Source organism: Panthera leo, chromosome B1 (assembly GCF_018350215.1).
Source record: "Panthera leo isolate Ple1 chromosome B1, P.leo_Ple1_pat1.1, whole genome shotgun sequence".
Lineage (NCBI taxonomy): Eukaryota > Metazoa > Chordata > Mammalia > Carnivora > Felidae > Panthera > Panthera leo.
In genome coordinates, this window is record NC_056682.1 from 96,715,054 (window position 1) to 96,859,232 (window position 144,179).

The window sequence follows — 144,179 nt, forward strand, 5'->3', positions numbered from 1 at the left end:
CAAAGGATTTTCCCCTTATTAAGGTAAGTAGACTACTTTGTCTTTTTATTTTAGTTATTGAGTGGTGGTCTCAAGATTCTTTGACACCATTAAAGCAGTTCAAAAGACCAAAATTTCATTAAATGAAATTTTAAAAAGTCCCTTATAATAAAACCTGAGATATTTTAGTTCAGTCTGTTTGAAAAGCTGAGGGGATTAATAGCTGCATTTATTAATACATCTCAGTATTGAAAATAGCACATGGTGTTTGGGGGACATATTAAGAAATTTAAGACATTTAATAAATACTTATAAACAAAGTTCCTTAAACTAATGCAGTGGTAAAGAGTCTACCATTCTGACCAATACTGTGATCTTAAGGGGAGGATATTTTAAGCCATTTTGTACATTTCAAGAACCAAAGTTTCTTGCCTTGATTTCAATGTTAAATTTAAGGCCCACAAGTCACTAATAGGACAAATATAGTCATTTGCATTTTAAATACCCGGGTGAAAATTTCTCAAACTGATTACAGAGAGGTAACAGTGTTTCTTTTAAGACCAAATATTTCAGGGGCGCCTGGGTGGCTCAGTCGGTTGAGCGGCTGACTTCGGCTCAGGTCATGATCTCGCGGTCCGTGAGTTCGAGCCCCGCGTCGGGCTCTGTGCTGACAGCTCAGAGCCTGGAGCCTGTTTCAGATTCTGTGTCTCCCTCTCTGACCCTCCCCCGTTCATGCTCTGTCTCTCTCTGTCTCAAAAATAAATAAATGTTAAAAAAAAATTAAAAAAAAAAAGGCCAAATATTTCAAATGGTGCACCCACTATGTTTTACAGTTAATTCTAACCTGGAGGGCTCATGTTCCAGGCGTCTGAGGGGAAGGAAATAGAAACTGATTTTACATGTGTTGGCATAATTTTCCTTCCAAAGCTTAAGTCCTGAAGAAGAAAAAACCCAGTATTGTAGTCTTAAGGGCATCTGAGACTTCAGAAGGATCCATTAGGTAAATGGTAATAAAAAATGCAGTTATTATGTTTTTCCTTCCTTCTCAATCTACCAAATTGTCACAGTCAAAGAAAATTCTTATCTCATTAGTTTTCTTTCTCTACTAAAGGTCAAGTAAACTTTTGCTCATTAAGGAACTTCCCTCTGGGAAAACCCAACACATAATGAGACATATTTGTAAGGCAAAAATTAGTACTTAACAAGTCACCATAGGATTACTTTAATCCAAGTTTTTCAGTGTTTTTTAACATGATTAGGTTCGTAAAAAGATTTACATACAGCTGTCTTGAAATTCATGAACTATATAAAATGTGTGTGCATACCTGAATATATTTCAACGAAAAGAAAAATAATAAAAGTTTATGGACACTAAATAGTTAAAAACTATACTCTGGACAAAACAGAGCTGATCTGAAAGAGTAAAGAGAATCAAATAAATAGAGAAAAAAGTTTAATTTTCATTCCTTAGTTCTTCTACCCCATAGTGAGGTATCTATTAAAGCACTTAAACTAAAGAAAAGTATTTGATCTAATAAGGAGTCAGTACTTGGACATTACAAATTTAGATACTGACGAGTAGGCAAGAAGAAAAAAAATTGCACATGTTACTTAAGAGGGACTTTAGAAGTCTCAATGCAGTCATCTCATTTATACATGAAGATTCTGAACTCAGAGAGGTACAAAAACTTGTTCACGGTCACAGCACTAATTAGTTACAGGACCTGGTCACATCCTCCAGTTTTGTGATTCTTTCACCAGATATCCTCATTAGTCTTGAGAAAAATACACAAGTGAATTTACTTATGAACTGTGTATTTTTTCAAGATAAATATTTCCTCAAGATAAATATTTCCTCTATTAATTTTATATAAAACTTCACATTATTTCAAACTAGTCAATAAATTAACATTACATACAAAAAATGGAAATAAGTTAAAAATCCCTTCTTATTTTGATCAAGTATCTTTTCAAAAGTCTGACAATACTACATAAGATTTAGTGCATCAAACCCAAGAGCATATCATCTCAATATTTAACATTATTATGTTCAAAACTGAACAGTTAAAAGAAGCTAAACCTTATCTTCTTGTGTATGTTTTCAGCAATCCTAACACTGTTCAATGTTCCATGCATAGTTGCTATGCATCAAGAAAACACAGCTACAAGGTTAATCCAAAGAACAATTTAAAAGCCATTTCTATGGCAATTTCTGTGACTGAATCATGAAAACAGACGTAAAGTTCTTGAAGTTTGGGACGAAGAAAGAGTCTCCTGTAGAGGAAAAGAACACACTCATTTCAGAAATTCAAAAAACAAAAATCAAAGGGAAAAAACTCCAATCTTTTAATATATCTTATTTTTGTTTTTGAAAGAATTAGTAGTGAATTAAAAACCACTAGTCTAAATCTATAGTAGGGGGAAATATAGCTAGATTAATTTTTAAATAAATAATATATGTCTTAGGTCAATTATTTCTATTTTTCCAGAGTGTAAAAAGCCTATTTCATCAATAAGTAATTACCATATCCCTCAGTTTTAAAATATTAAATGTAGTCATTATTATTACAATAAAGCCAGTTGATGTTAACATCATTAAGTACAATAGTTACTGAACACTGCCATTTACTTTCTAAATGTTAATTATTATTAAAACATTTTAAATATATGATTTGTTTTTGGAGATAGTATTCAATTGGAAATACCATTGAAACTTTGATTTTTTTAGAGAGTTAAAATTTTGATATATTTATGGGGCACCTAGGTGACTCAGTTGGTTAAGTGCCTGACTTCAGCTAAGGTCATGATCTCATGGCATGTAAATTTAAGCCTTGCATCAGGCTCTGTGCTGACAGCTCGGGGCCTGGAGCCTCCTTCTGATTCTGTGTCTCTATCTCTCTCTGCCCCTAGCCCTCTCACACTCTGTTGCTGTCTCTCTCTCTCAAAAATAAATGAACATTAAAAAAAAATTAAAAAAAATTTTTTTGATACATTTAGTGGACACTAGTATATACAAATCAAACTTTTAAATCAGAGATAGTTTGCCTGACTTCCTTAAATTTCTCTATTCTTTTTTTTTTTAATGTTTATTTATTTTTGAGAGAGAGAGACAGAGTGCAAGCGAAGGAGGGGCAGAGAGAGAGAGACACAAAATCTGAAGCAGGCTCCAGGCTCTGAGCTGTCAGCACAGAGCCTTATGTGGGGCTTGAACTCACGAACCGTGAAATCTTGACCTGATCCCAAGTTGGACGCTTAACTGACTAAGCCACCCAGGTGCTCCAAATTTATCTAGTATATACATATCTGCATCATCATAATTCAATACCTCTTGATTCTTTCTATTCCAATTGTTGTGAATGTAGTTAAGGCTCCACTGCACATGTGCATGTATGCCTAACTGTTCTTATCTCTGTTCTCTGTGTCTACACTACTCCCTTTCTTGCTCCTGGTGTAATCTTACAGTAGCACATCTCTAATCAGACTACACAGAGTTGAGCTTATGCTGATGCTCCTCCTAACTTTGGTTGATTACACAATCACAATCACAAGGAGTTTACTAAAAATATAGAGTCCCGCTATCCTAGATTCTGTTAGTGGGTCTGGGGTGGGCCACAGGCATCTCTGATTTTAATAAGTGACTCAGGTGATTCAAAATCTTATGGACCAATACACAGGATTACTTCTTCCACCAATTTTTTTTAGGTTAAATTTTGTTTGTTATTTATTATTTATTAATTTAAATATAATTTATGTTTAAGTTAGCTAACATACAGTGTATACAGGGTACTCTTGGCTTCAGGAGTAAATTCACATGATTCATTGCTTACATACAACACCCAGTGCTCATCCCAACAAGTGCCCTCCTCAATGCCCATCACCCATTTTCCCCTCTCCCCCGCCCCTGTCAACCCTCAGTTTGTTCTCTGCATTTATGAGTCTCTTGTGGTTTGCCTCCCTCCCTCTCTGTTTGTAACTATTTTTTTCCCCTTCCTTCCCCATGGTCTTCTATTAAGTTTCTCAAATTCCACATATGAGTGAAAACACATGATATGTTTCTCTGACTTATTTCACTTAGCATAATACTCTCCAGTTCCATCCACATTGTTGCAAATGGCAAAATTTCATTCTTTCTCATTGCTGAGTAGTATTCCATTGTATATATATACCACATCTTCTTTATCCATTCAGCAGTTGATGAACATTTGGGCTCTTTCCATAATTTGGCTATTGTTGATAGTGCTGTTATAAACATCGGGATGCATGTGCCCCTGTGAATCAGCACTCTGTATCCTGTGGATAAATTCCTAGTGGTGCTATTGCTGGGTTGTAGGGTAATTCTGTTTTTAATTTTTTGAGGAAACTCTACACTGTTTCTAGAACGGCTGTACCAGATTGCATTTGCACCAGCAGTACAAGAGGGTTCCTGATTCTCCACATCCTTGTCAACATCTGTTGTTTCCTGAGTTGTTAATTTTAGCCATTCTGACCGGTGTAAGGTGGTATCTCAGTGTGGTTTTGATTTGTATTTCCATGATGATGAGTGATGTTGAGCATTTTTTCATGTGTCTGTTGGCCATCTGGATGTCTTCTTTGTAAAAGTGTCTAGTCATGTCTTCTGCCCAATTCTTCACTTGATTATTTGTTTTTCCAGTATTGAGTTTGGTAAGTTCTTTATAGATTTTGAATAATAACCTTTATCTAGTATATCATTAGCAAATATCTTCTCCTATTCCGTCATTTGCCTTTTAGTTTTGTTGATTGTTTCCTTTGCTATGCAGAAGCTTTTTATCTTGAAGAGGTCCCAATAGTTCATTTTTGCTTTTATTTCCCTTGCCTGCAGAGATGTGCTGAGTAAGAAGTTGCTGCAACCTCAGTTGCAAAGGTCAAAGAGGTTGTTGCCTGTTGTTGCCCTCCTCTAGGGTATTGATAGTCTCCTGTCTCACATTAGGTCTTACGTCCATTTTGAGTTTATTTTTGTGTATGGTGTAAGAAAGTGGCCCAGGTCCATTCTTCGGCATGTTGCTGTCCAGTTCTACCAGCACCATTTGCTAAAGAGACTGTCTTTTTTCCATTGGATACTCTTTCCTGCTTTGTTGAAGATGAGCTAGCCATATATTTGTGGGTCCAATTCTGGGTTCTCAATTCTATTCCATTGCTCTATGTGTCTATTTTTGTTCCAATACCATGCTGTCTTAATGATTACAGCTTTGTAGCACAGGCTAAAGTCTGGGATGGTGATGCCTCCAGCTTTGGTTTTCTTTTTCAACATTATTCTAGCTATTCAGGGTCTTTTGTGGTTCCATACAAATTTTAGGATTGTTTATTCTAGTTCTGAGAATAATGCTGGTGCAATTTTAACTGGAATTGAATTGAACGTGTAGATTGCTTTGGGTAGTATAGACATTTTAACAATATTTGTTCTTCCATTCCATGAGCATGGAATGTTTTCCCATTTCTTTGTGTCTTCTTCAATTTCTTTCATAAGTTTTCTATAGTTTTTAGCATACAGATCTTTTACATCTTTGGTTAGGTTTATTCCTAGGTATTTTATGATTGTTGGTGCAACTGTAAATGGGACTGATTTCTTGATTTCTCTTTCTGTTGCTTCATTATTGGTGTATAGAAATGCAACTGATCTGTACATTGATTGTACATCCTGTGACTTTTCTGAATTCATGGATCAGTTCTAGCAGTTTTTTGGTGGAGTGTTTTGGGTTTTACATGTAGAGTATCATGTCATCTACAAAAAATGAAAGTTTGACTTCTTCCTTGCCAATTTGGATGCCTTTTATTTCATTTTTTTGGTCTGATTGCTGAGGCTAGGACTTCCAACAGTATGTTAAACAACAGTGGTGAGAATGGACATCCCCACTGTGTTCCTGATCTCAGGGGGAAAGCTTTTAGGTTTTCTCCATTGAGGATGATATTAGCTGTAGGTCTTTCATATATGGCTTTTATTATGTTAAGGTATATTCCTTCTATCCCAACTTTCTTGAGGGTTTTTATTAAGAAAGGATGCTGTATTTTGTCAAATGCTTTTTCCACATCTATTGACAGGATCATATGGTTCTTATCTTTTCTTCTATTAATATGATGTATCACATTGATTGATTTGCAAATATTGAACCAGCCCTGCAGCCCAGGAATGAATCCCACTTGATCATGGTGAATCATTCTTTTAATATACTCTTGAATTAGATTTGCTAGTATCTTGTTGAGAATTTTTGCATCCATGTTCATCAGGAATATTGGCCTGTAATTCTCCTTTTTTAGTGGGATCTTTGGTTTGGGAATAAAGGAATGCTGGCTTCATAGAATGAGTCTGAAAGCTTTCCTTCTGTTTCTATTTTTTGGAAAAACTTGAAAAGAATAGGTATTAATTCTGCCTTAAATGTCTGGTAGAATTCCCCTGGGAAGCCATCTGGCCCAGGACTCTTATTTGCTGGGAGATTTTTGATAACCTATTCAATTTCTTCGCTGGATATAGGTCTGTTTAAATTTTCTATTTCTTCCTGTTTGAGTTTTGGGTGTCTAGGAATTTGTCCATTTCTTCCAGATTGTCCAGTTTCTTGGCGTACAATTTTTCACAGTATTCTCTAATAACTGTATTTCTGTGGTGTTGGTTGTGATCTTTCCTCTTTCATTCATGATTTTATCTATTTGGGTTCTCTCTTTTCTTTTGGAGAGGACTGGCTAGGGTTTTATCAATTTTGTTTACTCTTTCAAAAAACCAGCTCTTAGATTCATTGATCTGTTTTCACTGTTTTTTTTTTTTTTTAATTCTATATTGTTTATTTCTGCTTTAATCTTTATCATTTCTCTTCTGCTGGCTTTGGGGTTTCTTTGCTGCTCTGCTTCTAGTTCCTTTAAGTGTGAAGTTAGGTTTTGTATTTGGGATTTTTCTTGTTTCTTGAGATAGTCCTGGATTGCAAGGTATTTTCCTCTTAGGACTATCTTTGCTGCATCCTAAAGTCTTTGGACTGTCATGTTTTCATTTTCATTTGCTTCCATATATTTTTAAATTTCTCCTTTAATTGGCTGGTTGACCCATTCATTCTTTAGTACAATATTCTTTAACCTCCATGCATTTGGAGGCTTTCCAAATTTTTTCTTGTGGTTGATTTCAAGTTTCATAGCATTGTGGTCTGAAAATACGCATGGTATGATCTCAATTCTTTTATATTTATTCAGGGCTGTTTTGTGACCCAGTATATGATCTATTTTGGAGAATGTTCCATGTGCAGTTGAGAAGAATGTGTATACTGCTACTTTGGGATGAAAAGTTCTGAATATATCTGTCAAGTCCATCTAGTCCTGTGTATAATTCAAGGACATTGTTTCTTTATTGATTTTTCTGCCTATATGATCTGTCCATTGCTGTAAGGGGAGTATTAACATCACCTACGATTACCATATTGTTATCAATAAGATTGCTTATGTTTGTGATTAACTGATATATATATTTAGGTGCTCTCAAGTAGAGGACACAAACATTTACAACTGTTAGCTCTTCTTGATGGACAGACCCCTTAATTATGATAGAATGCCCTTCTTCATCTCTTTTTACAGTCTTTAGTTTAAAATCTAGTTTGTCTGAGACAAATATGGCTGCTCCAGCTTTCTTTGGACTTCCAGTAGCATGATAGATGGCTCTCTATCCCCTCACTTTCAATCTGAAGGTGCCTCAGGTCTAAAATGAGTCTCTTGTAGACAGTATATAGATGGATCTTGGTTTTTTATCCATTATAATATCCTATGTCTTTTGATTGGGGCACTTAGTCCATTTACATTCAGAGTGATTACTGAAAAATATGGATTTAGTGTCTTTGTGTTATCTGTAGGTTTCATGCCTGTGGTGATGTCTCTGGTCCTTTGTAGTCTTTGTAGCATTCTACTCAGAGTCCCCCTTAGGATCTCCTGCAGATCTGGTTTAGTGGTCATTAACTCCTTCAGTTTTTGTTTGTCTGGGAAAGCCTTTATCTCTCCTGTTCTGAAAGACAGCCTTGCTGGATAAAGGATTCTTGGATGCATATTTTATATTTCAGCACATTGAATATTTCCTGCCACTCTCTTCTGGACTGCCAAGTTAAAGCGGACAGGTCTGCTACTACCCTTATGTGTCTACCCTTGTAGGTTAAGACCCATTTGTCCCTAGCTGCTTAAAGAATTCTCTCTTTATCTTTGCATATTGCCAGTTTCACTATGATATTACATGATGAAGACCTGTTCTTGTTTATTCTGAAGGGAGTTCTCTGTGCCTCCTGAACTTGGATGTCTGCTTTCTTCCCCAGATTAGGGAAGTTCTCAGCTATAATTTGTTCAAATAAACCTTCTGCCCCTTTCTCTCTATCTTTTTCCTCTGGAACTCCTATGATATGGATAGATATTATTATATTTCATTGAATCATTTAGGTCTCTAATTCTCTCCTCGTGGTCTACTATTTTCTTATTCTCTTTTTCTTGGCTTCATCATTTTCCATAATTTATCTTCTATTTCAGTTATTCTCTCCTCTCCTTTCTCCATCCTTGCTGTCACTATATCTAGTTTATTTTGCACCTCATTTACAGCATTTCTTAATTAATTGTGACTATTAGTTCCTTGATCTCTGCAGCAATAGATTCTCTGCTGTCTTCTATGCTTTTTTCAAGCCCAGCTATTAATCTTATGACTATTATTCTAAATTCTGCTCAGATATATTGTTTATATCTGTTTTGAGCAATTCTCTGGCTGTCACTTCTTCCTGGAATTTTTCTTAAGGAAAATCCTTCTGTTTCATAATTTTGGTTAGTTTTCTGTCTTTTACATGTTTTAATAGTTTGTTATGTGTCCTGCATCTGTGAGTACTACTATATCAAAAAGGGGTCATACACTGTCCAGGGCCTGGCCCTTCAGGAGGTGTTTTTGGAGTGTGTTGAGTGTTGTCTGTTGTTGTGACTCTGGTTGCTTTATCTTCCTACTTGTAGTGGTGGTTTGGACCTTCCACCAGGTGTGCTTTGATTTGTTCATTGAAATAACGTGGAAAAAATTAAGAAAGGGGGTGGTGGTGAAAGAAGCCTTATTTCATACAAAGAGAGAAATGACAGGGGTGGGGAAAAAAAAATGACCAGGAAGAGGTTCTGAGAAACTACATGGCTTAATCCAGAGAGAGAGAGAGAGGAAAATAAAGAAGAAGGAGATACAGAAGAGGTATAAAAAGAATAGATTAAAAATGTCGTTGTCTGATGGTGCCTTGGAACTGGCGGCTGTGCTGGTCTAGAGGAGGGGCCTTCTGGTTCAGTCAGTGTCAGTCTCGCTCTGGTAGATATGCAGTTGCCAGGCACGAAGGGGTGGGATTTGGTATAAACAGGTCCCGCCCCCACTGGGGGGGCGGTGGGTGCTGTCTTATTCCCTGAAGCCCCACCAAGTTGGTGATGGGGAGAAAAATGGTAACACCCCAATCTCCGCTCCCCTGCTGGGTGTCACAAACCACACTGTTCAGACAATCCTCATAGGTTCAAGGTTCGTGCAGGTTCGTGCAGGTTCGAGCAGCCTGTTTGTCCCACTCTGCAGTCTCCAACGCCTCTGAGGCACTTGGCTGGGATTCAAACTCCAATGTCTGAAAGGATCCTGCTCCATGTGCCCCATAGTGCCACTCTGCCCAGCTGACGAAAGGTCTCTGGCTGGTGCCTGCAGGGTCATTTGTCCTTGGAGTGGCAATATATCTTCTTCCCACAGCACTCGAAGGAGGGGACTGCTCTCCCAATGCACCTCTGAGTTCACTACCTAGTCAGGGCTGGCTCCCCTACTCCCAGGGGCCAGGTGCAGGTACCACACCAGTAGCCAGCTCTTCCATCAATTCTTTACTGCAACTCAAAGAATGTTTAGTGGCTCAATATTTCGCTCAAAACTGAATTCCTGGGTCAGAAATTGGAGGCTCTTTGCAGTGGTCCTAACTTAGCTTTCCAGTCAATCTTTCATTTTATCTTTGTATATATCATTCCTTACCATCCTGGCAAATCAGTCTACTCACTGTATGCCTTATGATTTCCCTTGTTTCGGTCTTTCTTCATCCCATCCTTTTCCTAGAATGTTCTATCCAAATCCAATTCATTTTCAAACTAGGCCAAATGGAATCTATAAGCCTTTCTTTGTAATCCCAACATAGGTTTTCACCCCTTCCTCAGAACTCCCATAGTGTTTGGTTGTATCAACTAATTCATTCTATCTATCTAAAAAAAAAAAAATCTATATATCCATAAATAAATAAATATATATATACACATACATATATATATATATATACACACACATATATATATACATATATATATACATATATATATACACACATATATATATACATATATATACATATATATACATATATATATGTGTGTATATATATATATGTTTGAGCATATTTTGTATTTCTTCTTCTAGATGTAAGACTGCTGATAGCTGTGACTTTATCTTCGTGTTTGCCATACCACCCTCCCACTACCACATTTTGCCAAGCACAGCTCCATTTACTCAATTGTTACATATTTATCAAGTGACTATGTACGATGCTGTTGCAGGCACCAGTAGTGGACAAGACGGATACAATTCCTGACCTCATAAAGCTAATTTTCTAGTGAGGGGGAGGAAGACCATATACAAACAAGAAAATAAACAATAACTGAGAGGGAGGGAAACCATAAGAGACTTCAACATACAGAGAGCAAACTGAGGGTTGATGGGGGTGGGGTAAATGGGTGATGGGCATCAAGGAGAGAACTTGTTGGGATGAGCACTGGGTGTTATATGTAAGTGACGAATCATTGGGTTCTACTCCTGAAACTAACACTACACTTTATGTTAACTAACTTGAGAATAAAACCCATGGATCCTCTTTTTGAGGCCAACATTGATCTGAATATCAAGGAGCCAGACATACAAAGGTTAAGAGATAGAACATTTCACACAGAAGGACTAGCAGGAACGAGATTCAACGGATGCCAGTGTGGCTGTGCACAGTGGGTGGAGAAGGAATGATAGATGGAAACAAGTGGGCAGGAGCTAGGTCAGGCAGGGTCTTGTAGTTGGTGGGTGGGGTGGGGAGAAAGAAGAAAGAAGAGTTAAAGAAAGGAGGAGACAGGGAAGAAAAGAAGTAGGGATGGATAGAAGGAAATAGTAAAATTGTGGAATCATTATCTTTTAGTGTATTAGTAATATAATTTTATAAGATAACAAAATCAGCTTTTTTTTTTAATAGAAAAAGACAGCAGTCAGAAAGACAAATACCACATGATTTCACTTAAATGTAGAATTTAAGAAACAAAACAAAGAAGAAAAAGAGACAAACTGAAAAACAGTCTCTTAAATACAGAGAACAAATTGGTGGTTGAGAGAGGGGAGGTGGGTGGGAGATGGGTGAGATAGGTAAAGGGGATGAGGAGTACACTTATCATGATGAACACTGAGTAATGTATACAATTGTTGAATCATTATATTGTATGCCTAAAACTAATATAACACTGTGTGTTAATTATACTTGAATTTAAAAATACATTAAAAAAAAAAGAGAGAGTAAAAAGAGAAATTCTTGGGAGGAATTTAAGGAGATGGTAAATAAAGCAAAATACTAAAGTCTATTAAAATATTATAGTTGGATTAATAATTCCACGCCTACATCTTAAAATGCTTATCTCTTTTACTGCTTTTCTAACATTTTACTTCACTTTCAAATACTTTTTTTTCCCCACTTACCCTACTACCCAGTAAGCCATAACTGGTGGTGTTTTTCTCTGATCTGTCCACTTTTCAGGTGAGCATTCAAACAACACACCATGTTCTTTCACAGGGTGAAGAGAAGATACTGAATTTGTAGAACCTGAATGATCTTCACCATTTAGTGCTTTCTTTTTCTGTAAATTAAATAAGTATTATTAGTATTCACTGGTATTAATGTTACTTTAAAATGTTTTCACACAGAGATTTGAACTGACTGATCCTAATACTTAAGTGCCTAGAATGACACTCTTCTCATCGGTGGGAAAATTTTTATTCTTCCTCATACTTAGTATAAATACCATTTCCTAAAAAAGACTTTATAGATAAAGTGTCCTTGAAATCTCTCAGAAAACATTTTGCTCACAGCCCTATATTATTAGTATTTATATTAATTATATTAGCAGTTTATAGATCTGTCTTCTCCAGTAGACTATATGCTTTTTGCTAGGGCAGAGACAATATGATATTCATATTTGTATGTTTTGAAGCAGCAGGGCCAGGTACATAGTAGGTGCTTAATAAATAGATTACTAATGAATAGGTTACTAAATTAATAGATGATTTCATAATATACTTAAAACAGTATTGTCTCTTCCTTTCTTAAAGTTTATTTATTTATTTTTTAGAGAGAAAGCAAGAACGCATGCATGAGCCAGGTAAGGGCAGACAGAGAGAGAGAGAGAGAGAGAGAGAGAGAGAGAGAGAGAGAATCCCAAGCAGGCTGCAGGCTGTCTGCATGGAACCCAACATGGGACTCAATCACACAAACTATAGGATCATGACCTGAGCCCAAGTCAAGAGATGGCTGCTTAACCCACAGAGCTACCTAGGAGCCTGTGGTCTCTTCTTTCATGCATACTCTAAATTTCCCGTTGATTAAATCATTAGCAAAAGAATGACTCATTTGGGAAAAAAAAAAAAAAAAAAGACATCTTTGTAAGGCTCAGGCTAAAATCATGGAGTGATCCTTGATTCTTCTCTTTCTCTGAAAATCCTTACCTAATCTGTCAACAGATCCTTTTGGCTCACCCTCCAAAATACATCCAGAATCCAGAAGCCACTATCATCTTGCTTTGAGAATTTCTATAGCCTCCTAATGGAAATTCCTGGTCCCTGCCTCTACCCTTGCTACACTACAGAGCTTGTTCTTGGCACAGTAGTAGCTCAAGTGATCCTTTCAAAAATTTAGGATCATGTCCTTCCTCTTCTCAGAACTGAGAGCTTCCTATCTCCTTCAGAGCAACCCCAAAGTCCTTAAATATATCAGGACATGTGCGATTTGGCCCTGCTAACCTTTGCCATCTCAACTCCTACCACCCTCCTCCCCGATGGCTCCAGCATTCTCAGCCACTCCTACTTCTGTGGCTTTGCAATTACACTTGTACTTGTTTTCTCTGTCTGGAAGCCCTGCCTTCAGATCGTTTCCTCACTTCATTCAGGTCTTTGTTCAAATATTACCTTATCTTATTATTCCTGTTAAACTTATCCTACCTGACATATTATACGACTTGCCAATTAATTCGTCTTCTCCATTAGATAAAGGTTTTGGTAGAATAGGCAGTTAGTTAAACGTGAGCAGGAGGCAAAGGCAGTGATAAATAGGTGACACATTAGAAGCCTAAGGGCATCACATCCTGACTTGTTGGCTTCTAATATCCTGGCCTTAAATTAAGGTATCCAATGCCCAGGAGCTGATAGACCAAGAGCCAAAGTTCTCCTCTTCCACCTCCCTCTGCCCCAGGGTAACCTACGGCTTCATTATAATATATTTACATTGTGGTTTCAACCCCTACACTCCCCACCAAGGAGGAAGATGGCCATGACAGTTGTGGCAAGAACCCTGCAGAGCCCAAAACTCCCCTTTCCAACCAGAGACTGTCCCGGCTATGACCCGTAACATACACGAACATAAAAAGAAAAGAGACCCCTAACCCAGGTGCAGCTACCACCTCTGGGCCTGCCCACTCTCCCACCTTGCCAGTGTACTGTCCTTAATAAACTGTTTTAAATAAATAAATAAATAAATAAATAAATAAATAAATAAGCAAACTGTTTTATGCTTGCTACCTTCCTCCTTGCTGTCTTTATTTGAGCACGGATCCTCATGTAAATCTTTCTGGAATACAAGAACCCAGACCTCCCTTCACACAATGTAGACTCTTCCACTGGTAATAGCTTCTTGAAGAAAGGGACTTTGTTCACTGCTGTATCCCCAGCACCAGAACAGTGTCTGGTACATAGTAGATACCTCAATAGTTCGGTAATATGGAAAAGGCTAATTTACATTACTAAGCATTGTAATACATTGCATTACTAAGCGTAATACTTACGCAAATGCTTATGTGTAATATTTATATTACATAAGACATAATAGTGTATAGTCGTACATAATATTAGTTCTAGGACTAATCCTCTATGGACCTCAACTGTCCGAAAGAGCTTAATCACCAAGCCTTGAGAAACCAGCAACCCTTGCCTGAACTTGTACCTCTTCTCGCACCGGGCCCATCTTAACCTGGGGGTTTCTATCGTGAAACTATACCTGGCATCTGGTTCTTACCTCAGGGCCATCAAATTCTTGACTCCAATCCTTCAACCCTCTCAAATGGGACATCTCGGTGGACTAATGACTAATCAGCCCATGATCACACGTAACTGTGGTGTCATGCATTTGGTATTTTTTAATTTTTAGGGGGGGAACTTGCTATGACTCAGCTATGACCGTAAAGGTCTCGATGCAGTCAAATATCTTGTAGCTGGGCTTATTCTCTATGCGGGGTCTCCACACGCATACAAATAAGGTGCAATTCAGTCAACGGTTACAGGACATATACTTCAATTCCTAACGTCTCACGGGACACGGCGCGCACGCACCCACGTATACGCACACACGCATACACGTATACACGTACACTCACATTTACACATACGCATATATGCATTACACATGCAAACACTTTAATTTAGTAAATAACTAGCTTAACCAAATCCCCCTTACCCCCCGTTAACCTTATTAATAAAAATACGCGTTTATTACTGTCCTACCAAACCCAAAAAACAAGACTAAACCTGTACCTAAATATAAGGCCTAAGAAGCAACATTTATAAATTCACCAAATCCCTGTTATTACTACCTACTAATACTAATTTATATCTCTGTTCGCAGCTATCTATAGATACACTAACCTAAGCTCTAATTCGTCCCTATCGAGCAATATTTTTCCCACACCTAATCAACTTAATACAATACTTCCTCCCCGTTAATGTAGCTTAAATATACAAAGCAAGGCACTGAAAATCCCTAGATGAGTCGTCAGACTCCATAAACACAAAGGTTTGGTCCTGGCCTTTCCATTAGTTATTAATAAGATTATACATGCAAGTCTCCGCACCCCAGTGAAAATGCCCTCGAGGTCACTCAGCGACCTAAAGGAGTTGGTATCAAGCACACAACCACTGTAACTCATGACCTTGCTCAGCCACACCCCCACGGGATACAGCAGTGATAAAAATTAAGCTATGAATGAAAGTTCGACTAAGCTATATTAAACAAGGGTTGGTAAATTTCGTGCCAGCCACCGCAGTCATAAGATTAACCCAAACTAATAGGCCCACGGCGTAAAGCATGTTACAGAGAAAAACTCATACTAAAGTTAACTAGCCTTAACTAGGCTGTAAAAAGCTACAGTTAACGTAAAAATACAGCACGAAAATAACTTTAACATCTCCGACCACACGATAGCTAAGACCCAAACTGGGATTAGATACCCCACTATGCTTAGCCCTAAACCTAGATAGTTTAACTAAACAAAACTATCCTCCAGAGAACTACTAGCAACAGCTTAAAACTCAAAGGACTTGGCAGTGCTTTATATCCCTCTAGAGGAGCCTGTTCTACAATTGATAAACCCCGATATACCTCACCATCTCTTGCTAATTCAGCCTATATACCGCCATCTTCAGCAAACCCTAAAAAAGGAAGAAAAGTAAGCACAAGTTATCTTAACACAAAAAAGTTAGGTCAATGTGTAGCCCATGAGATGGGAAGCAATGGGCTACATTTTCTGTAACTAGAATACCCACGAAAATCCTTATGAAACTAAGGACTAAAGGAGGATTTAGTAGTAAATTGAGAATAGAGAGCTCAATTGAATTGGGCCATGAAGCACGCACACACCGCCCGTCACCCTCCTCAAGTGACAAAAACCCTTAAAAAAAACCTATTCAAACCACTAAACCCACAAGAGGAGACAAGTCGTAACAAGGTAAGCATACTGGAAAGTATGCTTGGATAAACAAGATGTAGCTTAACAAAGCATCTGGCTTACACCCAGAAGATTTCATATTAAACTGACCATCTTGAGCCAAAGCTAGCCCAAAAACCCATAAATTAAATTAACATTAGACAATAAAATAAAAGTTACCCTTAAAAGTATAGGAGATAGAAATTTAACTTGGCACTATAGAGAGAGTACTGCAAGGGAAAGATGAAAGAAAAATTAAAAGCACTACACAGCAAAGATTACCCCTTGTACCTTTTGCATAATGAATTAGCTAGAACAACCTAACAAAGAGAACTTTAGCTAGGTCCCCCGAAACCAGACGAGCTACCCATGAACAATCTTTACAGGATGAACTCGTCTATGTTGCAAAATGGTGAGATTTGTGGGTAGAGGTGAAAAGCCTAACGAGCCTGGTGATAGCTGGTTACCCAGAACAGAATTTCAGTTCAACTTTAAACTTACCCCAAAAACCTCCTAAAATTCTAATGTAAGTTTAAAATATAATCTAAAAAGGTACAGCTTTTTAGAACTAGGATACAGCCTTCCTTAGAGAGTAAGCATAAACATAAACCATAGTTGGCTTAAAAGCAGCCATCAATTAAGAAAGTGTTCAAGCTCAACAATCAAAACACCTTAATGTCAAAAAATGTAACCAACTCCTAACTCAATACTGGGTCAATCTATTCAACAATAGAAGCAATAATGCTAATATAAGTAACAAGAAATACTTCTCCTTGCATAAGCTTATATCAGAGCGGATAACCACTGATAGTTAACGACAAGATAAATATAACCTAACCATAAACCAAATATCAAACCAATTGTTAACCCAACACAGGTATGCAAATAAGGAAAGATTAAAAGAAGTAAAAGGAACTCGGCAAACACAAGCCCCGCCTGTTTACCAAAAACATCACCTCTAGCATTTCTTGTGTTAGAGGCAGTGCCTGCCTGGTGACATTAGTTAAACGGCTGCGGTATCCTGACCGTGCAAAGGTAGCATAATCACTTGTTCCCTAAATAGGGACTTGTACGAATGGCCACAGGAGGGCTTTACCATCTCTTACTTCTAATCCGTGAAATTGACCTTCCCGTGAAGAGGTGGGAATATAACAATAAGATGAGAAGACCCTTATGGAGCTTTAATTAACTGGCTCAAAGAGACCTCATCAATCAACCGACAGGGACAACAGACCTCTACATGAGTAATATTTATTTTGCGTCATGAGTATTACATGAATAAATTAATGAGACATTCCTTTATAGAATCAACCAGTTATGTTACAAGGAAAGTGGGATCGTAAGACCACAAAGCACACAGAGATATATGGTCAGACATAACATTTTGCTGAATACTAATTTCTGATAGCTCAAAGAAGAAATCCTATCAGACACAGAATTTATTGCTGAACAAGTTCTAACACATAATTCAGCCCACTTACTTTACAGTAAGGAAACAGGAAGAGTTGAGGCTCAGTCCAGGATTCCTTATTCCCAGTCCAATGTTCTACTTTAAACCCAAGTTCTTCACAAACTTAGCATTCTTAACACACATATTGCTATATACATTACTAGCATCTTCAGAGAGGGTTTTGTGGTTTTTTATTTTTTAATTTTTTTTTGGCTGTATGATATTTGACCACTGACAAGTGAATTTCTGTATGTTTATCCTTTTCCAGAAATCAACACATACTTTTCCCTGCCATTAAGATAATCTAATTGATTTTTTTAATTATATACAACATTACTACTTTCCAGAGGTATAATATTAGATGAAACTTCATCCTGGATTAAAAAGCAAGCAAGCAAGCAAGAAATGAAACAAGTGGCTGAAACATTTACAACAGTCTTGTGTCTACTGCTATATTTTACCCTATTATATTACAAAATACCTTATATTACTGATGGAATACTTAAAAAATTATCAGAGTTACCAATGGGTAGATACTACTGCGCAAGTAATGGTTGACTCACAAATGTCAAATATGGAGGCTAATTTACATTACAAACTACCATATTCTACTTTGCTGTAGAAGAACACAGGTCCACCATTTTCTGAAATAGTAATCCAGGACATCAAACTCAGTATTATGAAACAAAACTTTGAAGTTAAATATGGTGAGTATAATCTTTTGGGCACTCAAGTTAGATTGGGTGCTCTACCTAAATGTCCATCAACTGATGAATGGATAAAGAAATTGTGGTTTATATACACAATGGAATACTACGTGGCAATGAGAAAAAATGAAATATGGCCTTTTGTAGCAACATGGATGGAACTGGAGAGTGTGATGCTAAGCGAAATAAGCCATACAGAGAAAGACAGATACCATATGGTTTCACTCTTATGTGGATCCTGAGAAACATAACAGAAACCCATGGGGGAGGGGAAGGAAAAAAAAAAAAAAAAAAAAAAAAGAGGTTAGAGTGGGAGAGAGCCAAAGCATAAGAGACTGTTAAAAACTGAGAACAAACTGAGGGTTGATGGGGGGTGGGAGGGAGGGCAGGGTGGGAGGGAGGGCAGGGTGGGTGATGGGTATTGAGGAGGGCACCTTTTGGGATGAGCACTGGGTGTTGTATGGAAACCAATTTGACAGTAAATTTCATATATTAAAAAATAAAAAAAAAAAAAAAAAGATTGGGTGCTCTAGTTAGATTGGGTGATTGTTACAAAATTTTTAAATAAAAACTGTAATTATTGGGCATACTGATTAAAGACCTTTTAGAGATAATATTTAGAGATCTGGGAACAAAACAGAAAAGTATACTTATGGCAGTATCCTACCTCTTCTACCAATGTCTGTTGGAAAATTGCACGAATGGAGAGACAACACTGATGGAAATTCTTTATTAGTTGAGGGTGGATAGAGCCACTTAGCTGTGCCACTTCTTCATGGGTAGGAGTAATAAAGATCCCTTGCACAGTTTCTAAGGCAACATAGTGGAAAAGTGTGTTCTCAGGACCAGATGTCAATCTTGAAAAGAACAAAAGAAAGAAAAAAATATTTAAGTAAGCTTAAAAATATTCCTTCATTTTGAATGTTTATAGACTCCTAAGTTTTTATCTACAATATAATATTAGGAGTGTAATTAGGACAGGGAAACTAGTACAAATATTTAATTCCCATTTCCTCCTTAACTAAAGTACAGCTAGGGTTATTATCAATTCGTTAATGCAGGCAAATACTACATGGTATGTGAGGATAAACATCAATTGCAAACCACTTAATTATTCCTTTGCTAAACAACCCAAATTGGCTAAACCCTTCTTTTTCCATGGTTGGTAATAAATAACTCAGCCCCTGTCTGGCCCAGATACCTACAAGTCATAAATAAGGTATCAGTCCAGAGTGGACCACATACAAGAACACCTTCCAACAAAATGAACACATTTAAGTTTGTAGCATAACAGTCAGACTGATGATCCTGAAGAAAAATAAAATTATTATTAGTGACTGCAAAACTGGGTTAATAATCTAGAATACTATGACAATTACTGGTAGTATTCTACTATTCATCATCACCGTCTTCCTTCCCTTACATGTTCTCTTACTATTTTCATTTCTCCATTCTTTCTTCCCCTATTTAGGTCTCAGACAAGTCAGTAGAATCTATAAATATTTATTTCTACCAGTGGTAAGAAGAGCTAAAGAATAACAATGATAGCAACAACAAAATACTAATAGTATCACATACTGAATGCCCTCTCTCTGCCTGGGGTGGGAGGGGGGCTTTAAAATACCTTAGTCTTAATTCTCACAATGATCTTGTGAGATATTAAATAGTATTACTCCCCTCATTTTAACCACGAGGAAATCAGTGTTCAGAGATCTCAGATTAACTTGCCTGAGGTCACACAGCTAAGTGGCTGAGCTAAGCTAACTCTGAAGCTTACTCCACTATCCCTTACTTTTTCCTTTCTACTGATGACTTCTGACGGGCAATCTTTAAACATATGGACAGCAATTCTCCATTTGCATTTCAAACACTCAAGCTGCCCCCATTCTAATTCTGATGTCTATTTTTAAAACATTCTCTCAGTTGATTTTTTTTCCAGCCATAAGCACAGAGGCAGAGAAAAGGCATGTAACATCTCTTAGCCTGGATACTGCCTTTGATCATCCATGCTAGTTAAAATCCTGTTAAACTCTTAATTAGGAGGCATGATCAGAATAATTTCTCCTTCTTATTAGTGATTTATGGCTTTGGTTCTTTTTTCAGACCAGGGATAGACCGGAAAGGAGATCATCTGCAAATTTTTCTCATACTTTTCTAGAAGGTGGCTGGCTCATTAACAACTCAACTGGTGGCTGATCTTTTTCAATTAGTAACTCAAATAATCAAGAAGAGAGGAATTTTGATTATTCAAAAAGGAAAATAAATTAAAACATACATTTTATTTTAGAGGTCTTCAAAATTAAGAAAAGGTACAGAACAGAAACAATTCTTTAAAAAGAGAAATTAATAAGATTCCTTTTTAGGGAGGTTTAGAATTAACATTTTTGTTGTATTTTTTAACTTTCTCTCTCTCTCAAAAAAAAAAAAAAAAAATCCACAACACAGTGAGGAAATTTAGCTCTTGAAAATCATAAACTCATTCAGAGTATATTAACTCAGTGGATACACTGCAAGTTTAAAAATCATCAAACAATTGCCCAATGGGAAGACAAAATATTTGTGAAAGCATAGATTAAGTCATTTATTATTGAGAAAGGTCACTCCTGCAGCAGAAAATGGATTCATGGTAGGCTGGGAGTTGGGAGACTGTTGCAGTAAAACAGGTAAAACAATGGGAGCCTGATCTACAGTAGGAACAATAGGGGTTGAATGGATTAAATAATTATTAGAATGTAGAGTATAGGACTTGGTTATTAAGTGAACTGTTTTGTGTATATTATTGTTAATATGTTATATATTTTTATTTTACAAAAGTGTACACACAGAAATTAGGACAATCTACACTGGCTTATTTCATACTTTTAAAATTAACTACATAGTATGAACATTTTTCATGTCAATAAAGAAAATAAATATGCATCTGTAGCATCTTTAAAAATTTTTTTTTTAATGTTTCATTTTTTTATTATTATTATTTTTTTAATATTTATTTATTTTTGAGAGACAGAGTGAGACAAAGTGAGACTGGGGGAGGGGCAGAGAGAGAGGGAGACACAGGATTGGAAACAGGCTCCAGGCTCTGAGCTGTCAGCACAGAGCCTGACGCGGGGCTTGAACCCACAGACTGTGAGATCATGACCTGAGCCAAAGTCGGACGCTCAACCGACTGAGCCACCCAGGCGCCCCTCATTTTTTTATTTTGAGAGAGAGAGAGAGAGCACGAGTGGGAGAGGAGCAAGGGGAGAGGGAGAGAGAGAATCCCAAGCAGACTCCATGCTCAGCACAGAGCCCCAGGCAGGGCTCGATCTCATGACCCGGAGATCATGACCTAAGCCAATATCAAGAGTCTGACGCTTAACCAACTGAGCCACCCAGGCACCTCTGTAGGATCTTTTTAAATAGAGAGCCTATGATTTACATTGTATATGAATTTATGTTCAAGCCTGAACTTGTAAAACATTTTCTTTTACTAGAGATAAGGTAAAAATAACACACACATTTAAAAAGTAAGATGTGGGGGTAATAAAATTTCAGAGTGGTAGTTGTTAAATAGAAGACGAGCGTTTGGGAAAGTATTTCAAAGCTCTACAAAAGGTTTGATTTAGATTTGTTTAAAAAACATTTTTAGCTATTAAAAAACTAACCATAGTTTTTGAAGGCATTAAATTTAACACATTAGATTCCCATTACATTATTTTATGCAGACAAGTTACCTTGTTTTTGCTCTAACGTCAGGAAAAAAAAGCCGTTTTTGACAACTCTGTGACATATATATTTGAACTTATTATAAAATGTTTTGGGGTGCCTGGGTGGTTCAGTTGATTAAGCGTCCAACTCTTGATTTCGGCTCAGGTCATTATCTCATGGTTTGTGAGTTTGAGCCCTACGTCCAGCTCTATGTTGACTGTGTAGAGCCTGCTTGGGATTCTCTTTCTCCCCCTCTCTTTCTGTCTCTCCCTCTCTCTCTCTCTCAAAGATAAATCAATAAACATAAAAAATAAATAAACATTAACAAAAAAATAAACATTCATAATCTTTAAAAAGATGTTTCATGATTAAGAAAGTAATAGTGCTGAACTTTTTTTGTGTGATTTATGTGTCTGCTTATTCAAATAGAAGTGTGCAATGGAGTTTGTTATACTAACTGATCCCACACATGACATCATAATTAAACATCAGGCAAAGCTCAGACAGCTCGTCACCACATAATAGTTGCACAAGAAGTGAATACGTAACATTTTACATTTTAATAATTACAGAGTTTAATAATTATAGACATTTTATGTTTTAATAATTATACACATGCTCTTCTCACTCTGTTCCTTTTACTTCAGAATTCCTACTTAATGTAAGTTTGAGGTTTCATTTCTTTCCTAAAATGGGTGTTATAGGCTCAGTTCCTACCCCCAGACTTCTGAGTCCGGGAGATGCAGCAAGGAAGTTTACTAGGGAGAACTCTGGGGAACAACACTTGTGGGAGGAAGTCCCACAAGTGTGGGAGGAAGCAGGATTGAGCAGAGGGAAAAGCTGAACCACACTGCGGTTGAAACAAAATCTCAGCAGATACCACTTGGAACTATGAGATTGGATGGCCTTTTAGAGTTGTCTCGAATTTAGGCCAAGTCTTTGTATTCAACTTATCTATTAGTCCTTAGATGTGGGCTATTTCTAAGGAGAAATTGTCATCTTGGCTGAGTCAATAAACTTCCAAGCAGAACAAGAGACTCAGCTGTGAATAGTTAGCAGCCATTATCCCTAAACACTGGAAGGAGTACCCTGGGCTATGGAATATCTGTGCAGCAGACTGCAGCATCCACCAAAGTCTAAAAACAGTAAATACTATAATAAAAAAATTAGACATACAAAAGGGAGGTTACCTGTGGAAAAGAGATAAGAGGGGACTTTCACATTTTGAAACATCACTCTGTTTTTTTATCTCTTATAATAGGAGTACGGGTTCCCTATTGTATAATGAAAAACATTAGTGAATTAGCATAGACATTACCTTTAATATGTAAGATATATCACAATTACATTTTTGAGTTAAATCTCTATGTTATGGATTTGTACTTTCTTACTGTAAAGTTTGCTCGAAGACACAATGTTTAAAAAAAAAAAAGAATACAAGGATGCTTCTTACTTCATTGTGTTATATATTTCCTGTTCTTTATCTGAAAAGTCCTTTTTCAAGTTCCCCAAATGAAATGGATTTGGAAGAGCAGACTTCCGTTTAGTGACCTGAAAAATGCAGTTAAGTAGATCAGTTTGCATCTAAGAATGGAATCAAACAGCAGAAATAGTGTAAAAACTGAAAACTTTCTAAGAGAACTATTTAGTATTTTGCAATGTTTCCTTTAAATATGTTTGAGGCTAACTTATACCTCCTGGCTTATTCTTCGCTAACAGTGACCTAGGGCCATGTCATAGAAGGATGTCATAGTTCTTCCTGAAAATCTACCAGAGCCACTATCAAGTTTTGTTACACTTTTTTTTTTCATTTTTTTTTCTTTTCTTTATCTTAGAGAGAGAGAAAGAGAGTGTGAGAGGGGAAGAGGGGCAGAGGGAGAAAGAAAATCTCAAGTAGGCTTCATCCATGTTCAGTACAGAGCCCAATGTGGGGCTTGATTCCACAACCCTGGGGTCATGACTTGTGCCAAAACCAATCAAATGAGCTGCCCATGTGCCCCAAGTTTTGTTATATTTTATGTGTAAATGTGCTTGTCTCCCTCTCTAGACTTTGCACTCCTCAAAGGCAGGGGCTATGTCTTACCCATCTTTGTATTTCTTCTGTATAGCATGGCCCTTGGCACATAATAGGTGTTCAATCAAATTTGTTGAATGGCTCGATTATAGAGATTATTTAATTTCTCTTCAGAGTTATTCATGGCTTCTTAAGCCTACTACTTCTTAAACTATGTTTCCTACCAATTTCACCAACTGGGATAATGAATATATAGTACGAATGCGGGTATTTTCTAAATATATCCACTTCAGACTCCAAGACTGCTGTATTGTTTGGAATTAGAAGATGGAAGCTATGGCTATTTATGCCATGACACTCAGAATCTCATATTTTATTGGTGCCCCTTCTCAGATTCTACCTTCTTCATGTCTTGTCTGACATCACTTCCAACAATCCAAATGACAAGCAAGTTTCAAAAGTGTTCTGAAAGTAGAGCATCACTAGAATAGTAGAAGACCTCCCGGGGTGACTACTTTGATGATCATTTGGATACATTATTGTATCCAAAAACATGGAAAAAGGATAAAAATAAACAATCTGAAAAATGAACATTCTCTTTGTTTTATAATCACATTTTAAATTATTGACAATGGAGACCAGCCTTTATAGATTCAGATAAAAACAAAATAAAACAAAAAAAACCCTATAAAAACCTATAGAATAACACATATACACACATATATTTACATAAATATATTTTTTTAAGTTTCTGATTCTCTGTTTCTGCTGAATATTTTATTGCTTATTTACTTAAATCAGGCATCTAAAATCCCACACAACTAGGATGTTCTCTGTTAACCTTGTGAATACAGAAGAAAGATGAACAGGGAAAGCAGGAAGGATTAAAGAATTTTCCTACATGTAAGTAGTGTCAAGCAGTTGTCCTGGATGCTACTATTTTATTACTTGATATTTCTTTCTCTTTTTGGTTCTTTCTTTCTTTTTTTTTTTTTATTTTTTTATTAAAAAAAATTTTTTTTAATGTTTTATTTATTTTTGAGACAGGGAGAGACAAAGCATGAACAGGGGAGGGTCAGAGAGAGGGAGACACAGAATCTGAAACAGGCTCCAGGCTCTGAGCTGTCAGCACAGAGCCCGACGCGGGGCTCGAACCCACGGACCGCAAGATCATGATCTGAGCCGAAGTCGGCTGCTTAACCGACTGAGCCACCCAGGCGCCCCTCTCTTTTTTGGTTCTAAATCACTGGTTTGCTAACAATAACCAAAACAACCACTAGATCAAATGAAGAATGATTTGCCATTAAAAATTTTCTTGCAATTATAAAATAAGAACTGGAAAGACAGTAGCTCCCAAATGTACACACTCAAATGAACACACACCTTAAGCAAGGCCCCACTTTCTTCTGAACCATCAGAGCCCTGAGGTTCTCTTTGTTGTTTCCGTACTGTATCTGGTGTAGAGTGGGGACTCACGTGAATACCTTCTCCATCTTCACAACCATTGTCAGATCCTCCACTGCTTTGGGAAGGACTGGGCTTACGTGTCTTTAAGGAATAGTCACCAAAAAGAATTCTTCTGCATGTTGGAGAGGTTGCTACTTTGGAAGTACCTGGAAGCTTACTGAGGATAGGTGAGGTTGTCAAACTATCTAATTTTTCATGTGATCCAGTAAGAAACCAGTCAGCACAAGACAAACAGGGGCTTGGAGAAGATGTTAGCCGTTCATTTATGCGACAATCTATTCCTTCCAGCTGGTGAAGAGTTGTTTTGACCTGATCCACATATATACAGTCTGGTCCAGGATTCCCAATAGCTTTGGATGCACAGCCTCCAGCTTCTAATAGTACACATAACATATAATGCTTCTATAAGACAAAAATATTAATAGAGATTCAGCTACATGAAAATGTTTATATGTAGTGTGCATGCATAAATTCATAAGTACGAAAAACATGGTATAATCATATGATTATTAAAAACTGCCTCAGTTTCTTAGTTATTCTCAATGCTTCCTGATCATCCTTGAAAACAAATCTCATATTGCCTTCTCTTGGTATACCATCAAAGACTACTTTCTGGTACATGGAATTCCCTAAGGTAGCTTTCAAAGAGCCACAGTGATTAGAAGTCCTTTTATCTACAATCACGTTTTTTCTGATTCTATATTCTTTTCATGTCTCTCTTTCCCAAGACAAACCAGAGGATAAAATCACTACAGAAATGAGAACAAAAGATCTTAAGAACCTGATAAAATCTTATTCTGGGCTTCATTAATATTTCTTCACGAGTATTAAATGGATGTAAAAGAAAAGGAATAAGGGACATATAACATTTTCTTGAATACTGGTATCTGGCACGCTCATAATTTTAAACTGTCATATTTGTTTGTGTATTTTAAGATAGTAAATGGCCAAAAAAAAAAAGCCACTCCAAAACGCACACACAGAAACCAAAGTAAACTTACCAAGCCAACGATTAGCAAAAAATATCTTCCTTCAGGTTCCTGAAAGACTTCAGTGTTTGAGTCTGTAGAAGGTTGGAGGTGATGTTGAGGAAACACTTCTCTCCATATAACCAACTGACCAATTCTTTGTTTTGCTGCTAACGGCAGTAGGCAATAGTGGCGACAGTATACGGCAATATCAATAAGGTCATCCTTAGGCAAATGACTGCAGATCAAATAACCCTTGAATTTAACCGCAAAGAACAGAAGTCAACTATGTCATAATATATTTCTAAGAGTTTTACAGGTACTTCAGTTAGCTTAAAATATTCCAGTTTCAAATAGAATAAAGACATAGCAAAAATAAATGTTCTTTTTCTGAGGTCAATTAGAGATCAAATATTTATGATAAGTTAAGTCTACCACAGACTTTAGCACAAAGCAAGATGGCCTGAGTAGTATAAACCTGACTATTTGGCAAAGTTAGAAAAGAACTGAATTTTGAGCATGGAAAGTGGAGAAGAGAAGTTACAGTGAGGACAGACTTACGTTTCACTGTGTACCATTCTGTACTGTCTGATTCTTTTTTAGATATGTTTTAAATCATGTTTAAAAATCTTCTTGAAGTGCCAAAACACTTAAATTCATTTGATGCTTAATTTGCTTTGCATGGAAGTCAATGAAATGTTAGAAGATTTACTAAAAAGATACATGGTTATGTCTGAGGATAAGAAAAAAAGTGCACTGCTGCAAAAAGAAACCGAGAGAGTATTGCTCTTCTCTCCTACGCACTTGGTTCCTCCATTACTGTTTCTGCTTATACATCTGCAAATGCAATGTATGTAATGAATGTAATAATATCAAAAATATTTATTGTATTTGTAAATCTGTAGGTACTGGGTTTTTTTGAAGACCTTAATTTTATGGTAACTACATTCAAAGGAAAAGAGATAAATGTATTTTTCATGTTTGTAGAAGTTTGAGAAAATTTACTTTAGGTCTCTTCATATGGCAGTTGGACACTTATAAAAATTTCAGCCTTCAACTTACCTTGTAAAATAGAGAAGATCCTAAAATTGTATACAGCCGCCTCATGTCATAGTAGTCCTCAGACTGGGGGAACAAAACCACAGTGGATTTATATTCTTTGTTTTTCATGATTAAAAAAATCCTAGTAAAGCTATAATAATTAAAAATGGCAATTATATTCTTTAGTAACTGAACTTTTCATAGTGCCTTCTTTAGAAATGAACATACTAGGGTATTAGGGTGAAAAATAATGTGCATATATTTTTGGCTGAAAGCAATCTTATTTTTTATTCTTGTAAGATACTGTTGATTAGAGACATTTAAGAACAGAACATAAGTGGGGCGCCTGGGTGGCTCAGTCGATTAAGCATTCAGCTCTTGATTTCAGCTCAGGTCATGATCTCATGGTCCATGGATTCGAGCCCCGTGTCAGGCTCTGTGCTGACAGCTCGGAGCCTGAAGCCTACTTTGGATTCTGTGTCTCCCTTTCTCTCTGCCCCTCCCCTGCTCTCTCTCAAAAATAAATAAACATCAAAATAAATAAATACATAAAAATTAAATAAATAAGAAGTTTTTTTAAGGCAAGGAAAATAAATTTTGTTCATGTCAAAATAGAGATCCAATGCTACGTATTTCAAGATTATTACATGCCCACTTGAAAAATATTTAGAATAATGGCTGATTTACAATATATGAAATCAACATTAAGCCTAAAATCCACTAGCTTTCTTACCAGTTCAGCAAAATCTGCAGACTCTAAGTCACTCAATGCTGTGTCTAGTTCCATCTATGTGGAAAAAAAACAAAAAACAAAAAACAAAAAACCACAACCATTTAACTCGGTTATTGTTTAGTAATGGCCTCATAAAAGTGCTTAATAATTACTTGAAGAATTGAATAAGTATCTTTCTCCTTTGTGATATTTAAGAAATGTCCGAAAATAGAACATGTTGTTTTAAGCTTTGCAATTACATGGAAAAAAATTATTTAACATATTGTCATTTTTCAATTAAATCTCAATTATTACAAAATGAACTTCACTCTGTATTCAATGCAAAATAACTTATGAGGTTAAAAAATTGCTTTCTAGTTTTGAATTAGGAAATTTTTGAACCTATCAAAATTCTTACAGGAAAATAACCCATCTTAATGTACCCAATCTATTTTGAGGTTTTTTTTTTTCCCCCTCTATTGCTGTATATTTCTCAACAGTTAGATCCCTGGAAAATAAACATTCTTCCCTGTCTCTTTCCTATGTTCTATATAAAAGGACTTTTAATCTTTATTTATGGATTAAAACATGAAGAAAAGTGTTCCCCTGGAACCTGGCACAGTTTAGCTTCCCTACAGGGTTATTAGAAAAATCTTACTTAGGATTTAGCTTTTGTTTCTATGGAGATTGCCCGAACTCTTTCATGTGTTTGTTCTTCCATGAAACATTCAAAATTTAAAAACAGAATAAATTTAATCTGTAGTTTAATCTGTAATACATATATATAAATTGAAAACTATTGGCAGTTAAAGCTTGTGGCATAAATGCGATTTGTGGAAAAGAATCCTTTTTTTTCCTTTTCCTTTTCTTTTTAAAGGCCAAGGCACTCTCTGCAGGACTATTTCACAAACTGTGTCTTACTGAGATGACAAAAGCTTTGGAAACATTAGTCATGCCTTTCAATACTTTTCACACTCTATGACTTATTACTCATTTGTGACCTGCATTTTTCTGTATCTAGCAAATATTTCATGTACTCCTTTTTGTGGCTTTGGTGCTCTTGTAAAAAATAATAGAAAACAAGAAAAGTACCCACTTGTTAATTCTGATCTCACAAATATTAATGCTTACAGGCTGCTATTCCTGCTACTGAACTCTGTAGGCTAACGTACAAGGTTACAATAATTGTTTCTTCACATTCCTTAAGAGAACAAAGTATCTACTCTCTTAATTATTCCAGTGTACCTTAAGAAAAATGACATTAAAAAAAAAACATCTGGGGCGCCTGGGTGGCTCAGTCGGTTGAGCGTCTGACTTCAGCTCAGGTCATGATCTCGCAGTTCATGAGTTTGAGCCCCACGTTGGGCTCTGTGCTGACAGCTCAGAGCCTGGAGCCTGTTTCAGATTCTGTGTCTCCCTCTCTCTGCCCCTTCCCCGCTCATGCTCTGTCTCTGTCTCTCAAAAATGAATAAAGGTTAAAAAAAAAAATTAAAAAAAAAAAGAACATCTGATAAACAAACAAAAGCAAGTCACACCATATAATTATGATTTCTGAGAAGTATTACAAATTTAGAAAACGCTTAAATGAGAAAATGCTTAAGATGAGAGAGCTAATTTCTGTTTAGAAAGAAATATTTGTCTAAGTTCACTGTACTGGATCACCTACTTCATCAATCAATGGCTTCAACTCTTACCCACAATCCTGAAAATACAAAAAGGCTAAAAAAGAGAGAAGATAAAAAATTACAAGGCAACTGGTTCTGATTTTTATTTACGACACCCAGGATTACCTTGATTTCCTGTGGAAGTGTGAGCCACCGAACTCCAGGGAGACTGTCTAAAAGCACTGCACTGGAAGCATCATATCGTTGTGCGTTCAAACCGGCACTGGAATGTAGTTTAGTAGGCTGAAGTGCTCTTTGAAAGAACAAGATGAAAAAATGATCCAGACGAGGAACATTCTCAACCTGGCAAAAGGCACTGAAGAAACAACAGCTGTAAGTCAGAAAAACATATGGAAATAGTGGTCATCTTTTGTATGTCCCTAGGAGAGTGGATCTTTCCCAAATACATAGGCTCTCTTCCTTCCTCCTCTCCCTTATGAAGAATTACTGCTAGAGGCGCCTGGGTGGCTCAGTCGGTTAAGCATCTGACTTCAGCTCAGGTCATGATCTCGCGGTCCATGAGTTCGAGCCCCGCGTTGGGCTCTGGACTGATGGCTCAGAGCCTGGAGCCTGCTTCCGATTCTGTGTCTCCCTCTCTCTCTGCCCCTCCCCGTTCATGCTCTGTCTCTCTCTGTCTCAAAAATAAATAAAAACGTTAAAAAAAATAAAAAAAAAAAAAGAATTACTGCTATAATGTTATTGCACCGAAAACCTACTTTCAAATGCACTGAGTAGATGGTATTATGGAAGAACCACAGGGCTAACACAAGCGGTATATCTACAACAAAATGGACTGAAGTAACCTTTTTGTAAAAAAATGTAAGTTGCTTTTACCTTATCTCTTAACCATTTAACCTCTCAATATCTTTCAGGCAAGATGGAATAATAAAGAAATTTTGAGCTTTGTAATAGAACATATTTGTCTTTGAATCTTATCATTGCTTTTACCAGGTAGTTATCTCAGGAAAAGTTCTTTGAACTTTTGTTTCCAACTCTAAAAATGGGGATAATACAATCTGACTTGCATGCAAAGTACTTAGTACTTTATTTATTTATTTATTTATTATACTTATTACTTACTGAACACAGTAAGCACATAATTAGCCTAAGTTATTTTTCCCCTCTTCACTAATGTAGGCAACACTACTGAAGAACCGAAAAAGAGATAGAGAGAGAGACACACACACTAAACACTTGACTTTAGTTATGTAAAAATAATAGAGCATTGCCTGCAACTATTCATTGGAATAGCCTGCTTGATAACACAATAGCTAGTATATGTACCATTAATACATCAGAATAATATTCATGGATTCATTCAACAAATTGCTTGAGTGCCAACTATGTTCTAGGCACTATTCTCATTGCTGGAGCTACCGCAGTAAAAATATCAAGACAAAAGACAAGGTCTCTGCTTCTGTGGAGCTCATGTTCTAATGGAGAAAGACAACTAATGAACAAAGAGTAAAAACATGAACTTGTACAAAGAGATATACAGAGAACAAGATCATGTGAATGGGTGATGTAACTGGTTGGTTATTTTAGATCAAAAGTTGGGGAAGAGTCTTTGAGAATGGACATTTAGCTGAGATCCCAATGTCAAGAAGACCTAGGGAGAGAAAAGAGCGCAAAAGCCCTAGTGTGGAACAAGTGTGGCCAGGGTGTCCACAGACCAGCCAGAGAGGAAATGTGGTTTGAAATCTGAAATCAGAAAGATATGTAGGGCTAGATTATAATGTAAAAAGACTGCTTTAACCGCATTTGGAATTTTTTGTTTTAATAAACATAGTTTATTGTCAAACTGGTTTCCATACAACACCTAGTGCTCATCCCAACAGGTGCCCTCCTAAATGCCCATCACCCAGTTTCCCCTCTCCCCCACTCCTCATCAACCCTCAGTTCATTCTCAGTATTTAAGAGTCTCTTATGGTTTGCCTTCTTCCCTCTCTGTAACTCCCCTCCCCCCTTCCTCTCCCCCCTGGTCTTCTGTTAAGTTTCTCAGGATCCACATATGAGTAAAAACATATGACATCTGTCTTTCTCTGCCTGACTTATTTCACTTAGCATAATACTTTCCAGTTCCATCCACATTGCTACAAATGGTCAGATTTCATTCTTTCTCATTGCCAAGTAGTATTCCATTGTATATATAAACCACAACTTTTTTATCAATTCGTCAGCTGATGGACATTTAGGCTCTTTCCATAATTTGGCTATTGCTGAAAGTGCTGCTATAAACATTGGGGTACAAGTGCCCCTATGCATCAGCACTCCTGTATCCCTTGGGTAAATTCCTAAGAGTGCTACTGCTGGGTCATAGGGGAGGTCTATTTTTAATTTTTTGAGGAACCTCCACACTCTTTTCCAGAGCGGCTACACCAGTTTGCATTCCCACCAACAGTGCAAGAGGGTTCTCGTTTCTCCACATCCTCTCCAGCATCCATAGTCTCCTGATTTGTTCATTTTAGCCACTCTGACCAGAGTGAGGTGGTATCTCAGTGTGGTTTTGATTTATATTTCCCTGATAAGGAGTGATGTTGAGCATCTTTTCATGTCCTGTTGGTCCTCTGGATGTCTTCTTTAGAAAAGTGTCTATTCGTGTTTTCTGCCCATTTCTTCACTGGATTATTTGTTTTTTGGGTGTGGAGTTTGGAGAGTTCTTTATAGATTTTGGATACTAGCCCTTTGTCTGATATGTCATTTGCAAATATCTTTTCCCATTCCATCAGTTGCCTTTTACTTTTGTTGATTGTTTCCTTTGCTGTGCAGAAGCTTTTTACCTTAAAGAGGTCCCAATAGTTCATTTTTGCGTTTAATTCCCTTGCCTTTGGAGATGTGTTGAGTAAGAAATTGCTGCGGCTGAGGTCAGAGAGGTTTTTTCCTGCTTTCTCCTCTAGAGTTTTGATGGTTTCCTGTCTCACATTCAGGTCCTTCATCCATTTTGACTTTATTTTTGTGAATGGTGTAAGAAAGTGGTCTAGTTTCATTCTTCTGCATGTTGATGTCCAGTTCTCCCAGCACCATTTGTTAAAGAGACTGTCTTTTTTCCATTGGATGTTCTTTCCTGCTTTGTCAAAGATGAGTTGGCCCTACATTTGTGGGTCCAATTCTGGAGTCTCTATTCTATTCCATTGGTCTATGCGTCTGTTTTTGTGCCAATACCATACTGTCTTGATGATTACAGCTTTGTAGTAAAGGCTAAAGTCTGGGATGGTGATGCCTCCTGCTTTGGTTTTCTTCTTCAATATTACTTTGGCTATTTGGCGTCTTTTGTGGTTCCATACAAATTTTAGGATTGCTTGTTTCTAGCTTCGAGAAGAATGCTGGTGCAATTTTGATGGGGATTACATTGAATGTGTAGATTGCTTTGGGTAGTATTGACGTTTAAAAAAAAATTTTTTTTTAAATTCACATCCAAATTAGTTAGCATATGGTGCAACAATGATTTCAGGAGTAGATTCCTTAGTGCCCCTTACCCATTTAGCCCATCCCCCCTCCCACAACCCTCCAGTAACCCTCAGTTTGTTCTCCATATTTATGAGTCTCTTTTGTTTTGTCCCCCTCCCTATTATTATAATTTTTATATTATTTTTGTTTCCCTTCCCTTATGTTCATCTGTTTTGTCTCTTAAAGTCCTCATATGAGTGAAGTCCTATGATTTTTGTCTTTCTCTGACTAATTTCACTTAGCATAATGCCCTCCAGTTCCATCTACATAGTTGCAAATGGCAAGGGTTCATTCTTTTTCATTCAAGTAATACTCCATTGTATAGATATACCACCTCTTCTTTATCCATTCATCCATCGATGGACATTTGGGCTCTTTCCATACTTTGGCTATTGTTGATAGTGTAGTATTGACATTTTAACAATATTTATTCTTCCAACCCATGAGCATGGAATGTTTTTCCATTTCTTTGTATCTTCTTCAATTTCCTTCATACGTTTTCTATAGTTTTCAGCATACAGATCTTTTACATCTTTGGTTAGGTTTATTCCTAGGTATTTTATGATTCTTGGTGCAATTGTGAATGGGATCAGCTTCTTTGTTTGTCTTTCTGTTGCCTCATTATTGGTGTATAAAAATACAACTGGTTTGTACATTAATTTAGTATCCTACAACTTTGCTGAATTCATGTATCAGTTCTAGCAGACTTTTGGTGGAGTCTATCAGGTTTTCCATGTATAGTATCATGTCATCTGCAAAAAGTGAAAGGCTTGACTTCATCTTTGTCAATTATGATGCCTTTCATTTCCTTTTGTTGTCTGATGGCTGATGCTAGAACTTCCAACACTATGTTAAACAACAGCAGTGAGAGTGGACATCCTGTTGTGTTCCTGACCTCAGGGGGAAAGCTCTCAGTTTTTCCCCACTGAGGACGATATTAGCTGTGGACTTTTCATAAATGGCTTTTATGATGTTTAAGTATGTTCCTTCTATCCCGACTTTCTCAAGGGTCTTTATTAAGAAAGAATGCTGAATTTTTCAAATGTTTTTTCTGCATTGATTGACAGGATCACATGGCTCTTATCTTTTCTTTTATTAATGTGATGTATCAAATTGATTGATTTGTGAATATTGACCCAGCCCTGCAGCCCAGGAACGAATCCCACTTGATCATGGTGAATAATTCTTTTTATATGCTGTTGAATTAGATTTGCTAGTATCTTGTTGGGAATTTTTACATCCATTTTCATCAGGGATATTGGCCTGTAGTTCCAAAACTCAAACGGGAGGTACTTCCAAAACTCAAGTACTTCCAAAACTCAAATGGTAAGAAACAAAATTTTAACAGACCCATAACTAGTGAAGAAATTGAATCAGTTATCAAAAATCTCCCAACAAATAAGAGTCCAGGACCAGATGGCTTCCCTGGGGAATTCTACCAGACATTTAAAGCAGAGATAATACCTATCCTTCTCAAGTTGCTCCAAAAAATAGAAAGGGAAGGAAAACTTCCTGACTTATTCTATGAAGCCAGCATTACTTTGATTCCCAAACCAGACAGAGACCAAGCAAAAAAAGAGAACTACAGGCCAATATCCCTGGAAATTTATTAAAGTGGCAAGAATGAAGATTGTTATAGCAGTGAGAGATGGTGGTGGCTGTACAAGGTGATAGTGAGGATGGAAAGAAATGAATGGATTTGAGATATGTTTTGGAGACAGACTGTTCAGAGTCTGCTGATAGTTTTGCTAGGAATAGTGGAGGAAATCTATCTTTAATATGGTCACAATATTAAACTTTTTTTTTTTTTTTGGAGAGAGAGCATGAGCAGGGGAGGGGTAAAGGGAGAGGAAAAGAGAGAATCTTAAGCAGGCTCCACACCCAGCACGGAGTCCAATGCAGGGCTTGATCTCATGACCATGAGATCATGACCCAAGCAGAAATCAAGAGTCAGAGATTTAACCCACTGAGCCACAAAGATGCCCCTAAACTTGTTAATACATAATCACTTTTCTGTGGCTCACAGGAACTAAACAGCTCACAACTTAAAAAAATTAACTCTTTGGACTTCTTAATCTTTTCATAATTTTTCATAATGGGCCTTTAATATCTTTCATAATTAGAAAAAACCTTATTAAAAATTACTACAAAATGACTATTAACAACATCTTGGATCCATACTGCTTCTTGGTCGTAAGAACTCAATGGATCTTCACATTCATTATCTTAGTTTGCCTTTCCAATTCTCACTAGAACAAGAAGAAACTAAAACTTGCTGCCAATTTGGTGATACTTCCAAGTAAAAGAAAGCTAAATTTCAAAATGAAATTCACAGAAATGAAGAGTCCCTCTGCTCATAACCTCGTCCATTTGGAATTTGCAGAACAACCCCAAATGACTGTCTTAAGTTATGGAATTCATCTCAGGAATTTAATCTTTAATTATCTCTGTTTTTATGAAAACATAAAGCTTCAGTTAAAGTAAAACATGGCAAGGTTTGCTCACCCAGTGTAAATGTAAGGAAGTAGTTTACAACCATATCCTTACTGTTCATTGGTTAAAAGTTTCCTTATTAGTAAAAGTTAAAAACAATGTTGGTGGCTGCCTGGCCTTTTGTAGTTCACATATTTGGAAAAGGCTCACCAGTAATTAGGTTTGAGAGGGATGTGTCTTCTAAGAGGCTTGTTGAGGAGAATTCTGTACACTACACAGTCCCAATGTCACAGAAAGTTATTTCAGGCTGCTTTGAGAACAGTGGTAACAAAGATCCATAAGAGATAAACAGGGAGCCAATACCACTGTGGTTTGGAAAGACATATAAACTGTTTTGGATCTTTATACTTATATACTCTTAAGGCTTTGAAAGCAAAGGTATCATTTTAGCTCTCTGAAGTACTGGAACTTAGAAAAAATCCCACAAACAGAAAAATCTTTTTTTTCATCCATAATTTCATGTGTTCAAATCCTGAAGTTACCTCAAATTGCCTCCTTTAGATCAAGAAAGATGCATCATATTTTACTGTAATGTTAAAAAAACAAGAAGCAGGAAAATAGGCATAACATGAGCCCACACATATTTTAAAAGGGAATATATATACTGTATTCATATTGTATAGGAAACATATGACACACATGAAACTAAATTATCTTTACTGTATCATTTATATATTTTAATAGTGCTTTTTTTTTTTAATTTAAAAATTGGTTTAAGAAAGAAGAATCACATTTTAGGACAGTGCATTTGACACTGGTCTTATAATGAGAGAACAACACAACTTAAAATCTTCTTACTCCTTTTCGTATTTGTTTTGAAGAAATGCCCTTATATTTGCTTCTATAGAAATATATCAAGTCAGAATATAATTATGGTTTTATCACTATTTTACTTTATTTTGCTAAACTAACATGAGACCAAAAATGAAAAAGCAATGAATAGATCAAGTGAAAAAGTGCCTAGAACTGTAAAATGAAGCCAGTAATAAAAGATGAGAAAATCAGAGAAAGAAAGAAAAAAAACAAAACTAATAACTAACTTGCCAAACAAGGAAAAGTATTAAATGCAAAAGGTGATTTGGAATCATGTGCTTAAAACTTGAGGTTCATTTTTTTAGGAGCACTGGTATCTTTATTATTTTTAGTATTATTTTTTGTTAAGTTATTTTAATTCCAGTATAGTTAACACTCTTTTATATTAATTTCAGATATGCAATATAGTGATATGACACTTCCCTACATCACCCAGTGCTTATCACAGCAAGTGCACTCCTTAATCCCAGTCATCTATTTTACCCATCCTCCCACCTCCCTTCCCTCTGATAACCATCAGTTTGTTCTCTGTGGTTAAAAGTTTTTTTGTTTTTTTTTTAAACAAACAAACAAAAAACTTGAGATTCAATTCATACTTACCTATCTAAAGAACCATACATAAATGTTAAGGTTTGGGCAACATCTTTTATCATACTCCTTAGCTGAGGGAGAGGAACTCTAAAAAGAAGAAAAATACATTTGTTCATTTATAACATAACCAAGTGATACATATCTAAAAGAAGCAGAACATCGTTCCATTTTATATGTAAGGAATGTGAAAAGTCTGTGTGTCAACTGCGAGTATGGCTGTGTAAAATGGTTCACTGAATTAGCAACTGAAGACTCTGATATCTAGACTTGGAGTTCTAGCATGGGTCAAGTAAGGACTTTTATATCACTGCCTACGTGGAAATTATTTATACCTCCTTAGGGTTCGGTTTCCTCATGTATAAAATGGGGGAATAATCACTAAGCCCTTCTCAGGTTCATTTTGAGGATTAAATTAATGCATATAAAGTAGTGCAGTATCTGAGCTCAGAAAAAAATGCTAAATTCTTGACACTTTCCAGTATTACCCAGATTTCAACCGAACCTCCAACTTCTGTGACAAAAGACACCCCTAAACAAATGGGAGAAGGGAAAGAAAGTAGAGGAAAGAAATGGAATTAACTGTTTTCTTGGTAGCCTGATAAAAATTCTACAAAGTAGGTCTGATTATTGCTATTATAGCAATGGGTAAACTGAGGTCCAAGAAGTTAAGTAACTTGTACAAGGACTTAAAGGGAGTAGAACCTGCCTGTGGACATCAATCTTCTTAGCTCTAAAGTTACTCTCTCTACTACCTCACAATGACTTCCTGGTTGGGTCCCCACTATTCACTGCAGTCATCACAGGAAGATGATCTCCCCTCTGAAAACACATGTTCCTGGATTATACACCTGACCTGATCTTCTGTGGGGTGGCACTTTTCTCATTTTGCTCGTAAAAGGCATAGTGGCAAAGAAGGAAATGCATAGACTGGCATTTAAGACAAATAAGAGAAAAATCCCAGGCCTGCCACTTCCATTACAAACCACATGCACAGTGTTAGAGATACAAAGACCTATTAATTGACACTGAGGAGGTCCTTGTGCATGATCTCTCATACTCTATTTCTCAGTTTGAACAAAGTAGAATAATAATTCCTATCTTTCATGGCTATGTGAAACAAGATGGGATGAGGAAAAGAATCTGGTACAGAGTAGAATAAAGGGGATCTTCAAATTCATTCTAATTTATCAAACCAAGTTCCCCAGGATAGGAATGACTAATATTTAGGGTAGACACTTTCTATCCCCATCACCCAGTAATAAGGACTGGGAAATTGGCTAGAGCATCCCCTATGCAGCACAACCTTAATTCAGAGCTCAGCTCAGCTGGGACAGCCTTTTTTTTTTTTGGCTTCAGGGTAAAACCTTGCCTGGAAACTGTCTCTATCTGCATAATTAATTTGGCTGATAGCATCAGAATGTGGCTGAGCAGCCTCTGCTCAGTTCCTTAGCAGGGCCTTCCTTTTCCCTGTGTCTGTCTACACTACCTTCAGCTTACCATTGTATTTTCTGTTTTCTTTCTTTTGCTGTTTGGGCCACTATAAAAGTCTAAGCATAATTATTTTATCCTAAAGTAATTTATAATGAGTGTCCTCCAATTCTTGTAAACCCATACTTTCAAAACAACTCAGTTTTTTCATAATCTGACCCATTGACATAAGGCAGTATTCTAGCAGGGTTCATCATAGTCTCTTTTGAGTCAGAAAAATACAAATTAGCTGGTTAAGGGAATCACCATGTAGTATATGTCACAGCACCATTATCCTTCAAGTTAAACATTTTGAAACACACAGGAAATACATGGAGACAAATGAAAATGAAAACACAATGGTCAAAATCTTGGGGATGCAGCAAAGGCTGTTCTAGGAGGGAAATTTATAGCAATACAGGCCTACTTTGATAACTAAAAAAGTATCAAATAAACAACCTAACCTTACATCCTAAAGGAACTAGAAAAAGAAGAACAAAGCCCGAAGTCAATAGAAGGAAAAAAAATAAAGATTAGAACAGAAATAAATGAAATTAAAAAAATTTTTGAACCATACATTCATGACAGATCATATAACCTTTTGTCCAAAATTAGACATCTTTAAAGCACAATCATTTGGATAATTTTTCACTATAGTCTCCTTTGGAGTTCCTGTTTGTGGTATGAAAACATGTCAACAGATTGTTCGCTACTCTTCCTCTCTAGAGGTAGAGCTTAATTGCCCTTCCCTTGAGTGTGGGCTGGACTTAGCAACTTACTCCTAACAAATAGTATATAGTGGAAATGACTGCATCATTTATAAGACTAAGTCAGCTTCCCCTCTTTCTCTGTTTTGGAGAAATCTATTTCTCCATAACTTGCTTTGGGGGAAGCCAGCTGACATGTGAGGACATTCCAACAGCTCTACAGGAGAGACCCATTTGGCAAGGAACTAAGGCCTCTCAACAATGGCTATGTGTGTAAGCCATCTTGGAAGCAGATGCTCTAGCTTCAGTTAAGCCTTCAAATAACTGTATCCCTGGACAACATTTTGACTGCAACCTCAATACAGATCCTGAGTCAGAACTACCCAGCTAAGTCGTTCATGAATTCCTGACTCACAAAGACACCTATGAGATAATAAATGTCTGCTGTTTTAAGTCCCTAAATTTTGGTGTAATTTGTTACCTAGGAATAGATAACAAATACACTGTTATATAATGAAAGAAATCTTGTTAACAAAATCATCAATAATAGAAAATAGTCATATTCATGTCTAGAGTAGCTGTATAATGCATTTTTTTGAGGTCTACTTTTTTCTTCCTTGGGAAGCATAAGGCAACACCAAAAGAAAAGTTATCTAAACTGGTATTCTCTAACGTTGTGTCAGTCACATAATATAGTATTTATTTTGATATTTGATCACTATTTGGTAGATAATATATGATAGTTCTATGCACCAAAAGGTTAAAACTAAAATGTGTTAATAGTTGAATAGAAGTTGTCAATTTTTTTTTTTTTAAAGCAGGGAAGAATCTAAATTACAAGTTTTAAAAAATCATTGAACAGGGACATAAGACTAGTCTAACAATAATTAAAAACCTCTCCTTGGGGGCAGTTCTCCATATTCCTACCCCATCCCCCCCCCCCCCCCAGCTTTTAATGTCTTATGACATTAGGGAAGCAATGTAGTTTCAGAAATAATTCAGAAAGACTCTCCTTTAACTTCCAATTCTGCTTCTTGTTAGTTTTGTGATCTTTAGCAAGTTATTTAATCTTCTCTTGGTTTTACTTTCCTCATTTATAAGATGGGGCCAGAGATCATGACGTACATCTGGAGCTGATTTTGAAGATTAAATGAGATGAATGAATGTAAAATACCTAACGTAGTCCCTGGGTTCACATTCTACTCATAAACATCAATCCAGCTCTTATCTCCAACTATAAAAATAATATATACATTAAAATTAAAAGTTAAGAAGGTGAAAATAATAATATAAAACATACCATTAGAGAAGTCACTTTAAGGTTAAATATTCATTACAGTTGACCTTTGAACAATGCAGGGGTTAGGAGTCCCTACACCCCAGGCAACTGAAAATCCAAGTATAAATTTTAACTTCCCCAAAACTTAAATAATAATAGTCTACTGTTGACTGGAAGCCTTATGATAACAGTTAATTAACACATATCTTGTATGTATTATATACTGTATTCTTACAATAAAGCAAGCTAGAGGAAAGAAAATGTTATTAAGAAAATCATAAGAAGAGAAATTGATGCCATAAGTTTGTATCATCTGTTTACAAGATGAATCATCTGTCAGTACCTACATCAATACTGTCTTATACGATACAAACACTGTAGATTTACACATATTACTAACACTAGACACCCAAAATGAAAAGATGTTAAAAAGAAATTCATATTTATTTACAGACAACTTATGTGTTGATAATGAAGAAAGAGCAATATGATTTATTTATGGTAGCCTAGTATAATTGATAGTATTACTTCATGGTAGCCTAGCCTACAGACTAGAGAGTAAATATTTAAAATTTTTTAGGGCACACTGTATTATATTCATAACACAATACTGGAAACACTGCTGCAAAAAAGCAAAAAGCAAAGTTATAAAGCAGTAAGAACACTAACACATTATTAATTTTATATTAAATATCAATCATCTTATGCCTCTATAAGGATAGACTATTCCCTTCCACAGAAATCTTGCATGTGATGTTCTACAAGATGAATACTTATACAATGATGATGATGACACAGTTCTTGCTGTACAATTATTAGATTTTTGCAAATATTGACTTGCACGAAGACACACAAATGCACAACAGATAAGTTTATTAACTGTATGGCATAATGATTATCTACTATTCATTAAGTGGAAGTGGATCATCATAAAGATCTTCATCCTCCTCATCTTCATATTGAGTAGGCGGAGAAAGTATTCATATTGAGTAGAGGAGGAAGAGGAGGGGTTGGTCTTGCTGTCTCAGGAGTGGCATAAGCAGATGTGGAGGTGCAAGGGGAGGTAGGACAGGCAGGCACACTTGGTGTAACTTTACAGAAATATATCGTAATTTCTTTCTGACTTTTCTGCTTTTTCGTTTCTCTAAAAATATTCCTATATGTTATCAAAACTTCTTCCACCATTTGCTTTATTATTAGTGCCCATATCATAGAAGGGTTTGTGTTGTAAAAGAGGTCAAAAGCAGTCCTGAATAATTAGAACGTTACAGCCGGATTGTCTAGTGTCAATTTGTTTGCTGGCACTGGATGTGGCCATGTGTGGAGATGGCACATCTCCATTAAGTCATCTTCTGTTCATTCCTCAGGTGTGGTGTCTATTAGCTCTTGAAATTTTGTAAGATCTTTATATTGAAACCCTTCACTTCCCTGCCCTGCCACCTTTTTGCCAGATCCACAATCTCTTTCATGATTTCCCTAATTGGCTCTGTCATAAATCTTGTGACGTCATGCACAACATCTGGACACAATTTTCTCCAGCAAGAATTTATTGTTTCAGGATTGATGACTTTTGTGGCTTTTTCTATAACAACAATGGCATCTTCAGTGGTGTAGTCCTTCCAGACTTTCATGATGTTCTATTGGGGTCCCCCTCCATGGCATTGACAATCCTTTCCATAGAGTACCATGTGTAATGATGTCTAAAGGCCCTTGTGACCCCTTGATCTAGAGGTTAAATTGGAGATGTTTTGTTTGGGGGCAAGTAGACTGACATCTTTGGTACTGAACTCATGGGGTTCTGGGTGGCCAGGGGCATTGTCCAATATCAAAAGAACTTTCAAAGGCAGTCCCTTACTGGTGAAGTACTTCCTGACTTCAGGGACAAAGCATCAACAGAACCAGTCCAGAAAAAGGATTCTCATTGCCCAGGCCTTCCTGTTGTACAACCAAAAGACTGGCAACTGGTGTTTATCTTTTCTCTTCAAGGTTTGGGGCTTAGCAGCTTTATACATAAGGGCAGTCCTAATCATAAACCTGACTGTATCTTCACAAAACAGAGTTAGCCTATTCCTTCCCACCTTAAATTCTGGTGCTCATTTTTCTTCTTAACTAATGTCCTATGCAACATTTTTCTTTCTCCCAGAATAGGGCACTTTTGTCTGTATTAAAAACCTTGAGGCGCACCTGGATGGCTCAGTTGGTTGAGTGTCTGACTTCAGCTCAGGTCATGATCTTGGGGTTCATGAGTTCAAGCCCCACATTGGGCTTGCTGACGTCATTGCAGGACCCGCTTCGGATCCTCTGTCCCCCTCTCTCTGCCCCTCTTCCACTTGCACTCTCTCAAAAATAAATAAACATTAAAAAACAAAAAACAAAAAACCTTGAGGCAGATATCCTTCCTCCTCACTGATTTTTTTAATGACATCTGGGAAGTCATCTGCAGTCTCTTAGCAGAATCTGCTTCTCCTGATATCTTGACATTTTTAAAGCTAAACCTGCTTCTAAAATTGTCAGACCATCCTTTGTGCTGGCATTAAATTCTCCTGCTTTAGATCCTTAACCTTCCCTTTGCCTTAAGTTGTCATATCATGACCGCTTTTTTCTTAAATCATATTAGTCTGTAGGTATGCCTTCCTTCTAGCAATCCTGCACCTACATAAAAATTGCTTTTTCAATACAAGATAAAAAGATCTTTCACAAAAAGTGCAATGTTTTTGCACCTGCTGGCCTAACTGTAGTGATGGCTTCAGGAATTTCCTTTCCTTTTTTACAATGGCCCTCATGCAGGATTTATTTATGTTGAAATGGTGGCCAATTGCAGCTGCAGATCTCAATCTATAGTACATATCAAGCAATTTAGCTTTTTCTTGTAATGTCCTAACTTTTGTCTGCTTCTTGGGAGCATTTCCAGCATTACTAGTAGCACTTCATATGGGTCCCCCGGTGTTATTCAAGGTTTACACTATTGCACGAAGAAAAATATGCAAGAACTGTAAGAAATCACTTTTTACTGCAATTTACTGGAAAGACAAACTGCTCACAGAGAGATGATTAACGTCACGGGGGGTTGTAAGTAGATAACACTTGAGGTCACTGCAACAGCAGCAATAGGAGATAGCAATAAGATTATTCCAGTAGTACAGTATGTGCTATGGTTAATTTTATGCAGTTATGATTTAATAATGTATCTTTACATTTGTTTATACTTCTCTCAATTGCGAATAGCTCCATGTAAGTATTTGTTTAAGTTTTGATAAATTTTAACTTTTAATAATAGATCTGTGTATATTTTATGGTAGTAAATGATAAAACAGACTGTATCTACACATATTTTATGCATTCATGATGTATGTAACTTTTTCTCAAAATTTTCAATATTTCTAGACTATGTAGTTCATCTGTGAGCTTTTTCATACTGTCACAAATCTCCAAAAAACCTTCTAACATATTTATTGAAAACAACCCACATATAAGTGGATCAGCACAATTCAAATCCACGTTGTTTAAGGGTCAACTGTATTTTGTCAAAGGTGCTCAACATCAGGGCCAAACACCTTTTTCCTTGACTTTTAATTTTCCAAAATCTCCAACAGTAAAAAACCGAACACACAAAATCCAAACCACAATCTTGTCAAAAGTTTGAGCAGAGAAGGTCATCTCTCAGCCACCTTCACACTGGCCACATCTCATAAGAAAGTGTGTTGAAAGTCCTTCTTCTTACTAATTGGTCTAGCTGGGTGTTCCCAGCGCTTTTTATATTTTTAATATCAAATTAACATAGGTAGCAATTGCACTGGTGGAACAGATATTTAAAACATAAGACTATTTTTTTATTAAAAAAATTTTTTTAATGTTTATTCATTTTTGAGAGAGAGAGAGACAGACCACAAGCAGGGGAGGGTCTGAGAGAGAGGGAGACACAGAATCTGAAGCAGGTTCCAGGCTCTGAGCTGACAGCACAGAGCCCGGTGCAGGACTCAAACCCACCAACCATGAGATCATGACCTGAGCTGAAGTTGGAGGTTTAACCAGACTGAGCCACCTAGGTGCCCCAACATAAGACTGTTTAAAGGAGTTTGCCTTTTGACAAAAATGTCATACTTTTAATGAAACAGATTTTGTTAGCAATATATTAGAAAAGATTTTAAGGTAAACAAAGATCTCAACTTACTCTTCAGCAGGCAGGCCAATTAACAACAACTTGTCAGATTCTTTCCAATAAGCCACATGGATTTGTTTCCCATTTAAAAGAAGGGATGAGCTAAGAAAAAATAGATTTGAAAATAAAGTCAGAATATCTTTAAATGTCATAAAATTATAAACAGTCACTCATAAAAGATTACACATGGTATGATTTAAGAACCGCATGCTTAATAAACAAGTTTCTTGGCATTTATCTGTCACACAGAAAAGGCAAGGAATTGTATAAGAACAATAATGTATTCTGAAATATTCTTTTAAATACCTATAAAAAGCTCCAGGTCAAACAAAAGTAGTCACATTACAGTAAAACGTATTGAAATTCTTTTGCTAAATTAAGTGACTATACACTATTTTTTTCCCAAAAGAAAGCTTCCATGACTGTGCTAATTTAACAAATCTTTTCTGATTGCCTATTTATTAAGAGAATTTATTAAGAGAAATTTCTATTTATTAAGAGAAATTACAAAGAAAGGACAACATGGTTCCAGCTCACAAGTGATAATTCAATATGGGGCACATGTACTTAAACAAAGAACCAAAATATAAGTCAGATTTAAACATGTACTCAAGGAAACTTTTGGGATAATGTATATATTCATTGTGGTAATGGTCTCAGGGTCATACACCTCTGTCAAAACTGATCAAATTGTATATTTTACATATATGCAATTTACTCTACTTCAATCAAGTTGGAAAACATATTAAATGTGTTCTAAAAAGAGATATAATAAAGAACAATGAAAACAGAGTATGATCCTTCTTGTAATGCGGGTAGATGGTGTGAAGAAAACATATTCAGTGTTTGTTTTTGCTTTAAAGTTTATTTATTTTTGAGAGGGAGAGAGCATGTGCATGTGTGCAAGCAGGGAAGGGGCAGAGAGAGAGAGAGGGAGAAAGAGAATCTCAAGCAGGCTCCACGCTGTCAGCACAGAGCCCGATGGGGGGTTTGATCTCACGAACGATGAGGTTATGACCTTAGCCAAAATCAAGAGTCAGACACTTAACTAAGTCGCCCAGATATACCCCTTCCTTTTTTTTTCTTTAGTGTTTTTTTTTCTTTAAGTGAGAATACACACATCAGTTTTCATTGGTTGAGTCCTTGGAATATAATGTATATTCTATATTACAATAGAGATAAGTGTGTGGGATTTTAAACATGAATTGAAATAGATTTTTTCAAAAGAAATATTACTTTTGTCTTAATAAAGTTTAAAAATATATATGCTTTTTGACAAATATTAGATTCTTTTTATACTCAGACATTAATATTACTATAGTTTTAAAACTGTGTATACAAGACGTACATGTTGCTAAGGAATCCCTGAAATAATAATCATTTTCATATTTACTGTTTTACAAAAAAGTTTTTCTACCTACATTTACTGTTTTCCACATGTTTAATCCATATCTTATCATTAATAACAAGATCTAAACATCAAGTAAAATAACATCTATCCTTTAGAGTAAAAAGAAAAAATCAAATCCACATGGAGAAACTTAAAACAAAATTTCTTTCCAATAAGATTAAAAAGGAGGCCTGAACTTTGAAAACATTATCCTAAGAAGCCAGTCATAAATAAGCATGTATTATGATTTCATTCACATGAAATGTCCAGTATAGGTTTTTATTTGGGTATCATGAAAATATTCTAAAATTGACTGTGGTGATGGTTGCCGAATTGTACGCTTTAAATGGGCAAATTGTATGATAAATGAATGATGTCTCAATAAAGCTGTTTAAAAAAAATAAAAGGAGGGCACCTGGGTGACTCAGTCAGTTAAGCAACTGACTCTTGATGTCGGCTCAGGTTGTGATCTCATGGTTGTGAAATCAAGCCCTGTGCTGGGCGCCATGCTGAACATGGAGCCTGCTTGGGATTCTCTCTCTCCCTCTCTCTTTCTGTCCCTCCCTATGGGCATCCTCTTTCTCTCTCTCTCTCAAAAAAATAAAGAAACATTTAAAAAGTAAAAATAAAAAATAAAAGGAGGCCTGCAACATATTTTTTCATATCATTATTTTAATTATTTTCTCTAATGTTTAATACATATTATTTGTTATTGTTATTATTTTTTATTATAATCAAGTGCATACTATTTGCTAGACATTATATTTTTTAATCTTTTTAACATCGTCTTCAGGCATTACTATCATTATATTTTTTAAATTTTTGTTAAGTTTTATTTAAATTCCAGTTAGTTGGGGCTCCTGGGTGGTTCAGATGGTTAAGTGTCCACCTCTTGATTCAGCTCAGGTCATGATCTCATTGTTCGTCAACAGCACAGAGCCTGCTGGGATTCTCTCCCTCTCTCTCTGCCCCTCCTCCACTTGTGCTTTGTGTCTCTTTCAAAATTAAATAACTATTTATAAAGACATAAAATAAATTTTAAAAATCCTTTAAATTCCAATTGAACATACAGTGTAATATTAGTTTCAGGTGTATAATACAGTGATTCAACACTTCCATACATCATCCAGTGCTCATCACAGCAAGTGCATTCCTTAATCCCGATCACCTATTTTACCTATCCTCCCACCAACTTCCCACCTGGTAACCAGCAGTTTGTTCTCTATAGTTAAAAGTCTGTTTCTTAGTTTTCCTCCCTCTCTCATTTTATTTTCTCTTTGCTAACTTGTTTTGTTTCTTAAATTCCAAATATGAGTGAAATTGTTTGGTATTTGTCTTTCTCTGACTTATTTAGCTTAGCATAATACTCTCTAGCTCCATCTGTGTCGTTGCAAAGATAAAGACTCCACTAAAAAAGAGAACATTAGGCCAATATCTCTGATGAACGTGTATGCAAAAATTCTCAATAAACTACTAGCAAACTGAATCCAACAACACATTAAAAAAAATCATTCATGGGGCACCCAAGTTGCCTCAACTCAGTTGGTCGAGTGTCTGACTTTGGCTCAGATCATGATCTCCCAGTTCATCGGTTCAAGCACCACATTGGGCTTGCTGATGTCAGCGTCTGTCTGTCCCTCTCTCTCTCTGCCCCTCCCCCCCTTTCTTTCTCTCTCTCTCTCTCTCTCTCTCTCTCAAAAATAAACAAACATTACAAAAAAATCATTCACCACAATCAAGTGGGATTTATTCCTGAGTTGCAAGGGAGGTTCAATATTTGCAAATCAAGCAACGTGACACACCACATTAATAAAAATTTAAAAATATTTCAATAGAGGAGGAAAAAGCATTTGACAAAGTACAACATTCACTCATGATAAAAATCCTCAACAAAGCAGGTTTATAGAGAACATATCTCAACATAATAAAGGCCTTATATGAGAAACCTGCAGTTAATATCATCCTCAGTGGGGAAAAACTGAGAGATTTGCCTCTATGGTCAGGAACAAGACAAGGTCTTGCTGAGCTGTCAGCACAGATCCTGACACAGGGCTCAAACTCACGGACCGTGAGATCATGACCTGAGCTGAAGTTGGACGCTTAACCGACTGAGCCACCCAGGCACCCCCAAAGTAATCTTGAAAAAGAAAAGCAAAGCTAGAGACATCACAATTCTAGACTTTAAGTTTTATTACAAAGCTGTAGTGATCAAGACAGTTTGGCATAGGCACAAAAACAGACACATAGATCAGTGGCACAGAATAGAAAACCCAGAAACAAACCCATACCTATATGGTCAATTAATCTCCAACAAAGAGGAAAAAAGAATATCCAATGGGAAAAAAGACTGTTTCTTCAACAAATGGTGTTGGGAAAACTGGACAGCAACACGGAGAAGAATGAAACTGGACCACTTTCTTACACCATACACAAAAATAAACTCAAAATGGATGAAAGATCTAAATGTGAGACAGGAAACCATTAAAATCCTAAAGGAGAACACAGGCAGTAACTTCTTTGACATTGGCTGTAGCAACTTACTTCTAGATATGTCTCCTAAGGCAACAAAAACAAAAGCAAAAATAAACTACTGGGACATCATCAAAATAAGCTTCTGCACAGTGAAGGAAACAGTCAACAAAACTAAAAGGCAATCTATGGAATGGGAGGAGATATTTGCAAATTACGTATCTGATAAAGGGTTAGTATCCAAAATAAATAAAGAACTTATAAAACTCAACACCCAAAAAACAAATAATCCAACTAAAAAAATGGGCAGAAGACAGGAATAGACATTTTTCCAAAGAAGACATACAGATGGCCAACAGACACATGAAAAAATGTTCAACATCACTCATTACCAGGGAAATGCAAATCAATACTATAATGAGGTATGACCTCATACCTATCAGAATGGCTAAAACCAACAGTACAAGACACAATGGATGCTGGCAGAGAAAAGGGAACCCTCTTGCATTGTTGGGGGGAATGCAAACTGGTGCAGATGCTCTGGAAAACAGTAGGAAAGTTTCTCAAAAAGTTAAAAATAGAACTACCCTACCATCTAGCAATTGCACTAAGTATTTTCCCAAAGATTACTAAAACACTAATTCAAAGGGATATATACACCTCAATGTTTATAGCAACATTATCTACAACAACTAAATTATGGAAAGAGCCTAAATGTCCACTGACTGATGAATGGATAAAGAAGAGGTGGTATATAAATACACAATGGAATATTACTCAGCCATAAAAAAAAAAGAAATCTTGCCATTTGCAATGACATATATGGAGCTAGAGTATTATGATAAGTGAAATAAGTCAGAGAAAGACAAATACCATATGATTTTACTCAACATGTGTTTTTGAATGCAAATTTATATATTAAATATAGCCTCAGTTACTAGTGTCTGGAAAATGAGTCCCAGAATTAAACATGACTTTTATTTAGAAAACAAGGAAATTCTTCTTGCTATTGTCTTGCAGATCTTATCTTTTAGAATCTTAGAGGTGTCATTTTTACCAAAAGATGGGAAAAGTTAAAGCCTTAGAAAATCCAACTTTATATTTCTAAAACTTTTGAAATATTAAGAAAGAAAAATGGTTTGTAATCCCTAGATTTATTTTATTAAAAAAACAAAAAACAAAACTCAACCAAGTTTTGAGCATCCTCCTCCCATAAGTTAACTGTGGCATTTCAAAGTCAGGGCTTATCAATCGACTTTGAATGGGATGTGTGGCTCTATAACTGAGTATATGGTATATTTTATTTTTCAAAAAATTATTTCACATCAGTGTTGTTTATTCATCAAGTTAACTTGCACAGATGATACAAGGAACATTCTAGCTCCTCTTCTTAAAGTGTATGTGTATTGTGTTTTTTTCTGTCATTGTTGTAGAACAGACTATTTTGAACTACATGAAAAATGCAGTGTTCAGTCATTCTTACCAACCACAGGAGTACTGCCTAGCAAATTAATAATCAAGACAAAAACATGAAAGAGCCCAGACTCAACATAATGTCATGCTTAAGAAATACCACCTTCATGAATAAATGCTACAATATATGTCATTAGTCCAAATTTGTTATTTAAAGTATGCCAAACACCCAGATCTACAGCTGTATTGAGAACTTACACCTTATAGGTGACCGGTAGAAATGTTAGGTAAGAAACAAAATATCTGCAGACATCATATCTGCTATATAGATATCTACATTATAGATACAAATATATTTGTATAATAAGTACTTGTATTAGTATTTTGTCAGAACCAAGGTACAGAACTTGCAAGAAATAGAATAAAAGCTAAATAAAAATCAATTCTTACCTAGTAACTTGTGTCCCAGTTACATTTTCCAACATGTCACAGAGTGTGAGAAATATCCCTCTCACACTTTTCAGTTTCTGAGATGCATCAGAAACTGGATAATGATAAAGAATTTCCTGCTGTTAAATGAAAAGAAAGAGAAGTGATCAACCCCCCCCCAAATTTTCCAACCATTACTTTTGTCATGGAAACTTCAGGCTTTGTACTATTAAGAAAAGAACAAAAAAATGAATCCTTTCAGCTTCAGGGGAAGTTTCATTCAAACAAACACAAGAAAGGAAGTATGTCTGGAATTTTAACACATTACCTAGTATTTAAAACACTACATTTGGAAGTCAGTTACAAACTGTCAAAATTGTTCATAATATGAAAATATATACTGAGTAGGACACTCATTAGTTAGAATAATTACAATTAATTTCAATATTTTAAACTTTAATCTCCTTTACAATAAATTCTAATAATAATATATTATTATATTTAATTACTCAAATTTTCTGATCTCCTGTGGTAGTGTATCTGTATGGATACCACATGTAACTTGTAAGAGTCTTTAATTTTAATTACTTTCATTACTGACATTTAAAAGATAATCATCATCTTTGGTGAAATCATTAAATCCTTATTCAAACATAAGACGGTACTACAATTAAATTTACAAAGTAAGAATACAAAATGAAAGTAGTGCAAGTAGAGAGAAAGCAGTATTATGATATTATAATATCTTATCTGTCTTAAACTTAAAAGGGTTTGCCCACCACAAATTAAACTTTAAAAGAAAGCACATTTTAAATTATGGAAAAAACTAGATCTATAAGATAATTCACAAAATGCTTAATATATATTTTTTTGTTTTCAAGAAAAGCATGTTCCCAAGAAACAAACAGTTTTTATAAAATAAAATTTCAAAATCAGGATAGGCATTGTGCTAGACCTTTTACACAAAAGGATGAATCATTCTGTACCTCACTTTTTTGTTGTTAAAACAACATGCTATTTTCGTCACAGGTTAAATTAAAAGCAGGCAAAATAAAAATTTCTATATGAAATCATAGAGAATTCAAAGTAGCTCCCAGCTATGCTATTTAATATTTAATATCTGTAAATATTAATACAGTCACTATTGAAAAGCCAAACTCCTAACTTGGATCTTTTCCTTGATTCTCTCTCTAAAGAGTGTTCTACATCTTATTTTGATCTCTCGTTACAAGAAATAATTATGTGACTTAGAGTCCATGTCTTGGCAACTTTTACATCATGACAAATACAAATAATTAATAAACTGGACACACCTTTTTTATACTTATGAAGCACATTCAATATATGCAAATTGCTATAGAATATGTTGGCCAAATACACTCTGCCTAACCCTCAAATTTTCTTGCAATATTTCTACTGTAAAACAGTTACAAAAATCGTATCTTTAAAAATTAAGCCAAACATCAGTTAAGATCTTCTGTTATGCTTATTTAGTAAAGTTAAACCTTGACTAGTAAATGCACTTATTTGCATTTGGTCAAATACCAAACACCACTTTAAACAAATAACCATATACTCTTTGATTAAGTTTTTGAAATTTTCAAATCTTATAACTTGGTGAATACAAGTTATTAACTATGTAACTCACATGAAAACTAAATGACCCTATGACATTTTATTGTATGCTAAGTCATATTAGTAAAAAAAGTCATTTGAAAAAGTCTCTATTCCAACCTCTGCAGCAACCAGCCCAGAAAGCCTCACTGTTAAGGACCTGGCAAACTCAACAGTTTCTAACCAGTTTAATTAGCTGTCTTTTTAGACACTTGTTAGTGGCATGCATTTGCAGCAGCTTCCACTCTGTTCAGTAAGAATGAAAAGCCTCTCCTAATTACAGTGTTGATACAGGGCTGTCAACAGACAGAAACTTGTTCATTTGAGAGACATCTACACACTTTCCCATGGAAAGAAAGGCAAAGATGACAAAAGGCCTCAGCAGTATTCTACTCCAGGATGACCTAGAAAGTTTCAGTAGAAAGTATTCTACTCCAGGATGACCCAGGATTTTGTTGTGTGTTTTTATATAATAAATGGTTAAATTTCTCATTTAACTAGTAATACATGCAAGAAATCAGAATAATTAACTTTAGGTTTTTCTGTTTTCAGAACACAGAAAATTATAAAAAATACATATAAGTAAATCCTTTCTTTTCCATTTCAATTATTGACTAAATTTTGATATACAAAGAAGCAACACTTTTGAAAAAAATTTTAAAAAAAAGAAGAAGCAGCAAGACGAGGAAACACACTCCTTGGATACAATGGCTTTGGCAATGAGAATATAGGCTGCAAGGATTTCAAAAGCAAAGAAATGTAAATTAGGTAAAAACTTTTTAGATCTCCCTTGTGCTTGAAGCATTATGGTAAACTAGATGCTTTGAGAGACCCTTACGCTGTAAAACAAGTAGAGTTATGGCTCAAACGTAACTTGTTGAACTGCTAGATATGTAAGAAGGACATCTTCTCCATACCCTTTCAAGCCCCTTCCCAGAACTGCAAAGCAAGCTGGGAGTGGTGAGTGGTGGGCTGAAGGACAGAGGCAGGGTTGCTTTGAGGGTTGATGCCTACAATAGTGTCAGTCAGGACACTGAGTATTGAGCTAGTGGCTAGGTAGGTAAGCTGAACTTAGCACCGTTGTGTTAAACCCGGATTCTTGAGTAAGGCTGAAGTACCCTAGGTCAGTGGCAGAAGCAGAAGCAGCAAATTCTCTCTGGAGGAAGGCATTCCCACTTTTAAACCACAGGACTCGCAAAGATAAAAATCAAGCAGTTAAGTTTAGTCAGTGATCACCAAGGACACAAGAAGGCAAACCACCACAAGTCTTAGGACGTAGAGGACTCAGAGTTGGTAGAATGGGCAGATAAAGGATACAGAAGAACACAGAATATACATGAAATACTTACAGAAATAAAGTATAAAATCACTAAGACAAGACTACCAGTAGAGAAAATAACTTTCTACCTGAATGAAATAAGCAATAGTATGCTCTAACTTCATCTTCTTCTCAGCCACACAGAAAAACTACATTTTCTTACCTCCTTGCATTGGGAGAGACCATATAACTAGTTCTAGACACTGGAACATGGGCAGAAGTGATGTTCTAATTTTTAAGCTAGGACTCGGGAAATATCCCATGAGATATTAAATGCTTTCTCTCTTCTTTCATTGGTGAACTAGATGCAAAATGATCTACGGCTCTGAAGCCTTTGGAAATCATGGAACCACTAGATGAAGGGCTCTGACCACGGAGCAACATGAGCAGGAACATTTATATTGAAATAAGAAATAAACTATTATGTTAAGCCACTAAGACATCAGAGTTGTTACAACGATTGGCCTATTTTGACTAACACACTGTAGTAATAATTATGAAGCACCTTTCAAGATGAGGTGAAACAACATCATCAGATAAATAACAACAAAAAGTATTTATCATCAAGAGACTTTCACTAAAAAGAAATACCTAAAATATATGTCTTAAGAAGAAGAAAAATGATCAAATAAGGACAGTTAGAGACATAAGAAAGATAGTAAAGAAAGTGGTAAGCATTTATGTAAATTTAAACAAGGCCCATTTGTATGGAATACAGTGGATAAAATATGCATTTTTATAATGTATTACTTACATATTTTATAATATATAAAATGTCACAATAATTAATAGTAGTAACACTAGTATAATTACACCCAATTTCTGGAATTTTTAAAAAAGTGATAGCACGAAAATACTGAGGAAAATAGCATGTATGTGAAGAGGGGAAATTGGAATTAAGGTGTACCAAGGGCCTTGAATTATTTTAAAAAAGAGTTAAGGTACTGCTTTAGAGTCTGCTAAGATAAATATGACAAAATTTTAAGAGCAATTACTAAAAAAATAGAAATAAAGACTACAGCAACCAATAACAGGTAAGAAAAATATTATGGAAAAAGTAGTTCAAATAGAAATTTTTAAAGAAGATGGTAGAAACAAATTCAAATATTTCAGTAATCTATAAATGGACTCATTAGGTTTGTCAATTAGAAGATTGTGTAAGAGACATACCAAAACCATAAAGACACAGAATGACTGAAAAAAGTGCTTATTATTCACCTGGAAGACTATAAAAGATCCTTATTCTTTTCCTTTGCACTTTTGAGAAGGCACTCACCTCTTCCTTTGATGTTTCCGAGTCAAGCTGTAGTGTGAGATACATAACGATATGAGGAGTGTTTAGGATATTTTGCTGGATCCCTTCAACCTCTTCTCCCCACAGAAGTTTGACTAAATCACTTGTGTTCGACTGTGTCTTTTTCTGTTTTGGTTGAGTTGTTTCCTTTTTCACAGCATATGCATTCTCAAATGTCAGTTTTACCTTTAACAATTAAACAATGTGTTGATTTTTCAACAAGGGAAAGTCAGCTGCAGTTTTCACAAAAAAGGGTCTGTACATGCATATATATTCAGGTACACACAGTATATCTAAATATCATCCTAGAATATGAGCTCTTTATGGAAGGGACTATGTAGTCTATTTACATTTCTATCTCTAGCTCCTAGCCTAGCACATATTATTACAAATATTTATTGAATAAGAATTTATAATTATGTGTACAAAAATTCATTTATTTAATCACTGTATTCTAAGTTACTGACAACAAAAGGAAATGCCATGGAAAAACAAGAATTCATATGATCTCATAATTTCAAAAACAGCAACACTATTACTATGAATGCTGACAGCACTGATTCATCTGGAGAAGGGAAAAAGAAGATTTAGGATTAAAAGGAACTTCATAAAACCAGATTAGCTTTCCTTTCAAGTGAGGTGATAGTCAAACATTTTTCTTAGACATTCTTTGAGGTCCTTTAAATTAAAGACCAAGGAGGGGCGCCTGGGTGGCTCAGTTGGTTAAGTGTCCGACTTCGGCTCAGGTCATGATCTCATGGGTTTGAGCCCAGTGTCGGGCTCTGTGCTGATAGCTAAGAGCCGGGAGCCTGCTTTAGATTCTGTGTCTCTCCTTCTCTCTGCCCCTCCCATGCTCATGCTCTGTTTCTCTCTGTTTCTCAATAATAAATAAATGTTAAAAAAAATTTTTTTAAATAAAGACCAAGGAAAACTATCAATGTGCTGGATCTCGGACCATGACCTTGAGAAGATTATCAGTTTTATCAAGACAGTTTTATTTTCATGGTTGACAAGATTGGTAAGAGCCAGAATGTGGCCATCCACATTCCAGTTGCTGAAAGGAAGCTTCCACTTCTCAATTACCTTTCCTTGAAAAAGGAGATGTAGATAGTTGAGTTTGGCCATGAGTTGGGCAAAGATAACTCATTCATTTTAAAGAAGCACCAGTGTGTATCTTGACTAAAAGAAGTTTTCACTAGAGATAGCTAATTTGGTATAGTAAGGACATCATCATAAGCTATATAACCACAAAGTATTCCTGTGTTTAAAATCTTATCAGAATATAGATGAGTAAAACAGGATATTCTAACTGTAATAATCCATAAAGTTTCACATTTAAACATTAAAGTGTAATGACTCTTTTAAAATTAGGTTAAATTTGAAGTCAGATGATAAATTCATGCTTATCAAGAATAAAGAAGTCTGCTCAACATACTTTAATGTGTATATTAAATCATCACACTGCATCCTTTAAAAGAAATCATGCACAACCTAAATATATACAATTTTAATTTGTCAATCAAACCCAAATAAAGCAGGGGGAATGTCTAGCCAATATTTAAAAGCAGATAAAATTGTACACATTAAGTTATATTTTGAGGGGAAATCTTTAAAAGCTATTATCAAGATAGTAATAAATAATCTCTAATTTTTAATAATTTATTATGAGTTACCATTTTTAAGGCCAACTTTAAATATGTGATGAATACCAACATATGTAGTCATTCTTTTTAAAAATGAGCTTTATATATTTATATGTTTTCATAAAAAATATTAAGCATATTATTTTTAAAAATTCATTCATAATCACACCAGCCCATCTAATTATTGTTAGTATTAGACTATAAAATAAATTTGTCCTGATGAATAAAACCTTCCAAAAGAAAAATGTCCTTTTTTGTTAGCAAGGAGGGACTATTTATGATTGTATTCCATTTTGCTTATCTGTAATTGTCTGTCTGTGGCATTTCAGGGGCACCAAATTATCTCTGTCTACCTAAAGTGGATTTAGTTAAATAAACATCCTTTCTAAAATAAATCTCAGATTTATGGTATTAAGTAGAAAAGAGACATGAGGTCTAAATTCATCAATATGTATATATTTAAGGTAAACAGAAACTAGGTCAAGATCAGCAGTAGTCTGTATTGAAAGTAGGAGGGGAGAAATTCTTCATAAAATTTTCCTGAGGACTGATAATCATGGTTTTCTTTACAAAACATGTAATTGTATTCCAAACAGAAAAGATAAACCTTTACTAAATTTTTCATGTTTGCTATAAACCTAATGTTGAAAAATGGGTTCTTGATATTACAACACTGTGTCCAAAAAAGGCTGAATAGAAAATTGGTATATTTGGGGCGGGGGGTGGGGGGGGGAAATATTAGGCAAACTAAATAAAAATATAAAAAATTAGAGATCCTATATGGGAACAATCAAGCATTATCTGATGAAACTTAAGATGACGGTGAGAGCTGAAGAGATGTTGCTTTAGAAAAGATCTTAGAAGGATGTGAAAAAGAATATTTGGAGTGAGGGTTTTTTTTTTTTTTAATGTTTATTCATTTTTAAAAGACAGAGAAAGACAGAGCACAAGCAGGGGTGGGGTGGAGAGAGGGAGGTGCACAGAATCTGAAGCAGGCTCCAAGCTCTGAGCTGTCAGCACAGAGCCCAACACGGGGCTCGAACTCACAAACCACGAGATCATGACCTGAACCAAAGTCGGACGCTCAACCGACTGAACCACCCAGGCACCCCTTTGGTGTGAGGTTTTGATCCAAAAAAGCAACAGGTAAGCATTAGATGGCGTGAAAGACTATGTTCTGAGAGCTGCATCTGTAGTAGAGGGCAATGCTCAACATATGTCTGCATAAACAGAAATACAAACATAAGCATAGACATATAAAATCCTTGAACAAGGATCTCATGAAGTGAATGGCTTGGTGGTTGAGGGTCCTTTTATCTGAGAATGAGAATTTAAGTGTGTCCAAAAGAAAATATATGGGAGCCTTTGGTGGTGTTCCTTGAAAATGTGAGAAATCCTAAGAATTTGGGGAAATTCGGAACCTAGACCTCATGACAGGATAGATGGGAGATTTGAGATTGTCCTCAGCAGTGGGCTTTGGCGAGGAGCCATATATATAAGTGGAGTGGGGGAGGAGAAATCTGACTGCAGGGAGCACATGATGAGTGACATCCTAGGGAAATAGGTGTCAGATAGACAGGCTGGGTCTGTGTTGGGAGTGTCTGTAAGAGATATGCATACCAGTGGTGAACAAGGAGAAAGGTGGTCTTCAGAGAAAGAAACATGCTTCAGCACAGGGAGGGCATCTTTTCCAGCTGAGATTCTTGTGGGTGGAGAGGTCAAAAAACCAGGTGTAACTAACCAAAAATGACAAAAGGAAATGAGGTGGTAAACTCAAAATGAAAATTCACTAATTTTACTTGAGGCAGCAACAACAACCTAAAATTTAAGACTAGTTTGCTATGCTTAGTGAAAAATGACATACTTGAAAACTAATGTTATACTTGGCAAACAACTGCACTTCTTTTCGGTGGTGTAAGGACGTTTTCCCCTCACCATGTCACAAACTCAAACAAATACACAGACCGCAGAACCATCCATTAAAATTCTTTTAAGAACTATTTTAGCCACCATTCTTCTGATTTAAGTAAAGTTAGCTTCAAGTGCAAAGATGATTACACTTTGGCCAGACATTTTGAAAAGCTTACATGCTAGGTAGCTCTAAAATGTCAGGATATCTGGTTGCCTTGATAAAATGAAAATGGGTGAGACAACTAAATTAAAAGGTAAGTGCTATTTTTAAAAAGGGGTTGATATACATAGAATTTTTTATAGAAAAATACTTTTATTAAGAAACATCTAATGTAAAATAGTTTACATGAAACTTCCTATTAAAGGGTTTTCATTTCTGCTGTTCCTTCCTAGATGTTAACCTGTGACATGTTTTATCATTCCTTGTTGTGGGTCTCTCTCAAAACATTTTTGTGTGTGTGTGCAATTTGCCCATTCTTTCTTTCTTCCTCTCCTTCCAGTTCAGGAGATGATGTGCCTTTCCTCAGGGTCTAAGGACATGCTCTCTATAACTCATCACTTCCAAAATCTTGTTTCCTTAATTACCCCCTCTCTACTTCTAACTTTAACCCTTCCATGTAACCAGCAATGTCTCTTCAGCCTCTGTCAAACAAGCAAATTCTTTCTCTCCATGCCATCCTCTTCAGAGATGGGAACGAGGGAGGTTGTCAGAATCTGAAGCAGCTCCAAGAGCTGACCAGTCTCTCACTTCTGGCTTATGGCCCTCACAGTCTCTCTCACAACACCTGGCTACTATCTGCATGTCTGATCCTTTCTCCTTTGTCTGACAGAAGCTTTGAAAGTTCCTCCATCAAAATTCTGAAGGAATTGAGTCTATCTGAGTCAGCAAATTCTCTCCCCTTGATCCTCTTCTCTTTTGGACAATCTCACTGAGTTACTCAAGACAAAACCTGGAAGGCACCTCGGACTTCCTTTTATTCTGCAGGAAGTATCCTCTTCAATTCACATTATCTTAAATGTAATCTATTCCTTCCTCCATATCCACAGCCAAAACCTTGCTCAGGCCTTTATCACCTCTCTTCTGACTGCTGTGAAGCCAGTCACCTGGTTTCCTAAACTCCAGTCCCATTCAGAGTGAAATATTCCTAAAATGCAAATCTGACCAAGTCAGTCCTCCACTTTAAAAATATCAAGACTGGGTAGCTCAGTTGGTTAAGCATCTGACTTCAGTTCAGGTCACGATCTCACGGTTTGTGAGTTAAATCAAACCCCGCATAGGGCTCTCTGCTGTCAGGGCGGAGCCTGCTTCAGATAATTTGTCTCCCACTCTCTGCCCCTCCCTGTTCATACTCTCTCTCTCTCTCTCAGAAATAAATAAAAACATGAACAAATTTAAAAATAAAATATCAACACAGATGGTTACTTCTGGGTTCTGAGAACAGAGAAGGTTTACACTTTTTTTTTAAATTTATTTATTTATTCTGAGAGTGAGAGAGAGTGAGAGAGAGAGAGAGAGAGAGAGAGAGAGCCAGCATGCTAGCTGGGGATGGATAGAGAAGGAGAAGGAGAATCCCAAGCAGGTTCTGGGCTGTCACTGCAGAGTGTGACTCAGGGCTCGATTTCATGAACTGTGAGATCATGAACTGAGCCGAAACCAAGAGTTGGACACTTAACCGACTGAGCCACAGGAGCCCCCAAATACATATTTTTAAAAATTTTGCCAGTCTATTTCCTAATCTTTCCACAGCATATATGAATATCACTTTTGTGTAACAAGAAAATAATAAAAGTTAAAAAATTCCACCCAAATATCATCTCCTTTAAGAAAACTTTTCCCCCCTCTCTTGGTCCTAAGAAGTACTTGAGAGGTAAGAGTCTGGGACTAATGTTCCACAGGCTGATCTCCTTAAAAGGAGTTGGCTCCCTCCAAATCTCCAGGAAAATGAACTATGGCCCAGTGCTTAATGCAATCAACCCTGGTCAACTGCAAAATATGGACACAAAAACCCTGATCAAGCCAGGAGTGGGTGGTATACTACCTGCACAATTATGTGCTTGTAGAATAAATAAGTGCACAGAGCTGTGGCAGGAGATCAAAATCACAAAAGTAGGTAATTAGAAGGGTACTTGCACCTCTGTTGTCATTTTAAATACCTAAAACCTCTTTTTTTCAAACCTACAACTTCTTAATTTAAAACATTTCAAACCTACAGAAAAGTTGCAAGAATATAATAATTACCCGTGTATTATTCCTCATCCAGTTTCAACAATGTTTAACATTTTGTTACATTTCCTTTCTCCTTCTCTTCTCTGTAATATTCCTCTCTCCTTCCATCCTTACTCCCACTCTATGTACTAAAAAAATATTGACTGGAACACCTGGGTGGCTCAGTCAGTTGAGCATTCAACTTTGGCTCAGGTTATGATCTCGCGGTTTGTGGGTTCAAGTCCCACATCAGGCTTAATGCTATCGGTGCAGGGCTTGCTTCAGATCCTCTGTCCCCCTCTCTCTGTTCCTCCCCTCTGGGCACTCTCTCAAAAATAAATAAAACATTAAAAAAAAATTGACTGAATCACTTCAGAATTATCTGCAGACATTTTAATGTTTCATTGCTAAATACTTGAGCATGTATGTACTAAGGACTGAGGCATTCTCCTACACAACCAAATATAATGATCACATTTAGGAATCTGAATATTCAATACAATATTGTTCTCAAAGTCTGTGTCCAAATTTTCCCAATTGTCCCAATATGACTATTTCCCACTGCAGTCCAGGATCAATTAAGGATTAGCCACTGTATTTAGTTATATGTCACTTCAGTCTGCCTTAGTCTAGAATAGTTCTCCAGCCTTTTTTTCCTTTCATGATAGTTAAATTTTTGGACACTCTAAGACAACTTTTTTTGCAGAATGTTAAAACTTGGCTTTGAAAGAAAATGATTTGGGCTTTTTATATCTTACCTAGCATATAGGCTTCACCTCTGGATCTCATTCTGGTATTTGGAATCTATTTGTAACAGAACTTATTCAAAAACCAAACACAGAACTGCAGAGTTGGAACTGGGCTCAGATATATTTGCTCAAATCTACTCTCATTATAGATGAGAAAACTGAAGCCCTGAAGAATCTGGCAAATTGCTCAGAGCAAGGTTTTAAAATGGAGATCTGACCTCATCCTACCATATTACCACATTGTAGGTATCTCCCAGGCCATATGCTGTCACATGACAAGAAGCCTTCAGACCATTTTTATACCCTGAATAGAAGCTGAAAATGTTGCTGTTAGATATTTTCAAATTTAAATGCTAAAAAGTCTCCTATGGTATTCTTTATAAATTAGCATTCCTCTCCTCTTATTGCTTAAATAACTGTTTTAGATGCCATAGATACAAAGCAGGTAAAACAACTTTTTCTGGAATAAGTTCACCTCAGTTAGTTCTGACCCAGTAGGAGTGAAGACCCACCCAGGCTTTGTGACAAAGGGAAGGATTGTGCACTGGAGTCACTTTCAGTTCCTTGAGTTATTAATTCTACTACCTAGGAGAAATCATTAAATCTCTCTTAGATTCTTTTTCTTCACATGTAAAATAGAAATACAATTACTGGCATCTTACAGACTGTTATAAAGAATCAATGAAACTACTAAAGGAAACAATATTAGCAAAACACCGACATATGCCTGGCACGTAGAAACACTAGTTCCCTTCCCAGGCCTACTCTTACCCTCCCTGAACCTCCTAGTTTACATGGCTGGTATAGAGAAGCTTATAGTTTTCCCCACTTTCAATACTAATGATGTAAGAAAAACGTGGTTTACCAATTAAACATTATTTCTAGTTAAAAGAATTTTAACTATGTTCTAAATCATTATTCAAGACATGTTCCAAATGCTGGTGCCTGCTTTTGACTATGACACAGGTATAATACCGATTCTTCTAGTAAAGCGAACAAATGTATACATGTTTATACTCAAGGGGTTAAATTAGAATAAAGTATTCCAAAATATTAATACTAGATATCCTCAGGTGGCAGGATTTTAAAATATTTTGTCCCTTATGTTTTCTTTTTTTTACAATGAACGTGTATTACCTTTACAATAAGAAAAAATTATTTCCTTAAATAATAAAAAGATTTTAATAATACACATCTTAATACGGGACTATATTTTCAAATTATATAGTGTCAAAATCACTTTCAATTTACATTAGGAAAGGCAAGAATGTGCTAGAGTATTGGAGCATAACATATTCTCTCAATATGATAAATTCAAGCAACTCAAAACAGTTTTTCTTCCATCTTCAAAACAAACTGCTATTTCTTCATTTAGGTACAAGATGTACATATTGGCACATAAAAGCTGTGTGTGTGTGTGTTGTGTGTGTGTGTTTAAATCCAGAACCACACTTCATGCAGCAAGATGCTCACGCTGTAAAACGCAAACTGGGCAAAGAGCAGATACACGACTCCTACTTCACACTTAACGAGGACATGTAAATGGTGGGTGGAACTGGACCAAAATATTTAAATCATTACTTCTTCCTCTTCTTTTTCTTCTGAGTGCACATAGCTGAATTTGCAAATGACAACTAAACGTAAGTATGTGACTCCACTGTAAACATAATTTTTCTTTTTTGGAAGACTGAAGAGACATGGTTGAACTGTGGCAAGACTGGCAAACACTGGCAACTGACAGAGGCAAGAAAGGAGAAGCCCTTACCCAGGGCTGACATACAGCCAGTTTGCTTGGGTGAAGCTGTTTCAGTTGCTAAAATACATAATTCTTCATTACTGATTGGTAAGTAGCTGCTATCTGAGCACCCTGAGGAACCATAGTACCTTGGCTGACCTGTCCACATCTGGCAACCAAAGGAGACAACAGTATACACTATTTCAGCAGTATGGCTGGTGTCTGCCTGATTGTTAATATTTCGAACACCACCTTGTCTCCATCGATATCTCTCTATTCATTCCTAAGCACTGCTGGTCACTAGCTATCATACTTATTCCAGCACTTTCATTTTGCATTTCCAAAGATAGCTACTTTTACAGAGCATCCATGTATATGTTTGGTGTGTGTGTGCTTTATGAGAAAAAAGTGAAATAAGGGAAATGTTATTTCTTAGAAAATAAAGAATTTCATCGTAGGTGCCAATATTTCAGAATCTCAAATCATCCTGATCAATCCAGAAAGTTGCTTCATTCTCCCACAGTCTAACTTTAAAAAAAAAAAAGTTTTTTTATTTTTGAGACAGAGAGACAGAGAGAGAGAAACACAGAGAGAGAGACAGAGAGAGAGAGAGAACATGAGCTCACAAGTCAGGGAGGGACAGAGAGAGAGAGAGAGAGAGAGAGAGAGAATGAGAATCCCAAGCAGGCTCTACACTGTCAGCATAGAGCCCAATGTGGAGCTTGAACTCACAAACTGTGAGATCATGACCTGAGCTGAAACCAAGAGATGGACACTTAACTGACTGAGCCATCCAGGCACCCCAGCTAATTCCTGATACTAACAAGAGCAAAGCATTCATAAATAGAAAGTATAGCACTTTAAAAATTCATCTAAGGACCTAAAAATGTCATCTATGATACAAAATGTCAATGCTTAGACTATCAAAATAACTATTATGAAAGAGATTTATTTTTACCTACAAGGAATGAAAAATAATTCACTAAATACCTAAATAAGAGCTTGGGAATAAGGTTAAACTAGATAACAGAAAAAAATCAACAAAATGGTATAGTTTTTAAAATAAACAAAACCACACTTTAAAAAACTTAATAGTGATTTTAATAAATTAGAGAAAAGAAAATTCCATGACTGTTCAAAATGACTTTTCTAGGAACTGGATTTTCATCAACATATATGGTAGTTATAATGACAGGTTAGTCATTATAGATCTTTTTATTATTGTCATTGTTCCTGCTTACTTAGGATAAGTTTTTTTGTTTAATTTTTTTAAGTTTATTTATTTATTTTGAGAAAGAATGAGCAAGCACGAGCCAGGGAGGGGCAGAGAGCGAGGGAAAGAGAGAATCCCAAGCTGGCTCAATGCTCAGCACTGAGCCCAATGTTGGGCTTGAACCCATGAACCATGAGATCATAACCTGAGTTGAAATCAAGGGTCAGACACTTAACTGATTGAGCCACCCAGGCACCCCAGGAGGAGTTTTATTTGTAGATATTTCTCCTCTATTTAGAATCATCTCCAAAAGCTAAAAATGTTAACAAGAGCCAAATTTTTTAAAATAGTCAAGTATGTAGGGGCGTCTGGGTGACTCAGTCAGTTGAGCTTCTGACTTCAGCTCAGGTCATCATCACATGGTTCATGAGTTCAAGCCCTGTGTTGGGATCTGTGCTAACAGCTCAGAGCATGGAGTATGCTTCAGATTCTGTGTCTCCCTCTCTGTCTGTCCCTCCCCTGCTCACACTCTCTCTCTCTCAAAAATAAACATAAAAAAAAACAAAAACCCTCAGTCAAGTATGTAAGTGTAATTCACGTTATACATGGTCATTTTCAGAATCTTAAAAAAAGAAAACAGTACAAGATGTCCTTATTTTTAATTCATCAAAGAATATAGAAAAAGATTGTCCATACCTGCATAGGTCCAGGAATGCAAGACAGAACCCTTTCTATGTTTTCAGAAGTCACATCCACGTCATTCACAGCAACAAGGACATCACCTGAAAACAGAGTAACAAAGGTGGTTGTATGAATATACAAAACCCAAAAAGATCTAGAATTAGAACATTAAAAAGCATCTATTCTGACCTCTTCAAAGTCTATGGAACTCATTATGTATTTTTATACACTTCATTAGCAGCAGAGGTAAGCTCCCACTCCACTCTTTTCTGACAACACAGCCCAACACAGTGCCATAACTAAATACAACCTATGGAGATTTAAAGAGATGAATATTCTCATTTTGAATATAATTTGAGAGCATTATGTAAACTCAAAGGACAAGTACTGCACTTAGCAAAACTGAATCTATTCACTTAAACCCACAGTGAAAAAATTTAGCTAAAATTTTAATTCAATCCATGTGGCATAACTCAGTATGCTGCAGTATTTGCTGTTATTGATCTATGCCTTTGTTTCAAAGGCCCCAATCATAACAAAATGCACAGCACGTTTTGGTAAAAATCGCCTTCTCCATGGCTTTTCTTTAAATGTGTATGTTTATTAAATTTGGTGGCTTTCATAAAGTAAAGATCAATGTTAAAATGGAAATTTACTTTTACAACATAATTAGAGGTAATATCAAAATACCAATGAGCTTTATTAATAGAAATATATACATACAAGGGTTATTTTTTATCATTTCTAATCAATCATATCATTAGGAAATGGACCAAATAATTAATATTCATCCAACAGATATTTATTGAGCACCTACTATGTACCATTTACTGTTCTAGGCACTACAGATAGAGAATTGAATAAAACAGACAAAAATCTCTACCCTCATGGAACTTCATATGCTTTGGGGAAGACAGATAATAAACATGTATATAGATAATAGTGTTGGTAAACAATTCTCCATCAATCTCTCATGTTTTTGTATATCTTGCAAGCTAAGGCACTAAAAGTCCTTGCTCTGAATTATTTTTTCAAGGATGTTTATGTAGTGAACAGCCTTGGACAACATAGATAATGTTACAGGGAGTAATCATCTGAAAACATGTTTAACAAAGCTCTCAAAGTAGGAACCATACATATATCATCATAACAGGTATGAAAATTAATTTTAGAGTGAGTATAGTATACAAAATATTTTTAAAAGTTTAGTAGAAAAATTTCTTTCTTTTTTTTTTTTTTTTTTTTTAATTTTTGAGACAGAGAGAGAGACAGAGTGATAGCAGGGGAGGGGCAGGGAGAGAGGGAGACACAGAATCTGAAGCAGGCTCCAGGCTCTGAGCTGTTCGCACAGAGCCCAATGCAGGGCTCAAACTCATGAATGGCAAGATAATGACCTGAGCCAAAGTTGGACACTTAACTGACTGAACCATGAAGGCGCCCTAAAAAATTTGTGTTTCTATAACAGAAGAGTTATATCCACTTCTCACTCTCCCAGATATTTGTTTTCCTCAAGTTTTTCTCAGTATCTCTGTGACTCAGAAATGGCAGGCTTCCTGGACATCGTATCACTACAGTGGGCAGTATACACTCCAGGAAAGTTCTTTCTCAACAAGGACACAGAAGTCATTAGTATGCACTGTCAAAGGCTAAAAGGAAATGAATTGCATGAATTAGTTTGAATTGTTAGGTAAGAAATGGTCTGTGCTGGTGGAAAATTTTATCGAGATACATTCAAAGTCAAATAAAATATAAAGAGGTGAAACCAGTTTATCACAGTGCTTAAATTTGTTCCTCAATGTAAAATTAATCATTTGAAAATCCATCAATTTCTCAGCACCTACTTAATATCAAATGTGTACTGAAGGGTACCAAGGCCCATGAAAAACTAAATGCCAAAGTTTGTTTACTGTTCTATTTATACTATATACAAAATGAATACACAGGTTAAGAAATTATTTTTAATACAAAACTATTACACATAAATACAGGAAAAAGAAAAGCTACATATAAAAATTTTGCCTTTGGGTGTATGTGCTTTTTCTCTTTTTGCTTAATTATATTTTCTAAACTGTCTACATTAAACAAATACTACCATTACAAAGAGAAAAAATTAAAACTCATTATTTTACCTAAAAATCCCCACTGTGGTAGGTAGATTAGTGGTCTCCCAAAGTTGTCCACATCTTAATCACTGAAATCTGTGAATGTTACCTTACATGGCAAAAGGGACTTTGCAGATGTAATCAAGTTAAGGATGTTGACATTGGGAGATTATCTAAGTGGGCCAATGTAATCAGAGGGTATTTATAAGAAAGGAGGCAGGAGGGTCAGAGGCAGAGAGAGACTTGAGGATACTATACTGTTGGCTTTGAAGTTGGAGGAAAGGACCACAAGGCAAGGAATTCCAGTGGCCTCTGAATGCCGGCCAAGGAAAGGGACTCTAGAGAATTCAGAGGAATGTAGCCCTATGGATACTTTGATTTTAGTGCCAGAGGACACATCTTAGACTTCTGACTTCCAGAACTGCAAGACGATAAATTTGTGTTGTTTTAAACCACTAAGTTTGTGGTAATTTGTCACAGCACAAATTACCTGCTTAACAATACAAAATGAAAATGAATACACCTGCCTAACAATACAAAGCAGTCTTGGCTAAGCACCAAATGAGAATCAGGAACTATAAATAATAAAGAACAGATCTGGATACACAGGTACATAGAGGTTGCTGGAGAAAAACAATAAATCTTGTTAGAGGAGAAAGACTGGGAAATATGTATGTGTCAGTGGTGTGGGACCAGACTGTGAATTTAAATTGGTTATTTAAATTAGGCTGAATTTGACTTCAGGGAGAAGAGAATCTGGCTTTTCAAACATAGTTACCATACTGCCATTTTACACTTTCAAGTTAATGTATTTGCCATCAAGGTATTTATTGAAAAATTCTTAAGTTTTGAGAGAATTAACTTTACTATGTATTTTTTGAGCTTCAATACCAATCCTTCATTTATAATATGCAGGCATAAGCAGAAAATTAAGGTCCCTCCTAACCTATCATTCTAGAAATCCTTAAATAATGGTGACTCATATACTGTAACTATCATTCAAAAAGTTTAAGTAAAATATCACATTACCTGATGAGGCTGGAAAAGAAATAGTGCAAGGTTTTTATTTCTCATTAAAACAGAAAATAATACTACAGAAATGTTGGAAAAGTCGTTGATGACCCCAGCACTGTAACCATAATTATTTTTGCAAGTTATTTTTAGTCTTTACCTATATTGGCACAAATGAGATATAAAGGAATTTCATCCTTTTAAACCTCTCAAGTCGTAAGAATTCTGATGTTAGTTCGTTGTTTTCATTTATTTTTAATTTATTTGTAATGTTTGTTTATTTTTGAGAGACAGAGAGACAGAGCACCAGTGGTGAGAGGTGGGGAGGGGCGGGGACCAGAGAGAGAGGGAGACACACAATTCGAAGCAGGCTCCAGGCTCTGAGCTGTCAGCATAGTGCCCAATGCGGGGCTCAAACCCATGAACTGTGAGATCATGACCTGAGCTGAAGTTGGCGCTTAACCAACTGAGCCACCCAGGTGCCCCACACTGTTTTTAGATTATAATTTTAATAGTCAAATAACACATACATTTATTAAATTATAATTCAAATGACCATACTCCAGTTTGACATTTTCATGCTTTTTTATTTTTTATTACTAAAAAATGTTTAAATAAATGTTTTTTACCTTTTTTAAAGTTTATTAATTTTGAGAGACAGAGACAGAGACAGAGAGCGTGAGCGGGGCAGGGGCAGAGAGAGAGAGACACACACACACAAAATCTGCAGCAGGCTCCAGGCTCTGAGCTGTCAGCAGAGCCCGACACGGGACTTGAACCCACAAACCATGAGCTGAAGTCGAACGCTTAACCAATTAGCCACCCAGGTGCCCCTTAAATAAATGTTTTCATGCGCATAGTTTTTCCTTCTTTTACATTTGGGGTCAGCAAACTTCTTCTGTAAAGGGCAACATAAGTAAATACTTTAGGTTCTGCAGGCCATATGGTTTTGTTGCAGCAACTACTCAAATTTGCAACTGTAGCTTGAAAGCAGCAATAAACAATAAACGAATGTGGCTGTGTTCCAATACAATTTTATTTATAAACATTAATATCTGACTTTCATAAAGTTTTCTTATGTAATAAAATATTGTTCTTTTGTTTTTTTTTTTTTTTAATCATTGAAAAAGTGAAAGCCATTCTTAGTTTGCAGACTGTACAAAAATGGGTGGTAGGCGTGATATGACATGCAGGCCATGGTTTACAGATCTGTTTTAGGTTCTTTTGGATAAGTGTCTCAAAATGGATTAATTGGTTTAAAAAGTACATTGTTGTAGCTTAATCCTTATTTCCAAATTACACTTTGAAAGGATTAAATAATTTCTTTTCTTTTTCTTCAAAGAGAAATCCTTTGGCACTTCCCCACCCCTTCAAGTGAACACTACAGCAAGTAAAAGAACTTTGTGAATGGAAATCAGAACTTGTAGGTCACAGCTTTATCACTGACTGCCATTGTTCCTGGGTAAATCATGTAATCCCTTTGGTACTCAGCTGTAGAAGGAATTAACTGCATGAGAAGGTCTCTAGGAAGGCCTAAAAACTCTAAAATTCTACCTTTCCAATGAACTCATTGCTTCAGTTTCTTTCCTTTATGCTGAGTCAAGTACCACAGGCAAAATGTGGGAAAGAAATGTGAGGAAGGAGAGACAAACACAGGAGAGTTCCCTTCAATGAGAAAATTGAAATGTTGCAAGTATTACAGAAGGTGAAAATAAAAATGTGTATCAAATAACAACATGCAAAATATTAAAGAATAAAACCATCCATTATATACTCATAAAAAAAAATCCATCTTTTTAAAAAAGCACATCAGGGGTGCCTGGGTAGCTCAGTTGGCTAGGTGTCTGACTTTTGATTTTGGCTCAGATCATGATCTCATGATTCATGAGATCGAGCTCCACATGGGGCTCTGACAGTGCAGAGCCTGCTTGGGAATTTCTCTCTCCTTCTCTGCCTTTCCTCCCCTGTTCATGTGCACTAACATACTCTCTTTCTCTCACTCTCAAAATAAATAAATAAACATTAAAAAAAAACGTTTGGTTTAAAAAAAAAAAAAGTACTTCAAATGTTTTAACTGGAAACAACCAGAATGTCCATCAACAGTGAAATGGAAATATAATAGTGTACATTCCAATGGAATACTATATAGCAACAACTTGGATATTTCTCACAGATTATAATAAAGAAAATAAACACACGGGAATGCATACCATATATTTCTATTTATATGAAGTTCAAGAAGAGGCAAAATAAAACAATAAGAAAAGAGGAGGAGGCAAAATCAACTCTATTGATAGAAAACTTGACTTTCAGATTACCTTTGGGAGAGGGCATTAACTGGGAGGAGGCACCATGGAGACTTCTGGGTACTGGAAATGTTCTATATCTTGATCTGGGTGGCAGTTACACAGGTATATACATATGACAAAATTTGCTGAATGTACACTTAAGATTTGTCCATCTTATGAATGTATGTTATACCTCAAAAAGATTTTTAAAAAGCAAAAAAGAAAACTTCAAAAAATTTAAAAGAGAAATAGCACAATATGTCATACAAAAAAAGCTATTCAGTGATCACAGGTGAGAACATTAGAAGTTACATAATAAGAGCTTAAAATAAAAATTTTAGGGATACCTGACTGGCTCAGTCAGTACAGCATGTGACCTTTGATCTTGGGGTTGTAAGTTGTTTTTTTCTAACTTTTTTTCAATGTTTACTTATTTGAGAGAGAGAGAGAGAGAGAGAGAGAGAGAGAGAGAGAGGGAGACTGAGCATGAGTGGGGGAGGGGCAGAGACAGAGGGAGACACAGAATCAGAAGCAGGCTCCAGGCTCTGAGCTTTCAGCACAGAGCCTGAAGCGGGGCTCAAACTCACAATTTGTGAGATCATGACCTGAGCCGATGTTGGGACACCTAACCAACTGAGCCACCCAGGTACCCCTCAGGGTTGTAAGTTTGAGTCTCATATTGGGTAGAGAGATTATTTAAAAATAAAATCTTTGAAATAAAAAAATAAAAACTTTGTGTTATTGTTGAACTGAAACAATCTGCGGGGGTGTATGTGTCTAGAATATTAATGTGTGATTTCTCTAACCCTATTCTTCCTAATCCTTAAAAAAACACCTAGTTAAACAAAAATGGGTCATCTTGAAGAAGAAAAAGTCACCAAGGTGACATGCAGTTTCTAGGGTGTAGGCAAAAAGAGGATTTGCTTTGGTCTGGGGATGGAGGCTGGTACTGGTAGTCAAGAAGCAATCAGCTGTCAAACTTTAAGAAAAACTCAGAAATAAAAATAAAAAATAGGGGCGCCTGGGTGGCGCAGTCGGTTAAGCGTCCGACTTCAGCCAGGTCACGATCTCGCGGTCCGTGAGTTCGAGCCCCGCGTCGGGCTCTGGGCTGATGGCTCGGAGCCTGGAGCCTGTTTCCGATTCTGTGTCTCCCTCTCTCTCTGCCCCTCCCCTGTTCATGCTCTGTCTCTCTCTGTCCTGAAAATAAATAAAAAACGTTGAAAAAAAAATTAAAAAAAAAAATAAAATAAATAAAGATGCAAGTCAGTAGTAAGAAGAGCAAAAATGGCACTGAAAAATGCAGCAAAATCCCCCAAATCCAGGTACAGAAGAATCAGAATAGAATAGAGTTCTGCTGTCTTGAAAGGACAGAATGAAGAGTCACCAGTCTCACTGTCTTGGCTAATGGACTTTAGGCAAAGGAGGGTCATCCTCCAGCTAGACAATAGCAGAAGTCACCCAGCAAACTGCGTTACCAGGACAAAGTTTTCATGATCCTCCTGCCTATAGGGTTACCTCAGAGCTCACCCACAGACTTCAGTGTGAAATGAAAGTATGAAAGAAACAAATGAGAAATTCCATTTTGTGGGATTATCAAACTGACCATGACATTAAAATAGTCCATTATTTATTCCCAAAGTATCAACTTTATTTTTTTTGTAACTTTAAAAATATATAACATAATCATAAAATTAAAAATCTGAAAAAATAGAGAAACAAATCAACCATAATGTATCCACACTAACCCAACACTATTAGCATTTTGCTGTATTTCTATTTACATCTAATTGTTTTCCCTACACATATTTTTTACAGTTTATGCATTTATTCAATAAATGTTTTTGAGGGCTTATTTATCAACCAACTGTTTTGCTATGCACCAAAGATGAAATAATCATTTTATTCTGACAATTTTTTTTAACCTATTAGTAAATCATAAATGCTTCCATTATGGAAATGAAATCATGAACCTCATTTTTCTAACTTTTTATTGTTATTCAATACACATGCATAAAAGTGCACAAATTGTAGCGTTACAACAATAAATGATCAAAAACTGAACACATCCATGTAACCACATTCAGGTCAGAAAGTACACTACCAGCATCCTGGGTATCTTTAATTATTTTAAAGATTAGCAACAGGACTACCTAGTAGTTTCTTCCTCTCTATAGTTCATTCTCTTTCTTCCCATACAGTTGGTGCAGAAAGATCAGGCCTAGAGGTAAGGCCTAGGTATTAGGAGTGAAGATCAGGGGAAAGAAAACATGGAAGCACATGCTCACTGACCATAACCACCTTTCTACTAGGTTTCAAGAGGAATGAGTAAAAAGAATTTTAGAGATTTGTCTATAAATCAGTCCAAGTAGGTCCCGAGCAGAGGCCCCAGATAAATACAGACAGTACATTAGCTGGAGTTTCCCATCACGTGGTACCTAGAATTACGGTGGTTGGCAACGACCAAGCAGGATTTCATAAGCATGAATCCTGGCCTCCTCTGATAAATGAAAAGAATAAAACTTAGACATATTTTACAAAAAAGAAAGCTGAGGACCTGAGAGAATGTAAGCATGCATTAGCTTCTTTTCCAGCTATCTGTTGCTGCATAATGAATGACCCCAAAACTAAGTTGTTTAAAACAACAACCACCATTTATTATCTTTCCTGGTTCTGGGGTTGACTAGCCAAGGGTCTCACTCAGGGTTCCTCACAAAGTTGCAGCCAGCTGGGGCTGGAGTCATCCAGAAGACTTCTTCACTCATGTGTGGTAGCTGATGTTGCAGGGTGGCTGAGGCCTCAGCCAGAGTACTACTCATGGCCTCTTTGTGTACACCGGCCTTGCTCCTGTACAGAATGGCAACTAGATTCCAAGAATACAAGGCAGAGGCTGCATCACCTTTTATGATCCTACCTCTGAAATCACATAATACTATTTGAGCTGTAGTCACAGGCCCATGACAGGCGCCAGGGGGTAGAGGCAGTGACACAAACACTGTAACTCTCCATGGGAGGAGTATCAACATTACTTTGTAAGATGAGAACGTGGAGATCTTGTTGCAACCATTTGGAACACACACTGCACAGATGCTCATCCTACATGATTCATCCTCGTAAACCCCCATGATGGCACTATTCATACTATGTGAAACTGTCTGCCTGTTTCTGACTCATCTCTTCCACCATAGTATAAGCTTCCTAAGAGGAGTAACTAGATCATTAGAGTAATCTTTGTATTCCTGACACTTAGCAGATGCTCAAAAATTTAATGAATCAATGAACAAACAAATGCAACTCAGACTTAAAGAAATATTTTTTAGGTGCGCCTGGGTGGCTCAGTCAGTTAAGCGTCCTACTTCAGTTCAGGTCATGATCTCGTGGCTCGTGGGTTCAAATCCCGCATCGGCCTCTGTGGTGACAGCTTGGAGCCTGGAGCCTGTTCGGATTCTGTGTCTCCCTCTCTTTTTGCTCCTCCCCTACTTGTGCTGTTGTGTTGTTTCTCTCTCTCTCTCTCTCTGTCTCTCTCTCTGTCTCTCTCAAAAATAAACATTAAATTTTTTTTTAATATTTTAAAAACATGTTTCTAAAGTATCTATAAAAGTTCCTTTATCTAAATCTTATAGGCTGAGTCAACCTAAAAGAATGTCAGCTTTTAGGTTTATTAATAATTTTTAAGTTTCATTAAGAATATATTCTCACATCTGACTAATATAGCTTTCCCTAAGTAATAAAGTTGCTACTGATGCAACCATTATATCCAACAGCTAAAAATGTATTAGCAACACAAAATGCTCACTTTAATATATATTCAGAATAACTTCGGGATTTATTTTTTTCCCTTGAAATTGATGAGATATTTTATGACAAGCACCCTTGAAAGGAAATTTACGTATAACATCACTGTGGCTAAATATGCCAAATGAAACAATTTAAAACCACTCCAAGAACTTAGTGTACTCAAGTGCAAACATACAATTTAAAAGTATTTTTATTCATAAATTACATATTATTTTATGCTATTGGGTATAGGTCATTCAAATCTAAATTATCACTGTAAAATCAACTTATTTTCTTTTTCTTGTCAGGAAATATAACCAAGATGAAATAAAATTATATAATTCAAAACTCAAAAATTAGTTAAGCTATTCCTTGGCCTAAACAAGGCACACACACATTCAACTCAACAAAGTACTTATTTAAAGAACACTATGCCTTGCAGTACACCAATACTTAAACAATTTCACTACTGTCCCAAATATCATCAAGCAGTCCTTAATCTGTTGAGACTTTGGATATAATTCTGTTTTGATCACTTGTCTCAAAAGGCATTACTAATCATGAATCTCTGCAAACAAGAACAGATGTTCACCAACAGCACTTACCAATTAATATCTGACCACTCTTCATAGCAGATCCTCCTGGCAATAGGCCATGGACCACAAGTCTCTCTCCACTGCCCTGTTTTCCAGTTTTTTTCCAGCTCCACTTGGTCTGATGAATAATCCCAACCAGTACTTCCAGAAGCTTCAGCTGCTCTTTGGCTTTGGTCACAGTTAACTTTTTGGGGTTTACATAAATATTCACGTCTTTGTATCGCTGTTGGACAACCACTCCTGTTTTCTGGTTGGACTGATGCTTTAGAATGGACACTGGTTCATTGTCATTGCTATTTTTTTTATTGTAGCGCTTGGGTAAAAGGCTTTTACTTTTTAAAATTTTCGTAAACCGCTTGAGTTTAGGTTCATACTTTTTTCCTTCTTTGTAATCATCGTCTTCAATTATAATCTCATTTTCACTAAACCTGACATGGTTCACAGTAGGAGTCTCAGGAAGAAGGCTTTCTTCTTCATCCTCACTCAATTCCAAATAAAATAATTCTCCATTTTTCCGCACACTGTCCAGCCATTCAGGTTCAACATCACTAAGAAAAAGAGAAAAGATAATCTGAATAGCAGCCAACATAAGAAAAATAGCTACGTCTTTTGGGCACAGGTGGTACAGAGAGGTGGGAGGTGGTGAAAATTCTTTGATTCTTTCAAAGTCTCCTTGCTATTTCTAATTTATTGTAAACATCAACATTATTTCCTAGGATGCTTTTTGTAGAGTCTTGAAGTTCAAGTGGGGTTGGAGGACAGGGATCAAAAAGGCACCAGTGATAGAAAAAAAAAAAAAACAACAAATAAAAAGGAAATGGCCTCCTTCTAGAATCTAAGGGTATTTTTTATTATTATTTTAATTCAGCCTCTGTATGGTTATTGTTCACTTTAGACATTTCACTGGATAATAATTTACATTAATAGTTGATTATGCAATTATATCCAGACATAAGCCATTTGGAAACTGGACACAAAAACATCGTATTTGCACAGAAATAATTCATCGTGGCTGTCATGTTAAATGAAAGCTAAAGCCTACCACTATTAATAAGATTTGTTTATACAATAAACTTCCAAAAAAAGAAACATTCACCTCACCATAAAATCCTTGCTCAAAATGACCAGTTTATAATCACAGTTAGTAACGATTGCTTCCATAACTTATAATTTCTGTAAAACTCCTTTTTGTGAATAATTATAGTAAGAAAAGTAAACCACATATTACATAATTTGTCACATGATTGCTTAAAAAAAAACCTTTTAACTGGGAAGTAGGCCACTGAAAAAAGCAAAAGTATTGCTATTAAAATGACTGAAACAGCGTTAAAAAACAAAATGCTCATCTTAAGGTAACAAACCTAATCATGAACTCTACCCTGCCTGTTCAATGTTATGAACACCCTACCTTTCAAACTGCTATTTTTAAAAGCAAAACTGGTTACAGTGAAAAATATAATATGTAAAGAGAGTCTTTCCGAAACATCAGCTGTAATATCCTGATGTAAAAGGGTATAATTTGTGTTCTAATCATTCCATCAAACAGACATTTCTGTTTCTGCAGTGTTTATTAGCAACTCTGGTTCTTTTAAAAGTTAGCTATCTCTCTAAAAACTATGAAAATTAACCTCCTAAAAATGTACTCTTCTCTTACACAACTCTGAAACTAACCACTGATCTCGTTTGTGGTTGGTCATTAATACATAATTTTCAACTATATACTAATGGCTAAAAAAAGGCATAACTAGTCCCAAATACCAAATGTGTAGCATCATTTTGGCACCACTTAGCACCAGGTATTAACCATTTATCAGTTGGTTTAACCACATCTATCTGCATCCACAGAAATTAGTATTTAATAACTCTGCAATTCGACTCTGAAGATTCTAAATAAATGTCTCCAACCATAAAAAACTTAGATAACCATGTATCATAATTTAAAATGGCACAATGTACATATCATGATTATATACAATTACTTATGAAGATATGTATCAATTTAAAAAAATGAATGAAATTATTTGCTTTATAATCTCACTCTTTTAATATGGTATGTTATTTATATTAGAACATGTGACCCCAAAGAAATATTTTTCTCCCTATGCTAAACATGAAGATGTTTCATCTTAATCTCTAAAATTTGAATGTGAAACCATTTTTAGGCTATAACTTAAAGACCTTTTTAGGTGGGGGACAGGGGGCACAGGGCATTTTATCATGAGCAAATTAACAGTGCCAGGCGCTTGTAAAGTACTAGAATTATAATGATTAAAACATCAGTTCCTTCCCTCGTCTTGTGGGGAAGAGGAAGTGAGAAAGAATTCACAACAATACATAAGGTAGATGCAAGATAGAGGTCACCTAGTTTAGCCTGGGAAGGGGGGGTGAGGTTGGGGAGAATTTCTAGCAGAGGAAACACAGAAGTTAAGTCCTAAAAGAGTAAGTTGCTGGGAGGAGGTATGGTGGGGGTTAAGGGGAAGAGGAAAAGAGAATTCCAAGCAGAAGTAACAGCATAAGCAGAAGCCTTGAGGGACAGTCTCCATGGCCTATGTGGACAACTAAAGCTTGTTGATGGTTGCCAAAGTAAGGATAGAGGGAACATACCTCAGCATCATAAAGGCCTTATATTAAAAACCCACGCTAATATCATCCTCAATGGGGAAAAACTGAGAGCTTTCCCTCTACAGTCAGGGACAAAACAGGGGAATGCCCACTCTCACCATTGTTATTTGACAATGTAGTGGAAGTTATAGCCTCAGTAATCAGACAACAAAAAGAAATAAAACGCATCCAAATCAGCGAAGAAGTCAAACTTTCACTATTTATAGACAACATGATACTCTATGTAGAAAACCCGAAAGACCACCAAAAATTGCTAGAACTGATTACAGTAAAGTCATAGGATACAAAACCACTGTACAGAAATCTTTTGCATTTCTATACACCAAATGAAGTAGCAAAAAGAGAAATCAAGGAATTGATTCTATTTACAACTGCACCAAAAACCGTAAGATACCTAGGACTAAACCTAACCAAAGAGATAAGAGATCTGTATGCTGAAAACTATAGAAAGCTTATGAAAGAAATTGAAGAAGACACAAAGAAATGGAAAAACACTCCATGATCATGGATTGGAAGAACAAATATTGTTGAAATGTCTGCACTACCCAAAGCAATCTATAATGCAATTCCTATCAAAATACCACCAGCATTTTTCACAGAGCTACAATAAACAATCCTAAAATTTGTATGGAACCACAAGACTACCCGAATAGCCAAAGCAATCTTGAAAAAGAAAAGCAAAGGGGGAGTCACCACAATTCCAGACTTCAAGATTTATTACAAAGCTGTAGTGATCAAGACAGTATGGTACTGGCATAAAAACAGACACAGAGATTAATGGAACAGAACAGAGAACCCAGAAATGGACCCACTATTATACAGTCAACTAATTTTTGACAAAGCAGTAAAGAATATCCAATGGAAAAAAGACAGCCTCTCCAACAAATGGTGTTGGAATAACTGGACGGCAACATGGAAAAGAATGAAACCAGACCATTTTCTCACACCATACATAAAAATAAATTCAAAATGGTTGAAAGACCTCAATGTGAGACAGGAAACCATCAAAATCCTAAAGGAGAACACAGGCAGCAACCTCTTTGATCTGTGTCGTAACAACTTTCTCCTGAAACAAAAGCAAAAATGAACTATTGAGACTTCATCAAGATAAAAAAATCTTTACAGCAAAGGAAACAATCAACAAAACTAAAAGGCACCCTTCTGAATGGGAGAAGATATTTGTAAGTGACATATCAGGTAAAAGTATCCAAAATCTATAAAGAACTTAACCAAACTCAACACCCAAAAAACAAATAATCCAGTTAAAAGTGGGCAGAAGACATGAATAGACATTTTTCCAAGGAAGACATACAGATGACCAACAGACACATGAAAAGATGCTTGATATCACTCATCATCAGGGAAATACAAATCAAAACTACAATGAGATATTCTTCACACCTGTTAGAATGGCTAAAATTAACAACACAGGAAAATAACAGATGTTGGCGAGGATATGGAGAAAGGGGAACCCTCTTACACGGTTGGTGGATGCAAATTGGTACATCCACTCTGGAAAACAGTATGGAGGTTCCTCAAGTTAAAAACAGAATTACCCTACAATCCAGTAACTGCACTACTAGGTATTAACCCAAAGGATACAAAAATGCAGATTTGAAGGGATATATGCACCCCAATGTTTATAGCAGCATTATCAACAATAGCCAAATTATGTAGAGTCCAAATGTCCATCAACCAATAAGTGGATAAAGAAGATGTGGTGTATATGTATGTATATGTGTGTGTGTGTGTGTGTGTGTGTGTGTGTGTGTGTATATAGATATATATATATATACATATATATGTGTGTGTGTATATATATATATAATGGAATATTACTCAGCCATCAAAAAGAATGAAATCTTGCCATTTGCAATGATGTGGATGGAGCTAGGTATTATGCCAAGCAAAATAAATCAGTCAGAAAAAGACAAATACCATATGATTTCACTCATATGTGGAATTTAAGAAACAAAACAGATAAACACAGGGGGAAAGGAAGAGAGAGGGAAATCATAAAACAGACTCTTAACTATAGAGAACAAACTGAAGGTTGCTGGAGGAAAGGTGGGTGGGGAGTGGGCTAAATTGGTGATGGGTATTAAGGAGGGAACTTGTGATGAGCACTGGGTGTTGTATGTAAGTGATGAATCACTAAATTTTACTCCTGAAACTACTATTACGTATACTGTATGTTAACTAACCAGAATTTTAGTAAAATCTTGTACACAAAACAAAACAAAGCTAGTTAATGGTTGCCAAAGGTGGGGCGTGACAGGAAAAATAGTCAAGTCCTCATTTTGCAAGACCTTTTAGACCATGGCAAGGGGTTTGGATTTTGTAGCATAAGTAAGAGGGCATCAATGAAGACTTTTAGGTAGAGATTTAGGTGTCAGATATCCCTGGATAGATCTACTTTGACAAGAGAATGGAAGAAGAATTTAGGTAGATAAGACTCAAGTCAAGAGAATGGTTAGGGAGCTGTTTTAGTAGTCCAGGCCAAGAAGGTACCTAAAGCAATGGCAGAAAACATGAAAAGTAAGAAAAACATTTGAGAAATGCTTAAAAATCACTGGACTTTGAGACTGTTTACATGAGATGATGAGAGAAGGAAGGAATTAATGTCGACTAGATTTCTAGTTGGTGACTTTATTTTCATGCATCTTTTTATACATACATATGCACAGACTCATTTTATATAAATGTGACCATAACTATAATACATGTTATCTTCCCTACCTACTTTTTACTGACATAAACAATATATCCATGATACCCATGTTCTTAAAATCATAAAATCATATAAAAACATAAAGAGGATTATTCTGTCATTGTTTTTGAAAAACCAGAATTATTATATACTCTTTATATATGTGATTGCAATTGCATATATTTTTCAAAAGTGCACATACATATGTATATGTATATATACATACATACCTTTATCATTTATCACTGAACACTACAGTTTAGAAACCCCTAATGGCTGCATTAAACCCTATCAAGGATGTAGCACTTCTGGTCATTCACCTCCTGATTAGCTTTGTGTTCAGTTTTTGTTTTGCTCTTATGGATGATGATACAGCAACCACATATTTATATTTATATTATTTATATTTATATTTATATTTATATTTATGATTATACTTATATTTATACTTATATGTTTTTACCCAAAGACCATATCAATTCACATTTCCACCAGCAATGAATGAGATCCTTTTTCCTCACCTCTAAATTTAAATAATACTTCACTTTAAGAGGAAGAAGAAATTAAAAGAAGAGAGATAAGTGGAACAGGACTAAAGACAAGGAAATGAATGTATGAGACTCTGAAAACAGAAGGCAACATGTATAGTAAAAAGAAAATGAACTGAGAAGTCACAAAGACCTGGATTCAAATTCTGTTCTATTGACATTTTTACTTTTCTAAGCTTTACCTCATCTCTTCTAGAAAACAGATTATAGCAACTTCACATGGCTGTTACTAACAGTAAATTAAAAAATGTTAGTTCCTTTCCTCTTGCTTGGCAGAATCAAAAATGTAGAGAAGCTTACAACTTTATTAGATACAGCACTCACACTTCTACACTCTTCCAACCCCTGGCAATAAATGAAGATGTCTCCAGTGATCTCTACTTGCTGGGTTCCAGCCTAAGTGCTGTTGGCATAAAAAGCAAAAGATGCTGCCTCTATGGCTCCCATAGTTCAGTATTCCTGGAAAGCTCCTTATTCCTACTCTGAATGATTAATTCCTATTTAGATGCATCAAGAGCATAACTGATTAAGTGCTAGAAAGCTTAACAGAGTTGTAAAGACTGTACTGCAAACTAGTTCTAACAGGAGAGGGTATATTAAAAACAACTACAAGGATGGGGCGCCTGGGTGGCTTGGTCGGTTGAGTGTCCGACTTCGGCTCAGGTCATGATCTCACAGTCCGTGAGTTCGAGCCCCGCGTCGGGCTCTGTGCTGACAGCTCAGAGCCTGGAGCCTGTTTCAGATTCTGTGTCTCCCTCTCTCTGTGACCCTCCCCCGTTCATGCTCTGTCTCTCTCTGTCTCAAAAATAAATAAAAACGTTTAAAAAAAAATTAAAAAACAAAACAAAACAAAACAAACAAAAAAAACAACTACAAGGAAAACCCAACCTTTCACTGCAACTATTATTCATAACAAAATTAAAGAAATTATTGTTATATGTTTATACTCCCTACTCCAGGAGATGGAGCTTAATCTTTCCTCCCCTTTAACGTGAACAGGACTTAGTGACATGCTTCCAAAGAAGAGAGTATGGAAAGTGAGAAATAGTAACTTCACAGTGATGAAACCTTGCAGACATTACCTTAACCAAGTGATGCAGGTTATGAAAAACAAGGAACAACTAAGAAACTGTCACAGACCAAAAGAAACTAGGGACACTTAATAACTAAATGCAATATGCTACCCTGGATTAGATCCTAGAACAGAAAAAGGACATGAGTAGAGAAATGGTGAAATCCAAATAAAGTCTGGAGTTTATTTAACAGTACCGTACTAACGTTAATTAATTTCTTAGTTTTGGCAAATATACCATAGTTGTGTAAGATGTTAACATCAGGGGAAACTGGGTGAAGGATATATGGGAACTCTGTACTATGTTTGCAACTTTTCTGAAAATTTAAATTTATTCCAAAAAAATGTTTATTTTTAAAAAGGCATTAACTCTAGCTGCTTTAATTCAGATTTTTATAATATAAGAATGCTTTAATCTCTTTTCTGAGATCCAATGGTACAAGCTGCAAAGTTGTCATTGTGTAAGTGTCTTTCAGTGAAATTACTTTGTTTATTCTACTTGTTTTCTAAACAGAAATAACTGTATATTCAGTCTGCTCATAAAGTTTGAGAACACTTTAATTGGTTTTCAAGGCTCGGATGTAGTAAACATGAGTAGAATCCTTCTTCCCAAAGACAGACTTGCTAATTTGCAAATAAGCAAGTTCACTTACATAAACTGTAACATAACTATATTAAAGAAAATGAACTTCAGATAAGGCAAATAAGTTTCTCAATTCATATTCAAGAATTCTATACTGATACTAATTTTTTTATTCTAAATTATTGAATCTCTCAGGTCTTTATATTGTCAGTATTTTTCATCAATTGGTAATATTAGAATTTTCTTAGCCATCACAAGAAAAGTTATGAACGGTCAAACCTACTGGTTCATTTCCTGAAGGAAAACAGACTTTTGCTACTACTCCAAACCTGTTACAGAATTTTTTTTTTTTTTCCTTTTTAGTAGGCAAAAGCACACCAAAGTGGCCAATACACATAGTTACATGGTGCTAATATGCACAGCAGGACAATTCTAGGGACAGAGAAAAACCACACACAATAAAAACATCATGACAAATGAATACCATTTCTCTCTGGTGTTTGTTCAGTACTGGTCTATCCATGCTTTTCTGTGCTCTGCCTACCAGCAATATCTAATTTTCACCTATGAAGTCTTTTGATTGTTTTCTAAAAGAAAGCCATAATTTTAATGGTTAAAATCTGTCATAGCAGCTTGAGGGGTGGGGAACCTGGGATGGGCTGGTATTCTTTCTAGCCTAGCCACAGTCACCATTTACAAACGTAAAGCATATTAGAGAAAAGGAGGGGATCAATCAGTAAACTAGTCACTGTGTACTCACTGCACGAAATAAATTTTTACATCATGAACACATCTTCATTGGAACTATGCTAATGACCCTGTTCCCAGGACCACATTCCCTACCTCCAACTCTTTCAGCTTAATGGAGCATGTTACATATCACTAAGTTTAGAGATAAGATCTGACCCTGAAATCATAGACCAACAAAAACATTTTTTGATAGGGCATTTTTGTACTTTTAAAGATGTCAGACAGACAGAAGGCTCATCACCTAGCTTAAATGCAAGTGCCAAAACAGAGGAACAAAAACTGCTATAAGAAAGTCAAGTTTGGAGAAATTAAGTCTAAGAGGTATCAAAAAAGGCTGTAGGAGAAGGTAGCACTTAAGTGGGACACTGAATGATTTTGACAAGATAGGAAGCAAAGGTCTTTCAGAGAAAACAAAGTAGGTAAAAGTGTAGGTGTGAAAGTACATACAATATGTATGAGAGAGGGTGTATATTTCCGTGTAGTAATGTTATGTACTGAATGTTTGTGTCCCCTCAAAATATATATGTTGAAACCCCACCACTCAATGTGATGGTATAGAGATGGGACCTTTGGGAAGTAATGAGGAGTAGATGAAGCCATGAGGATGGAGCCTTGTGAATGGGATATGACCTCCTAAGAGTCTTGAGAAAGCTTGTTCATTCCCTCTGCTCTTTGCCATGTGGGGGTACAAATAGAAGTCATCAATCCACAACTTGGAGGAGGGTTCTCACCAGAACCTGACCGTACTGGAACAGTGATCTAGGACTTCCAGCCTCCAGAACTGTGAGAAATAAATTTCTGTTGTTTATAATCTACTCAGCCTAGGGGCACCTGAGTGGTTCAGTCAGTTAAGTGTCTGACTTCAGCTCAGGTCCACGGTTCATGGGTTCGAGCTCCTGTGTCGGGCTCTGTGGTGACAGCTCAGAGCCTGGAGCCTGCTTTGAATTCAGTGTCTCCCTCTCTCTGCCCCTTCCCTACTCATACTCTGTCTCTCTCTGTCTCTCAAAAATAAATAAACATTGAAAAAATAATTTAAGCTACTCAGTCTATGCTCTTTTTAAAATAGCAGCCCCAGGTAAGACAAGCAAGAATATAGGTAGCTTTAAAGAAGGAAGATCATCAAAACTGAGATCAGAGAGGCTTGGAACAGATTTAAAACAGCTTTAAAAGCAAATATGGAATTTATTTGGGAGGGCACCAAGCTTTTGAGTACTATAGAAAAATGATTTAGTATACTCTTTTTTTTAGAACCATTTTAAGTTCATAGCAAAATTGAGCTAATGGTACAGAGATTTCCAATATACTTTCTTCTTCCTACATGCACAGCCTCCTCCATTATCAACATCCCCCACCAGAGGGATACATTTGTTACAACGGATAAACCTATATTCATACATTATAATTACCCCAAATCCACAGTTTACATTAAAGTTCATTCTTGGTGGTGTATATTCCATGGGCTTAGGGAAATGAATAATGACATGTATCATCCATCACTACAGTATCATACAGAGTAGTATCACTACCCTAACACAATTATCCTAGTATTTTAAATTTTAAAATAAAAACCAGAATAAATGAAGGCCCGTAAAGCTTCTCAATACCAGGAAGATAGTTTTCATGTTAAAGGAAAGCACATAGGGGACTTCTTTCTTCTTTTGTGCATATTTGAAAATTTTCAGGAAAAAAAAGTTTGATTAAAAGGAGGAAAAGCACGTCTTTAATAGGTCACCTATACAAAGATTTCAGAGAAATGCTTGCACATTCAGGCTTTAGCTTTCTCTTTAGCCACACTGCCCCCTAGAATACATAGCATTTTCCATCCTGGAGATATGGAGGACATTGGGAAACCTCTGATGAAGACGAGAAAACTTGCTACAAGAGGCAACTCTGGAGCACCTGGGTGGCTCAGCTGGTTGAGCATCTGATTCTTGATGTTGGCTCAGGTCATGATCTCACTGTTGTGAGACTGAGCCCCACATTGGGTTCTACACTGACAGTGCACAGTCTGCTGGGAGAGTGGGAGAGAGAGAGAGAGAGAGAGAGAAAGAGAAAGAGAGAGAGAGAGAGAGAGAGAGAGAGAGAATCTTAAAGCACGCTCCAGGCTTAGCACAGAGCCTGACAGGGGACTCAATCACACGACACTCAGATCATGACCTGAGTGGAAGTCAAGAGTTGGACACTCAACCAACTGAGCCGCTCAGGCACTCCTGTACACTTTAAATACATGAAGTTTATTGTATGGTAAAAAATCTCAGAAAAAAACTGTAAAGGACATATTTCCCTTCTTCTCCAGTTATTCTTATTTTCAGTGGAAGTTCCTTAGCTTTTTATAGCTAAATTCTCTTTTTAAATTATCCCTCTTTCTATAAGTCAAGCTTTTAAAAAATCTAGCAACAACAAAAAATTCACTTTGAAAAAACAAAAATCTAAGTTATAAAATTGAGAACTCTGACCAATCTGTACTAACCAATGTTGCCTCAAAAGTTGAATAACTGGAAAACCACAGTAAAGGATGCCAACCACAAACCTAAACCCTAACCTTAACCCTGACCCTAAATCTAAAGCTACCCCTAACTAGTAACCCCTAAATTCTACCCTAATCCTAACTGCAACACCAAATCTAACCTCTGGAGAGGTCTCTGAACTGCAGGGTATGAGGCATATACTCTTACCCTAATCCTAACCCTGCTCTAAACCTAATTCTAACCCAAACCTGAACACTAACCCTTACCCTAACCCTCTCCACATTCCTCTGGAGAGATCTCTGACCTGCAGGATTAACAGGCACATAACCTCACCCTGGCCCTAACCCTAACCCTTATTCTAGCCCTAAACTGAACCCTAATCCTAGATCTGAGGGGGAAAAAAAGAGTTGGTATATACACACACATACACATCCACAATGGAATAGTATTACTCAGCCATAAAAAAGAATGAAATCCAATGACATGGATGGAACTAGAGAGTATTATTCTAAGTGAAGTAAGTCAGGGAAAGACAAATACCATAAGATTTCAGTCATATGTGGAATTTAAGAAACAAAACAAATAAGCCAAATGAAAAGAAGGAAGGAAACAGAATTTGTAGTATTTCTGAAAATAGGTGTGTACAGATCAAAACAGTTAAAAGAGAAGAAAACCACAGGAAAGGAACTTGGCATTATTAAAAGTAAATGTATGATTTCCATTGTTTCAATACCAAAACTAGTCATTGATTTCCTCAACTCATCTACCAGTATTATCTCTGAAGTATCCTCAGGGACTTGCCAATGTGTTTTCTAATCTAAAATTGTCCTCTTATATAAGTCTTAAACAAACTTACTAAAAGTACTTCACCAGAACATACCCTAAAGTAATTTTATCCCCAAAATGATCACCTTATTCTGTATTAACAATCACATGCAGCTCAAACTGGTTTTTGGTTAGAAAGCATGTATGAAATAATAATTACCAGAAAGAATATGCAATAATTAACTATTAGGACACTGAAAGTTAAGAATATTTTATATGAATAAACAACTAGCATAAACTTCCTTTGAAAAAAAATTTTTAATGTTTATTATTTATTTTTGAGAGAAAGAGAGATGGAGCGTGAGCAGGGGAGGGGCAGAGAGAGAGGGAGACACAGAATCCAAAGCAGGCTCCAGGCTCTGAGCTGTCAGCTCAGAGCCCGATGCAGGGCTCGAGCTCAGGAACCGCGAGATGGTTACCTGAGCCGAAGTCAGATGTTTTAACCAACTGGGCCACCCAGGCATCCCTAGCATACTTGTTCAATATCATCCATGTAGGCAATGAAAAACAATGGGCAATTCGGATCTCTTAGCTTCGATGACAAAGATTAAGTTCACATCCCAATGCCTTTGATCAAAAAGTGATCTTGTCCTTGGGACCCCTGGGTCTCTCAGTTGGTTAGGCGTCTGACTTTGGCTGAGGTCATGATCTCGCGGTTTGTGAGGTGAGTTCCGCATTGGGCTCTGTGCTGACAGCTCAGAGCCTGGAGCCTGCTTTGGATTCTGTTGTCTCCCTCTTTCTCTCTGCCCCTCCCCTGCTTGTGCTCTGTCTCTCTCTCTCTCTCTCAAAATAAATAAACATTAAAAAAAAAAAAAAAAAAAGAAGTGATCTTGTCCAAACTGGGAGGATCACCTCTGCATTGCTGACTCTGCACATTAGATAGGTAAATAGGAGCAGAACAGAAGCCTACCTGGTCAGATCAGCAAATCAATTCCCATGACCTACACATCAAGAAGGGGCAGACATAAAATCTGAATCTTGATAGGACTTGAAATATAGACCAGCAAAACATTTTACAAAAGGGATTTACTGTACTTTTACTATTAGGAGGATAAAGACACTGGAACATCTGGAGTGATGAGTGAATGACTAATGTAGAAAGTTTAATGACCATTTAAATATATATGTATGAAATACACACATGTATTTTGATTTACAAAATGCTTTGAATTAACAAGCTTTCCTAACACAAGGTCTCCAGATTACTCATTTCCTAGGAATTTAAGTGAGGACTAGCTCATTTGTCTTCATTCTATTAAAATCAAGGTACTACATTCGAAATGAGGCCTCCTAAATCTCTACACTGATTTAGCTGTGTGACCATGGGCAAATTACAGATTCTCTCTGGGCTAAAAGTGTGTGATTCTAAGATGTAGAGAAATCAAGAGCTTGAGTCTCACAAGGTCTATGACTCCCACAGCAAGACCAAATAAGGTTTCCCATAATCTATATTTCCTTCCAGTGCCTCTCTTGATAACCATAATTTTGTAATTATTTTTTAAATGACCACAGCAGATTACACAAAATACTTGATCCTCTAAAATCTGTTCAAGTCTTCAAGAATATAATCTGTCCTCATTGAGCCTCTAGAGTATGGTAAGCAGCCATTAGTGACTGCTCTTCCCCTATGCTTTTAACGATAATGGTAAAATTTTTTTACATACCCATAGGTGAAAATAATTGCCAAGTAACTTTTACTCCTAAATACACATTAAATACTTGTAACCATTTATTCCTAAATACACTTAAAATGTCATCCTAAAACTGAATGTGCATGGTAGTCTATTATGGGATTGCTTGATGTTTTGGCACCTAAACCTTTTCACTATTAGTCATTTATTTCAAACTACCACTAATTTACTTTTCTAAAAAGGTCTTAATCCATAGCAGTAAGGGATAGATTCCTTCAAAATTAAAGAGGCACTGGGTCTTATGAATCAAAATAATTTTTTCATTATTATTAAAGATTAAAAAGTGGAAAATAATATTTAGATATTTTGTATTTTAAAAATTATGTTATGACATTAAGTAGAAAACCAGAAAACCATGAGAACGTGTAGGAAAATACAGCAGAAATACCCCAAAATGCTGAGAGGTTGTCCTTGATGGTGAAGACTATCAGTGGATTTTAGTTCTTTTATATATATCCATTTTTATAACAGGGAAACAAATCTAAATAAATAGTTGACTTATAAAACGTGTAGGGTATCCCTCCACTAAAGTCACAAAGATTATAACACCAGATAAGAAGACACTGACGTAGGAACGAAGAGTTTTGTGAACATTCTAACAGATATACAGTTAAATATTATAGAACACTCCACAAAGAGGAGAGCCTTATCTGATAACCATAAAAAACCTACAACAGCAAAGAACGGCACGTCATTTCGGCTCACGTCCCTCACAATTGGAATGTGGCTCAAATAAATCCCACTAATTATAGAACCTCAAACACTCAATCCCAACTACTCCAACACTCTGGCAGGCCGCCCCCCCCCCGCCCCCCGCCCAAGTGTACACTCTCTGGATTGAAAGAATGGACTTAATTGTCCCTCTTCAAGAATCTTACTCATAATCACTACTGGTTGAGGAATATGAACCCGAGTCGCTGACCCGATCTTCATAATCGCAATCCTCATCTTCTTGTGAAGAATGGTCTCCAGGGAGCTCATCTGGGCTCTGACGGGAACCATACGAAACCGGAGACGCCATCATCAAGGATGCAGTAGTTACTAGTAGTGTTAATTCAAATCTCGCAGCAATGGCTCGCCGTAGCCGCCATGTTGTCTCCGCTAGGGAAAGGGCAAAGGCCACGTGACCGCCAATCTTTGGCTGCAATTGGTGGCAGCTTGAGTTGCCAGGGAGACGAGGAAGCTTTCCCGAGAGAGAGAGGGAGCTACTGAAAGAAGCCAACGAGGTGAAACTTCCAGGAGGGCGTCTCAGTTGGAGGAATATAAGTAGCTAAAACTTCACCACTTAGAGTCTCCTAAACGCGCTCCTTTAGAGTACTATAATTTATTAACAGCGGAGACCCATTTTTTTCTTCCCTTTTTCTAGTTTGCACTTTGCCCTATGTTTCTAAGCCGAACAGCTGCCCAAAGCCTTAGAGGCACTCAGCTTGGGGTTCCCATGAAGTAAAGGAAACTCCTCCGTACATTTCCACAGGGCCTCTGCATCTGTGCTGGGAAGGGAAACTTTTAAGCAAAGTCCACTAGGTGTAAATGTAAATACGCTCCAATGTTTCTTTGGTTTTCTTACTGTTTCACAGTTGCAAACATTTGTATAGTTTTCCCTAGCAAATGTAAATTGCTTAAAATAAGAGGCAATGTGAAATCAACTGCACGTTCATTTTGTAATTTTATAATTTGATGAAGTGTTATCACTGAAATTGGAAATGTAAACTGGTAAATTTTATCGGTAATTTACGAATACCTACAAGTATTTTTTTCTAAGTACAAAATAATAGCTAGCCTTTATTGAGAGTCAGCCATTTCTCAAATTACTTGTTCTATTGATATACTATAATACGTATTCACATACTATGAAGTAAAGATCCTTATACTAAAATAAGGAAACTGAAGCTTGGGTTATTCATCTTAATGGTCACATGGCTAGAAGGCAGCCAAGCCACACAAAAATTGAACCTGTCATTAACTACTTGATTATATTTCGTCCTCAGGATCTAGTAATTCAACTATTACAGATCTTTTCTAAGAAAATAAAGGTTGTAAAAACAATTATAAAGTTTGTGAAAGTGGAAAGCTGAAAGCAATCTAAATATTCAACAATAGGGGAAAAGTTAAATAATACACTTTTCTATATGAAATATAAATATTATGATAGAAGTATTTTCAAAGAATAATGCAAGGGGGAATATTCATGTTATAACAAGTTAAAGGATATAATATTTTATGATCTCAATGGATGAGTGCTGGAGATTCAACTTAAATTACATTAATTCTAAATGTGTTTTTTCATAGTTGTATACCAGCTGTTGAATATTGTTTTGTCTTAATTTGAATTAATTTATAAAATTGTTTTTATCTTATATGAGAGCTATAGAGCACAGAGCTTATAACTTTTTATTTAAATTATAATTTTAAAAAGTTTAATTCATTCCTGGAAGTCCACAACAGATTTTTCTTTTTTCCTTAAAAGAGGTCTATCTATCATTCAGACTGGAGAACAGGGGACTAGTTCATAACAGGATAATGGGGCAAAAGAGGTCCTTGAGGTGGCAGGAGAATCTGGTGTCTACCAGACAGGTGGAAGGACATGACCTTGCTGACATGTCTTCTTTAAAACTGGATCCTAAACGAAGGTGCAGGTGTGGATGCTGATTTGCCAGTTTTAGTCAGGAAGTTGAGACACTCTCCATACATAATGGTGTTTATTTTCTCAGGTAAGTAGAAGGTAACCTTGCCAGGTGAAAACGAAGGAGGGCAATGGAGTTTGAAGAGAACAGATCCCCGAAGGAAGGGAAACAAATATTTCCATCAGCACTGAGGTCCAAAACTGTAGTTACTTTTAAAATCAGAGAAACAATATTATTTTTTAAAAAGTTGGAATCAATATAATAGTTATACTTGTTTCATGTAAAATATACATACTTATTCTCACCACAATCTCCAGTGATAAAAATTTTAATATTTTAAAAGCATCTTATTGGAAGTAAAAAAAAAAAAAAGACATTCTAAATATTAACAAAAAACCCCACATTTTCTGCATATAAATGACACTCTTTTTTTTCTCTATAAACAGCTAATGATTTCATGCGCTGCTCAAAAACCTTCAACGCCACCCCATTAGAGAATAAATTCCAAACTAGGTAGTCTCCTCAAAAAAAAAAAAAAAAAAAAAAAAAGATTCCAGTTCTACAAACAATTGAGCACCAATTAGGAATTAGATGCTTTATTTCCTGCATTAATCAAGTTAATCAAGTGTGCCCAACTTGCCAGATCAAAAGAACCCCTGGGGTTCTTGTTAAACATAGAGATTTTAAGACCTGTCCCACCTCAAAAGGATCAGAATCTCCAGGGAAGTTGCCCTAGAAATCTCTGTTTTAAACAAATGCTCTCACCCCTCAATGATCCCTAGATTAAGGTAAACTTGGGAAACACTGCCCCAAGCCTACCCCCAGTTCTAATTCTTCATATCTGCAGGCCCACTGACCATTTCCACAATAGGCTAGAAACCACTCCCACCTCCTGATTTTGAGCCTGGCAGACAGAGCAAATCAACCTCTCCAAGCTTCACTTTCTTTATTGGTAAATTCAGATATTGATATGTACTTCATAGGACTGTTTGGAGGTCTAATAAGTCAATGTATGTAAGATCCCTAGCACATAAAGTATCAATAAAACTTAAAACTATTTTATAGATCATTTATTTTACTCATGCAGTTCTCTCATTGTGAAATGCTACATTTTCCTGCAAGACCCAATTCTAATAGTACCTTTTTCAAGAAGACTTCTCACACTCTTTTCCTATCTCAGTGACAATTCTTCTTTCCACCTTCCCCTCATATCTAATAAAGTTTTATAATGAGTATGTCTGCCTAATGTCTAAATTATTTAGGAATCTTTGCTACCAAATGACAAATTCCTGGAAGTTATAACTGGGTCTTTTTTGTTGTTGTTTTCAGTCTTTCATCTTACATAAGTTTGAACAAGAGCAAGAGGTGCCACATAAAAGTATCTTTTATGAAATCTTTTTCACACTAGATATGTCTCTAAGTTAACTTCTTTGGCTAGTCTACTTCCATATGTTAGATTAAAAGACAAAATCTGCACCCCCAGAAAGATACCACTTTCCTGATCTTTCACAAAAGAAAAAATAAGAGCAATCATTTTATATTCTTATTTAAATCTTCAGGGTGTGATGCTTATCAGATTTCTAACTTTATATGTCATATTTGTACTAAATTAATATTTAACAACCTTAGATATACTAGAGAGGATGAAGAATGGAAAAGATTAACTTGCTATTTTCAGGGCCTTTTAAAAAATACTGACTTTGTTTTATACTTAGCAATTGCTGGTGACTTAAAAGAGACTGGGGTATATTCTCAATTTTTATTTTCCATTACACAGATGGCCAGCCATCTCTGAGAACTAAGTATGTTTAGTTTAATACATATATATATATATATATATATATATATATATATATGACATAAAGTCCTTATTTTCATATTTTACTCCCTCAATTAGGCAAACAACACAACTCTGACATAAAATACACCAGATAAGAACATAATTAAATATTTAGTATTTTTGGCAGGTTCAAGTTCTTTGCCTAGTGGTAACGGAAGCTAGCAATGAGAAGTAAATGAAAACAGGGCTACATGAGGTCATGTCCATTAAAAAATTTTAAACTGCAAGGTAAAAATTTACAGAACTTAGCATTGTTAGAAACTAATACCATCTTAACTATGAACATGGAAATAATTCATGAGGGATGTGGTAATCCTGACAACCCCAATCATTTAAAAAATGATGAATAATAATTCGGTAGACCAGCAAAACAGCATTTTAAAAACTGAGGCATCGTAATGTAGGATTTTTAAAATTTGAGATAGTCATAAATGAATAACATTTCAGCAATCCAATGTTTATAGAATTGGATTATGATCTAAGATTCTAATTCTCCTTTATAAAAATGGAATTGCCTGTTAAAATGTTTGGAACTTGTTCCATAGAAATCATGCATTCTCTATTTGAATAATAATGAAATACAGATGAGAACACAGAGGTAAACATAAAAGTATCTGAGGTAGATGGCACAAAGCTCAACCCCAAACCCTTCATTTACTCCTAGTTATTCTCATTTTATACTTTCATTTACACATTGTAAAAAGTTGATGAAATGTTCTACCGCCATAGATCAGTAGCTGCCAACCAGAAGGAAGGGAGGCCTCCTTAAAACGGGAATACAATAGCAGCAGAAATTGTTGATGGCTGACAATCCGCCAATGAAGAGCAAAGTCAGAAACAAAAAGCAGACACAAGAATTACAAAAAACCAACTCCCCCCCAAACTCATAGCGTATAAATGAGTGCTAAGTGCCCTCAATAGCATCTAAAATAAAAAAAGAAGAAAGAAAGAAACAAAATTACTGCATTGTCGAACCCTACAGTAATTTGATAAGATCGTGAAAATGCTTGATATTCCCTAAGTGCCATGCATCCTCCAGTCAGAGAATCCACATTCTCATCCTGATTTTGGCACTAATAACCAAGTGAATATGGACAAAGTCAGTTTCATCATCTGAAAACGACAATAATAATCCCTGGGTACTGTACAGGGTTGCTAAGAACCAAATGTCCTTGGAATCTAATGTCCCACACTTTAAGAAATAGAGGAGTGTGTGTTATATGCTATATTTAAATGTTTTTGATTTTGGGGCACCTGGGTGGCTCAGTTGGTTAAGCATCCAACTCCTGATTTCAGCTAAGGTCACAATCTCGAGGTGTTCGTGGGATCAAGCCCCGTGTTGGGCTCTGTGCTGATAGCTAGGAGTCTGCTTGGGATTCTCTCTCCCTCTTTCTCTGCCCCTCCTCCTGCCTCATGTGTGCCACTGTCTCTCTTTCTCTCAGTAAACTTAAAAAAAAAAAAATGTTTTTTATTTCAGTATTTTTTTTTAGTTTTTACTTTTTGAACTTATTAAAGGATATTTTATTCATCAGGAATATTATCTAATGGGGCACATCTTTACCCCTGAGGCTTCTGGATATTTGAGATATTTAAAATATGCTATTTTGCTATTGGCAAAAGTATGAAGTTTAGGTTATCAAACATTTTCAGAGACTCACCTCTTGCTCATTTTCTTTGCTGGCTTAGATGTTAGAACACACTAGCACTCTGGCCTGGACCAGCCCCATATATTAGCCATTAGGCTTTGGGCAAAACTCACTTAGCTGAATTTTCTCAGAGTCTCTAAGAATACCTATTGTTCTGTGCTTTGTTTTAATTTTTTAGGACACTGGTTAACATAATCCTTTGTATTTTACAGATCTTTAGTTTTTTACAGCACTTACATATCTGAAATTCACACCACCACCCAATGAAGTGGGTATTATCCCTTTATATTACAGGAAGAACAGGAAAACATAGACAAGTCAAAAGTCTTGTAAGTCACACAACTAGTGCACAACAGAAATAGGACTCCAAGGGAATGTTTAAACTGCAATAGCCTTGTACCTAGTTGTTTTTTTTTTTTTTTTAAGTCTGCAAAAATACTAATGAACCCTAATATAATCATTTGGGTACTTCTTATAATCAAGATGATACAAATATGTGTTAATTTACTTAAGTAAAAGTAACTGAGAGACAATCTTGAAGCTTTTTCCTGACTCTGACAACCTATATGTAACTTTTAATCGAAAAGCAGTATGGTCTTTTATCCCAGCTATTGTTATTTTAGTCTTGACCATATTTTGTAGCTAACACTTCACTCATGCAGAGAAAAGTTTGCAACTTTGCTTCACTTTGGGTTTGGCTGGAGCATCTTTTTCAAAAGCACAGCAATCTAAGGGCACCTGGGTGGCTCAGTCAGTTGGGTGGCTGACTTTGGCTCAGGTCATGATCTCACAATTTGTGAGTTCAAGCCCTGCGTCTGGCATGCTGTGCTGACAGCTCAGAGCCTGGAGCCTGCTTTGGATTCTATTTCTCCCTCTCTCCCTGCCCCTCCCCCATTCAAGCTCTGTCTCTCTCTCTCTCTCAAAAATAAATAAACATTAAAAAAAAAAGCACAGCAGTTTAATGCTTTACATTTTGAAAACCATATTCACAACAGAAAATACATAAGTAATTAAAAAAACACTCAGAAGATTTATCCTTTAAAATAAGATGTAAAAACAAAATAGAATCATCTTGCTATTTTCTCTTGTCTATACATTTCTTATGGCTCAAGGCTATTGTTTTCTTTAATGCAATTGCCAGAATTTTGTGGATATCTTACAAGGGACATTTTAAAGGAAAAACATAAAAACTTTATAAAACTGATATAAAAAAATAGGCCATGCTCTGGACTAGTCAATGAGAGCTATAGTGAGTAGATGAACATGATTTAAAAGTTATCTGGTTTCTCTAAGTTCTATTACACTATGTCTCAATTTATATATACAAGTAAAAGACATTTGATGAAATAGGAACTTGTATGATAATATAGCTTCATTAAATGAAAGAGAAACCTCTACAGATGTCTCATATTTTTTAATAAGTATGTTTGAAAACATTAAATAATAACCACTAATGAAAATGACACATTGCAAAAGCAAAAAGACTTTCACACCATGTTAAAAATAAAGCATCATTAGCCATGATACTGACAAACACGTTTATAGTTTCAGATTCCATGGGTTCCTATACCATGTGGGAGCAGTTATTTGTAATTCAGATAGAGTAGTAGAGTAGTTTTTCATATACTGAGCAGGTTTATTCCAGAAACACTCCACTATTTACTTCTGAAATAATCATTTCAGTCTTGATGACTATAGTTTAAACATATTCTTTCACAGTGGTTCATTCAGATGCATTTGTGCTTTGGATCTGACACCCTGTAGTGTTAATCAGTTTGGAATTTTTTGGCACCTGACATTTAAAATATGAAATTCTGTTGCAACAGGGTCTTAAGCATTTAAAACAAAAACCCGTCCCTGCTTTATCAAAGTCATGCTGTGAATGAGGTTCTAGTTAATGTTTTGGGGGATTACTGCTGGACTGTAATTTTATCAAATGTAGGGGGGATCTGTCTTTGGGAAGTTAGCAGAAACCCCTTTTAGCTACTCATTTAACAATATTTTATAGTATATGGCAGGGGCTCTCTTGGGGGAGGGATAAAGGAAATCAACTGTGGAAAATTGCAGATTTCAGAAGACGGTTTTTAAATCGAAGAGACCCAATTTCTTTCTTGCACAATGTCTTTCTTTTTTTACTCACACTTCCAACAGAACAGGATTTCTACAGCTCATATGGTTTTGTACAAAGACTTAAAAGGGTCACATGAAACGTTTACAGATGAGAGAACTCACATAAACCTCCCCCTGACAGATATGTACTAAGGGCCACTTACTCTTTCTCACCACAAAAGTATTCAAGAGATACTTTTGATATATTTCTAAAAGTTTCCCCCATATTATGTCTTAAGAAGGCCCGGCTTTCCTGGACTTAAAGCAGCATTAAGTGCCTGACATTTCATCCATCCTTTCTTAACCTTAAAATGGAAAGAAAATTTGCTCTCCATGTGGATTCTTACTTCTTTCTGCTCTATAAACCCATCATAGTTACCATGTAATTTAATATTCTTTGGTCTATTTTGCATAAAGTATACGGTTGGACGAAGGTACCAGCAGTAAGTTAATACACTAGCAGTTTACGGAAAGTTGCGGTTCTTATCCTTCTTAGAGGAACTCTTAAATTTCCTTTGTGTAGTTTTGCGTGTAGACGCGCGGGTGCGCGTGTGTGGCGTGTGTATGTGCGTGTGTGTGTGTGCTAACGATTTAGATTTGTTAAAAAGTGACTCATTCTAACTCCAATCACAACCAAATTCCAAACGAAACTCTCAGCTATTTTTTCCTGGAGAAAGTGTAGAGGTGTTTAAAGAACAGCTTTGCTTGTTTTTTCTCTTCTTTAGAAAGTGGTGTTTTTTGGAGGAGGGTGGATAACCCGGTACCGGGGCCAGACTCCCAGCGGCGAGACCGGGTGGATCCGGAGCATCCAATTCTGGAAAAGGTGGGGTGCAGGTCCCAACGGCCTCCCGCGACTAGCAGCACAGCAGGAAGAATCCCAAGACTCTTCCCGCAGCCCCCCCCCCACCCCCCCGCAGGAAAATTGCCCCTCCCCTCGCCATAATCCCCCGGACCAGAGGGCGGTCTTTCCCGGGCCCCCCGGCCCAGCACTGACCTGTGTAAGAGGACGCGCTGTACAGAGTCCAGGTCCTCCAGGTTCCGGGGGGCAGGTTTGGGGATGCTGGACCTGCCCACCTGAAACATGCCCACTTGAGACTCGCTGCAAAAAGCGTACAATAGGTCACAGGCGAGGGCTCTCCCGCGGCACTCGCAGCGCCGCCTGCCTCGGGCACAGCTGGGGCCGCGGCTGGGGAACCCCGAGCTGAAAGAAAAGGCTGTCAGCTTTGGACACTCAAAAACCTGAGACTGAAAGGCAGCGGTGTGCAGCGACGGCTGTCCCCGTCCTTCGCCCTCTTGGTAACCCGCGCGGATCTTGGAGCCCCGAGGCGGGCTGCGCGGCCACCCTGGCGCTGGAGGCCCCGGGGGCAGGTGGGTGCTCTGTCGGCCGCCACCTCCGCCGGGGCTGGCCAAGCCCTCGGTCCCCCTCTTCCGCGTCCTGGTTCCTTCACCCCTCCAACTTGTCTGACCACGCTTCGAGGTCCCTTGCACGCGCGACGAGCCGGCCAGTGCCTCCGGCCCGGCTGTCCAAGGCTGAGCTCTTTCGCCGCCTAGTGCTCTTCACTCTCCCTTCCAGGACAGTAAGGCTGTCCCGGGCGAGGGACACCGGTGTCCAGGCACCGCCCCCAGAAAAGGAAGCTACCACCTGCAGCTTGGAGGACCGTGAGCAGAGGAGGAGTGGAGGAGGCAATGAAAGGCTCCCCGTGGCTCCGGCTGCCCAAGGAAGAGTGGAAAGGGAGTGGGAAAGAGAAGCGAGTTAGGTTTCAGTTGTTGGTGGGAATTTAAATTCTGCCTAAAGAAGCGACATACGTTCATAAATCTTGGTAAACATATTGGTTACCTGTGATGTGCCAGGCTGAGTTCTAGTCTTCAGAGAAAAGGACGAATAAAAAGTGGCTGCTGTCCAATCTAATGTCCATATTCTCTTTTGGGATCTGTGAGCTTTAAAAATACACTTCACCCTGGAATATAACAGGAGAAAAATGTAGGTGACCTTGGATATGGCGATTTTTAAATGCAACACCAAAAGCATGAGTCATGAAAAAAAATCGATAAATTGGACTTCAATAAAATGAAAAACTCTGCAAAATATGCTGTCAAGATAATGAGAGGACAGCCACAGACTGGGAGGAAATATTTGCTACAGACATATCAGAAACAGGACTCTTATCCAAAATACACAAAGAACTCTTAAAATTCAACAATAAGAAAAGGGACAACCTGATTTAAAAAATGGCAGAAGACCTGACGTGCACCTCGCCAAAGAAGATATACAGATGTTAAATAAATGTATGAAAAGATGAGCCACAGCGTATGTCATTAGGAAATTGCAAATTATCACAACAATGAGATACCACTATACACCTATTAGAATGGCTAAAGTCCAAAACACTGGCAACACCATACTGATGAGGATGTGTAGCAACAGGAGTGTTCACTCATTGGTGGTGGGAATAAAAGATGGTATAGCCACTCTGGAAGAGAGTTTGGAAGTTTCTTACAAAACTAAATATAGTTTTACCATATAATCCAGCAATCACATTCTTCAGTATTTACCCAAATGAATTGAAAACTTATGTTCACAAAAAAAGCCTGCGCGTGGATGCTTATAGCAGCTTTATTGATAATTGCCAAAACTGGGAATCAACCAAAATGTCCTTCAGTAGGTGAATGGATAAACTGTGGTATATCCAGACAATGGAATATAATTCATTGATAAAAGGAAATGAGCTATGAAGCTGTGAAAAGACATGGAGGAATGTTTTTTTTTTAATTTTGTTAATGTTTTATTTTAATTTTTGAGAGATAGAGCATAAGCAGGGGAGGGGCAGAGAGGGAGGGAGACACAGAATTCAAAGCAGGCTCCAGGCTTTCAGCTGTCAGGCTCAGGGCTTGAACCCATGAACACGATATCATGACCTGAGCCAAAGTTGGACACTCAATCTGCTGAGCCACCCAGGAGCCCCAAGACATGGAGGAATCTTAAATACATATTATTAAGTGAAAAAGCCAATTTGAAAAGGCAACATACTGAATGATGCAGCTGTATGACATTCCGGAAAAGGCAAAGCTATGATGAAAGTAAAAAGATGTGATGTTTATAGGAGTTTTATTCATGATTGCCAAAACTGAGAATCAGTGATTTCCAGGGAGAGTGGGGGGAGATGAATAGGCAGAGCACAGAGGATTTTTAGGTCAGTGAAATTATTCTGTCTGATACCATAATGGTGGATAAATCACTGGTTATAGATTATAGATTGCAGATTAATTATTAAGTAGTGATAGACTTTAAGATGTAGGGTTATTAGTTAAGACTTGGCTATTTGTTGTAGGATTTCCAAATGTCACTATATGTAGGACTTTTCTCTTGGATTAGGTTCTTGAATCCTGGCTGCCAGTGTTCTGGGAACCAAGTGGATAAAAAAGGATGAGCGATGGCAATCTCATCTCTTAATGAATATAGACTTTCACTTAATCCTTCTGTTAAGTACATCCTTTGTCTTGTTTCACCTCTGCTCTACACTCTGCCTGGTCCAAGAGTTTCAAGAATCTAGAAATGTCTTTTGATTCAGAAATTAATCTTCTTTTAAAGGTTTATTTTATTTGTTTTTGAGACAGAAAATGTGAGCAAGGGAGGGACAGAAAGAGAGGAGGATAGAGGATCTGAAGCTGGCTGCGTGTTGACAGCAGCAAGCCCAGTGTGGGGCTGGAACTCATGAACTGCGAGATCATGACCTGAGCCAAAGTTGGATGCTCAACCAACTGAGACGCCCAGGTGCCCTGATTCAGAAGTTAACCTTAAAGAAATAATAAAAAAATGGAGATCATGATGTTCATTACTGTATGTCATCATAACAAATATGTAAAAGGTATAAGTATGCAAAACTAGTGTAATACTTAAATAGGTTAAAGTCCATTCATACAATGAAACATATGTATTTACTAAAATGAAATTTAGGGGCGCCTGGGTGGCTCAGTCGGTTAAGCGGCCGACTTCAGCTCAGGTCACGATCTCGCGGTCCGTGGGTTCGAGCCCCGCGTAGGGCTCTGGGCTGATGGCTCAGAGCCTGGAGCCTGCTTCCGATTCTCTGCCTCCCTCTCTCTCTGCCCCTCCCCCGTTCATGCTCTGTCTCTCTCTGTCTCAAAAATAAATAAAACGTTAAAAAATTTTTTTAAATGAAATTTAAATAGAATGCTTAATGGCGTGAGAAAATATTTATGATTTAAACTTTAGCAAATATTTTGGAGACAAAACCATATATTCAGACTTTGTTAACTATGTAAAAGTTAGGAAATTGGATGGATATTCACCAAATCTTAAAAATGATTGCATCTGGAAGTAGAATTGTGATTTTAATTTTCTCCTTAATGCTTTTCTGTGTTTTTCAAAGTTTTATACAGTAAATATATATTACTTTTAGAATCAGGAGGTAGTCCCATATAAATATGTAAAAGGAATCATTTGAAGAAAATTTAGTAACTGAATTCTACCGGTGAGAATTTTCAGTGATCTCTTTTAGATTTCCATTCTCAGATATACATAAGTGGTTTGGCAGAATATTGTACTATTTAAGGATACACGGATAACCTGTTTTTTTAAAAGGCCCATTACAAATCTTTTATATAAGAATAATTATTGTGTAACTATACTGGATAATTACTGCTTTATCTTAAGTTTTTAGTAATTTATCTTTTGTTTGTAATTATTAGATAACTCCTCCCTCCTTTTTAAAAAAAATTTTTTTTTAACGTTTATTTATTTTTGAGACAGAGAGAGACAGAGCATGAACAGGGGAGGGGCAGAGAGAGAGGGAGACACAGAATCTGAAACAGGCTCCAGGCTCTGAGCTGTCAGCACAGAACCCGATGCGGTGCTTGAACTCACGGACCGTGAGATCATGACCTGAGCCAAAGTCGGCCGCTTAACCGACTGAGCCACCCAGGTGCCCCTTCCTCCTTTACGAGAAGTCTGTAGTGTTACAGATCACTATTCAATTATGTTTTCATAATAAATCTGGGTTTACATATGTTATACTCTCTTAAAGTGAGATGTACCTATAGCTACTTGTTTGCTCTTAAAAGCAAAAAGCTCTCTCTGACTGATGGCAGAAGAGGAAGTTAGAGAGTTCCACATGAGAAGAACTGTCCAAGACATCGCTCATTTAGAGACGGAAGGGACTATTCACGAAGGAAAGTGGGGGCCTCTAGAAGCACAAGGTGGCCCTGGCTGACTGCCAGCAAGGAAATGGGAACCTTGGCCCTACAATACAAGCAACTAAACTCTGCCAATAACCTGAATTAACTTGGAACAAGATGTTTTCCCAGGCCCTCCTGTTAAGATTTTACCCAAAAGAAACCCTGATTCTGCTTTTGTGAAACGCAAACAGAGAACCTGGTTGAGCCCTCCTGGACTTCTGACCTACAGCATGGTGAGCTGATAAATGAGTGTTGTTTAAGGACACCAAGTTTATGGTAATTTTTTTAATGTAGGAACTGTTTGCATAATAGAAAACTAATGCAAAGTGTTTTCAAGGTTGGTTATGAGAAATTGTCTATGGAACCCATGGGTCCTGTGGGTGGAAATATCTCCAGCAGTACTTGGCAGCTCAGATGCAGGCATGCTCTCCCAGACACTACACTCTCCTGGCTTTCGTCTGGTTGTATCATCAGGTTCCTCTGCCTTCTCACAAACTCTAAAGGTTGGAGTGCTCCCCTCAAGACATACAATAAATGCCTTCAAATATCTGAAAGGCCATTATATGGAACAGTGATTGTTTTATCCAGTACAGCTTCTGAGGTTAGAATTAGGATATGGAGAAATTTTTATATGAAGGAGGATTTATACTTAATATATACTGCAAGCTGGGATTCTTGGGAAGCTGACTCTGAGATGGAGATTTCCATGTAGGAAGTTTACTGGAAAGTGCTGTTGGGATCAACAGTGGGGAGAGTGAAGGGAGCAGGACTGGGCAGAGGAAGAAGTTGAACTTCAGTGCAGCGTCAACAAGGGCCACAGTCAATCCTGTGGGCTTGATATGGGATTATCCTGCAGAGTTGCCCTGAGTTTAGGCAAAAGGGATAGGCTTTTTTTAAATCTTATCATTTCAGAAAAGTGACTCTCCAGCTGAGGGCAGTTTCTGAAGAGGGACTCAGCTGAGAGTCTCACCAGTCAGCATTCCCAGCAGGGTGGAGAATGAATGCCTTCCTCCTAAAAGGGGCAGAGAGGGTGTGGAAAGAGGATTGTGGTGTTGTATCACAGCATCTTATACAATATAACACACTCACTAGAGTGACAGGGCCCTCCATCACTGGAGGAGTTATCAACGGAGGCTGCAGGGTCCTTGCAGCTTTGAGGTGGTGACCATTTGTGTACTCTCTGACTTAGGAAAAAGACATAACATGGGTGAAGGCATAAAGCGGAGTCTTACTTCGACTCCCTCAGACATTATGAACATAAGATGTTTAGATTTTTTAAATTATAGAAATATCTCGATCTTCACCTGGAGAGATTAGCTTTCTTAGGCTTTTCTAATTGGCAGAACAGGTTCCTCTATTTTCTTTTACACCTTATCATTTAGGAGGAGTCTTTTAGCTTAAAGATAGATTGAAATTATTTTCAATTATCAGGACAGTTTTATTTGTTGACTAATTTGTTGACTAATAACTAATAGCTGACTAATAAGTCAACTAATAAGTTCTTTATGAAGAACCTGAGAATCTACTATTGCACTAGAAAGTGGAACAAAAAAAAAAAACTTTGCAAGTCCTGATCACAAAAGACACTAGAAGGATGGGTCCCTGGTAGGGAAAGGATGCAATAGGTGAGAAGTGACAGGGAGGCTGGGTAGGAATAAGGAAGAAAAATAGGCTTCTGGGTACACACCAGCCTATGTTAGATAGTAAAAAAATGTTTTGTACCCTTTGGACTCTATGTGTGTTTATGATTGAATTGTAAGATTGTCTTCTTTCTGCTAATGACCGATACCTGTTTATATTTCTTCCAGACATTAAGGGGGCAGAATGGCAAAGTTATAACAATTTAGCATTTCTGACTTTTTTTCGTTTACTTAACAAATATTTAATGAGTACTCCTAAATGAATATTACTGTGTTGTCATTTAAAGATCCCTTAAAAACTTTCTATCACTTGGTTCCTTTTTCATCTTCTTAACTAGTGGAGGCATCTTGTTTGATGCTCAGCAGGCATCCTGGCCGCTTTTTAAGGAATTGGCTCTATGCTCAAACCTACCATGTTGTGCCCTGTCTCAGGCTGTTCCCACTGCTCTCCTACTCCTAGTAGGAACATCTATCTATACTTCCACTATATGACATTCTATTGATACACACTTGCCATTCCCCAAACCACTGAAACCACATTTAGGCTTTCTCATCCAACACATTTAATAAATGTGTGGAGAGATAGACAGAATGATAGGCAGGTAGATAAAGCTTCATTTGCCTGGATCCAAATCCTTTTTGTGTGCAAGCCCTCAGAACAAAACAGGTGGGAAGAACTCCTCTCACCTGCTCCTCTCCCTGGGGTCTGGCGTATACTTCCCTCTTCAGGAGCTGGGGATCATTTGAGTGGTAGAAAAACTGCTAGTGATACCCCTACCTTCTTGAGTTGGAAGATATAACTCAGTCTTGGAATATGGGAAAGGGTTTTGAACATGCTCGTGGGTTCTCTGTGTGTTTGTGTGAGCCTCTGACAGTAATGTTGTTTAATAATGGACTGTACCACTCTTCACTCTACCTTTAAGGGCTCCACAGAGATGAGGGTGAGGTTAGCCGTAAGAATGTGTAAGAACCTGTGTGGGAAGAATAGACAGGGAAGTGCTACAAAACCCCTGTGCCTTTGTGAAGTAACTTTTAGTCAGTCATGGTCCAAATATAAATAATGACAAGGTAAAGTGTTAAAATTAAGATGATGTGTCCACATAACTGAGAATTAAGGAAATGAGATGAAATCTAAAGGGAAAGAAGGCAATGGCCACACAGAAAGCTGGTAGTTATCACATCCAGCTCATGTTTATTTTGGGGGCACATTTATGAGTGAAGACAGATAAAAACAATATACTGAGTTGAGGAGACAGAGTTAGAATTTGGGGAGGTGAGGGTGGGACAGGAGTACCAGAGAAGAGAAAGATGCTTGGAGAGGAGAGGGCTGTGCAGCTATTACCAATGCAGTCTCTCATTGCCCTCTGTGTACAGGGGCCAGTTTATAAACCAACAGGTATTCATTGATGATTCATATTTATTTTCTCATTCTTTCATTGCTTATTCATTTATTAGCTGGCATTCTTCTGTAAAAATGAGCTCCCTCCACCACATTTTCAAAGGATTACTATGTCCTTGTGGACTCTGTCTCTCTCTTTCTCTAAAATAAATAAAGATTAAAAAAATTTTAAATAAAATTTTTGTTGTAGAGAGAGAGAGTCAGCAGGGGAGAGAGAGAGAGAAGTGGAGGGAGAGAAAGAGAATCTTAAGCAGGCTCTATGTTCAGCACAGGGCCTAATCCCATGACCCTGGGATCATGACCTGAGCCGAAATCAAGAATTGGATGCTCAACTGACTGAACCACCCAGGTGCCCCTGTACTCACTCTTTTTTTTTTTTTAATTTTTTAAAAAATTTATTTTTGACAGAGAGAGAGAGAGAGAGAGAGAGAGAGAGAGAGAGAGAGAGAGAGAGAATGAGTGGGGGAGGGGCAGAGAGAGAGGGAGACACAGAATCTGAAGAAGGCTCCAGGCTCCAAGCTGTCAGCACAGAGCCCCACGTGGGGTTTGAACTCATGGACAGTGAGATCATGACCTGAGCCAAAGTTGGATGATCAACTGACTGAGCCACCCAGGTGCCCCTGTACTTACTCTTTTTGATGCTCAAATTGTCTTAGCTCCTGTGTTCCTTTGAATGTATTCATCAGTTTTTCAGCCTTCCCTTACTTTCTGACACACTAAGACATTCCAGACTCACCTGCGCTTTTCCTGCCCCAAACTTATAATCAGCCATTTATCAAAGTGGTCTTTTTTTTTTTTAAGTGGGGAGTGACATTTAGACAGCAAGATCTGGGTGTTGGGAGACAATTCTCCATGGTTCTCTCATGTTTCTGTACATCTTGTGAGTGATGCTGTAATTGCCTTTTGTTCTAGACTCTTTTTTCAAGGATGTTTATGTAGTGAACAGCCTTAGAAGGTAGAGATAAAGACTAGTTTGCTTACTGTCCAATATAGTAAAACTAATGTCCTCTGGGGTGAATTATGTAGAATGGAATAGAAATATCTGCAAGATAGTCTTCTCATTCTATAATATTTGGATTCCTTAGGTTCAGGGTCCTTTTGCAACAGAATCCATTGCATGTACAGACATCACCTGGTTCTTTCCATGTTGTCCTGTGGGAATTAGGGCTGGGGAGCTGGCACAAATGCTGATACTCTGGTGATTGCTATTTCTGTGAAAAATCCTCTGTTGCTAACCCAAGAGTTCCTTGTGTTCTGCTAGCATTCGTGAAACTATGGCAGGCTAGTTTATTAAGTTGTAAGTAGGACAAAATCTCACACCCTGTACAGTTCTCGAGATGGGGAATAGGTGTATTCACTGACACTATTGCTTCTATGTCCTTTCAATGGGAGAACAGGAAATATATTAAAAAAATAAGTTGATATATTAATACCTCCTATTCCAAAACAGTGCCACAAGGCTCTTCCTCTCCTTCCTCTAACCCATATTTACATTTTTCTTCTTCCACAGAGAGAGAACTTCAGTTCCCAAAATATCAATATATTCACTCCTTTGTTCTCTCCTACAATTAGGATATGATATAAATTCAGATTAGAATTATTATGCCAACTAAAACTAAATCTTCTAAGCAGTTCTTTTTGTCCTTGGAGTATGTCAACTAAGGATACATTCAGATTACTGTATTTTATTTTATTTTTAAAATTTTTTTAAATTTTATTTTAGAAGAGAGATGCAAGCATGAGAGAGGAGCAGAGGGGGAGAGAGAGAGAGAGAGAGAGAGAGAGAGAGAGAGAGAGAGAGAGAGAATCTCAAAAAAGTTCCACGCTCAGCACGGAGCCCAATCTGTGGCTCGATCCTGCGACCCTGGTGTCATGACCTGAGCCAAAATCAAGAGTTAGATGCTCAACCTACTGAGGCATGCAGGTACTCCAGATTACTATATTTTAAAGATACTCTAATTAATTCTCTTTTTCTGTGATTATGTTATCAATTCAATGTATAATTAGGTTCATTTGTTTTTATTGAAATACAACTTTAGAGTTACTCAGTTGTATGGATGTTCAATAGTTTATTCAACCAGACTCTTATGGATGGGCATTTAGAGCATTCCAAATATTTTGCTATTACCAGTAATGCCACATTGAATAAACTTTTTTTTGTGAGGGGTGTATCTTCAGGGTAATTCCTAGAAGTGAGAATGCTGAAACAAAAAATAAATGCACATACAGGTTTGGCAGACAGTGCCAATCCCCACCCAATGGATTATACCATTTTGTACTACCACCTGGCAAATTTATGAATTCTTGTTTCTTCGTAATTTCAAGTGTGTATTGAAGAGGTCCTCGGGCATCTGGGTGGCTCAGTCAGTTGAATGTCTGATTCTTGATTTGGGCTCTGGTGATGATCTCATGGTTCATGACGTTGAACCCTGCATGGGGCTCCACACTGGGCATGGAGACTGCTTGGGATTCTCTCTTTCTGTCTCTCTCTGACCCTCCTCTCTCACATTCTCTCTTTCTCAAAATAAATAAATAAACTCTAAAAAATAAAGAAAAAGAAGAGCTCTTCAATGTTTGCCAATATGAAAGGTAAAAATGACATCAGTATTGTGCATTTCTTTTATTATTGGTGAAAATTATGCATTTTTACATACGTTTAAAAGGGTATTTATTTTTCTTTCTTTTCTTTTGGGTTTTCTCTCCCTCTTATTTTTTAAAAATTTGTTTAAGACTTATGGTCTTATTGAGGTATAATTGATGTACAATAAACTGCACACATTTAAAATATCCAATTCGTTGGGGGCCTGGGTGGCTCAGTTGGTTGAGCATCCAACTTCAGCTCAGGTCATGATCTCACAGCTCGTGGGTTCGAGCCCTGAGTCAGGCTCTGTGCTGACAGCTCAGAGCCTGGAGCCTGCTTCGGATTCTATGTCTCCCTCTCTCTCTGCCCCTAACCCACTCGCATTCTGTCTCTGTCTCTCTCAAAAATAAATAAACACTGAAAAAAATTTTTTAACAATATCCAACTTGTTGAGTTTTAACCTATGTATATGTATAATGAATAGTCTAATTACCCTGAAAAGTTTTGTCTCTGTAATCCATCTCTTTTTCATCCCTTATTCCCATCCCTGGGCAAGCACTGACCTCCCTTCTGTAACTTACAGATTCTTATTCTACCAGATTTCCCACTTACTTTGAGGTTTCTTTGCTCTGGCTAGTGGGGACATAAGCTATTCCCAGGGCTGTAAAAGCTCTGAGTAATGTTCCATCTGCTCCTTTCCAGTGGTTCTTTCTCTGGCCTCAGGAGTTTCCCTCACATGCATGTTATTCCTAGTACTTAGTTAAGACTCAAGAGGAATCTTCTTTAGATCCCTGGACTTCTCTAGCTACACAGCCCTCTCCTCTCCATGCATCTTCTCCTTCAGTACTCTGCCCCATCTTCACCTCCCCAAATTCTAACTCTGTCTCCTCAACTCAATAGAGACAGCTTGGCTCTGTTTGGGCTCCCCCTCTCTTTGTTGTGGCCTGGAAACTCTCTTCAGGCAGAAGCTGGGGCCATCAAAGGCATGACTTCATTTGTTTTGCTTCTCTCAGGGATCATGCCTTATGCTGCTTGTGGTCCAGTGTCTGAAAACCATTCTTTTATGTGTTTTGTCTGATTTTCAGCTGTTTCAGATATAACAGTAATCTAGTCTCTGCTACTCCATTATGGCTATGGTCGTAAGGTTCCCTCATTTTTATGAATTTTTTACATATTGGAGAGACCAGTCATTTACATATGCTATCTGTTCAAATATTTTCTCCTAGTTTGTCATTTATCCTTTGACTTTGTTTACGGTGGTTTATTTTTCATGAAAAAGCTTTTTCTTTGAATGCAGTCAAATTTATTTAACATTTTCTTTTGTTGCATCTGCGTTTCAGATCACCTTTACATTTTGTTCTTTTTAGGAGTGCCTGGGTGGCTCAGTCAGTTCCGCTCAGGTCATGATCTCAAGATTCGTAGGTTTGAGCCCTGCATCAGGCTCTCTGCTGTCAGCACAGAGCCCACTTTGAATCCTCTGTCCCTCTCTGTGCTCCTCCCCCCACTCATTCTCCCTCTCTTTCTCAAAATAAATAAATAAATAAACTTAAAAAATATTGTTTTATTTTGAGAGAGACAGAGACAGAGACAGAGACAGAGGGAGAGATAGTGTGAGTGGAAAGGGGCAGAGACAGAGGGAGAGACAGAATCCCAAGCAGGCTCTGCACTGATAGCATGGAACCTGATGCGGGACCCGAGCTTATGAAGCCTGAGATCATGACCTGAGCAGAAATCAAGAGTCTGATGCTTAATTAACCTACTGAACCACCCAAGTGCCTGCAGGTCACTTTTAGACAGCTTTTCCCACACTCAGATTATATAAGATTTTCCCTTATTTTTTTACTCCTTATATGGTTTCTTTTCCTTTTCTTTTTATATATGAGTTGATTTTATCCATTTGGAATTTATTATGGTGTATGGTGAGAAGTATGTATCTAATTTTATCTTCTTCCAAATGATTATACAGGACAGCATTTATTAAAAATCTTATCCTTTCCTTGTGATTTGAGATGCTACCTATGTTACAGTAACAAAATAACTTTCATATATACAAGGGTCCATTTCTGGAATTTCACTTCTTTTCTACTGGTCTACTTCTCATTAGCATCATGCTCTTTTCATTCTAAAACTTTTTATTATATTTCAGTTTCTGATAGAGCTATTCTCTTCTTATGGTGGTTACTTTTCAGGATTTCCTAGATATTCTTCCATGTTTATTTTTCCACATGATGCTGGAGACCAGCTCCAGCAACCAGGGGTTTCTGGAGGAAGAACGGTGTCGGTGAAAATAATATAAAACTAAAATTTAAAAAAACCTAAAAAATAAAAAACTAAAGTAAAAAACTAAAACTAAAATAATAATGGACACAGACAACAGCAGTGTGTTCAACTGGCCGATTTATTGTAGTAAATGTGGCATTTTATATGCTAGCGATTTCCTTGCAGCATACATCATCTATGTTTTTCTAACATTACCTAATTTTGAAAATGTTCCTATGTGTAAACAACCTTTAAGAAATAACATGGCGATTTTCCCCTAATTTTCCTGCATACCCTTTGATTATTGATTAATTTCTTACATTATATTCCATTATGCATCTGCGTTTATCTATAATCTGCGTTTGCTGTTCTCATGAAAGGCCCTCCATTTCTCAACACCTCAAGCGGAACAGTTACAGGGACATGACCTCCTAACCACATGAGGCCAGAAGAACAATGTGTTTGCCTCAGTCCCAGGTGCCAGGAAGGGGCCGAAAAAGTCTTAGAAACCCATGCTTCACACATTCTCAGAGAGACAATGCACCTAGGAACCAATGAACCATTCTGTACATTAACCGACTAGGTTCAGTCATCATTCATCATCAGGAATGCCTCCGGGGGGGCCAGGTGGGCTTAGGGGTTGAAGTCACCTGTGCCCAGAGATACACTCCTTAGTTACAGGAGTGGGGCTTTCAAACCCATATGTCTCTCCTTTACTGGCCTAGGTAAATTTCCTAGGAAATTATTCAGTTCATCTAGTTCACATTCATTTACAAAGTTATCTCTTATAACTTTAAAATTAACCTGTTTTAATGGTTATTTCCCTGTTATAATTTCTTATTTTGTGGAAGCTTAGTTACATTTATTGACATGTCTTCAGCATTGGCGGTACTATTTCATTCCTGAAATCCCTATCATAAAACATACCATAGTGGGTGGTGGAAGAGGGTGCAAAACAGTCATTCTTAGAAAGGTGCATTCTTTCTACACGATCTTCATCAGTTTTACCTGAAGAAGCTTCATGATTATTTTGCACTTAAAAATAAAGTTATAGCAATTGAAAACAACTTCAGGGCAAGATAAAACATTAGAGAGCTTTGAAACACATGGAAATAGCTGACAAACTGCAGAGCACAGATCTTTTGGCATACAGAGGTCTGCTTAGCAAAATGTTGGATCCTCCAGACGTGGAGCTCAATTCAAATGCACTCCATTTGCAATGTCCCAACCAGAAATGTATTGAGTTAACTAGTGACTGTCTTTCTAAAACTGAAATATTGAAATATCACTATTTACAGTGAATTTAATTAGCATGGGTTGGGAATAAATATAATTATAACAAGAAAAAAGAGTCTGAAAAGCAATATAACTTTTTAAGAGTTGTTATGATAAAAAGTCATTGAAACCATCAGTCATTATATGAATTGAGTCTGTATTTCAATGTTATTGCCCTAATGGATTAGAAACGTGAAAATGACCACATCTAAGTAGTTTATTTTGTTAGAGATATTGATCATTCATCCAACATACTGCTCCTTTAGACACTGAACATTTCTTAGCCTGGTTATCACATCCTTTAAAGTTTTAACTTAGAACCTTGATTTATACTTCCAATTGTTCTCGGATAAAATTCCCATTTCTTAATTCATTTAACAGGTCTTATAATCCAGTTCTCACAAATCTTTCCAAATCTTTTATTTTTCTCCCTTCCCCCAAGAACCTTGTGTTTTAGCTATGCTGAAATGCTCTATCTCATCCCCAGGACTTTGTAAAAGCTGTTTCTTCACCTTAAACATCCTTAAAACCTTTGGTTTTCCACCTCATTTTCTCTTACAGAGGAGTCTCAGCTTAAATTTCACTTATTTGGGAAGGTCTTCCTCTGTCTCTTAGATCAGGTCAGCCATTAGGTTCCCTTGCTCTGTGATCCCCTAGTACTCTGTTGTTTTTTTTTTTCTTAATTACAATAGCCTATATTATAACTGCTTGCTTCATTGTATGTCTTCTGAACTCTCATGTTCCAAGACAGCAGGCACTGTTTGTCTTTTTCCTTCCTATCTCTTCAGCATATGGCAAGCTCCCTATAAGTATTTCCTGAATGGATGAGAGAATAAATAGATATATAAACTACTGCAGTAAATATGTTCCTTTAAAGGTATGTTAACTTTACCGTTAAAAAATTACTTTTTGATTGCAAAGACTCATTTATTTGTATCTGTATTTGTTGCCCTGCAATGAATATGAAAGAACTCTGAAGCACAGGCACAAAGTAATGCCTCCCAGGTGTCACAAGTTACTGGTGAAACAGCATGTCTACAGTATAAACATAGCTAATTTAATCCTTTAGGTTCTTCTGAGAATTGGCATAGGAAAGTTGTGAAAATATTATACTTTATCTTTATAATCTAAAACCTGCTTAGTATCTGTCCTATGGAGAAGGTATTTTGCATAAAAAGAGAATGATTATGGAGCAACTTGAAGACTTGGGAGAGGATTTGCAGTAGCTGTTATTTGTTTAAAGATTGACTATGAGATTTAAATTAGGTTCTTAACTTTCTTTTAGAAGAATGTAGACATTTGAAGTGGTATTATTTACAACTTTCTTTTAGAGATTTAACAGTATTTTTAGCCTTAGTGGCCTTATTTTAGTAACATTGTAGTTTGATCTAGTCTGTGGTATTTAGAAAAAAGATCAGATTTACGATGGTGACATATATGGTGTGAAAGCACTCACATGATTTTAAAAGATGACTTCAGAGCTATGCATAATCAGCCTAAACCTGTATTAAATTAAGAAAAAAAAAAATTCTCTTTCACTGTTTTAAAAAGCAAAAGAGCTCCACCTGGTGTTGAACAAAACCATTGAACAATTTTTATTTGATGATTTAGAATTTTTCATTTTCTACAAATTATAATTCAGAATGCTTTGCTCAGTATTCTATTCTATTTATAGTAATGCTAAATATTGTTCCTAAACTAATTCATTTCTTACAAAACTGGGCTTCCTCTAATGTTTCTTTTTTTAAGTTTATTTATTTATTTTGAGAGAGAGAGAGAGAGAGAGAGAGAGAGAGAGAGAGAGAGAGAGAGAAAGTGTGTGGGGGAGGGGCAGAGAGAGAGGGAGAGAAAGAATCCCTAGCAGACTGCACGCTGTCAGCACAGAGCCCAATGTGGGCTTGAACCCATGAACCATGAAATCATGACTTTAGCTGAAACCAAGAGTCAGATGCTCAACCAACTGAGCAGCCCAGGCACCCCTTCCCTCTAATGTTTTAAAAAGTTTTAGAAAAGTTTCTCTCCTAAGCGTGTCCTTTATATCTATCTGTGGTAGAACAGTAACAATGCCCCTCACAGAGGGAGGGCCCCAGCAACTACTATTTGAGATCCATCCACCCCTTGGTTTGCTCCAGGCTATACTTCCCATTGGTTGCTCCATCCAAGGACTGAATACAGTGATGTACTGAGGCCCATTCTCAGTTCTGGAAGATAGGTGTGATTCCTTTATTGGCCCACTTTGACCCCAGTACTTCCCTAGGGTTTTGCCAAACCTTCCTTAGACTGCACAGCCTCAGATATGTCCATTCAACCATTCAACCATCTCTCAATCTTATTCTTAAAAAAAATTTTTTTTTAATGTTTATTTTTGAGAGAGACAGAGTGTGAGTGGGGGAGGGACAGAAAGAGAGGGAGACACAGAATCTGAAGTAGGCTCCAGGCTCTGAACTGTCAGCACAGAGCTGGAGGTTGTGCCTGAACTCACGAACCGCCAGACCATGACCTGAGCCAAAGTTGGACACTTATCCGACTGAACCACATAGGCGACCCCCCGCAATCTTATTCTTTCAGATTAAACTTGCATACAGTCTGACAGCTCTCCCAGCTTTCTCCAGCTCCCTCCTTATTTCTTTACACATAGGCATTTCCTTCTAATAAAATACTTGCATTTTTTCATTTATTTATGCATTTTAAATAAAGATTGTGTATAACTTAAGGTATACAACATGATGGTTTGATACATATATGCATGGTGGCATGAATACCAGAGTCAGGCTAATTAACATTTCACCTCGTCCTCATACAGCTACTATTTTGTGTGTGTGAGTGCCCCTGAAATCTGTTCTCTTAGCGTATTTCCGGTAATCAGTACAGTAACATTAAATATAGTCATCTGCCTGTACATTAGATCTCTGGCTTATTCATCTTACATAACTGCAAATTTGTACTCTTTGACCAATGTCTTCCTATTTCCTCAGCCCCTGATAACCACTCTTCTACTATCTGCTTCTATGAGTTCTACTTAAAAAAAATTATTATTGAAGTATAGTTGACATACATTATATTAGCTTCAGTATATATCAATATATGCAATATATTGATTAGACAATTCTATGCATTACTCAGTGCTCACCACGGTAAGTATAGTCAGTCACCATCTGTCACCATACAATGCTATTACAATATTATTGACTACGTTTCCTCTGTTAACTTATCTCTGTAACTTATTTACTTTATACTTGGAAATTTGTACTTCTTAATCCTCTTCATCTATTTTGCCTATCCTCCTACCCACCTCCCATCTAGCAACCACCAGTTCTCTGTATTTAAGAGTCTGTTATTTCATTTGTTTTTTTTTTTTTTTTTTTTTTTTTTTTTTTTTTTATGTTTCACATAAAGTGAACTTATATGGTATTCTTCTTTCTCTACCTTATTTCACTTAGTATAATACCCTCTAGGGCCATCCATGTTGTCACGAATGGTGAGATATTATTATTTTTTTTATGACTGAGTCATATTCCATTTTGTCTGTGTGTATGTGTGTGTGTGTGTGTACCACATTTTCTTTATCTATTCATCTATCAAAAAATACCTTGAAGATACTTCAGTTGCTTCCATATAAACAATGCTGCAATAAAGATAGAAGGGCATATATCACTTTGAATTACTATTTTTGTTTCCTTTGGGTAAATATCCCATAGTGGAATTAGTGGATCATATACTATTTCTATCTTTAATTTTTTGAGGAAACTTCATACTGTTTTCCACAATCATTGCAACAATTTACATTCCTACCCATAGTTCATGAGGATTCCCATTTCTCCACATTCTCACCAACACCTGTTGTTTCTGTGTTGTTGATTTTAGCCATTTTGACTGGTATGAGGTGATATCTCATTGCAGTTTTAATGTACATTTCCCTGATGATGAATGATGTTGAGCATCTTTTCATGTGTCTATTAGCACATGTGTCTTTGGGTAGTATGGACACTTAAACAATATTAATTCTTTGAATCCATGAGCATGATATGTCTTTCCACTTGTTTGTGATGTCTTCAGTTACTTTCATCAATGTCTATCCTTGCATGTTTTTTAATGTTTGTTTTTGAGAGAGAGAGAGAGAGAGAGACATTTAAACAATATTAATTCTTTGAATCCATGAGCATGATATGTTTCCATTTGTTTGTGATGTCTTCAGTTACTTTCATCAATGTCTATCCTTGCATGTTTTTTAATGTTTGTTTTTGAGAGAGAGAGAGAGAGAGAGACATTTAAACAATATTAATTCTTTGAATCCATGAGCATGATATATGTTTCCATTTGTTTGTGATGTCTTCAGTTACTTTCATCAATGTCTATCCTTGCATTGTTTTTAATGTTTGTTTTAATGTTTGTTTTTAATGTTTGTTTTGGGAGTGGAAGAGAGGCAAAGAGAGAGGGAGACACAGAATCTGAAGGAGGCTCCAGGCTCTGAGCTGTCAGCACAGAGCCCGATGTGGGGCTCGAACCCACGAACTATGAGATCATGATCTGAGCTGAAGTCGAATGCTTAACCGACTGAGCCACCCAGCTGCCCCTATCTTTGCATGTTTAACCCTGTCTTGGTCTTGCTTCTTAGAGATTCTGGACTAACACAATACCACTCCTGGAAGTTTTATGGAAAATGTGCAGGTGGAGCCATATCTATTTATATCTAATATTAATAATAATATTATCTAATATGTAATATTCTAGTGGCTGGGTTGTCTAAAATCTGGTTCTTATGTATTAAATTAGATTTTGACATCTTAAAATCAGGTCTGGGTCTCTCCTAGCTTGGCTAATTAGTGTATGTATGGAAAAGGGCATGTGTCCTTTGAGGACACTCAGCTTTGAGATTCCATGGCCACATGTTGGATTTCTAAGTTAACCAACAGTCTTATTGTTTGTATCAGTCAAAATGGCATTTGGGCAAGAGTGATGATTAATCCAGGCAAATCCAACACCTCTTCTAGAAAAATACCTTCAAAAAAATTTTTTTTAATGTATGGATGGAGGGACTTTAACATCATCTTTGTACCCACACAATCAATTATATTCAGTATTACAATTTAATATTAAGTGCTGGTGATGATTCAAATGTGGATTCAGATTTGTTTCACTTTATCATTGAAAGGGGGCATACATTATTGGAATGTTCTGGAGAATAGTCAATGTTATAGAGTGAAAAACATTGCAGTTTTGATAGAAAGCCACTGGGCACTGGTAACTTACAACTCCTGGAAACTGCCCAGGGGTCTTGTATCATGGCTATGTCCTTGGTTTACTTCTGACTCACTGATAACTAAGTATTACTGATGGTAAGTATAGTGATAGTATCACTAAGAGGTAATACAACTCTAGGAAAATAAAACTTTACACTACTTTGTAGCGTGGCATAATGGAAAGAACCATAGCCCGAGAGATAGAATATCTGGATTTGAGTTGGCTTCACTACATGATAACTCTCAAGTTTGGGTAAGCCACTTGCCTTCTTTTGGCCTCAGTTTCCTTATCTGTAAGATGGTGGTACAAATCTTTGACTCACATAGTCATTAGACTTAAATGAAATAATTCACACGGAAACATTTGGGAAACCAAAGCACCATATTAAAGTTATACTATTGTTGTTTATTGTATTTCTTTCTTTCTTTCTTTTTAAAGATTTTATTTTTTTTTTAAATTTTTTTTTTAACGTTTATTTATTTTTGAGACAGAGAGAGACAGAGCATGAATGGGGGAGGGTCAGAGAGAGAGGGAGACACAGAATCTGAAACAGACTCCAGGCTCTGAGCAGTCAGCACAGAGCTTGACGCAGGGCTTGAACTCACGGACCGCGAGATCATGACCTGAGCCGAAGTTGGACGCTTAACCGACTGAGCCACCCAGGCGCCCCTAAAGATTTTATTTTTAAGTAATCTCTACACTGAGCGTGGGGCTCAAACTCACAACCCAGAGATCAATAATCGTATGCTTTACTAAGTCATCAGGGCACCACTGTTAAATGGTATTTTTCTTTTTCTGTCTTTCTTTTATTTTCAATGTTTATTTTTGAGAGAGAGAAACAGAGTGCAAGCCAGGGAGGGACAGAGAGAGATGGAGACACAGAAATTGAAGCAGTCTCCAGGCTCTGAGCTATCAGTACACAGCCTGACGTGGGGCTTGAACCCATGAACTGTGAGATTGTGACCTGAGCTGAAGTTGAGCACTTAACCAGCTGAGCCACCCGGGTGCCCCCTTTGAATTGTATTTCTGATGAAAATATCTGCTAAAGAAGGCCAGTAGGTATTCTGACCTTTTATAGGAGATATGGACTTTATAGTCCATGCTAAGAGATTTCTTAAATAAAAATGTTCTTAACTATTTAAATAAAAAAATTTTAATTAAAGTATAATTGACACACATAAACAGTTTAAATAAACAAAAGTGGCCTTATTTTGCTTTGCTTCTGTCACATAAAATATATGAATTATTTAGTAATGAAGAAAAAATTTTAGCATGGAACTACCCTTTGAAAAGCTAAAAATGTAAACAAAAGTGAGTATAAATTTAAACTGAGTGAATGATTTGGATGAAATTGAGAAATAATTCTCTCCCTTAAAGTTTGAATCGTAGTGATGGAAGAAGGAGGACATATTTATACCTCCTGACAACTAAAGCAAAGAATGAAAGAAGGCATTTTTTTATTTGCAAATGTGAGCATAAAAATATTTTTGCTCTAATATTTTTTTATTGTGGTTTTTTGGGAGGTTTTCATGAAAGTATATTGATAGTGTAACTTATCTCCACAAACTCTGTTTTAATTTTTTTTAAAGTTTATTTATTATTGAGAGACAGAGAGACACAGAGCGTGAGCAGGGGAGGGGTAGAGAGAGGGGGAGACATAGAATCTGAGGTAGGCTCTAGGCTCTGAGCTGTCAGCACAGAGCCTGACGCGGGGCTCAAACTCACAAACTGTGAGATCGTGACCTGAGCCAAAGTCAGTCGCTTAACCAACTGAGCCATGCAGGCACCCCTCACAAACTCTGTTTTAAACTGTAGCTGATAATGTTATTCTATGATAATAAAATATTACCTATGAATTATTCATTTATAGTTAAAACACAGTTCTACCACTTTATTCTTCATATTTTTTGCAACCTAAATGTGATAAGTGTAACATTATTATTATGAAGTAGTTTGGTTAGAAATCCTTATTCTGGTTAACATAAGGAAAATGAGAAATTAATAAGATACAGGTATCTCACACAGATTCCAAGGAAAACTTGACCATCTGTGCCTTATGATGTGCAGGAACAGACAGCTCTGGGGATCTAGGGAGCAATTTTGCATCCTCTTTTTGTTCTAAGATTCATATTTCTCAAATTAAAGTCTGGGAAAGGTTGAATTCTGTGCCCACCTCTTAGTCCTGTGAAGGTAAAATATCCTCCATGCAATATCAGATGCATGCACCAGAGAGGGGTGGTGCCCCCCAGAAGGCAAAGAGATACCGGGAAAGAAAAAAATAACAAATACCAATGCTTGATGTGTTCAACTCAAATGTTTCCTAATGTTTTTTTGTTTGTTTGCTTGTCTGTGGTAGTAATAATCATTTTCCTTAGTTACAGAGATAAGAATGCAGTAATCTGTTAAGTTGTGACGAACTCAGGTATCCACCAACATGCTTTTTTGGTGCATTTGCTCCTTCTCTCTAAGCAAATACTGCATTAGATAGATCAGAGCCTGGCTCTTGACCACTGAGGCATTGGCATTTTTTAAATTTTTGGTATGAGTGCCATTGTGTAAAGTTAAGGCAATGTACACTGAAACATTGCAGGTTTTACACATGCCCAAGTAAATTGTGTTCCTTTGCTCCTTTCTATTTTCATCGTGGCCATTACCAACAGGGGGACAAGAGCAGAGGCAGAAGATGGTCATGGAAATAGTGTTTCATCTTCAGGGTTAGAAGCTCTGTATAGGCATGCCCATGGACAGGGCACAAGTGTGGCTTTTGGGACTAATTACTTGTATATTGCTGTTTAAAAAAATAAGTCCTGTAATGACTTTAGTTTGGAGTTAGCTAGAAAGGCATTAGAAGAAAGGCAGGATATATGTTTCAGGAATGTCAGCTGCCCCATATCTGAGTAACTCTCAGAACAGCTGTGATTTCTGTCACCCTTCTGTATGCAATATAATGATCTATTATTTACTTAAGACACCTTTTAACTAAATGTCTAGCCACTCCATTTTTGGTGAAATTTAAAGCATTATACACATTCAGATTCTATTGTTTGTGAGTTTACTTTTTAAGTAGCTATAAAAATATCATATACATATTCAATTTATCTTATCAAAACTGATATTCTAACAAGAAACACTAGGGGGCATTCATTGCTCTGTTCAAAGACATTTGTATGCTTTATTTTTATACTTTCCAATGCAATTTGTTCATACGCTTGAGAAATAGAATATGAAAATTTTCATTTTCTAAAATATGTCAGCATACGGAATATTGATAGTAATTACTAGCAGGGCAATTTAAAAATAATATGTGTTAGAAAATGTAAAAATGTTGGTTACTGAATTTGTATTTTAAAATAGTTTAGATTTATATAAAATCAGCAAAGCCAGGAGTTTACAGAAATAGCATACCACTGAATACTAAACAAACAAACAAAAGCAAAAATAAAAAATGGATGAGTGGGCAATAGGGCACAAGAATACTCAATATATACTGAAGTTTATAATGGAAACAAAGCCTTAAATAATTTGACAGTCTGTCTTAAAATATATCAACAAATAATGCAAAATATCATTTTCAGAATTGCCAGCATAGAAAAACAAACCTGACATAACATTTGTCTTACCTTTATTTAAATGCATATGGAATTTAAAAATATAAACATAAATTATGATGTAGAAGTAACATCAATGAGTTAAATGAATTTATGCACTCTTCAATTGTCATTTTAATATAAAGTATCACTGAAGTTGCCCCACTTTTATTTACATTCTAAATCCTTCTTATTTAAAAAATATTTTTTTAATGATTTATTATTTATTTTTGAGAGAGAGAGGCAGAGCATGAGGGGCAGAGAGACAGGGAGACAGAATCTGAAGCAGCTCTGGGCTCTGAGCTGTAATCACAGAGCCTGTCCTGGGGCTCGAACTCACGAAATGCGAGATCATGACCTCAGCCGAAGTCAGAAGCTTAATCGATTGAGCCACCCAGCCACCCCTAAATCTTCCTTATTTTATCTTCCTATTCTTGGCGCCTTATACCATTTAATTTGTTCATTTATGAATGCAACTATTTTTTAGGGTACATTCTGCATTCACAAGGTATTGTGGCATTGTGTTGGGTATCGCAATTCTCAAATATTGTGTGTATGTCACAGCAAAATGTGTTCAAATAATTTGAGGATAAGTACAAATCCTCGCAGATTTTGCCTTGAAATGACTGAAAAAAGTAGTGATTTCTTTTAGCCTCGATTTTTTTGGACTAGTCATATGATTAAATATTTATTTGCTTGATTTTAGACCACAATAGGTAAAGTCACACTAACAATTTTATATACAGGTAACTTTATAAAACTACATGGTTTAACAAGAATCCAAAGAAACAAACATTGTCTTAACATTTTTAGATTATGCCATAAATTATGCATTTTAATTTAATAAAATTTAATTTATTTATTAAAATTTATTAAATTTAATTTAATAAAATTATTTAATTTAATTTAATAAACTTAACATTTATGCCATAAATTTTGCATATATATGAAAAATTTTTTGACTCCAAGTGTCATAAACATGAATCGTAAAATGTCTCACCCCTGCCTTTAGAAACTCATTTTTTTCAGATCAAGGAGGAGTCTACTGAAAGTTAAATAAATTGAAATAATACGTAGAAAGTCCCTTTAAAATTATAAAGTGCTCTTTAACTGCACAACGTTTCCACTTTGGGGTTTGAATTCTGACTTTGATATTTACTAGGTAACTGTTTTTATCTGTAAAAAACAGGGATGATAACTCATTTTATGACTTCTTCCCTCCTTTTTGCTTCACTGCTTTCCTGAGAAATGACAATCTAGTTGATGGATAGTTTCTAGGTACATCAGAAGGTGGAAGAGAAAGGCAAAGATAAAAACAAGGGAAAATTATGTCAAATGAGGGAAAATTACAGAACTATAAAAATGAATTTTTCAATTGTCTTGTAATGCTACCAACCTACAGGATGAGAAAAAGATGGCAAAAAGTTATTTCCATTTTTTAAGTCACTAACCTTATAATATCTTGGGTCTCAAATTTCTGTATTTGGGTTATCTGTTTTTTGGATTATTCTAACATGTTTGGAACTTCCACTGGCTTCTTTCAATCAGCACTGTTTCTGGTCTGTCTCCATATTATAAATCAATGTAGGGTTAGGAAATGCAGCAATAGATTAAACATAATTGGAAAAGTAAATCAGTTAGCATTCCAAAGTAAGAAATATGACTTTTGGATTATTCACTGTTATTTTTTATTTCTGCCTAAATTTAGTTACCCTTTTTAGTGCAGATAATTAGAAAGTTTGACTAATAAATTCGCTGTCCTTTGAGTATGGAATTAGGTCTGAGGGAGCAAAGCACTCACTGTTTTTGTAAACAATGGCTCTGTTTTAGAGTCAGTGTTTTTGTTCAAATATTGTAGATGTGTCTGGTGTGGGAGGGGGGTGAGGTGTATTCTGGAAAGTAGCTGGTGGTGACATCAAAATCCAGAAGATCATATTTAGTTCTTTTTTTTTTAGAGTTTATTTATTTATTTTTAGAGAGAGAGAGAGAGAGAGAGAGAGTGGCAGAGGAGTGGGGGAGATGGAGAGAGGGGGGAGAGAGAATCCCAAGCAAGCTCCATGCTCAGCACAGAGCCTGACACGGGGCTCAGTCTCACAAATGGTGAGATCATGACCTGAGCTGAAATCAAGAGTCAGGCACTTAACTGACTCAGGCATCCCCAGAGCAGCATATTTGGTTTTAAAAAGCATATTTAATTGTATAATTACTTTGACGTATTCTTTTATTTTAAGTTTTTCTTTTAATTACTCAGTGCTCACCAAGACAAGTGCACTCCTTAATCTCTATCACCTATTTCACCCATCTCCCATCCACCTTCCAGTTTGTTCTCTATAGTGAAGCCCAGGAAACACTTCTCTGTTTTCTTGCGTAGGCAATCAATAGCCACCACCACCACTTCTATCTCCACCACAATTGCCACCAAGTGTTGGCTGTGTATAACAGGCCAGGTCCTGTGCTAGGCACTTTATGATATTTCTTCAAATCCTCACAAACACCTATGAGGCAGATATTATTGTTTCCATTTTACAAATTAGAAAACTAGGGCTTGACTACCCCAAAGTTAAACAATAAGTAGCAGAGCCAACATAAAAAATATAAATCTTGAGTCGCCTAGGTGGTTCAATTGGTTAAGCGACCAACTCTTGATTTCAGCTTAGGTCATGATCTCAGGATCATGAGACCGAGCCTACATTGGACTCCACGCTGGGTGTGGAGCCTGCTTAAGATTCTCTCTCTCCCTTGGGGTGCCTCGGTGGCTCAGTTGGCTATGCTTTCAACTGTGGCTCAGGTCATGATCTCATGGTTTGTGAATTTGAGTCCCACATTGGGCTCTACTGTCAGCTCAGAGCCTGGAGCCTGCTTTGGATTCTGTGTCTCCCTCTCTCTCTGCCCATCCCCTGCTTGCACTCTGACTCTCTCTCTCACAAAAAATAAGCATTAAAAAAAAAAAGAAGTTTCTCTCTCCCTCTTCCTCTGCCCTCCCCTCAACTTGCTCTCCCCTCTTCTCTCTCTCTCAAAAAAAAATCTTAATGCAGCCTAAAAATAGAAAGGCTTTGAAGCTAAAATCTGTAGCAAATATCTTGTCATCTGGGGAATAAAGAATCAGACTTACAAAAGTTCTTAGGGACTTTTGAGAATTTTTCAAAGAACAAAAACTATTATTCAAAACTTATCATATGTCTTTCTATTATGTTCAAACTTTAGCTGTCATTGAAGTGTTACAAAGTGCCCTTAATAGATCTTTTAATTTTTTATGTTTTAAAAATATTTGTGCTTTTTATTTCCTCTGTAGTTATTTTTAATTTAAAATTTTTTATTTTTACTTTTATTTATTTAATGTTTAATTTAAAAATTTTTAATGTTTGTTATTTATTTTTGAGAGAGAGACAGAGCACAAGTAGGGAAGGGGCAGAGAGAGAGGAAGATACAGAATCCAAAGCAGGCTCCAGGCTCTGAGTTGTCAGCACAGAACCCCATGCAGGGCTTGAACCCATAAACTATGAGATCATGACCTGAGCCAAAGTTGGATGCTTAACCAACTGAGCCATCCAGGTGCTTCCTTTTTTAATTACTTAATTAGTTAATTAATTAATTAATTTGAGAGAGAGAGAGAGAGAGTGCGAGCATGAATGGGGAAGAGGGGCACAAGGAGACAGAGAGAGAGAGAGAGAGAAAGGATACCAAGCAGGCTCCATGCTCAGTATGGAGCCTGATGTGGGGCTCTATCCCACGACCCTGGGATCACAATCTGAGCCAAAATCAAGTTCGACACTCAGCTGACTGAGCCACCTAAGCATCCTTATAGTTATTTTTAACCAGTGGATTTGGAGACTATGTATAGAAAAATATCTTTTTTAGCATAGTATATATAAAGTAAATGGCATATTTGGACAGTAAAAGGGAATAAAACACTAAAAAATATTTTTTTTTAAGAGAGAGAAGTAGTTCCCCAATCAGAAATAGATAACTGGCAAAGAAATGAGATTTCATTTATTTCAGAAATAAGTATATTGATGCCAGAGTACTTAATCATATGTTACTTGATTTTTTCCTGTTTATTCACTTATTACTATTAATTATGCAAAATCCATACACTTAATGAATTATTCTTTAAGGTTGAAAAGTATTTCATGCTGTATGCACCTTTCAGCTAAAAATCTGTATGTAGATCAGAGCTATCAGGGGAATTACTTTGATTAAGTTAATCCTTCTAATGTATACATAATATATGCTTGTATGATCTGGAATCCATTTTTATCATAAAAATAGTATCTGAGATTTTAAAAATATTAAGACCATTAAAATACATTACTTATTTTTAAAACTTGGAAAATTGCATAAATCCTAGGTCTCACTTACAGACTGTCCACTTATTTGCATGGTATAAAGTTGCTTAACCAGAGAATGGGGTTTAGTCATGTGTGTTCTATGGTTCCATTCCAAATGTACAACTATTCTGAAAGTGAGTTATAGGTTTATGTCGCACAAAATTACTTGGTTATTGCCTGAAACTTGATTTTGACCATCTGTTCAATACAATAAAGTGGGTATTTATAAAATATATAATAACTTAAGTGCAGTACAACTGGTTTCACTATTGATTCTTACTTTTTAAGTACATCTGAATAAATAATTCTGAACTTCAAATCCTAGATAGTAACTATATTTCTTGGTCCTGAAACGATTTCTCCCTTTTTTTCTCCCACCATCTCACTTTGTTACAGCCATTTTGCATAACATTTAATGACAATGTACTTATCCATTGGTAAATGTGGCATTTTCCCTCCCTGTATTCTTTCCTTTCTTCCTCCCTTCCTTCTTTCCTTCTGTAATTAGTTATTGAGCACCTGCCATGAGGATATATACTTGAATAAGATGAAATTCCCATCTTTCCAGAGGTCCAGGGTCAGTTCACCCGTAGGGAGGTTGTGAAGCTTCTGGATTTTAATCAAGATTTTAATCATTTTGTAGAACACTTTTTTCCAAAATCTTTTCCTCTATTTCTTTTTTTCCGGAATCCATGTAGACTCTAAAGTATGTCATAATGGGGGAACTTTGTGGAAAACACTGTTGGTGGAAAGGGCTTTCTATACCAACTGCTATTTGGAGCTCAAACTGCTTATAAGAGGGAAAAAACATGGACACATTCATTCAACACATTTACTGATGTTTGCAGATCATGACATTAGGTACTTTAAACACTAAAACACATTCACTTGACTTGGTGTGAACACGTTATAAGTAATTAGGTTTTTATTGACCTCACTTTTGCAGTCCAGGTCTAAATTTCTAAATTAGATAATTTAGTGTTACATAGTGTTATTTGTGTGCCCCACAGCCACCTCCAACTTGGTAAGGTCTAACACTAAGCCACCCAGGCACTCCATTCATGATGGATATTATGTTATTAAAACAATGTTTGAAAATTATAAGGAGGATTTAATGATTTTTATAATGTTAATTAAAAAATCATGAGACAAAATGTGATTATAACTTTTAAATCACTTAAATGGAAAAAATGTATATTCAGCAAAATGTTAGAAAAGATATCTTGGGGTGGTATTTCTATTGCATTTTCTACATTTACATTTTTCAGATTATCCTTAAGAAGCTTGTATCACTTTTATAATAGGAAAAAATAACATTCTAAAAATGATCATTCTGAATTTTTAAAATATCATGCTGGACATTTTATTTTTATCAAGCCAGTTAATTTCCTAATTTTTTGCCAATAAATTTATAAATTTATTATTAAGGACATTAAAATGTTTATGGCATGGCCACTATCATAATAAGGTGGAAATATACAACTTACTTGGTACTCTTTTATGAAAGGCAGAAAAAAATAAAGGTCTCAGATTAGTGTCTCTTTATTATAGGTGGAAAGAAGAAATTCTCAGGCTAATTTATTTCTATAAATTTATTCTGCTTTAATAAAACCTTCAAGAGAAAAGTTCAGAGTTATAACAGATGAGTTCTTTAATGCAAATTAGGCTTTTTGGAATTGACAAAAAATTCCTTGAAATGAATTGTCATTGCACATATGATCACATGGGAAGGTTGTATATACCCCCTTTAGGATACTGCATATTTAATTTTAAGTGAAAACTGCACAATACAAAACTGTATGCCCTGTATAATCCCAACTATGTGTAAAGTGTATGTTTGCCTAAGTGTGTATGTGCTGTGCATGTGTGGATGTGTGTGTGTGTGTGTGTGCACATGTGTGTGTGTGTGTAATACAATAAATTAAAAAAAATTATTGTTTATTTATTTTTGAGAGAGAGAGAGAGAGAGAGACAGAGGGTGAGCGGGGAAGGGCAGAGAGAGGGAGAGCCAGAATCTGAAGCAGGCTCCAGACTCTGAGCTGTCAGTACAGAGCCCGACGCGGGGCTCGAACTCATGAACTGAGAACATGACCTGAGCCAAAGTCAGACACTTAATGGACTGAGCCACCCAGATGCCCCTACAATAAATTATTAACAGAGATTATGTGTGCATGGTAAAACTGTTGTTGTTTCTTTCTATTTTTTCAAAACTCTTTGCAGTTCATTACTGGTATAATCATATAAGCATTCTTTAAAAATAGTCTTTAAAAATTCATGTAACTTTTCAAAATGTGCACATAACTTTTCTGGTATGCATGCGGTATGTAAAAGGATTCTATAATGTATTATGTAAAAAAATGAGCTTTTGTATTTTGTAAATAGGATGCAGAAAATAACACAGGTGGAACTCAAGGATTTTGTGGCAAGAACTAAGAATATTTGGTCATAACAATGCTTTTTTAAAGATTTTTTTTAACGTTTATTTATTTTTGAGACAGAGAGACAGAGCATGAACAGGGGAGGGTCAGAGGGAGAGGGAGACACGGAATCTGAAACGGGCTCCAGGCTCTGAGCGGTCAGCACAGAGCCTGACGCGGGGCTCGAACTCACGGACCGCGAGATCATGACCTGAGCCGAAGTCAGACGCTTAACCGACTGAGCCACCCAGGCGCCCAAACAATGCTTGTAGATAAGCATTCAATAAATGTTCAGTGAGTGAATGATGTCCACATGCCCCTGCCTGTGTCACATGCCACCTCCTTCCAATCCTATTGATTATTCTGCACTACCCTTTACCACTTCCTATCATCACACTCCTCTGTGTCCCCTCCTAGGCTGAAAACTTCTTATGGGCAGGAGCTGCTTCAGATACATCCATTGTTTCTGGTATCTAGCCCCAAACTTAGGGCATATGGTAGTCAGCAAAGGGTTGCTGAAATAAGCCATTGTATTTATCATTGATAAAATGGTACATATAAGAGAACGTCTATAAATATAAACATTCTTCCTTATGACTGCTTTTTTTGTTTGTTTTCAATATCAGGAACTCTTGTTTGTTGGAGTATTAGCAGGAACAGTGCAGAAAGGCAAGACCCATAGGACTAAACCATAATACTAGGAATTCTTTGAAAAGGTGTCTTTCTGACAGATTTTGTCCCCTCTTCATGCCAGCAGGAACATAATAAAGTCAATTTTCTATTTGGGAGTACATATGAAAAGAATTGTCTTTACAAATTTTCCTTGGGCCTGGAATTAATTTTTTTGGTAACACTTTTTAAAAATATTTATTTTGAGAGAAAGAAAGAGAGGGAGAGAGAGAATCCCAAGCAGGCCCCGCACTGCCAGCTCAGAACCTTTAACCTTTGGCGGCGCCTGATCCCATGAACTGTGAGACCATTACCCAAGCTGAAACCAAGAGTCAGAAGTTCAACTGACTGAGCCACCCAGGTGCCCCTGGAATTAAATTTATAACACTTGCTTAGACTATTGAAGCAAAATTAAACTCATTCCTGGTTGTTAACTTAAAATTAAGAAAAAAATCAGAAAATTTTATCATGAATAAAAACAAAAGTAATTGTATTTCTATGTTATGGGTTAGTTCCCGTCTTCATTTAGCTCAAGGTAAAGAAGACAAAGAACATCAAAACCCATTTTTCCTCCAACTTTCTGTTCAAAGAGGAGCAAGCAACCCCTTTAAAGAGAAAAAGACAGTAGATCTCCCAGCTGGTAGTGTGGAGATGGGCTTCCATATTTCCTAAAGACTCACAACTCACAGTTTTCTCCTCTTTACTTACTTAGCAGGACTTCTATAGCTGAGCATCTTCACAAAGTTGGCTAAGTAAATTCTGGCCCAGTCTAAGACACTCTTTCCTTCAACTCTCTACAACCAAACATATGCTTGAATTAACACTGTTCTTTCTTGCTAAAGCTAGAAGGAAAAAAAAGAAAGAAAGGAAAAAAGTGCATATCAGTGGAAGTAATTAAGGCTCCTAATAGATTGTATACACATTTTTCAGAAAAGGAATAACAGATTACCCTTTTAATCCTCTATCCATTCTTCATGGGTCTTTATTTCTTTATTTCCTTCCTTTCTTTCTCATACATTCATCCATCCATCCATCCATTTATTCATTTATTCATTCAACTGTCAAATGTTTACTGAGCTCCTACTATATACCAAGCATACTTCCAGACTCTGGGGATCCAGGTAGGGACAGGAATAAAATCTTTCCCATTATGGAAAATACTTTGTAATGAAGGGCATGAACAGAAACATATGTAATATATGGAGCAATAAATACTGAGGATATAGGGATACAGACTGATAACATAGAGGGTTGTGGTCAGGGAAAGCCTTTCTGATGGGAGACTTGTATGAAATGAGGCAGCAAGACTTGTGAACATCTAGGGGAAGGATATTCTAGGAAGAGGGAACAGCAAGTATAAACACTCTGAGTTGGGATTGTGCACTGCGTATTCAGAGGAATAAAAAAGAGACTACTGAGGCTGGAGAGGGCTAAGGAGAGAGAGTGTTGCAGAAAATGAGCTCAGAGAGGTGAAGATAGGGGAAGAGATCAGGTGTTTGAATGTGTATGTTCTGAGGGTGCCTGGGTGGCTCAGTCAGTTAAGCGTCCAACTTCGGCTCAGGTCACGATCTCCCAGTTCGTGGGTTTGAGCCTTGCGTGGGGCTCTGTGCTGAGAGCTCAGAGCCTAGAGCCTGCTTCAGATTTTGTGCCTCCCTCTGTCTCTGCCTGTCCCCTGATCATGCTCTGTCTCTGTCTCTCTCTCTCAAAAATAAATAAACATTAAAATAATTTTCTTGAATATTTATGTTCTGTACCTCATTGGGTTAAATGGAAGTTGAGAACTCAGTTGTTAGTTATGGTGACAGGCATTTAACCATGATGATCTGTTTATCTGAGAATAGTTTACAAGTGAACAACATATATATTTTTAAAGCTAAAGCACTATGATTAAATCTCAAGTGTAGGGCCAGATTTTGTACTTGCACAAAAGAGGGAATGCAAGTGGGAGAGAGGAGCCGAGGGAGAGAGAGTCTTAAGCAGGCTCCATGCTCAGCGTGGAACTTGACTCAAGGCTTGATCCCATGACCGTGGGATCATGACCTGAGCTGAAATTGAGTTGGATGCTCAACCAAGCCACCCAGGTGCCCCCCCGCTGACCTTTATTTTTTCTACTTGCACAATATTTATTTATTAAAATTTTTTTTAATAAAAAATTTATTTATCTGGAGACAGAGAGTGTGTGCACATGAGCAGGGGAGGGGCAGAGAGGGAGGGAGACAGAGTCCCAAGCAGACTCAGTGCTGTAAGTGCAGAGCCCGATGTGGGGCTTGAACTCACGAATGGTGAAATCATGACCTGAGCTGAAATCAAGAGTCAGACCCTTAACCGACTGAGCCACCCAGGCACCCGACTTGCACAGTATTTTAAATGTAAGATACTTGAATTACAATTGAAAAATTGAATTAGGAGATGCTGTAGTAATAAGTAACATCCTATATCACAGATGAGTCAATTGTGATTTAGTAAGGATAATCATAATAATATAATCATAGCTATAGCATTCTGTGTCAAGCACTCTACTGAGCGCTTTATACATTTAATACCCATGACAACCATGTGGGGTAGACATTATTACCCCCTATTTTGAAGATAAGGACACTGAGGCTAAGAGAACTAAAGAAACTTAGACAAGACCAGAGTCTCAATAAACAGCAGACACAGGATTCAGAGGTAGAGGCAATTTTCCTCTTGACTGGCAGCGAGATTGCTATAAAAAGAAGCTTTCTGACAATTAATGTTTTTTGTTTAGATACTAAAAAAATTCCAGTATCCAAGCTTCTTGAGTTTTGGGACAAGGCTTTCTATTTTTCCTTTGCTTGATTTGAAAGCTGGGCTTTTGACCACCATACTCTACTGCTTCTAAATGACAAGGTGTTCCAAGTTGATAGTTGGAGCAGTTGGGTCTTAAACCACAAACCAAAGCTGTTATATTCCCAGTTTGGTGTTCTTTACAGGATGCCACTTCACTCTTTGATCACGTTCTTGCCCAACTCTTCCAACCAGCAAGCTCTGGACCACTCAGGGAGGTGAAGGTTGAAACCTTTCTCTGTTAGTTCCTGCCATAGTTCTGACTTCCAATCACCAGTTCCTCTGACAGAACCAACCAAGAGTGATTACTTGAATTTTGGTCAAGTCTGATTCACCTTTTCCACTTGTCCTAAATTATTTTGGATGTTGGTCTAGGACTATTTCCAAATTAAAACTACACAGAGATTACGGAAAATAATTCTATCGGTAAAAAAAAAAATTTTTTTTTTTTCTGGGGAGTTATTAAGTAGGGGAGAAACTAGAGGAAAGACAGAGCACATTTAATGGGGCAGATCATACTGTTCTGCCAGAAATTCTTCCTTGTTTTTAATTCTTTTCTTTTCTCCAGAGACAACATTTTGTAGAACATTTAGAAAGAAGACATAAAAGGCTAACATCTTTGGAGAAGAGAAATATGTGTTATCTGAGCAGAATAACCTGGACCATTATTTGCAAATGACATAATAATCATCAGAAATGCTGAAACCAAAGAATAGCAGGTTTTAGCTTTCCAAAGTTTTCTTTGAGATTTTGCCGTGTCTTTGTTTTGTTTTCCTTGTGGGAGAAGACCATCATGCACACATCCCAAAGGATTCAGATTAGCTGGCTTGTTCTTTCTCTGTCCACACCTGGCTAAATACTCTTTGGCACTATGCAGCTTGGGTAATACTTGGATTTATTGACCAACAGGGTGGGGATGACTGTATTGAAATAATGCATTCAATCATTTTCCAGAAAGTCAAATGAACAAGAAGATTCCAAAGAGTTAGGAATCTTGAAAATTGGAAAAATGACTTAGCAATACCACATCTAGACATTTATAGTCAGGAAGTAATGCAGCAGGTAAACAAAGTTGTAAATACAAAGCTGCTCATTGAAGAGTTGTCTATAATAGCAAAAATAAGAAACAGCTTAAATGTATATGGAAATATTTAGGGGATTTAAAAATATTTTAAAAATTAATTATGGGAGTGATGTAAGCATCATAGTGGAATAGGATGGTTCAATATATGCAAATCAATAAATGTATGGGAATGCAAGCTGGTGCAGCCACTCTGGAAACCAGTATGGAGTTTCCTCAAAAAACTAAAAATAGAACTACCCTACGACCCAGCAATTTCACTACTAGGCATTTATCCAAGGGATACAGGGGTGCTGTTTTGAAGGGACACATGTACCCCCATGTTTATAGCAGCACTATCAACAATAGCCAAAGTATGGAAAAAGCCCAAATGTTCATCAGTGGATGAATGGATAAAGAAAAGGTGGTATAATGGAATACTACGTGGCAATGAGAAAGAATGAAATATGGCCTTTTGTAGCAACGTGGATGGAACTGGAGAGTGTGATGCTAAGTGAAATAAGCCATACAGAGAAAGACAGATACCATATGGTTTCACTCTTATGTGGATCCTGAGAAACTTAACAGAAACCCATGGGGGAGGGGAAGGAAAAAAAAAAAAAAAAAGAGGTTAGAGTGGGAGAGAGCCAAAGCATAAGAGACTGTTAAAAACTGAGAACAAACTGAGGTTTGATGGGGGGTGGGAGGGAGGGGAGGGTGGGTGATGCGTATTGAGGAGGGCACCTTTTGGGATGAGCACTTGGTGTTGTATGGAAAACAATATGACAATAAATTTCATATATTGGGAAAAAAAAAGAAAAGGTGGTATATATATATACACGATGGAGTATTACTCGGCAATCAAAAACAATGAAATCTTGCCATTTGCAACTGTGTGGATGGAACTGGAGGCTATTATGCTAAGTGAAATTAGTCAGTCAGAGAAAGACAAAAATCATATTACTTCACTCATATGAGGACTTTAAGAGACAAAACAGATGAACATAAGGGAAGGGAAAAAAATAATGTAAAAACAGGGAGGGGGACAAAACAGAAGGGACTCATAAATATGGAGCACAAACTGAGGGTTACTGGAGGGGTTGTGGGAGGGAGGATGGGTTAAATGGGTAAGGGGAACTAAGGAATCTACTCCTGAAATCATTGTTGCACTATATGCTAACTAATTTGAATGTAAATTTTAAAAAATAAAAAATAAAATAAAAAAAATAAATGTGACACACCGCATTAATAGAATGAGAGATCAACATCACATAATCATCTCAATAGATACAGAAAAAAAACATTTGACAGAATATAACATACTTTCATGATAAAAACTCTCAGCAAGTTAGATATAGAAGAAACAACCCTCAACATAATAAAGCCCATATGTGACAAACCCATAGCAAACATCATGCTGTATAGTGAGAGATTGAAAGCTTTTCCTTTAAGATCAGGAACAAGAAAAGGGTGCTCACTCTCGCTACCCCTATTAATATAGCATTGGAAGTTTTAGCCAGAGCAATTAATCAGGAAAAAAAGGAAGGAATAAAATGAATTAGAAAGGAAGAAGTAAAATTGTATTTGTTTGCAGATGATATGATCTTATATATAGAAAATCCTAAAGACTCTACCAAAAAAATGTTAGAACTGATCAACTAATTCAGTAAAGTTGCAGAATACAAAATCACAGAAATTAGTTTCATTTCTAGACACTAACAATAAACTATCAGAAAAATAAAGAAAATAGTCCCATTCATAATAGCATCAAAACCAATAAAATACTTAGGAATAAATTTAAATAAGGAAGTGAAAGATACGTACACAGAAAAACTTTAAGATGTTGATGAAAGAAATTGAAGAAGACACAAACAATAGTTTGTTCTGTTTATATATTCTGTGTTCTTGAATTGGGAGAATTAATATTGTTAAAATGTCCATACTACCCAAAGCCATTTGTATACTCAATACAATCTCTATTAAAATTCCAGTGGCATTTTCCACAGAAACAGATGAAACAATCCTAAAATTTGTATGGAGCCACAAAAGATCCTGAGTAAGTAATCCCAAGAAAGAAGAACAAAGCTGGAGGCATCGCACTTTGTGATTTCAAACTATGCTACAAAGCTATAGTAATCAAATCAATATGGTACTAGCATAAAACAGACACATAGACCAATGGAACATAATTGAACATAACAGAAATAAACCCTAACCTATATGGATAACTAATATTTGACAAAGAAGCCAGAATACTTAATGGAAAAAGGATAGTCCCTTCAATAAATGATATTGGGAAAACTGGAAAACCACATGCAGAGGCATGAAAAAGGATTGTTATCTTATAACACTCACAAAAATCAACCCAAATTGGATTAAAGACTTAAACATGAAACCTGAAACCATAAAACTCCTAGAAAAAACCCACAGGGGAAAAGCTCCGTGACATTGGTCTTGACAATGTTGTTTTGGATATGACACTAAAAGCACAAATAACAAAAGCAAAAATTAGTATGTGGTACTACATTAAACAAAAAAGCTACTGCACAGCAAAGGAAACTATCAACAAAATGAAAAGGCAACTTACCAAATAGAAAATATTCGCCAGTCATATATCTAATGAGGAGCTAACATCTAAAAGATATAAAGAACTCATACAACTCAAAAGCAAAAAAACCCAACAATCTCATTTAAAAATGGACAGAGGATCTTTATATATAGACGTTTTCCCAAAGAATATACAGAGAAAGCCAAAAGGTACATGAAAAGAAGCTCAATGTCATTTGTCATTAGGGAGATGCAAATAAAAATCACATTGAGATATCCCTCACACGTGATACAATGACTATCATCAAAAAGGTGAGATTACAAATGTGGTGGTGATGAAGAAAAAAGGTAACCCTTATGCACTATATGTGGGAATTAAAATTGGAACAGCCACTGTGGAAAATAATATGAAGGCACCTAAAACAAAACAAAAACAAAAACAAAAACAAAACAGAACCACCATATGAGCCAGTATTTTCACTTCTGTGTATATATCCAAAGGAATTGAAATCAGGATCTTGAAGAGATACCTGTACCTCCATGTTCACTGCAGCAGTATTTATAAATAGACAAGATATGGAAATAATTTAAATGTCTGTCAATAGATGAATGAATAGAAATGTATGATTATATACGTATGTATAATATATATCAGGATTATATATATATGTGATATAAATATTCACATATATAATCAGGATTGAATATTATAGAATATCATATAATCAGGAATATGTATGTGTATATATATATATATATATATATATATATATATATATATATATATAATATAATTGAATATTATTCAGCATGGGAAAGAAATCCTGCCATTTGCAACAACATGGATGGACCCTGAAGGTACCCTAAGTGAAATAAGCCAGTATGAAAATATAGTATATTATCATTTATATGTGGAATCTAAAATAGCTTAATTCATAGAAACAGAGCGTAGAATGGTTGTTACCAGGGTCTGGGGGGTGGGGGTAATGGGGAAATGTTGGTCAAAGTTAACAAACTTTAAGTTATGAGTAAGTTTGGGGATCTGATGTACAATATGGCGATTATAGTTAATAATACTGTATTATATACTTGAAAATTGCTAAGAGAGTAGATCTGAAGTGTTCTCACCACAAAAAGGAAATGGCAATTATGTGAGAGGTGATGAAAGTGTTAGCTAACACTACAATGGTAATCATTTTCCAATATATGTGTATCAAGTCAACACATTGTATCCCTTAAACTTATATAATATATCAACTATATCTCAATAAAGCTGGAAAAAGTAAATTATGGTCCAAGTATTTAGTGGAATATTACCTAGCCATGAAAAACAAATTTGGGTATATATTTGTTTGGATGGAAAATTTCGTAGTGTATTATTAAGTGGAAAGCAGATTTTTTGTTTTTGTTTTGTTTTTATTCCTTTGTCCTCCTAAGTTTTTATTTAAATTTCAGTTCATTAACATACAGTGTAATATTAGTTTTAGGTGTAAAATTTAAAATTTAGTGATTCATCACTTACATACAACACCCAATGCTCATCACAACAAGTGCCCTCCTTAATACCCATCACCTATTTAATCCATCTCGCTGCCCACCTCCCCTCTAATACCCCTCACCTTGTTTTCTACAGTTAAGAGTCTCTTATGGCTTGTTTTCCTCTCTTTTTTCTTTTTTTCCTCCCCTATTTTCATCTGTTTTGTTTCTTAAATTACATGTAAGAATGAAATCATATGGTATTTGTCTTTTTCTGACTTATTTTGCTTAGCGTAATACCCTAGCTCCATTTACATCATTGCAAATAGCAAGATTTCATTCTTTTATTTTTTTTATGTTTTATTCACTTATTTTTTTTGAGAGAGAGAGAGAGAGAGAGAACGCAAGCAGGGGAGAGGCAGGGAGAAAGAGAATCCCAAGTAGGCTCTGCACTGCTAGTGTGGAGCCCAATGTGGGGCTCGAACTCCTGAACCTGAGATCATGACCTGAGCTGAAACCAAGAGCTGGATGCTCAACCGACTGAGCCACTCAGGTGCCCAAGATTTCATTCTTTTTTTTGTTTTAACTTTTTTAAAATTTTTATTTAAAAACGATTTATTTTATGTTTATTCTTTTTTGAAAGACAGACAGACAGAGCCCAAGCAGGGGTGGGGCAGAGAGAGAGGGGACACAGAATCTGAAGCAGGCTCCAGGCTCTGAGCTATCAGCACAGAGCCCAACGTGGGGCTGGAACTCACGAACCATGAGATCATGACCTGAGCTGAAGTCGGATGCTCAACTGACTGAGCCACCCAGGCACCCCTGTTTTAATTAAAAAAAAAAATGTTTTTTATTTTTGAGAGAGAGAGAGAGTGTGTGAGCATGGGACGGGCAGAGAGAGAGGGAGACACAGAATCCAACGCAGGCTCCAGGCTCTGAGCTATCAGGACAGAGCCCGATGCAGGGCTTGAACTCATGAACTGTGAGATCATGAACTGAGACGAAGTTAGAGACTTAACCCACTAAGCCACCCAGGCACCCCAAGATTTCATTCTTTTTGGTGGCTGAGTAATATTCCCTTGAATATATATACTACAACTTCTTTATCCATTCATGGATAGATGAACATTGGGCCTTTTTCATTATTTGGCTATTGTTGATAATGCTGCTATAAACATCAGGAATTAGTAATGTTTTATTCTTTGGGTAAACGCTTAGTAGTGCAATAGCTGGATCATAGGGTAATTCTATTAACTTTTTGTGGAACCTCCATACTGTTTTCTAGAGTGGCTGCATCAGTTTGCATTCCCACCAACAGTGTAAGAGAGTTCCCCTTTCTCCACATCCTCTCCAACATCTGTTGTTTACTGTGTTGTTAATTTTAGGTATCTTGATAGATGTAAGGTGATATCTAATTGTAGTTTTAATTTATATTTCCCTGATAATTAGTGATACTGAGCATCTTTTCATGTGTCTTTTAGGCAGCAGATTTTTATATATTATATATTTACACATGGAGTAGTTGGGTAACAAGGGCATAATTTTCATTCTGATCATCTATGCTTTTAACTTTTTTCTACCCAAAACTTAGATTAAGAAAGGCTTAGTTAGCATAAAAGCAAATATTTAAAATCATCTTTCATGAGATTTCTTTAGATCCTTTGTCCAAGTAAAACACATTTGTACATGCATGTATTTGTAGAAATAAGATATCAGTTTTGAGGAAAGCTCTCTAGTATCCTAGTATTTAAATAAGGGAGAAGCTTTGAATTGTAAAAGTCAATTCATGTCATTTCTCAGCTCAAAACCCTCTAAAATCTTCACATGTTACTTCAAGAAAAAGCTACATATCTTCAAAATAGCTCACAAAGTCTCACCTGAACCCATCCTCCATTGCTTGTCTGACTGCATTTTCTTTTTTTCTTTTTTTAATGTTTATTTATTTTTGAGACAGAGAGAGACAGAGCATAAACGGGGTAGGGTCAGAGAGAGGGAGACACAGAATCTGAAACATGCTCCAGGCTCTGAGCTGTCAGCACAGAGCCTGACGCGGGGCTCGAACTCACGGACTGCGAGATCATGACCTGAGCCGAAGTCGGCCGCTTAACCGACTGAGCCACCCAGGCGCCCCTCTGACTGCATTTTCTAGTACTATCCCCCAAGTCACTCACTCTGCTCCAGTCACACTGTTCTCCTTGCTGTTCCTAGAACTCTCCAACCTTGTTCCTTCCTTAGGGCTTTTGCACTTGTTGATCCCTTTGATTGGAATGCTGTTGCCCTAGATTCTGTATGCCTAACACCATCTCTTCCACATCTTTGCTCAAATACCTTCTCAATGTTGTCCAAATTGACCACTGTATTTAAAACTTTTTTTTTTTTAAAATTTTGAGAGAGACAGCCTGAGTGGGAGAGGGACAGAGAGAGAGAGAGAGAGAGAGAGAGAGAGGGAGAGACAGAGTCCCAAGAAGTCTCTAAGCCATCAGTGCAGAGCCTGATGCAGGGCTTGAATCCACAAAACTGCAAGATCATCACCTGACCAAGAGTCAGATGCTTAACCGACTGAGCCACCCAGGTGCCCCTGCCCACTATATTTAAAATTGCATCCTGTCTCATTCTTCCCAGCATTCCTGAGCCCCCTTGTTCTGGTCTAATTTTTTCCATTAGGCAACATGCTATTATTTAAGTGGAGGATGCAGTGGTGATTAATCATCATATTTAAAGCATTCCAAATCTTATGTATTCTTTAGTTGACAGTAAATATATTGATTAATTTCAGATTTTGTTAGATTTAATATGTATTTAAGTTTCTGGGGAAATGGAAGAAAAATAGAAATAGAATATACATATTCCCAGTCATTAGAGAGAAATGAAAAAAGAAGAGGGGAAAAATCAATCAAAAAAAAAAAAAAAAAGACAAGGGAAAAAAAGAAACAGAAATATAGGATAAAATGAAAGTACTAAATAAACAATAAATCTAAATATATATGTTTTCCATAAGTATATGTGTTTTCAATAAAAATAAGTTAGCTGAATTCTCCAGTTAAAAGCAAACACTGTCAGCCTGGAATACACACACACACACATACACACACTCTCTCACACATACATCCTTGAGGGTATAAAGATACCAAACGTTGAAAGTAAAAGGGTATCAGAAGATAAGGAAATATGTATGAAATGAAAGCTGGCATAGCCATATTAATGTTGGACAGAATAGATTTTAATATCAAAGAGTGGAAAAGAAGATCAGCACATAATTAATTTTAAAAGGTTTAATTTATCATTCCAAGCTTAGATGTATTTAATAACATAACTTTAAGTATTAAAGCAAAAATTAGTAGAATTATAATTAGAAACTGATATATTTACTATGTATCCATCATTTATAAAATTGGCAAATATCACTGAACACTAGGGGAAATTTTTAATAATTCTTTCAGTAATTTATAGATTAAGCCAAAAAAAATTCAGTGAAGATATAAAAGATTTAAATAATAATTAACAAGTTAAATCTAATGGACATACATAGAAATGAACCCTACAATTGGTGTATATACATTCTTCTCAAGCTCATGGGTCATTTATAAAAACTGATTATATTCTGGGACATAGAGTAAGAATTTAAGGAGTCAGTATCATATAGTTCATGTTTTTTGACTTCAAGACAGTTGTTAGAAATCAATAAGATAATAAAACAATAAGGTAACAAAATAACCACCTTATATTTGGAAATAAAAAAAACCTTTCTATAGTTCTTTGATCAAAGAAAAAATCTTGTTAGGAAATGAGGAAAATTTGTTCTGGAATAAGAAAGAACTTGCAGGAAACTTATAGCCTTAAATATTTTGTATTATAAAAGAAAAAAATTAAAAATTATTGACTTTATCAAGTTTCTTTAGAAATTAGAAAAGCACAGGAGAATGGTATAAGTAAAGTAAAAGTAAGAAAACAATAAAGGTAAGTGAGAAAGTAATAAAATTTAAAAAAGATACAATAAAGGTAATCAAAAAGTCTAAAGTTGATTCTTTGAAATACTAGTAACATTATCAAGTACACAGCAAGATTTGTATCAAAAAGAGAAAGGTCACAAAGAATGAAAAAGAGGACTAAGTACAGATACAGTGGAGATTAAAAAAGACATAAGAAAACCACAAACAACTTTATGCCAATAAATTTAAAAACAAAGTGGACAAATTCCTAGGAAAATGTTTACCCTAATTGACTTAAGAAGGTTTTAAAAACATGAGTTATTGTATAACCATTGAAGAAGTTGAATTAGTAGGTATATATCTTTCCACAGAGAAACCATGAGGCATGGAATATTACTCCATCAACATGCTTGTATTAAAATCAAGATCCGTTTATCAAAAGATACCTTAAGTGAAACACAAGACTTAATTTGAGAGAATTTACCACATGTATAACTGACAGAGAAATGTTGCCTAAAATATACAAATTCCTTTTAAAAGATCAATAAGAAAAAAGTAAGCAACTAAACAGAAAAAAGCCAGTACATGACCAGCCGTTGCTCAGAAGGAGACTTAGGTAACCAAAAAATTATGAAAAGATGCTTAAATCCATTAGTAGTCAGGGAGATACAAATTAGAACTACATAAGATACAATATAGTACTGTTTTATATACATTATAATGGTAAAAAATAAAATGTATAATTCCGGTGGTTGCTAAGAATGTGAATAAAGTAGAAATTCTTACACACTGATGTTAGAAATATAAATTTGTACAAAATCTTAGAAAATAATTAAAAATTATCTAGTTTTGTTGAAGATGTATAAATCTTACAAGCTAGTAATTACACTCTTACTTTTATGCCTAGGTGAAACTCTTAAACATATGAATCAGGAGACATGTACAAGAATATTTATAGCTGCATTGTTTACAATAGTGCCAATCTGGAAACAACCCAAAAGTTCAATGTCAGGAGACTAGACAAACAAATTGTGGCAAATTCATATTGTGGAATACTATACTACAGCGGAAAATGAAGTACAGCTACTTGCATCAACATGAATACAGCTCACACGCAAAACAGGGAGTGAAATAAGTTGTGGCAGACTATGAACAGTATGATTCTGTTTAAAAATTATACAAATTAGGCACAATTAGGGGCGCCTGAGAGACTCAGTCAGTTAAATGTCCAACACTTGATTTCAGCTCAGGTCATGATCTCACGGGGTTGTGGGATCAAGCTCTGAGTCGGGGCTTCGTGCTGGGCATGAAGCCTGCTTGGTATTCTCTCTCTTCCTCTCTCTCTGCCTCTCCCCGACTTGTGTGCACGCTTTCTCTCTTAAAATAAATATTTAAAAAAGTAGGCAGAATTAAACTATTTTTTTAGAGTAATAAAGATGCATGGTAAAATATCAAGAAAAGTAAGATAATGACAAACACAGTTCAGAATGGAAAGGAGAGATACGCTGGGGACAGGCTCTCAGGGGAACAACTCCAGGGGTCACCCTTTCCACTATATTCTATGACTGCTGGAGTTGTGAAGCACAGCAACCCTTGGGGAGGAGAGTACAGGGATTTCAACATCTAAGCTAAGATCAGTTTCTTAAGCTGGGTGGTTGATCGTAATGTACATCCTTTTGTAGGTAAAAGAAAATTAATAAAATAGAAAAAGACGTGTAAAAAACTGTGGATAGAGAATGTGTTCTTGTTCCAATTCCACCTCTAATATAAAACTATGTCATCCTTGGCAAGTTACTTAGTCTCACTGAGCCTCATTTTTCTCATTTTAATAAATGGTTATAAGAAATCCAGGCCTACCTATTTTATAGGATTGTGTGAGGATCAAGTGTACTTGAAAGCATTTAATATGTTATTAATGAAATGAAATATTCATATGTAATAGAGTTTTTCTACATATGAACTCAAAGGTTTATCTCTCCAAGTAATATTCAAAATCCACATGATGAAAGGTGAGAATGTTCGATGTAATCGTGCAGCTCCTCTTCTGCCAGTTGAAATGTTCTGCACGGTTATTAGCCAAAGTCTGTCTAAGCTGCAGCAGTCGTGGGGTAGCTGACCTTGGAGGGAATACGGACCTTGGAATTAGAGAACTGGGTTTTGAATCCTGGCTTTGTCATTTACTAACTCTGAGATGTTGGCAATTCACTTCCCACGTCTGCCCTTTGGTTTCTTTATCTGTGAAATAGTTTTACTGGCATTGTTCTAAAGAGGGAATTGCAGTCTTTTCTTTAGAGACAGTGGGGCTCTCCATCCTCTGAATCCACGTGGGCAGCAAAGACAGCGGCGGCAGTTTCCAAATTAGCGGTGGCTTTAACAATACACCCAACCTGATTGTTTTCTTCTGTGTTGGGGTCTTCTGTGAATCGGCTATTGTCCATCTACAAAGACCTATTCTGACTTAATTTCGGCTTTGTGGACCCATTTGTAAGGCAGTGAACACAGCTTCTCTTGTAAGAAGCTGCCACTTTCCTTTTTTTGCCCCTGTGTGCCTCACGATTTTTACCCAGCAGCATACAATCCAACCAAGGTGATTCTAATTCTTTTGATTGTAATCATCTCATATAATGCTGCATAATGCAGCAACCAGGACTGGGCAAAATTAATGAGACCTGGGATCCTTGTTCCAACTTCATGAGAACTGTTATGGGTTAAGGGTTAGTATCAGTATACTGCATTATTTTGATGACTAAAATCCAGAGATAATTTTTTAAAATTAAGCTTCTCATTTTGAGATAAATATAGATTCAGACACAGTAGTAAGAAATAATACAGAGAGATGCTATGTTATCCTTTACCCAGTTTTTCCTAATGGTAACATCTTATAAAACTAAAGTATAATATTACAGGTAATACACAGATCTTTTTCATATTTACTGGCACTTAGTTTTTTTCAATTTATTGTCACATCTGTAGGGTTGTGTAACCACACCAGAGATAAAAGAAAGATAAAAAAAGTTTCATTACCACAAGGATCCCCTGTGTTGCCCTTTTACAACATTCTCCTTCCTCATTCCTAATCTTTGGCAACCAGAAATCTGTTCTCCATTTCTAAAATTTTGTTATTTTGAGAAAGTTATATAAATTGGATCATACAGTAAGTAATCTTTGGGGATTAGCCTTTTTACTCAGCATAATTCCCTGGAGATTCATCTATTGCTGCATGTATTAATACTTCATTCTTTTTTACTGCTGAGTGCAGTTGCTGTGTCATGTGGTAGTTGCATGTCTAGTTTTATAAGAAACTGCCAAACTGTTTTCCAGAGTGTCCATACCATTTTACATTCCCCCAGAGCTGTAGGAGTGGTCTAGTTTCTATGAATTCTTGCCAGCATTTAGTGTTGTCACTGTTTTTTATTTTTGCCTTTCTGATAGCTGTATAATACCATCTTTTTTTAAAATGTTTTTTATTGTTATTTAAAAATTAAAAAAAAAATGTTTATTTATTTTTGAGAGAGAGAGAGAGAGAGAGAACAAGCAGGGGGAGGAGCAGAGAGAGAGAGAGAGGGAGACACAGAATCCAAAGCAGGCTCCAGGCTCTGAGCTGTCAGCATGGAGCCCAACGTAGGGCCTGAAGTCCCGGACTGCGAGATCATAACCTGAGCCAAAGTCAGATGCTTAACCAACTGAGCTACCCAGACGCCCCTGTATAGTACCATCTTATTATGGTTTTAATTTGCATTTCCTTAACGGCTAATGATGTTGATCTTCTCATGTGCCTATTATTCTTCTGCATATCCTCTTCAGTGAAATCTTTGGCCCATTTTCTAATTGGATTTTATTTTATATCATTGAATTCTGAGAATTCTTCATATATTCTACATACTAGTTCTTTTTCAGATATGTGGTTTACAAATATTTCCTCCCAGCTTGTAGCTTGTCTTTGCATCTTTTTCACACAGTCTTTCACAGATAAAAAGTTTTCAGTTTGATGAAGACAAATTTATCCATTTATCTTCTCATGGATTGTGATTTTGGTGTCAAGTCTAAAAATTCTTCCTCACCCTAGATCACAAAGATTTTCTCCTATGTTTTTATTTTCTAATCTTGTAATTTTAGGTTTTACATGTAAGTATATGATCCATTTTGAGTTAATTTTTGTATAAGGGGTTAGATTAGGTCTAACTTTGCTCTTTTGCCTGTGGATGTTCAATTGCTTCAGCACGTTTCTTTAAAAGGCTATCCTTTCTCTACTGAGTTAACTTTGCACCTTTGTCAAAAACCAGCTATGTGTGTTTGTGTGGGTCTATTTCTAGGTTTTCTACACTATTCTATTGATTTATGTATCTTTGTCTCTACCAATACCACAGTGACCATAGCTACATAGAAAATTTTAATACTGGGTACACTGATTTTTTTGACTTTATTCTCTTTTTTTTCCAAAATTGTTTTAGCTAGTCTGTGCTCTGAGCCTTTCTATAGAAATTTTACAATAAGCTTGTTTATGTGTATAAAAATGTGTGCTGGGATTTTGATAGAATTTGCATTATATCTATAGATCAATTTGGGGAGAGTTAATATTTTTACTCTGTTGATTCTTCTAATCCATGGACACAGTCTATGTCTCCATTTATTTAGGTCTTTGATATCTTAAAATGTTTTTTAATTAAAAATTTTTTTTTAAGTTTACCTTTTGAGAGACAGAGAGAAAGAAAGAGGGTGACACAGAATCTCAAGCAGGCTCTGAAGCAGGCTCTGAGCTGTCAGCACAGAGCCCACCTGTTGCAGGGCCCAAACTCACAAACTTTGAGATCATGACCTGAGCCAAAGTCAGACGCCTAACCAACTGAGCCACCCAGGTGCCCCTGGGTCTTTGATATCTTACACGTAACTTATGAACCATGCTAAGTGAATTCTAATACTCAGAGAACCTCACACTGATTAGAATTAAAATATTATAGAACATTTTTAGGACAACTCTATTACATTTTGGGATAAAATGGACTCTACATATATCCTTTGGACCATGGAATTGATAAAAACAGTTTGCAAGCCACTTTCCATGTTTGTGGCATTTGGTCATCTGTAGCATTAAGGACAGTTTTACACTAGTAGAAATATAATGTAACACTTATTTTTAAAATTTCTATTTTCATCTGCTCTTGTTTATTTATTTACTGATTTTTTAAAAAAATTTATTTATTTTTTTCGGGGCGCCTGGGTGGCTCAGTCGGTTAAGCAGCCGACTTCGGCTCAGGTCATGATCTCGCAGTCCATGAGTTCGAGCCCTGCGTCAGGCTCTGTGCTGACAGCTCAGAGCCTGGAGCCTGTTTCAGATTCTGTGTCTCCCTCTCTCTGATCCTCCGCCGTTCATGCTCTGTCTCTCTCTGTGTCAAGAATAAATAAACGTTAAAAAAAAAATAAAAAAAATAAAATAAAAAAAATTTTTATTTATTTTTGAGAGAAAGACACAGTGTGATTAGGGGAGGGGGAGAGAGAGGAGGTGAAAGAGAGGGAGGCACAGAATCCAAAGCGATCTCCAGGCTCTGAGCTGTCAGCACAGAGCCCGATGCAGGGCTTGAATTCATGAACAGTGAGGTCATGACCCGAGCCGAAGTCGTATGCTTAACCAACTGAGCGACCCAGGCTCCCCTATTTACTGATTGATTAATATGCAACAAAGACTTAAGGGTAAATACCTGAAAGAATACACTGTAGCCACTGTGGGAATGGTTTTATGCTTCTTGCCACAAGTGCTTTCTATAGACAAAGCTCTTGCTCTGCATTTGCCAGTTTGCTTCTGTATAT

General features: G+C 36.5%; 1 protein-coding gene across 3 annotated transcripts; it reads right to left on the reverse strand.

The window, feature by feature from the left end:
- Positions 1-736: 736 nt before the first annotated feature.
- On the reverse strand, positions 737-88,833 carry INTU (inturned planar cell polarity protein). Of its 3 annotated transcripts, none has more exons than XM_042935546.1 (16): positions 88,669-88,833; positions 74,487-75,025; positions 64,722-64,807; positions 54,551-54,754; positions 50,364-50,482; positions 44,654-44,743; positions 37,039-37,116; positions 29,812-30,001; positions 28,043-28,096; positions 27,331-27,393; positions 26,302-26,523; positions 25,217-25,702; positions 23,273-23,370; positions 18,800-18,989; positions 11,708-11,865; positions 737-2,253 (listed from the first exon to the last, which is right to left on the reverse strand). In XM_042935546.1, the coding sequence occupies exons 1-16, from the start codon at positions 88,746-88,748 to the stop codon at positions 2,142-2,144; spliced, it is 2,769 nt and encodes a 922-aa protein (XP_042791480.1). In that variant the 5' UTR covers positions 88,749-88,833; the 3' UTR covers positions 737-2,141. The 3 variants fall into 3 exon arrangements, 2 of the variants coding, with proteins under 2 accessions (XP_042791480.1, XP_042791479.1); XM_042935545.1 differs by having other exon boundaries at positions 88,625-88,833; XR_006201723.1 differs by lacking the exons at positions 737-2,253; positions 11,708-11,865 and adding an exon at positions 23,010-23,093 and having other exon boundaries at positions 18,910-18,989; positions 88,625-88,833.
- Positions 88,834-144,179: the final 55,346 nt, after the last annotated feature.

Bases quoted from the DNA above. Each gene is read 5' to 3' on its own strand.
- INTU (XM_042935545.1), bottom strand. From the start codon at position 88,770: ATGATGGCGTCTCCGGTTTCGTATGGTTCCCGTCAGAGCCCAGATGAG. The intron at 64,808-74,486 runs GTAAGTGCTGTT...CTCTGTTTTCAG, and splicing joins GAGTGGTCAGATATTAATTG to GTGATGTCCTTGTTGCTGTG. The intron at 30,002-37,038 runs GTAAGTATGAAT...TTGTTTCTTCAG, and splicing joins ATGTATGGTTCTTTAGATAG to TGCCTTTTGCCAGGTTGAGA.